General features: G+C 40.3%; 2 protein-coding genes, 1 non-coding gene and 1 pseudogene across 5 annotated transcripts; 1 reads left to right on the plus strand and 3 right to left on the minus strand.

The window, feature by feature from the left end:
- Window positions 1–33513: 33513 nt before the first annotated feature.
- On the minus strand, window positions 33514–33620 carry LOC116156164 (U6 spliceosomal RNA). Its single transcript, XR_004140011.1, has one exon. It is a non-coding gene; the product is annotated as a U6 spliceosomal RNA (small nuclear RNA).
- A 24304-nt stretch (window positions 33621–57924) lies between these two features.
- Window positions 57925–73070, minus strand: ZNF239 (zinc finger protein 239). Its single transcript, XM_031460925.2, has 4 exons — window positions 72274–73070; window positions 66935–67060; window positions 62265–62330; window positions 57925–59769 (listed from the first exon to the last, which is right to left on the minus strand). Exon 4 carries the CDS (start codon window positions 59501–59503, stop codon window positions 58286–58288), a length of 1218 nt encoding a protein of 405 aa, XP_031316785.2. The 5' UTR covers window positions 59504–59769; window positions 62265–62330; window positions 66935–67060; window positions 72274–73070; the 3' UTR covers window positions 57925–58285.
- Window positions 73071–96877: 23807 nt separating this feature from the next.
- LOC105084463 (ribosome biogenesis protein NSA2 homolog) lies at window positions 96878–97698 on the plus strand (annotated as a pseudogene).
- A 23493-nt stretch (window positions 97699–121191) lies between these two features.
- Window positions 121192–126007, minus strand: ZNF32 (zinc finger protein 32). Of its 3 annotated transcripts, none has more exons than XM_031460928.2 (3): window positions 125933–126007; window positions 123433–123572; window positions 121192–122133 (listed from the first exon to the last, which is right to left on the minus strand). In XM_031460928.2, exons 2-3 carry the CDS (start codon window positions 123500–123502, stop codon window positions 121382–121384), a joined length of 822 nt encoding a protein of 273 aa, XP_031316788.1. In that variant the 5' UTR covers window positions 123503–123572; window positions 125933–126007; the 3' UTR covers window positions 121192–121381. The 3 variants fall into 3 exon arrangements, with proteins under 3 accessions (XP_031316788.1, XP_031316786.1, XP_064343997.1); XM_031460926.2 differs by having other exon boundaries at window positions 121192–122175; XM_064487927.1 differs by lacking the exon at window positions 125933–126007 and adding an exon at window positions 125592–125668 and having other exon boundaries at window positions 121192–122175.
- Window positions 126008–144179: the final 18172 nt, after the last annotated feature.

Genomic DNA, 144179 nt, shown 5'->3' on the forward strand with positions numbered 1-144179 from the left:
GTGCTCACAATGTGACTGGTGAGGGCGCATGGTCCTCCAACAGGAAAGGCTGAGTTTGGAAAAGGTCATCCTGCTGACACCCCTGCCCTTTCCCATCAGCCCCTGCCACTGACCCCTGAGGTCCACTTGGTCCCTCCAAGCCACTTCCCCTTGGGATCCATGTTAAGGAAGTGGCCAGGCCGCTTAATTAGAGTGGTGGGGCTCCTGGACTTCATGTGCCCCTGGAGAAAGAGACAATAGGCTGGAAAAGAGGCCTGAGCACCATCCACGCAGTGACCCCAGGCTCACCAGGATGGGCTGTCGGCCTGTATTAAAGCAGACGGTGAGGGATGGGCTGGGACACATGAGGTGGGGTGGGGGGGTTAGTTCAGGCTGATCCAGTGTGTGGACTGAGCTATCACAGCAAGATTAAGGGGCTCTCACTCTGGGCCAAAGAGATGCCAATTTGTGGTGAGATCCGAGGGCCCCAGGTCCTGCCCGGCCTGACCCAACCCAGGAGCGCAGGACGCCTGAGACCCAGGGCCAGTGGAGGCCAAACCCAGCTTTGCCCACCTCAGCACAAACACCGGCCCCTCTTCTTGGCACCTGTGGGAAGATGTCTGCTTTGTCGACTGCACTCCGAATGTGCTGGAACTCCCAGCCCTTCACAGTCTCTGGCCCGGGACTGAGCTTGGCCAGCTTCACTCTTGCCTGAGCGAGCCTTTTTCTTGCGCTTCCCCCTGCACCCCAATCCCCACTCCCAGCTCTGCAGGTGGAGAGGACACCAGGCTGCTTATGCCCTCATCAAGCCGTTCGCTTTGTAATGTATCACCCATCACAGACAGGTTCACGTCTTTTCCATTCCCTTGAGCCCCACCCCCACTCTGACACCTTCCCTTGAGGAATAGGTCCCCACCTTCACTCTCCAGAGAGGACCCGGGAGACTCTCAAGGGCCTCCCCACAGCTCCCTTGGTTCAGGTTCTGAACCCCTACCTTGGAAGAGGCCATGGTTCCCCTCTTCCCCATGGACAGCTCCTCCACCAGAGGCCCACGCCCAGCCCCCGCTGCTTCTGCCTCCTGCCTGACAGCTCCTCACTGACTTGTTTTCTTCCACCTCAGACGCACTCAGGTCTCTCTCTGAAATGCAGGCCACAGGGACACACAGAACCACACCATCCCCCAGCTTACTGAGGGGCCAGCCCTGCCCCTGCTTCTGCTGGGAGCCGGGCCTGAGGAGCGCTGTCTCTGTGCGCTGGCACCGCCACGTCCCCTCCCCTGCAGCCTTGCTATTGGGCTCCTCTTCTGGTCTGAGCTTCTCTCCAAGGTGCTGAACGTGGCTCTGCGCCACAAATCCTGGAGCATTCAGTCCTTGACGTCCTCAAACTCTCTTTGGTATTTCACCCACTGAACTGGGATCCAGTCACTTGCATCATGAGATTTTCAACCACACAGCTACTCAAGAGAGCCATATCTTCCTATCCCCAGGCCTTTGAGCCCATTGCTGTGTCCATCTACGTCTCACCCAGGATGCTTGCCTCCCTCCTGCACCACATGCCTCCCTCCTGCACCCCAGCCCAGCCTGGTGTTCAGAACCAACTCATGAGCTACCTTGTCTCAGACCCACCAAGGGAACCAGCTTCCATCCCCTGAAGCCCTCAGCACTTTGACAACCCCTAACCCTGCCTTCTGGTTCTGATTCTGCCTCCCTGCCTCCCCCACAAGCCCAGAGCAGAAAGGGACACACACAGCAGGTGCCCAATACAGGCCAGTGTTCATAAAGGGCTCACACATCTGCTCCACCCGATCCCAGAAGTCCTCAGAGCCAGCCTGTTCTAAGAAAAGGGAAGAGCACTGAGAAGACACAGGACAGGTGGAGGACACGGCTTAGAGGGGGAGGAGATGGTCTAGCAGCACAGGGGTCTGCCAGTACCCACCCAGTCAGGGGTCTGTGGGAGCCAGGGCTCTCAGGATGGGCCCTGAGGGGAGCCCAGGACAGCCCAGCCTGCAACTAGTGGAAACCCTCAGCTGCCTGGGTTTCCCTGGACCCCACCCACCATGACTACCTTTGGGGATTAAAGCATCACTTACTTGTCTGAGGTGAGATTCATGAGGATGTGGCCACGTGTGGAGAAGGTGACGAAGGACATCTGCAGTTTAGGGCTGGGAAGGAAGCATGTGCTCATGAGAAACTATAAATGACACAGGCTCAAAATGAAGCCAGTGAGTAGCCAGGAAGGAGGTGCATGCCCATCGCTCTACTCTCCACCCCAACTCTTCTGCTTTGCGGTCCATTTCCTAAATCTTGGAAGTTCCTGTAACTTTCATGAAGGATTTTAGGAATCCTGGTGAAGGAGGCCTGTGGAGATGTGGGTCTTCTTGGAAGAGAGTGCCAGGATGGCATCCTTCTCCAACCTTATACTCCAGTGTCCCATAAAGTGTCTCACTCTGTCTCTCAGACACACACGTGCACATACACGCTGCGCACACCAGGAGATAGACACCTATGCACTCTTGCATGAGGACTTCCCAACTGGCCTCTCCTGGTCTGTAAAATTCTTTGTGCTTTCACTCATCTTCCCTCCTTTACAGCCTTCCCTGCCTTGTCTCCTCTCATCTCAGAAAAATGATTCTCCTTCTTGGCAGCTATTTGTATACACCCCTCCCTATGTTCTCCCTGGCCACTGTCATTTGGTCCATTGACCCTCATTATATTTTAGCTAAATTGCTACAGTAGTTCCTAGATAAGCTTTCTAAGGCTCCTGGCTCTTGTTACAACACATTTTACCAACAATGCTAGACTTTCCTTCCTGACACACAAGCTTGACCATGTCAGACCCCTGCCCAAGAATTGTCTATAGCTTCATATTGTTCACAGCAGGAAATCCAAGTCCCCTGACTTGGCATTATGAGCCCTGGTGGCCTGGGACCAAGTCTGTCCTGTCCAGCCTCATCTCCCAGCTTTCCTCTGAGTTAACCCTGCCCTCCGGCCAAATAGACCACTCACTGCGCAAGAAGTCTTGATGGTTCCTGTTACCCTGTCTTTTCCCATCCTTCAAGACCCACTTCAAAATTCCACATCCTCTAAAAAGCCATCTTTGAATTTTTAAAGAATTCTTGCTTTTTCCTTTAATTTGCCTTATTTATAAATAACTTTGTCTTTTTCTTTTGGCCCTTGGCACCATTTAACCTGGTGCTTAGTTACTGTGTCACTGGTTTGCCTGTTTTCTAATCTGTGAGGTCCTCCAGGGCAGATTGTGTCCCCTACAATATGGCCTGACTCCCAGGCAGGAGCCAAGAAGGCTGCTGAGACCTGATGGAACCAGTGTGCTCTGTCCTTTTTTTCTGCTTCAGAATACCTCCCTGATGCAAGGGTGTCCTATGCCCACTGAGTCTAAACAACTGTGTACTCTGCCTGGCAGGGGAAATCACCCTGCAACTTGGAGAAACCGTACTCTTTGAACTTCCCGACCAAATCCTCCACAAGGTTGTAAATGGCTATCCAGAAGTTGTCCACACTGCCTGACCTGAAAATGAAGAAGACCTGAGTCAGAGGGATGAGGTGCATCCATTGTGTGGGCAGAATTTCTGCCTCCCCAGCTTTCAGCAGATCCTTCAGCAACTCCTCTCCACCCCACATAGCTGCAAGCTGCCACACTCCCCTAGCAACCGCAGTGGGTCACCCTGGTGGTGACTTCATTAGTATGAATGTGGGAAGGGTGACCAACCAGATGTGTGTGCCTTGGACTCAGGAACATTGAGGGATGAGGGACTTCTGGTGGCAAACCAGGATGGTTGATCAGACTCAGCAGAGCTGTCACATAGGAAATGATGTAGGATGCATTGTTTGGAAAATCCTCCAGTGATTCTGACACGACTCCTCTGGTCCCTCAATTCCCCTTGGGAATAAGCCATTCCCAGCTGTCTGCTCCTCTCCTGCCCTTTTAAAGTATGCACGCTCGCGCGCGCGTGTTTGTGTGTTTGGGGTGGTGTCAGGGCTCTTTGGCACTACGTTCCAACTAAAGTTTCTTAGTTGGTCCTGCCGACCACTCCTTCTGCTTCTAGGCTGCATCTAAATTTGTCAACAGACAGTGGTGAAACTAAGGGTAGATTCTTCTAACATTACCATGATTATTATTCATTGAGACATATGTGTCAGGCACTTTACATACATGAGTTCCAATTCCTGAATAACCCCAGGATGTCAGCATTGTTCCCATTTTACAGATAAGAAAGCTGAGGCTTTTACAAGTCATGGAATTTATCATACTTCCATAGCTAGCTTGAATTTAACACAGATCTAACCTCAAAACCCATACCCTACACATTACACTAGGCAGACGTGTGTGACATGGCTATCTATGTTCAACAACTGCTGGGTAGCAAACACTAGACTCTGACAACGGACCTACAATATAAACTTTCTATCAGAAGCTTCCATGCTAAAGTGCAAGACAATTCCTTTCTTTACTAATGGTAACACTTTAAACTTTCCTTCTCATTACTACTCTCCTCTGCTTTCCCTCTAAGTGAAAGGATCTTCCAAAGAAGATTTACAGGAAACGAGAGTCTTCAACCAACTCACTTACTCTGGGAAAGTTTCCAGTTTGTGAATATTTTGAAGGAAGGTCAAGATTCTAGAACACAGAAGAACATGAGTGCTCATGGGTCATGGGAAAACCACCACAGGTCCCTAGGAAGGAGGCAGTATGGAACAAGGGCAACCATGTGGGCTTCTGGTACACAGAGCTCCAGTCATGATTTAATGCCCCACTGTTAAATGAGAACAGAGAGTTAAGGATCACCAGGCATTTCAGGACATCTCTACCATTAAAACTTGAAGCCAGAACATCCAAGCGATATAACTCTGCTGGGAGAATGGAAGTGAGTGAGGCACAATCATGTAGGGGGAGCTGAGCTACAAGAAAACTAAATTATCTTTCGCCATAGTAAAGAGTCAATAGAGAAAGTGCAACCTCAAGTAGCTAGAAATAGCAGTCAGTGTAAGCATGGTATTAAAAGCATGGTCATCATACCAGAAGATAATCTGGAGAATTTGGAAGTGGGTGTATCTGGAGAGAAGAATCAGAGTGGGCAGGAATGGGGCAGGAGCTTTCAGTTTTTTGTTGTCAACTTTGTAAAATTGTTTTCTTTTAAATGTATGTTCAAGCATTTCCTTGATAAACATAAAAATGAAATTATAAACAAAAACGAGTAGCAGAGAGTGAGGTCAACAAAATGGCAGACTTGGAAGTTCTAAGCCCTGATTTTCCCATGGAAAAACTGAACAAACAAACAAGGCTGAAAGAAGAAACAAAACATATTACCATGGAACACCAGTCTACAAAGATAAGCAGAAACAGAGGGGAAAAGAAATAATGTAAATATAATAATAACTCAGAAAGCAATCAATAAGATGACAGTAGTAAGTCCTTACATATCAATAATCACTTTAAATATAAATGGATTGAATTCACCAATCAAAATGCACAGAGTGACTGGCTGGATAAAAAAATAAGACCCAACTATATGTACATACAAGAGACTCATTCAGCTTTAAGGACACATGTAGGTTCAAAGTGAAAGGATGGAAGAAGATATTCCATGCAAAGGAAACCAAAAGAAATTGGGTAGCCATACTTAGACAAAATAGACCTAAATCCAAAAGCTGTAATGAGAATGAAAGAGGTCAATGCAACAAGAAGATACAGCAATCATATATAAATATGTATCCAACATCTGAGCACCTAAATATATCGAGCAAATACTAACAGATCTGAAGGGGGGAAAGATCACAATACCATAATAGTAGATGACTTCAATATCTATTGGATAATGGATAGATCATCCAGACAGAAAATCAACAAGGAAATGTTGGAATTGCACCATCCTATCTATGATCAAATGAACTTAATAGACATGTACAGAGTATTCCATACAATTGTGGCAGAATGCACAATCTTCTTAAGTCTACACAGATTGCTTTCCAGAAGACATCATATGATAGGAAACAAAATGAGTCCTAGCAAATTTAAGAAGACTAAAATCATACCAAGTATCTTTTCAACTACAATGGCATGAAACAATAAATTAGCAAGAGGGAAAACTGAAAAATCTGTATATGTGGAAGTGAAACAACACACTTTTGGACAATGAATGGGTCAAAGAAGAAATCAGATGGTAAATTAAAAATATCTTGAAACTAGTCAAAATAGAAATGCAATGTATCAAAACTTATGGGATGCCACTAAAGCAATTCTGAGACAAAAGTTTACAATGATAAAAGAGATTTCAAACAAACAACCTAACTCTAAGCCTCGAGGAACTAGAGAAAGAAGAACAATCTGAGCCCAAAGTCAGCAGAAGAAAGAAAATAATAAAGATTGGAGCAGAAATAAAAGGAATTGAGAACAGGAGAACAATGGAAAAGATTAATGAAACTAAGAGTTGTTTCTTTGAAAAGATAAACAAACTGACAAACTTCTAGCTACACTAACTAAGGAAAAAAAGAAAAGGACCCCAATCAATAAAATTATAAATGAAATAGGAGACATTACCACTCAGACCACAGAAATACAAAGGATACTGAGAGTATATGTGAACAACAAAATGCCAACAACTGGACAACCTAGAAGAAATGGAAAAAATTGTAGAAACATACAACCTAACAAGACTTAATTAGAAAAAAATAGAAAATCTAGACAAACCAATAATGAGTAAATAGATTGAATCAGTAGTCAAAAGCCTTCCAATGCAGAAAGTCCTAGGATCAGACAGCTTCACTGGTGAATTCACCAATATTTAAAGAAGAATTAATGCCAATCCTTGTGAAACTTTTCCAAACAATTGAAGAGGGAACACTTGCAAACTCATTCTAGGAGGCCAGCGTCACCATGATACAAAAATCAGGTCAGGACACTACAAGAAGAGAAGACTATGGACCAATATCCCTGATGAATAGACATAACAATTCTCCACAAAATATCAGCAAACTGAATTTAAGGGCACAGTAAGAGACCACACACCTATGGTCACTTAATCTACGACAAAAGAGGCAAGAACATACAATGGAGAAAAGACAGTCTATTCAATAAGTGGTGCTGGGAAAACTGGACAGCTACCTGGAAAAGAATGAAATGAGAACATTTTCTCACACCATATACAAAACAAACTCAAAATGGATTAAGGACCTAAATGTAAGACCAGAAACCACAGAACTCATAGAAGAGAACATAGGCAGAACACGCTTTGACATAAACTGTAGAAATATTTTTTGGATCTGTCTCCTAAGACAAAGGGGGAAAAAAAGCAAAAAAAAAAAAAAAAAAGCAAATGGGACCTAATTAAACTTAAAAGTTTTTGCACAGCAAAGGAAACCGTCTACAAAATGAACACAACCTACTGAATGGGACAAAATATTTGCAAATGATGTGACTGATATGTGGTTAATATCCAAAATATATAAACAGATCAAACAACTTAATATAAAAAAAAAACTCCAAACACTCCAATTAAGCAATGGGCAGAAGATCTGAATAGATATTACTCCAAAGAAGAGATACAGATGGCCAACAGGCACATAAAAAGATATCCAACATCCCCAATCATCAGAGAAATGCAAATCAAAACCACAGTGAGATATCACCTCGCACCTGTCAAAATGGCTATCATCAAAAAGACTGCAAATAACAAATGTTGGCCAGGATGTGGAGAAAAGTCTATCTCTGGGGATATAACCCTCAGCATTGCTAGAATAAAATTCTCTAATTTTTCTTCTTTGCTTGATTGTTAACTGAATTTTCATAAGCGAACATTATATATTCATGAATTAGCAGACTTAATATCATTATATGGGCAATACTAGGTGGGGGCGGGGTCTGTGGAGCAGTCACTCCTGGAGCCTGAATTTGGGTAGCGGGGACTCCCTTCCCTGTTGCACTCTCAGCCTTCGTGGCAAGACTCATACCCTGCACTCTGAGCTACAGCCGCGCCAGCTGTGGTCAGAGGGATCAGTGATGCCTCCTGGCATTTTAGAAGCCAAAGGAGGCAAGAGGTGGGGGACGGGGAACGAATGGGAGGGGTGGTCAGTGGGGAGAGCCCAGCTCAAAAAGCCATTTCTCTGGTGCCTTTCTAGTCCCCCTACCTCACATCACCCTTGGAGGAGAGGAAAGGGGAGCATCCTCCCAGTATTTAGTATTTTACAGCAAACTAACTTTGATTGACATTGAGCAAATCATTTAATACTCCCAGCTGCAGTCTCATCACCCTAAAATAGGGAAGTGGAACCTACTCCCTTCAGCTGTCAGGTGCTCTTAGTGTTCAGCACACACCTGGAACATAGTAAGTGCTCAGTTATTACTTCACATGACCCACCTGTGCCTTCCCCATCTGTCCTGGAGCTGTGCTGTGCCCGCCCTGGGCCTGACTGCAGAGACCAAGGGCAGGGGCACTGTAACAAGATGGCAGCCTAGAGGACCCTTTGGATTCACTGCCACTCTCTGGAAAGACTGACCTAAAAGAGGCTGTCCTCCGCCCCTGCCCATTCATCCCCAAACCCAGTGTCCAAGAGGGGACTCACTCCCACCCTGGGCTGTGCTAAGGACCCAGACAAGATGTGCTCAGAATCACTCCCGTGGACCACGAGGAGGGGATTTCTCTTCTAGTAGGCTGGGTGCTCCCACATTTGCTGCCTTTGTGTAGAAGCTGGTGGGCTGGGGCACGCATCCCCTCAATCGTCAGTCTCCATGGAGGATCCGAGGAACCAGAGGAAGCACAATGTGAGATGCCGGAATGAGGGCAACACAGGAGGCCTGAGTCCTGTCACCCCCACCAGCCTCTGGGATACTTCACCCAACCTCTGGGAGCCCAGCCCTCTTTCCAGGAGATTGCATATGCAAATACTGTCCCTGCCTTATACCCCAGGACTGTTTTGAGAATGACACATGTGCAGTAAAGGGCTTTGGGGACTGTGAAGTGCCTGACTGATACTGGGAGTCATACCACTGCTACTACTGAATAAGTAAAATTTATCCTCAGCCCCACAGAGGTGTGGAAAGTGGAACCAAGCTCGCCAGCCTGAGGACCCACTCCCCTCCCTTTCCTTCTCTGAGCGCCAGAAGGAGCCTCACGCACAGCCCAGCTGTCCCAGGGCCACACGCAGACAGACCAAACTGCACTGAAAGTGCACACAAATTGTACCGTGGGTCTCCAAGTTATCCAACAAAGAAGCAAAACCCAGAACCAGCAAAGCAAAGGACACTTTAAGCAGTGACATTAGGAGAATCCCCCAAAAGACACAGTAATCTCTCTGGGGCCCAGTGAGAATCAGGGTCATTTGGTTAAAAACAAAACAAAAAAACCCACAACCCAAAACCCAAAGTGAGCTTCTCACAAGTGCTAAGAAGGCAGCTCCTAGCAATCTCCTGCCTCTCCAGCTGTTTAAGGGGTATGCGGTTAATCTACCTGGAATTAATTATAAGTGTGATTTGTGCCAGGGGTTCTATTTAATGTTTTTCCATATAGAGAGCAAACTGTCCCAGCACCATTTGTTGACCATTCCATCTTTCCTTCACGATTTGCATGTCACCTCTTATATGTTTCAAGTTCTAATCAGTGTGGCCTAGTTCCATTGTCTTTATCTGTCTATGGGTTTATGTTGAAAGTGTCAATACCCCACTGTCTAAATTATCATTGTGTGAATGATTGTATCACTGTGTCTCACTCTTCCTTCCTCTTGCAGAGAAGGATCGTGTATCCTTTCCACATCCATGACAAGCTTGGACTTGATTCCAGCAATGAAATATTAATAGAAGTTAACTTTGTCACTTCTGGACAGAATCTTTAAGAATCTAGGTGTGAGTTGGGTAGACCCATAGCCTGGTGCCTGAGCACCTTTGATGTGCTGCTTCCTCTTGGGAACCTGGGAGGGACAGGTACCTGTGGGACAGAGGGATATATGAATGGGAAGTAAGTTTATTCTGATTAGATTTGTGGGGGCACTGTTAACAGACGATAACCCAAGCGAACCTGATGATACACACAGGGTATCGGTTACCTAATATAACACACACAGAGCAAGTCTTGATAGGGATGGATAAATCACCCATCTAAATTTTCTTATAGCAGTTGTTGGCCATTTGCTCAGTGCAAATTTTAGAATCAGCTCCTCAAGTTTTGACTCCCCCAAACCCTCTTAATATAATTACAATAATGCTACATATATAGCTACACTGGGAGAGATTTGAATCTGCAGTCAGGGCTCCTCCTGTCAGTGAACATGGCGATGTCTCCATTTATTTAGATCTTTTTCAAATCCTTTCATGTAACTTTTCCTTTGAAGATCTTGACTTCTTTTGTCAAGTGCTTTCTATAAATAACTCATACTTTTGCTGCAGGGTAAATGACATTTTTAAAAGAAAGATTCTAAACTGTTTACTGGCAATGTGAAAAAATGTATTTATTTATTGATATATTCACTCAACTGGCTAAGCTCTCTTATTCTAAAAATTTATCTGTAGAATCCTTTGAGTTTCCATAAAAATAAAAAACAAAAGCCCCAAAGCATTGTGCTGACTAGCTCTGCAATGAAATTTTGCCTAGGATGTTTGATGAAGGCATTCATGATTTTAAAGCGAATGCTTCGTACATGTAACCATTAAGGATAATATTTATCAAGGGCTTTAGTATAAATCCTTTATCTAGATTAGAGTGTTTCCCTACTATTTGTGGTTTTCTACAAATTATGAATGAATGTTGAACTTATCTAAATTCTTTTTCTGAATATGTTGTGAAGATATATATTTTTCTCCATGAATCTATTTTTAATATGGTTAATTGAATGAATGCATGTAAAATAAATTATACATTTTTATAAATGAATATAATTGGCCATGATAATTTTTTTTAACACTGCTGGATTGAGCTTACTGTTAGTTCAGAATTGTTTTACCAATGGTCATGAAAGAGTGTCTCCTGTAATTTCTTATTTTTGTGCTGTCCTTCTCTGATTTTGATATTAGGTAAGACCAGCCTCATAAGATGAACTCAGGAGTGTTTTACTTTTGTTTGGAAAGACTTTGAACATAGTCACATTAATCTGCTCCTTGAGTATTTGGTATGGTAACATCTGTGCCTGGTGTTTACTCTGTGGGAAGTCTTAAACTACTGAAGTAATTTATTTAATATTTACTGAATATTATGGTCTTAATTGTGCGCCCCCGTTCATAATTTGAAACCTCATCTGGTAATGTGACTCTGTTGGAAATAGGGTGTTGAGGTGAGCGGAGGACAGTGAAGGTCTTTGAACCCTGGATGGGAACAAAAGAACAAGGGCTGCATAGATCCACTCACTGTCAGGGCTGCTGGTGTCTGTGGAAGGAGAAAGATGAAGGAGCAGCTCTGCTTTGCCCAGCGATTGTCTGGACAGAGAACCGTCCTCCAGTTGCAAGGGGCATTGGTAGGTCCACGTAGAACAGGGGGGCAGAGGCAGCACTGAGCAGCTGTGCACGTGGTCTCCTGACCCAGAGCTCACTCTCCAGAGATGATCTCACACTTCTGTAGTGGTCCAGTGAGAGCAGTGGGGGTCATGACACAGGTGCATGTAGCCTGGAGCTGGATGAGACTTCAAGTCTGATTTTGACCCTGGGAAAGAGTCTGTGAGCCTTCAACAAGACGGGGTGAGTGTTAGGAGCTGGTAGGGGCTCCCCAGGAACAAGCCACATCAGACACATCATTTTCCATTTGAGAGGCTTTGCTGTGATGATTGTCACAGACTGAGTGGACCAAGACTGAGTGGACCAAGATGCGGCCCCAGATGGAGTTTGGTAGGATAAACTTTGCACTTGCCTAAGTGACCTCACCCAGCAGTGCTGGTGCCTGTGAGAGTGGTGACCCTCAGGGAGGCATTCCGAAGGTCCCCATAAGCTCAGTACCATGGTCTCCTTCCTGTCCTCTTCCTCCTCCTTGTTCTCATTATCATTAGTAAGATTTGGATGATAGCACTGATGGAAGTGATTTTGGGTGGACCAAGTAGTTGGTCTGGATTTGCAGTCGTCCCAGAAAGCTGGAGGGCAGCATGGAGTTTGTCAACATGGCATTTGCAGGTTGGATGAACACACTTGGGTTGAGATCTACAACTTCTCTCACATGGTTGTGAAAATTCCATGAAATAAGGTGTGTTAAGCTCTTAGCATCTCTCACACATAGAGACTAGTCAATAATGGGTGACTTGTGTATGTATATACTGAAGCATCATCTTAGGAAATATTCCATCCTGTAGGAAGACTACATGTCTCAAATTTTAGTGCTGAGAAGGTTGTCCCATCTATGGCTCAGGGCAGTAGGGACAGTTCTAGAGTCTGGACATACATGGCTGTGGTTGGACAAGGTTGCCTGAGCTGTGAAGGCTGCTGGGTGACGCACAGGGGCAACTGGACCACAAGTTCAGCGGGGAAGCCTCCTGCCCAGATTTTGGAAACTCATCAGGTGGTTCTAAACTGTCATCTGGGGAACAGAGAGAGACAGACAGCCAGATGAAGATGAGGCATTGTACGTGTGTGTGTGTGTGTGTGTGTGAACGCAGAGTGTATGTGTGAGTGTGTGTATGTGAATGAATTTGAGTGTGTGTGAGTGTGTGTATATACGAGTGTTTTCTGTGTTCATGTGTGTATGAGTGTGTGTACATGTGAGTTTGTATGTGTGTGTAGGTGTATGTTTGTGTGAGTGTGTCTGGGTGTGTGTGTGTCTCTGAGCTCACGGAAGCTCAGCCACAGGGCTTTACACAGACTAGTTACTCTGTGAGAAAAGGGCAGAAACTGACTTCATCCCAGTGAGACTCATATCCTGGTAGACCTGGCAAGGACTGTGGAGGCAATCTAGCCCAACCCAGTTTATAGATGGGAAATTGAGGCTGAAAGAGGTGGGATGTAGCTCAGGGTCACTTGGTGAACTGATGTGGTTGCCTCTGCCTCTTCAGGAGATATTGTCCACATTGACAACTTCTGATGTCAACAGAACCCCCTTTGTGGAATCTGTTTGGAAAGGATGTTAGGAGAGGCTCAGATCGCCCTGGTGGCTCAGTTTGGATGTCCTTTCAGGATGACAAAGCACGTGAGATCCAGGGTCACACAGGCGTGGGCTGAAGAGTAGAGCTGACCTATATTTCCTCTGGAGTTGCTCAGAGTGCAAAGAGGTTAGACAAAGAATCCGACTTTTCGATGGGACAAAAGCTTGGGAGAAGTTGGAATGAAAGCAGGAAAAGGAGACCTAGACCTCAACATGCCCTCGCTTGGTGTTTGGGTCATGTGGTCCACTTGGTGTTCACCTCTGGGGGCTCTTGGAGGGTGACATGGGCAATGCAATCAAAGCAGGCACTGAGGGCACGCACTCGGGTCTCCAGCTGCCTCAGCTTTGCAGGGGACATCAAGCAGGGTGTTTGCTATTGAGGTCCGGGATCCCCTTCCTCTGTGTAAGTGATGGTGACGATCATCCAGGTGTATTGAAAATGAAAGGAGGTAAAATATGCAGAACATCGGTCACAGACTTCTGTGGCTGATACAGAAAAAAGGGGGGGGGGCAGGTATCTGTGCTCCCTTTTACAGGTGAGGCAGGAGACTGGGCAAGAGAAAGGAGGTGAGTTGAGCCCAAGTGATGACCCTGTGAATAAGAAGCTGAGCTGACCACTCCTTATGGTTCCCCTGGGCTCGGGGATAGATATTTCCTAATGATGAAACTCAGAACACTCAGTGGAGTGTGGTCCAGCAAACCTCTCACAAGCCGAGGGGCCACGAGGATGGGTTTCCTGGTTTCAGGAATGCACTAGTGGAGCTGGTTAGGGAAGGCAGGGATGAATGCCTCCCCAGCAGGGCTGATGGCAACCTCCCCTCTTCAGTGCCATCCTACACATGGCCATTGTGTGTCTCCCACCCAAGCCATGAGCGCCTTGAGGGCAAAGTGGGGGGTGATCTGCCAGAGTACACCTAATAGTTTAGCGAAGAGGACAGCTGACAGTGAGCAAAGGACATGAAGGTGGATGAATGTGTGAGGACAACCTAGTGTGGTCACTTCAGGTTATGAGCGGACCTTTACTTGGCCAGGGATTGGGCCAAGATAGAGGTGGCTGCTCCCCAGTGGTGGGGGCGGGGCCCAGGCACAGTCCCAGACCCACCTCCCATGCCTAGACATTTACTATCCTGCTTTTACAACGCGGCCACCTGTGAGGCAGGAGCTCCTGTCCCCAGTGTTTAAAGTGTCCTAGCAGTTTGAGAGAAAAATTCACAGACTGAGTAGAAAAACTGCTCTAAATGTAAATGAAAATTATCATAAATCAGAGACTAGACATATTCGAGTTTTCAACAAAGTCAGAACTGGCTGGTGGAAGCCTTGTGTCTGTTAAAACAGCAGTTGCTGCCTGAATGCTGACAGGTGCACGGCGGTACTGAGCCAGGCCTCTGGGCGGCAGTGTTGTGCGGTGTGGTCTTTCCTCCCTGGTGGAGAGCAGGGGGTGAAAGCAGGTGGCACTGTGCTCTGAGTCAGGGTGAGTTGTTATATATCTAGTAGGCAGAGTTCTCTGGGTGCAAACTTCAAAGCCCGACTTTGGCAAGCTTAGCCAAGAAGATTAGTTAGAAGGTTATGATGGGGGTGATATCTGATGGAGGAGGAGAGAGTAGATCCCAGTTTCAAAGGGAGGACTGGAGAATTAAGCTTGGAAAAGATAAGGATTAAGCTGCTTCAGAGAGCTCCAGTAATCTCCCAAATTGAAATTGGGTTTGCTTAGGAAGGATGCCGGATAACATAAATTCAAACCAAACCCTCTGCTGTCTGCTCTTTGTCATAGAGATTATGCAATCCCCCTTTCCCATTGCTGTTTTAGGAATGTGAGTACAAAAGATGGCCCAGATTCCAGTGCAGCCAACACTTCCTGAGGGCCTGCTGCTTACAGAAAGATATCACTTAGTTGTGCCTCTGTGTTGCCCTGAGCTCCTGCCCCTCAACCTTCTCTTCATGGATGAAATATGCCCAGATCTTCTTTGCCACTAGGACTTACCAGTGCCAGCTTTGCTGGATATTTACTCTTGGTTGATTGTTTCCCCAATATTTAAATATATCATCCCTCTCCCTCTTTGCTTCTATTGAGAAATCCATCCTACGTCTTATGGGGGTACCATGTATATGATGACTCACTTTTCTCTTGCTGTTTTTAAAATTCTTTCTGTCTTTGAATTTAGACGATTTACTTATAATGTAGTTCAGCATAGCCCTTTTGAGTTCAACCAACTGGGGACTTTGGGCCTCATGAATGGGAGGTTCCTTTTCTTTATCAATATTTAATAAGTTTTCAACTCTTTTTGTTTTAAATATACTTTCTGTCTCTTTGTCTTTGTCTTCTCTTTCTGAGATTCCCATAACTCAGATGTTGGTTCTGATGATGAAGTCCCAAACTTTCTTCACTCTTTTTTTTTTTTTACTTTTCCCTCTTTGTTCCTCCAGGGAGATCATTTCAAATGACCTGTCTTTTAGTTTGTTGGTTCTTTCTTCTGCTGCTGGAGTTGGGTGATGATTCTCCATGTCACAGTCTTCTGTAGACACTGTAATCTTCAGCTCAAGTTTTCTATTTGTTCTTTTGATGGCTTCTGTTCCTTTGTTGAAGTTCTCATTTTGGACATGCATTGCTTTCCTAATTTCATTTAGTTGTCCTTGTAGCTCACTAAACTTTTTTATAGAATTATTCTGAATTCTTTGTCAGATAGCTCATAGATCTCTATATATTTATGGTCAGTTTTTTGAGCTTAATTTCTTTCTTTTCTTGGTGTGATGTTGACCTGATTCTTCATGATCCCTGATTTGTTGCATCTGTATGAGTGCATTTGAGTAAATTGCTTCCTCTTACTTTCTCAGACTCTGCATCACACCTGAGTCGAGTGACTTTCACAACAGAGTCTTACCTGTGGATTGTCTTCTAGCATGTTAGTGTGGAAGGAAAACTTGATTGTGTTTTCAGAAGTTTGGGGGGAAGAGATCTGAAAGATTGGAAGGTCTGGCTGTATCATGAGAGGACCACATGTGATGCTTAGGAAAGTTGACATTGCAGATTTCCTCTATAGTATGAGAAATATTAAGGGAATGGGAAGGGAATCACATCTCTGAAGGAGGTAGTAGGTGCCAGGACTTTTCTGATGGCATATCAGGGAGGCTATCTGGGCAGCGGTCCTGATGTGAACCCACATGTGGTCAGCACCTCTTCTTACAGAGAATGCTCATATGTGCCAGCCCCATGTCCTGGTGTTCAGAGCTGAGAGGCCCAGTCATGTTATCCTCTTTGATTCCCCTCACAGGACATTTCTTAAGTCTCTGAGCTCATCATCCTCTCCTCTCCCAGGGCACAAAAGGAAGACATTAACTATTGAACCTCTGAGTCTTTACCAGGGACCTTGCCCTGTGCTGAGCACGTCTCAGGAGTTAACCTCACCCTCACAGCACCCTGTAGTGGAGACACAGTTATCCCCACCTTTTCAGTGAAGAATTTGAAGCACAAGGAGATTAAGTAACTTGGCCAGAAGATTAAGTAATAGCCAGTGAGTGGTGGAGGCAGAAATGTATTCATATTTCAAAGAAGTTTTGGGCAATTGTCAAAGAGCAGAATTTGAATAAAACTCCATGCATCCCAACCCTTGGCGACAGATGAAGACCTGGATGTGAGGACTGGGAGTCATCATGTCTACACCCCCAGGACACAAGGATGCTTTGCCCTGGCAGGAGCAGTGTAGATACGCCTCATGCTGTGGAGCAGTGTTCGTCAGGCACACACTCTCTTGCTCATCAGCAACAAATTCCAACTCCTTTGATGTAAACCAATCAATATATATGTTGAATTCAGTACACACCGGGCTTTTAACAGTCTTGGATTTTTGGTGCTTTAGATGTTGGGGGATAGGGTGGGAGTGGCAAAGAAGTTCTGCACAGCTCTTGGGCAGGCAGAGAGATCAGGGGCTGCACGCTGGTGGGTGGCCAGAAGCATCAGTGTGGAGGATGCTGATACCATAAGCAGCATCTGTTGGGGTGTGGATACCCCTGGCTGGGAAGAAGGCAGGTCCTGGGGCTGGAGAGCATTTGAGCACTGTGGGACTGCACTAAGGTGAGATTGATGTACTGACCTTGGAGGGAAGAGAAGAGAGAGGTCACTGGGAAGCCACTGTTATTGGGAGCAGAGGGCTATGATTCCCTTGGCTCAAGGGATTCAAGCTCAGGACCCGTCAGGATCCACAGGGTGGGCTTCTTTGATGCTGTTCCTCTCCCTGGGTGCTGGCCTCGAGCCTTCACTCTTATTTCCAGATTCTGTGCAGGCATTGGACATCTGCCCTCCCTTCCACAGGGAGCCCCATGCTCTGCCCTGACTCTCCTTGCTCTGGTGATGAACTTGTCTGCTCCCCTCTGGACTGGGTATCTTGGGGAGCAAGAACAAGGCCTGACTACTGCCCCAGCATTGCCAGGGCTCTGGGTGAGTGTGGGCTGAAGGGACGAGTCTTCACCACAATGCTCAGGCTGAGTTCTAGGCTCGCAGGGCAAGGGCAGGTGGGGAACCCTCACGTGGGTGATGGGCGATGGAGGCTCATGAGCTTCTTGGTTTGGGTAGGGATTGACGCAGACCCATAGGGACAGTATAGTCTGTCTGCAGCATCAACTGCCCCTGGCTTTGCTGGTGTCTCCTCCTTGTCCCCAGCTCCTGCTCAGCTGAGGACTCCCAGCTGAAGGGCCTGGACTGCCAGGCAGGCTACCCTCAGCACACTGGCAGCTGGCAGCATTTCTGGGTACTCAGCTCCAAGAGATGAAGACAGCCAAGGAGAAAGGGTCTCCACATTGCATGAGGCAGCATAATTGAGAGGAGAGAGAACACCTTGGCCTTTCCCAGGTCCCGACCTCACTTCCAGTTGGTGGATCCTCAAGGACCACAGGTACCCCAAATAATTCCACTGGCAACCAGGGCAGCCAGATCTTAGGAGCACAGTCTGAGTGTGCTGTGGCTGAGGTCCCTGGGTGTGGACTTCCCTTGTGTGGTCCATGCATCCCCATGCCATGTGCACTCACACCTTTGTGCCTTTTTGTCTCTCTGATCATTATATGCAGCACAGAGTGCCAGGGCCCAGTGGGACAGTCCCTGCTCTCAAGGAAGATTCTAGTTCAGTGGTTTCCTATGGTTGCTTGATTACTGGCCCCAAAGATATCTAGGTGCTAATCCTTGGCATCTGTGGGTGTTGTAGGTTGTTATCTCAAAAGGGCCTTGTAGGTGTGATTAAGGATATTTTAAAATTTTTATTGAAGCATTGTTGATTTACTGTTGTGTTAATTTCTGGTGTACAGCACAGTGATTCATTTATACATATGTGTATAGTCCTTTTCATATTCTTTTTCATTATAGGCTATTACAAGGTATTGAATACAGTTCCCTGTGCTATACAGTAGGACCTTGTTGTTTATCTATCTTATATACAGTAGTTAGTAAGGATATTGAGATGGGGAGACTATCCCAGGTTATCTGGGGGGAACCTACATGTGATCAAAGGGTCCTGTGAGAGGGAGGCAGAGGGATATTTGCCTGAAAAAACAAGGCAATATGATGATGGAAGCAGAGATAGATTTAGGTTCTGCCCTGCTTCCTTGCAGATGGAGAAGGGCCAGGAGCCGAAGAACACAGGCAATGTAGCTCTGGAAGCAGAAAAGGAAGGAAGAGGACTCTCTCTTGAAATCGCAGGAAGGAGTATGGTCTGGAAGGGACCACTGTTAGAAAAATTCCTCTGTGGAGTATAAGGCGGGGGGCGGGGGTGTTGGGCAGAGAGACACGGTCACTTCACAGAAGGTTACAGTAAACAAGACTGACTGCCATAGTGCATGGAAGGTCATGAGTACACTCCTGGGTAATGTGTCCCCAAACAGCCTGGCTGGGTGTCTCCCTCTGCACACTCAGGTCTGGGGCTGGGGGCTGACTCTGGTCTGCAGAGACACAGGTCCCAGCTGACACCCCATCTCTTAGTCCATGACTCACTTTAAGGCCTGGGACCAGTGCACTGAAGGCTTCATGACAAGGAGCCAGGACTCCTGCACCTGCTGGAATACGGGGTACCCACGGAAATCCTACAACTCTCGGGTCTCCAGGGCGATGGGTGGGAGGGATGAGGTCGGGGGGATGGGGCAGAGGAGTTGAGGGGCACGTCCACAAGGCACAGTTATGGGCTCCCAGCCCCTCTGAGGAGGAGTAGGTTGATCTCAGGCAGCTCTGGCTGCTGCACTTACTCTCCCAGTGGCCTTGGCAACTTCCCTGACCTCTCAGGCCTCAGTTTTGCCTTCAGCAAGCACACAGGTCAATGTGAGCTCACACTGCTGGGGGGACTGGAGAGCTGGCATTCAGGGTCCTGGCAGATCCCTGGGCAGCGGTAAGGGCCCCTAACCCATCACTCTGCCACCCCCACAACCTGAGCTTCCAAGAGTGGCCCTCGGAATGTGCCTGTTTCAGAGAGGGGCTTAGTGCCCCTGCCCTCACCTCGCTGGGCAGGAGGCCATCACTGGAATCTTCCCCTTGTCCACTCAGGGCCTCTTGCCTCCCTCTGCTTCAACCCTCTGTCTGTCTCTGTCCCTCCTGCTCCTGAGTGGGCATCTCTGGCCGGGCATCTCCACCCAGGGCATAAGGCTGGCGCGGGGGTTCCCCTGACCACAGCGGGGCTGTGATTCTGGGTAGAGGCTCCAGGAGAATCAGGTGGAGAATGCGGCTTCTATGCCATGAAGGCTGGGACTGAGAGCTCGATTCAGACCCAGGGCTGGGCCCAGCTGCCCTGACACCTCTGTCACCAGACTATGTCTTGCTGGGTGTGTGCACATCTCTAGTGTGTCATCAGCAGTGTCCAGGGGCTTTCAGGCCTGTCCAGAGCTTCTAAATACCCCCTGCCCTGTCACCGAGAGCCAGTGTTTGCATGATTCAGAGAATGTGGTTAATTGAGCCCTCATTACAGACCCTGGGACCACAGTGTCCTCTAAGCCCCTGGCCCCATCTGTGCAGAGGGGCTGAGCATGGGGACACCCGCATGGAATATGATGTCCAGGCAGATGACTCCCAGGTGAAGCAGGAGCACCGCCCTCCTTGGATCTGGAGGCCTGAGTAGGGCAGCCTTCTCGAGGTTTGGAAATAACCATCATGAGACCATGTGCTGATCCAAAAGGGGGCAAAATAGTAAAAAGGGTGGGGCCAGGTTCCGGGCTTAAATCCAGTTCTGCCTCTCCCACCCTAAATGACCTGGGAAAAGCCACTCAGCCTCCCTGTGGTTCAGTCCCCCTTCAGTAAAGCTGGGATAAATAGGACTTACACTCACAGTTACTGCGAGAATAGGAGCAGTGAAAACATGTGAATCTCTTAGCCAAGCACCTGGCCCACAGAAAGGACTCAGTAAAATTATCTGCCATTGTATTAAATTCCAAGGATGACAGCTGGAACAATCTGGCTCCTCCCTGCTGTCACAGGCACTGACCCAGGAGGGCATCTTTACTGCCTGGTAAAAGCAGCCAGTGTTTCCAGAGCACACTGGGGAGGGGGTGTCACCATGTCTCCCACCACTCCTGGCACCTGAGTGACCAGCCCAGGAGGGTCTCATGGATGGGGTGCAGCCTGCAGTCCCCCAGGGTTGGGTGAGCAGGGACTGGGAGGCCAACAGGACTCTGCCTGCCTTCCTCTCCAGCCCTGTTTACTTAAGATCAGATGTGCTGGGTGTTGCTTTGGGAAGGAAACTTCCTGACACACCTGGGATGAGGATGCAGGGGAAATGTGTTGAGAATCACCCGGGAGGCTCATGAGCACCAGGTCTCCACATCTTGGGTGTGCCTCTTGGCAGATGCCCAGACAGGTGGTCAAACTGCCCTTTCTGTGGAGCATTTTAGAAAGATGAAGCCAGGATCTGCAAGGCAGGCCAGATTTCCCTTACCTTGTCTTACTTCCTTTTCCTCCAGTTACACTTTTCACTTCTTCACACTTTTTCAAAGCCAGCAGAAAATGAACAGATCCCAGGCGAGCTGTTTATTATTTCCAACTTTAGTTATAATGCCTTGTATGAGGCTTTTAAGGGTTAGTAGATTAAAATAGAAATATAGAAATGGATACAGGGTGAGAGGGAAGGATAAATTAGGAGTTCAAGATTTGCAGATACTAATTACTACATATAAAACAGGTAAATGAGGTCCTACTATATAGCACAGGGAACTATATTCAGTATCTTGTAATAACCTATAATGGAAAAGAATCTGCAAAAGAATATATGTATATAACTGAATCACTTTGCCATAGACCTGAAACTAATACATTGTAATGTAACTATACTTCAATGGAAAGTTGTTAAAAAATTCAATTAAAAATAGATACAAATCAACAGCAAAGTATACTATAGCAGATCAATAACAATATTCTGCAATATGTAGATATGTACAAGCTTATGGTCTTACAGAGTTATCAAAGTTGAGCTGCAAATTTGTTCCTGATCTTTCTGATCAAGTCATGGCAAAGTGCAGACATCTGTTAGCTGATTTACATTTTCCATAAAGAGAAACCATATTGTTAATGGGGCATGAAGACTTCCCACCATGGAAGTCTAAAACAGTTCCTTTTTTGACTCTGTATGGATGATGAAGGGTACAGCCTTCTAATAATCCCCCTAAAAGACATGCAGCCTCATTGTAGAGCAGTTCTTCAATCAGAACAGAGGACTCCAGAGCTAAGGGAGAGCACGGTGATTAGAGGTTGTCAGAGAATCGAAATATCATGGTCCAGTATTATAAGGTGCCTAGTACAGTAACCACTAGTGTATGTGGCTATTTAGTTTAAAACAGTTAAAATGTAGATCATGAGACACATATAAACATTTTAGATGCTTACTTGCCACATGTGGTTAGTAGCTACCAAATCAGACACTGCTGCTCTGGACTGTTTTCTGCTGATTCTGCTTGACTCAGGGATAAAATGTGGAGTGTCTGTAGGAAGTAATCGAGTGTACTTCCATTACTGATATTTCAATAAATGATTTTTCCACATTAGGGTGTATTTGTTTATAAATTTTTTATTGAGTTATAGTCAGTTTACAATGTTGTGTCAATTTCTGGTGTGCAGCACCATGCTTCAGTCATACATGAGTATACACATATTCATTTTCATATTCTTTTTCACCATAAGCTACTATAAGATATTGAATATATTTCCCTGTGCTATACAGTATAGACTTGTTTATCTATTTTATACATAACAGTCAGTATCTGCAAATCTCGAACTCCCAGTTTATCTCTTCTCACCCCCTCCCCCCTGGCAACCACAAGTCTGTAGTCTGTATCTGTGAGTCTGTTTCTATTTTATATATAAGTTCATTTAGGCTGTATTTGTTGAGTGACAAAGACAAGTCAGTTATACTCTTTGGCATTTATGTCCATAATTCTATTTTACATTTCAGACCATTCTTGCTTCTTCCCTTCCACTTGCCTTAATCCCCTTTGGTAAACATCACAGTGAACTAATTATAATCAAATGATGACTGTCTTCTGTGCTGCTTTCTCACGGTCACTGTTGACCATTCTCTCAGATCCTGTCTGATCTGTGCTTGTAGCTGGGAGGCACCTGTGGGACGCCAGAGTCTATGCTGTGCACCTCACTGCTGGTCCCGTGTGTAACTTGTCTAAAAACGTTTAAACACAACAGATCCAAGATGAAAATACTTGTGTTCCTTTCTTCTCTGTCAAATGTGAACGCTGCTTAGCCAGTCATACAAGTGATAAAAAGCAGGTCCGAACCACTCCCTGTCTCAGTCTCCTGTCCATCTGGTTAAGTCACCCCATTCTTGTTTCTTTTAAATTCTTAGTATTTCATAAATCTGTCTTTTCTGGCTCATCTTTGTCATCCACTATAGCTTGATTTTCTCTCTCTCTTTTTTCCCTTCTAGTCTGTATGCCTCTGTTTTCTAGAATCTCAAGATTGTTTTCAATAATTTGCCTAAAATGTTCATCAGTTATTGTTTCCTCCACTTCATTGACTCCAGCCAAAAACAGGGTAGAGTCTGAGATCCTGTGACACTCAGGGCTGCTGCTGACACAGTGATGTCCTGTTTCCCATCCTTCAATACCTACCATGAATGGTCTGCTATTTACCGGTGTATTAGTGAGCAGTCGTGGTACGTTATGTTTTTCCTGTGGGTTGCCTTGTTTATGCTTCTCCCTTTCCCCCTCATTTTTTTATGACTTTGTAAGAATCTATAGTGTAATTTGGATAATAATCCTTGTTCTCTTATTTATGTTGTAAATACATTTCCCTACTGTGTCCCTTGTTTTTAATAAGGGAATTTCTTTGATAATAATAAAATTTTAAAATTTGATGCACTCAGTGGATTTTTAGAACGTCTTTTTAAAAATCCATTTGCCTTGACAAGAGTATGATGAATCCTTGACATATTAATCACAGTTATTTAAAATGCCAACGTCTGTGTCATAGCAGAGTCTGCTTCTGATTCCTTTTTCCTTCAGTGTATTTTTTCTCTTGCTCATTGGCACATCTTGTAGTTTTTTGTTGAAAGCTGGAAAGGTACCTGGTAGTAGAGGTCAACAGCCTTCAGTGCAAGGATTTACATTATTCTGACTTAGGAGCTGGGCTTTGCTTACTGTTCGTTGTAGCTGTAGGCGCCAGAACCTTCAGTTCCTTCTGGCGTTTAATTTTGTCTCCCCTCTTGCCTTAAGAACCCACCTCAGTGAGAGCCTGCCTTGCAGCTCCTTCAGCTGAGATGCACTGTCACTATGCAGAGTCCCGTGGGTGTGGGCATGAAGTGTGGAGGAGGGAAACATTCTAGAATTGCATGATTAAGCCTCAGTTTTCTAGTGGGCTGAGATCCGTGGGGCTGCGATTGTCACAAGCGTTTCTTCAGTGGTATAGCTTTTCCCCCGCCTCCTACTCCCTTCCCTGGCTGAGAGTGCCCACTCTCTTTCATTGAACTCTAAGTTTTCTGAACTTATGTCATGATTGATTCTCTTCTGTCTGTCCCTTTGATTTACCGGAACCCTTACTACGTACATGTTAGGGCTTCTGGACCCGTCAGCCAGGACCTTTGTCTTTGAGTACTAAGTACTTAGCTTGGGCTTCTTGCCTCAGGACTCTGGTGCCTCCTAAAGGGAGGCAAGTCGTTGTGCTTTTCATGATCTAGGCTGTGCGTTTCCTGAGCGCTCTGACAGACAGACTGGTAGGGTCCCTTGGCAGGTGTCTCCCAAGCAGATAGTGGAGGCCAAGTGAGTTTCCACCTTCGTGGTGGCTAATAAGCTGGAAGCCTGCTACTTTTTTATATGCTCAGGAAGGAAGGCTGGACTTCCACATGCACGTGGGTGTCTAATTTTATGTTCTAGGAGATTTGCATAGTACTTCACTTGTGTTCATTCTATTTCCTATTTCAAGTCTTCAGTAAATAGTCTTGAATTTGGTTTTTACAATTCACTAGACAAGTTTCTGTTTGTTAATATGTTTAATTAAATTAAATGTTACTAGCAGTACGACTATTTTAGGTTTATATTGATATGCTTATTCATTATTTTTTCCAGTTGGGTTAAATTTCAGAAGGGTTGCTATTCTTTTTTCCCCTCTAGTTTTATTGAGAAATAATTACTCATGCCTCACTGTATAATTTTAAGGTGTACAGCATGATGGTTTGATTTACATATATTGTGAAATGATTACCAGAATAGGTTCAGGTAACATCCATCGTCTCATATAGCTACAAGGATAAGGAAAGAAAGCAGAAAAGAAAAACAAAACAAAACAAAATATTCTCCTTTGATGAGAACTCCCAGGATTAACTCTCTTAACAACTTCCCTGTATATCACACAGCAGTGTTAACTATAGTCACCATGTTGTGCATTACATCCCCAGTACTGATATACCTTTTGACAACCTTCCCCCAGTTCCCTCTCCCTCCACCCCCTGTCGCAGGTAATCACAAATCTGGTCTCCTTTTCTATAAGTTTCTCTCTCTCTCTTTTTCAGATTCCTCATATAAGGGAGATCATACAGTATTTATCTTTCTCTGTCTGACCTTTTTCACTTTGCATAATGCCTTCAAAGTCCACCCATGTTGTTGCTGCAAATGGTAGGATTTCCCCATCTTCTGTGGTTGAATATTCCATGGTATATATGTGCCACAACTTCTTTATCCATTCATCCGTTGATGGACACGTAGGTTGTTTCCATGTCTTTTCTATTGTAAATAATGCTGCTATGAACATGGGGGTGCCAATATTTGTTTGAGTTACTGTTTTTGTTTCCTCTGGATATATTCTCAGAAGTAGGATTGCTGGATCATATGGTAGTTTTATTTTTAACTTCTTGAGGGTCCTTTATATTATTTTCCATAGTGGCTATAAAAATCTACATTCCCACCAATAGCACAGAGGGTTCCTCTTTCTCCACATCCACGCCAGCATTTATCATCTCTTATCTTTTTGATGATGGCCATTCTGACAGGCATGAGGTGATATCTCACTGTCATTTTAATTTGCATTTCCCTAATGACCAGTGATGTGGAGCATCTTTTGATGTACATGTTGGTCTTTCATATGTCTTCTTTGGAGAAATATCTGGTCAGTCCTTTGCTCATTTCACAATTGGTTTATTGGTTACATATACATATATATTTTTACTATTGAGTTGTATGATAGATATTTTGGATACTAACCCCTTATCAGATATGGTTTGCAAACATTTTTTTTCCCATTCCATAGGTTATCTTTTCAATTTGTTGATGGTTTCTTTTTGTACAGAAACTTTTTGGTTTGAAGTAGTCCCATTTATTTATTTTTTATTTCGTTCCTTGTGCTTTATGCGTCATATCCAAAAATTCAATACCAAGACCCACGTCAAGGAGCTTTATTTCTGTGTTTCCTTCTAGGGTTTTCATGGTTTTAGGAACAGTCAAGATTTTTTAATTTTGAGAATTATTTCTTGTTCTCTGATGGCCCCTGTGACTGATGTCACTTCTTAGGCAAATTCTATTCAACTATGTTAAGAGTTATATGTTACATGTTAATTTGGAATTAAAACCAGATTTCCTTCAACTTCTTGCTGTGATTTTGTTTTATCCATGTTCAATTGTTTTGATTATTTTGGTTCTTACATTATGCTCTTGGTTTTCTTCATTTTCTATTCATTTACCATAAATGAAGAGCTGTATGTTTAATGTAGGTTCCTAGTTTTATTTTTGCCTTTTGGATAGTTTTTTTCTCCTTTTTCAAGGCCTATTCTTCCAGGCTCCCGTGTGGGGTTCCCTTACATCCTGTACTCAGTCTCTTTCCTTGTGAACCATCTGATTCATTGTTGGTTTCACGTATCGCCAAAATGCCGGTGACCTCTAGTTCTCACCTTCATTCTGGTCTTCCCTTCTTAGTTTCAGAGACACACATCCTGTTGCCTTCTGGAGATCTCCGCCTGCCTGTTCCACAGGTACTTCAAGCAGAACACACCCAGGACCTCTCTAGATCTTATTTCTGCCCAAGGTCTTTCTCTCTGCTTCCTAGTCTTTGCACATGGCACCAGGATTTACCTGGATGCTGATAAAGATAACTTGGGTGGCAATTTTCCTGTTTTCTTTTTGTACCAAAATGTGAGACCAAACTATCTCAATGTCTTATTTTGTAGGATCATTTATTTCCCGGAGTGGTAAAACTATAAGAAGCCAGATAGCAAATATTTTAGGCTTTGTGGGCCAAGAGATAAAAACAAGGGTGTTATGTAGATACTTATCGAACAAGAGAGAAAACAAATTTCTACCAATTTTTGTTGATGAAATTAAGCATATTATAATGGTTTACTGTAAGTGCTTTATAATACAGGTCCAGTAATGAGAAAAATGAAGTTGTTTTGGGGTGGGTCACAGTTTGATTAATTGAGATTCTTTGTTGTGTTTCTTATCAAAAAATCTATTGCAGGGGGGAAGGTATAGCTTGGTGGTAGAACGCATGCCTAGCATGCATGAGGTCCTGGGTTCAATCCCTAGCACCTCTACTAACAAATAACTAAATAAATACTTACCTCCCCCCAGCTCCCTACCCCCCCAAATCTATTGCAGATCTTCATCTGTTAATGATGAGCTGTAATGAGCTTTGACATGTTTTATCTGTGAAAACGTCCTTCAAACAGATATGTACTGTCAATTACTGATATCCTTCCACAATATATGATTTTAATTTATCAGCAAATTCCTCACTTATAAGCCAGGTATGGGATTCTTACAGATTCTTCCCTTGGTATTTGCCTTTTAGCTTGTCATTGCATTGCCAATTAGTCACTTCCAACTGACGGTTAGTTGGAATCTCCAGTTAAATGGATTTTGAAATGTGAAAGTGTCATATGACTTGCATTGAGGTCCAAAAATGTCACTGAAAGAATAGTCTGAACTCAGAAAATATATTCACTGCGGATCTGGAAATGGAGATGTCAATTCTTGCTTAACTTTTGACAGCACAGAGTGTGCTGCGTGACATTACTAGTGATTCTAATAATGTTGAAATGCCTACTGCAGTATAAGATTTGCATAAGCGCTATTTTACTTTGTAATTTTAGGTAGAATTCAGTAAGAGACATTATCATACCTTCAGGAAGAGCTAATTTCCAAAGCTATTTAGTGTTTAATATAATGGATGTTGAGGGGAGGTCTTCTTATTCAAAAACATTTCAATTTTGATCTAAAAAGTATTAAATTTTTGCCACTTTTAAGGCATTGGAGTACTGTGTGGAAAGGCAAGGCAAGATATTCAACTTCTATTTCTTTTTTTTAAACTTGAACTATAGTTGATTTACAATATTGTGTTAGTTTCAGGTATACAGCAAAGTGATTCTGTTATACAATAACACATACACACATATATATGTGTTCTTCCTCAGATTCTTTTCCATTATAGGCTGTTACAAGACATTGAATATAGCCCTGTGCATATTGTTGTTTATCTATTCTATATACAGTGGGGTATGTCTGTTAATCTCATATTTTAATTTATCCCTCCCCTCCCCCATTTCCCCTTTGGTAACTATAAGTTTGTTTTCTGTGTCTGTGAGTCTGTTTCTCTTTTGTAAATAAATCATCTTCTGTTTCTGACTATGGTTCATGGAAGTGATGATGGTTAAAAATATGAGAATGAGTGAAGTTCACCATTGCTATTAGTAGTTCAATTACACATGACAGGTTCAAAATTTTACAGAAAAATTGTTTGTGAAATTCTAATGACAATTCAACGAATAACCAGAGGCTTTAGACAACTTACATCTTCGCAGTCTTTGTAAACTTGTCCCACTAAGCCTTTTCTGCTCTACATTTATTTTCATTATCACCAGTTGTAACCCATTCTAGCAGATTCCACTTCAGGTTATACTGAATTAGTGTCTTCTTGGCTTGTTTGGAAGTATTCTCTCCTATTTTTCCACCCAGATTATTTTTAGGAACTAATTCTCTAATCACTTTAAAATTGACATTTTGAATAAACAGTAATAACTGACCAGTATTGGTAACATATTTAGACTCATCAAGAGCAAGGAAAATCATTTGATCATTTCCTTGATTTTTTTTTTTTTTTTTGGTGAGGGAGGTAATTATGTTTACTTCTTTTCATTTATTCTTAGAGGAAGTACTGAGGATTGAACCCAGGATCTCATGCATGCTAAGCATGCACTCTACCACTTGAGCTATACCCTCCCCCCTTGCCTTGATTTTTAATTGACTATTGATGTTGCTTCCAGTGTCCTCAACTCTGAACATCTCTTCTCACCAAGAGACTGATAGTCATGAAAAGGTTTATTTTTTTCTGGATACATTTCTTTAGCTAGTTTTATCAAATGTAATTTAATTAACTCACCATTGCTAAGAAACAAGGCACTCAGAAATTTTCTTTGGTTGCAACCTCATTTTCATTTTTAATTTTCATGAAGAAATTCTGCTGTTATGAGATACTCTGCTTTAAATTATTAAACTTTTTTGACTGGTACTTTCCTGTGAGTTGGGAACACAGTTGTTGAATGCTTAGTCTGATCATGTCAACCTGTGGTGTACTTTTTAGCACAGCTATTATGTCTGTTGCATAATAAACATGATGCATTTCCATCTAATTTTATCAAATAATAAGTACTCTCCTGTGATTTAAAAATGTGACATGCAAAGTTCACTTTTTTGTTGTTTTGATGTGATACAATAAAAAAAACTAAGAAAAAAAGACAAGATATGGCAATAGACTTGGCATTTGAAAATGCAGTTCAGTTAAAACTGCATCCCTGTGGTTTGCAGTGTGTCAAGCCACAGTGTACAGCAGTGAGAGGGCCACAGAAAGTCTCTGTTGCAACTACTCAGCTCTGCTGTTGTAGTGTGAAAATAGCTACATATAATACATAATCAGATAGGCATAGCTGTGTTCTAATAACATTTTATTTATGAAAACTGAAATTTAAATTCTATGTAATTTTTGTGTACCTCAAAATATTCTTTTGATTCTCCCCCTCAAACATTTAAAAATGTACATGGCTCACAGGCTGTTAAAAATGGAACAGAACAGATTTGGCTTGTTGAGTCATAGTCTGCCAACTCCTACCCTTTCTTACCACCTGAATATAGGTTCATGTCTCCCTCTGATTTTTGCCCTGTGTTTCCTCTTAAGCCATTCTCCACTCTTGTTTAAAGTCATTGCTTATTAAATGCAAGTCTGGACATATGACCCCTGTGCTTACTTTATCTTTTCATCGGCTCCTTGTATCTACAGCCGTGATCTTGCCATAGAGTGCAGGAGATATACTGAAGGGAAAACTTAAGGAAAATCAGCATGTCAGAAGAATATACTAGCAGAGCCATTTACAATTTCTTGTATTTTAAAAATAAAATATCATAGTACATGTTTGTAACTTATGATAAAATATTTTGGGGACCCCTGGGCAATAGGAATTATTACCAGATTACTCATAATCTTGCTCCTGATTTTGCTTATGGTCCTTTGTTTTAATACAGCTCAAATCCTTTCACCAGCAAATGGCTAACTGGAGTTCCATTAACTCAGCTGGTGTTTTCACTGCCTTCAGGCCTCTGCTTTGCTGTTGGTCCATAACTGTAGGAACCCAACTGATTTGTAAAGACTCAAAGTTTTACTTCCTTAAAGTAGCCCAACGTCATATATGAAATAGAACTTGACATTTTTCTCATCTTTTATATACATATAGCATATTCTGTAACACTTTATTGTAAGTAAATACTTTTTTTTTTTTTTTAAACAGCAGTACTGGTGAGGCGAGAAGCCCCATAAAAAGACCAGCAGGACCCCCAGGCAGGGCCACTACTCTCCTGCCAGCACCATCCGGTTCACTGACCCAAAGGCTCTATCTCACTTTTGTGCCTCTGAAACGGCTTACTTACACCTAAAATTCTATTGGTTCCCTGAGCTCACTCCTGATTGGTTATTTCTGTCCCTCCTGATTGGTCCATTTCTACAAAGCTTGTTCCTAATTAGTCAACTTTTGTTATACCTTGTTTGCATATGATGTTGCAAAGAGTAAACTGGCAGCCTATAAAAAGCCTGTGTAAATGTAAAGACGGGGTCTAGAGCTTGAAGTGTCAAGAGTGTAGGCTGGCTGGCCTAATAAACCTGAGTTCTCCAGCTCTGAGTGCTTTTTGGTCTCTTGCCGGGGTCCATAACTGAGCTGTAACACTGAGCTGTAACACATTTTTTTTTGGCAACACTAGGGAGTGAACCCAGGACCTCCTGGATGCTAAGCACACACTCTATCAATGTATGTGTGCTATACTTTCCCCCCGAGAATATGTATTTGAATCATCTGATGAGCTCCTTGAGAGCAGAATTTTAAAAAGTTAATTTTTATCTCCTTAGAATGTGAGACAGTTCCAGGCACAGTGGGGAATCTCAGTTTTTTTCCCCCCATAAATCAAGAAATGAATACACGGTTAGGGCACTTCTATGATTCCTTGTTCTCCCACAACATATATGCCAAGTAAACTACTGAGCAGAGTTGTGCTGGGTGGTATTTTCTCTTCTCCCTCTGTTGACCCTGAACATGGCAAGGTGTTAGATCCCAAACACTCTGCATGCTATCCAGTTCTGGTCACTATAGATTGAACACAAATATTCTATTCCAGGGCTCAGTATCATTCAAGGATGTGACTGTGGGCTTCACCCAGGAGGAGTGGCAGCACCTGGACCCTGCTCAGAGGGCCCTGTACTGGAGAACTACAGCCACCTCCTCTCAGTGGGTAAGGGATTGTGTTTCTTATAATTTCAGATAGCATTCATTTCTTTTTCTAAAGTTTCAACATTTTTAATTTTTTATAGAGATACTGGAGATTGAACCCAGGACCTCTTGCATGCTAAGCATGCAATCTACCACTAAGCTATACCCACCCCCCCATTTTTATTTTTAGCTGCTTATGTACATGATCCTTTGTAGATATTAATGATTTTTTTAGGGTTGAAATTTACAGTTCAGAGGTGCAGATATGATTAATCCCTTTTGATTGGTAGAAAAGACATTTTTCCTCTCTCCCCAGTGAGAAGTTTAAATGGCCCTATTGTTGTATAGCTTCTTAAGCTACACTTTCACCTTTAGAGTCCCTGAAATCCATGAACCTTGCCCAAGTCCTATGTCATTTCCCCTTCACAGAAACTTATGTTACCACGCCAGAAGTGGTCTTCAAGTTGGAGCAAAGAGAGGAGCCATGGATATTAGAAGAATCTTCAAGCCAGCACCACCCAGGTAAGTTAAAAGCTGTAACTAAAAGCTATAAACCAAGTGATATTAGAATCCAGTCAGTTCAGGTCTTAGCCCTTTTGAGATTATTTTTTAGGAAATTTTTTTTTAAGAGGCACCACTTTTCAAATGGTTGAGAATAAACACACTTGCCAATAATCCTCTCATAGATGAATGTTTTTAGTTTCTTGCTTGAAATTTTTAGGCAGATTTATCATTCTTAGAACTTATAAAAATCCAATTCTTGCCTATCTCATTTTAGATCTTTAAAAAAATGTATTTCCTCCCTATTAGTTGTCATCTGTTAATTGTGTATCATTTGAATTGTGTATCATTTATTCATTTGACAAGGATTAAATTTATTAATTTATATGGTAGTTATGTCTCTGAGCTGGAGATAGACCTGTGGAAAATATAATGATCCTGCTGTTATGGAGTCTATGTTTTTGTTTTAGAGGAGAGTAAAATGTATATTATTTTAGCAAATGTTTTCAGAAAGACTCTTTTGGAGCCAAAATCAGAACACAAATTTTAATGAAGTGAGGGAGTATGTGAGCCATGTGGTTTCTGAATATTCTAGGCCTTGAAGGATTTTGAATGGTATGATCTGATTCATGTATCTCTTTGGATGCTGTGCAGAGGAGATGCAAGCTAAGGGGAGGGCAGAGTGGGGAAAGGGCAGCAATAAAATCTGTAGTAGTCTGTGATGGATGTTAGAGTCCTACACTAGCTTGGAAGTTATGGAGTCATGTGAAGTGTTTGGTTTCTGGATGTGTTTTGAAGGGGTACTCAAAATAGGTTTTGTTAGGTTGTTTTGGAGTATAAGAAAAAGTGGTGCTTGATACTTAGAGATATAACTTATTGAGTTGAGAAACAATGAGGAGTAATAGTGTCTAGAGGAGACTGGTAAGAATGTAGGTGAATCTAAACAAAAATTGCCTATATAAAATAATACCTGTTGAGTATAAAAAGGACAAAAACAGAATATTGGAAAATAGCATATAAGTCACTTAGCCCTTAACCTGCTCTAAAATCCTTTTATTTTTTGAACACATGTTAACTTAACTATGCATGATAAAACGTAATGGGTGAACGCTAAAATAAGCAAAACAGTAAGCATAACTTTCAAACCTGTAAAGGGAAGAAAATGGAAACTAAAAACCAAGCACTATACAAAAAATTAAATCAAATGAGAAAGGGTAATAAAAGAATGGGCAGTAAAAGATAAATGTAGAACAAATGAAAGCCAGCAAAAAAATTGGAAGCAACTCCAGATATTTTAATAATCACAGTAAATAAAAATTGACTGAAGTCTTCTGATAAAAGGGATAATAAATTTGGATTTTTAAAAAGCTAACTATAGGCTTTTTTTTGGTGAATTGTACCTAAGGCATTTAAACATAAAACAAAAGGAATAAATGTGAAGAATCAAATACTAAAGAAAATAGAATTGAGATATCTTTTTGTAATAATACATATGCTTAAAAATTTTTTTATTGAGTTATAGTCAGTTTACAATGTGTCAATTTCTGGTGCACAGCACAGTTCCTCAGTCTTACATGAATACATATATATTCATTTTCATCTTCTTTTTCACCATGAGCTACTACAAGATATTGAATATATTTCCCTGTGCTATACAGTATAAACTTGTTTATCTATTTTACATATACCAGTCCGTATCTGCAAATCTCAAACTCTCAGTTTATCCCTTCCCACCCCACTCCCCAATGGCAACCGCAAGTCTATACTCTATGTCTGAAAAATATGGAATGCTTCACGAATTTGCGTGTCATCCTTGCGCAGGGGCCATGCTGATGTTCTCTGTATCATTCCAATTTTAGTATATGTGCTGCAGAAGCGAGCACAAGATGTCTTAATTGATATCAGACAAAATCAGTTTAGGACAAAAATCTCTATTGGAATAAAAATGCTTACTACACAATGATAAATGTTTCATCATCAAAAGAAGAGATAATAATTAGACCTAAAACAGTGGTTTAATGAAAATTTGATAGAAATACAGAGAGAAATTGCCAAACAAACCATTTTTAAGGAAAATTGTAATACATTCCTCTAAATTATTGATAAATCAAACACAAAATTCTTTAATAAAAACCTAGAAAATTTAAATCTTAGAACAATGAGAGTGTATAGAACCCTGCATTCATCAACATGTAAATGCATTAAAAATCTGTAATTGTCCATGTACTAATTTTAAGAAATGGATTTGTATTTTAACTTTTAATTTTTTATTTAAATGTATTTATTTGGATTTTAATAAATAATGAATCTGTGCTACTCAGCCCACATTCTCTCACGTATGCTGGGATATTTATAATGAATTTTTGAAATGTTCAGTTTGCTTCTGTGTCCCAGCTATTGTAAACAGTGCTGCTATGAACATTGGGGTGCATGTATCTGTTTGAATTAGTTTTCTCTGGATTTATGCTCTGGGATTGCTGGATCATATGGTAACTCTATTTTTAGTTTTTTAAGGAATCTCCATACTGTTTTCCACTGCATCCCCACCAACAGTGTAGGAGGATTCCCTTTTCTCCACACCCTCTCCAGCATTGATCATTTGTGTACTTTCTAATGATGGCCATTCTGATTGGTGTGAGGTGATACCTCATTGTAGTTTTGATTTGCATTTCTCTGATAATTAGTGATATTGAACATCTTTTCATGTGCCTATAGGCCATTCATATGTCTTCACTGGAGAAATGTCCGTTTATGTCCTCAGTCCATTTTTTTGATTGACGTTTCTTTTCTCCTTCCTCCCTTCCTTCCTTCCTTCCTTTCTTCTTTCTCTCTTTCTCTCTTTCTCTCTCTCTTTCTCCCTTTCTCCGTTTCTTTCTTTCTTTCTTTCTTTCTTTCTTTCTTTCTTTCTTTCTTTCTTTCTTTCTTTCTTTCTTTCTTTCTTTCTTTCTTTCTTTCTTTCTTTCTTTCTTTCTTTCCTATTGAAGTATAGTTGATTTACAATGTGTTGGTTTCAGGTGTGCAGTAAAGTGATTCAGTTATACAAACACATATATATTCTTTTTCCGATTCTTTCCCATTATAGGTTATTATAAGATATTGAATATAGTTCCCTGTGCTATATAGTAGGTCCTTGTTGTTTATCTATTTTATATATAGTAGTGTGTATATGTTAATCCCAAACTCCTAATTTATCCCTCCCCTGACCCCTTCCCTCTTTACTAACCATAGTTTTCTGTGTCTGTAAGTCTATTTTCAGTTTGTAAATAAGTTCATTTGCATCATTTTTTTTTTCAGATTCCACCTATAAGAGATACCACATGATATTTGTCTTTCTCTTCCTGCCTTACTTCACTTAATATGGTAATCTTTAGGTCCACCTATGTTGCTGCACATGGCATTATTTCATTCTTTTTTGAGTTGTTTGCTTTTTTTTGTTACTGAGTTGTATGAGTTGTTTGTATATTCTGGAAATTAAGCCCTTGTCAGTCGTATCATTTGCTAATATTTTCTCCCAGTCTGTCAGTTGTCTTTTCATTTTGTTTATGGTTTCCTTTGCTGTGCAAAGGCTTACAAGTTTAATTAGGTCCCATTTATTTATTTTTGCTTTTATTTCTATTGCCATGGTAGACTGACCTAGGAAAAAATTGCTACAATTTATGTCAGAGAACTTTTTGCCTATGTTCTCTTCTAGGAGATTTATGGTGTCCTGTCGTATGTTTAAGTCTTTAAGCCATTTTATTTTTATGTATGGTATAAGAGAGTGTTCTAAATTCATTAATTTATATGTGGCCATCCAGCTTTCCCAACGACACTTGCCTAAGAGACTGTTTTTTCTCCATTGCATATTCTTACCTCCTTTGTCATAGATTAGTTGACCATAGGTGTGTGGGTTTATTTCTGGCCTCTCTATTCTGTTCCATTGATCTATGTTGTCTGTTTTTGTGCCAATAACAAACTGTTTTGATTACTGTAGCTTTGTAGTATTGTCTGAAGTCTAGGAGGGTTGCACCTCCAGCTTTGTTCTTTTTCTGAAGATTGCTTTGACAATTTGGGGTCTTTTGTGGTTCCATATAAATTTTAGGATTATTATTCTATTTCTGTGAAAAATGTTATAGATAATTTGATAGGGATCTCATTAAATCTGTAGACTGCTTTGGATAGTATGGCCATTTTAACAATATTAATTTTTCCAGTCCAAGAGTATGGGATATCTTTTCATTTATTTAAATCACCTTTAATTTCCATTATCAATGTTTTATAGTTCTCAGTCTATAATTCTTTCATCTCCTTGATCAGATTTGTTTCTAAGTTTCTTGTTTGTTTTTATTCTTGCTTTTATCCATTTTGCTAATTCTGACTTTAATTGATGAGTTTATTCCAATTAGATTTAAATTGATTACTGATAATGAAGGACTTCTGCCACTGAGTTGTTTTCTGTATGTCTCGTATGCTTTTTTGTTCCTAAATTCCTGCCATCTTTTGTTGTAGATACATGTTTTCTTATGCACCATTTTGAATCCATTTTCCTTTCTTTTATTATATGTATATTTAGTTATTTTCTTAGGGTTTTCTGTGGGGATTACAGTTAACATCTTAACTTATAACAATCTAGTTTGAATTGATACCAATTTAATGTTAATAACATACAAAAATTTTGCTCCTTTATAGTTTGGCATCTTATTTGTATTGATATGTTTTAGAGTTAAGCTCAATTTTTCTACTTGTTTTCATGAACTTTCCCTTGACTGCAGTAAACTTGTACACTTATTGGTTGTATACTAAGACATTTAGATTTAGTCATATACTCTGATACCTGGCCAGATTTAGTTCTTGACTGAGTTTTCTTTCTCCAGCTAGATTTCGATACCCCAAAGAGAAGGACCTATTTTTCATTCCATCTTCTGCTAAGTAACATGCAATAGACATTTGATGATTTGGAGAGTCTGGAAGAGAGAATTCTTTCATATTTATTCTTCCAGAAAAGCAAGGAACTCTACAAATAAACATGCTCCAGTCAAAATCTGTAGCTCCTTAGTTATTAGATACAAACTGGCAAGGAGTCTGAGATTTGTGTTTCAAAATAGTTTTCCAAGTTGGGATACATACCACTTACTTGTGTATGTCCACTGATTTACCATCTGTTCAGAGAATTCAAAGGAAACTAGAGATATCGTAGTACTTAACAGGACCTTAGATTGTATCTAGGATGAAAAATGAAAGCAGGATTAAAGTGTTTTAAGTGTAGCATAGAAATAGAAATATTTGTTATAGAGCAATACTGTACAAAATGATAGTTAAAATCACTAACTTTTAACTGGAAAGTTTTAAGAAGACTTTTTTTTTTGATATTATGGGACAGTAACCATTTTTTGAAGAGTGTCTAGCTTCTGAGTAGGGATAAGATTGAAAGGCCCAGTAACTAAGTGGATGGATATACGTGTAGGTCTTTGGTTGGGGATGAGCAACTAACTCATAGGGGGCAAATTTTCTGGTGCGTGAAGAACAGAGGGTAGTGATTCAGGACACAAGGAATGATGATTTCCAACAGCAGATACAATCCAGTTGTCAGATTTGATTTGTCAGAATGAAGACTTTTATCTGATTTATTTCTGGGTACTTTGGGACCATAGGGTCAGAGATATGGTTAGGTTTTTGAGCATAGAAGTGATAATGTTGTGGTGAATGCAAGTAGGAAGAATGTAATAATAATTTCTCTGTCATGTTTAGAGAAAAGTATTCATAATAAAAAGATACAGTTGACTCTTGTCATTCACAGTAGTTGTGTTTTATAAAGTCACTATAAACACTGAACTAGTGAATACTGAACCACTGCTCCTAGGGAAATAGAGGGATGGGTTCCTGTGAGCTTATGCCCACAACATATTCATTAACTGATTGATACATATCTTGTTTGTGTGTTTCTGTTTAAAGACACCTTATTTAATAAGTAGTGTTGATTTGTTAACACTGAACTCATCACCAGCAGTGCTATAACTCACGTCTGAATGAAGCTTGTGTAACACACATGTTTTCTCCATAAGGCACATCACAGCATGGACAGTACTTTAGTCCAACATTAGGGGCCCATTTTAAACAGCAAAATCTCCAACAAAGCTGGAAAAAAATGTGGCATTAAATACACTACAAAAAAGGGTACTTATTTACAGTGTGAAAACTGAAACAAGAAGGCAGAACACTGCCTTGCTTCACTTCAGCTGGGACCGTGTGTGCCAGGCGACTCCAGCATTTTAGTGCTCTGTGCATGTGTGAGTGGTCATGGAATACTGTGAGTGTTGTCTTTGAGTCACAAATAAATTTTAGGAAGATTTTGAGGTCACAGATAAAGTTTAGCAAGTAGGCACATTTGCAATTACAGATTTCACGAATAATGAAGAGTGACTGTATAAAGATTAATAAAGATTCCAAGACTAGGTTGAAAACTATGATCTGTAAAATTCGCATATGAGAAACCAGAAATACTGAAGTATCTGTGTGCGTGTGTGTGTGTGTGTGTGTACTCTGTATATATATGTATATGTTTACTCTGTAAAGGATTAGTTTGAGTGAGAGGCAAGACTGTTTATGAAATAAGTAAATTGGCATATAGAGATAGGAAGACTTTATGATTTGATGACTATGACAGGTTCATTAGTAAACAGCTCTGGTAGGAGAAAATAAAGATATAACAGCAGAATAGAACTATGTACCAATCTTATTTCTGCAGTCTAAATGTGTGGTTTCTTTGGACACTGGATTTCCATGTGAATCAGTCCTAGAATGAGAATTACAGTCTAGACAATAGGAATTTTCTTTTGAGTATGAGGAAATTATTGCTCTCTAAAATTTGAATTTGATGCTTGTAAATAGAACAGAAAAGACTGGAAGTATGTATATTAGTAATGATTCAGTAGCAGATGATAAGGACTTACATATCTGTCTGTCTATTTTCTTCTAGTTTTATTGAGAAATAATTTATATACAGCACTGTATAAGTTTAAGATGTAGAGCATAATGACTTTGACTCACATACATCATAAAATGATTACCATAAGTTTAGTAAACATCCATCATCTTATATAGATATGAAATAAAAGAAGTAGGAAAAAATTTTTTTCTTTGTGATGAGAACTCTTAGGACTTACTCTCTTAACTTCCATATATAAGGTACAGCAGTGTTAATTATATTTAGTCTGTTGTACATTACATTCCTAGATTGGTACATAGTTCTATTCTGCTGTTATATCTTTATTTTCTCCTACCAGAGCTGTTTCCTAATGAACCTGTCATAGTCATCAAATCATAAAGTCTTCCTATTTCTATATGCCAATTTACTTATCTCATAAACAGTCTTGCCTCTCACTCAAATTAATCCTTTACAGAGTCAACATATACATATATATACAGAGTACACATTTATCTTACAACTGGAAGTTTGTACCTTTGACTACCTTCCTCTAATTCCTCCTCCCTCCACACCCTGCCTCTGGTAACCACAAATCTGATCTTTTTTTCCTATGTGTTTGTTTTTGAAGTATAGTTGACGTACAATGCTGTGTTTTTCCTGATATACAACATAGTGATTAAATATTTCTGTACATTTCAAAGTGACCACCATGGCTAGTCTGTTACTATCTCTCACATACAAAGATATTACATAATTATTGATTATATTCCCCACACTGTAAATTTCATACCCCTGACTCATTTATTTTGTACCTGGCAGTTTGTACCTCTTAATCTGCCTCACCTATTTCTACCCTCCTTTGTTCTGGCCACCACCCATCATTCCTAAATATATGACTCTGTTTCTGTTTTGTTATGTTTGTTCATTTGTTCTACTTTTTAAAAAATTAGTTTTTTTAATTTTATTTTTTAGTGGAGGTTCTGAGGATTGAACCTAGAACCTTGTGCATCCTAAGCACACACTCTACCACTGAGCTATACCCTCCCCACTGTTCTGCTTTTTAGATTTCACATGTCAGTGAAATCATAAGGTATTTGTCTTTCTGACTTATTTCACTTGGTTTAATATCCTCTAGGTCAATCCATGTTGTTGCAAATGGCAAGATTTCATTTTTTATGATTGAATAATATTCCATTGTGTATATATACCATTACTTCTTTATCCATTCATCTAATGATGGACAATAGATTGAATAGATTTCATCTATTGAAAGCCAAGATTGCTACCATATCTTGGTTGTTGTAAATAATGCTTCAGTGAATATAAGAGTGCACATATCTTTTTGAATTAGTGTTTTTACTTTAATTTTCGGTGGATAAATACCCAGGAGTGCAATTGCTAGATTGTATGGTGGGTCTGTTTTCAATTTTTTGAGGAGTTTCCATACTGTTTTGTGGAGTGGCTGCACCAACTCACATTCACACCAACAGTGCACAAGGGTTTCTTTTTCTCCACACACATGCCAATACTATTATTTCTTGTCTTTTTGATAATAGCTGTCCTGAGGACTTAAATATTATTTGCCTCCTCTAAGCCTAAGTTCTCCTCTGATTTATCACCCTTCAGTACTGTTGTCTACTAATTTTCTTTTGTGACTCTACATACTGTTTCTTGCTTTGTTGAGTTTTCTCCTTCATGCTCAAGCATCCATCCAGATAGTACCTTGTTTACTGTATTGTGTTTATTTCACGTTCTCTAGCTAGTTTTGAAGGTCCCATTTCTAAACTGCCAAATTACTACGTTTTTATTGGCAGGCTACTCTTCTGCTATTGCTGGTTATTTCTTTTGCCCAATCCTAAGGGAATGAGAGAAGGATGCTCCTGGAATTACTTTCACACCAGAAGACTGGGCTGTGCTATGGCATTTCCATATGAAATGTGTTAACATTTATAAGATATGATAAATTATTCTCATTTCTAGAATTCTGGAAAGTTGATGACCCGATGGAAAAGATCAGCACTTTATGGGAAGTTGACTTTGTCAACAATAAAGCACGAATTAAGGAGAGAAAGTGTATTAGGGAAAACATTTAGTAAGGACATTAAACCCTGTTTCAGTGAGAAAAATACCTAATAAATATGACTCCCGTGTAATGAGTTTGAATTCTATTTCCAAATTAGTCATTAGTAATAGAAACTCCTTTGTAAGGAAGATTAGTGAGTTTAGTGCACATGGGAAGTCGCTTCTCAGCACAAAGCATGAGAATTCTTATGCCAGAGAAAAACCTTTTAAGTATGACAGAAGTGGGAAAGCTGTCAATCAAAATGAGGCCCTCTTTCCACATCAGGATATTCAAACTCTAAAGCAGTTTTTTGAATATAATGAATGTTGGAAAGCCTTTCATGAGGAGGTGGACTTCATTACCCAGAAAAGAGCATGCCCATGGGAGAAGCCCTGTGGATATAATGAGCATGTGAAAACTTTCTCTGATGCTCTTTTGTCCATCAGGAAACTCTTTCAAGGGAAAAAAATCACTGTGAATTTAATGACTGTGGAAGGTGGTCTGTTGAAAAGCCAGCTCTAAATAAAGACCATAGTTATCATGGGGAAGAAATACCGCGAGTGTGGGAATAATTTTGGCAAGAAGTAGCTCCCCACTCACACTGAAAGAACTCACAAAGGAGAAATGACCTTTGAATATAATGAGGCAGGGGAAATCTTCAAGAAATCAAATTTCTCTCCACATCAAAAAACACACACAGAAAAGGAAACTTTTGAAAATAGTATGGGATATCTTTTTGGCAGACATCAGTTCTTCCTAAACATCAGAGAACACACCTAAGAGAAAAACTCTGCGAATGCAGTGAGTGTGGGAAAGTCCTGAACCACAAGTCATCACTCATAGTACATAATAGGATATACAGAGGGGAGAAACCTTATGAATGTACTGAATGTGGGAAAAGTTTCACAAATAGGCCAAGCTTCACAGTTCATCAGAAGATACACACAGGGTAGAAACCCCATGGATGCGCTGAATGTAGAAAAGCCTTCGGATATAGGTCAGGCCTCACAGTACATCAGAAAACACACAAAGAGGAGAAACCATATGAATGTATTCAACACAGGAAAACATTTTACCAGAAATCAGCTCTCACTAACCATCAGAGAACTCACACAAGAGAAAAACTTCACAAATGTGATGGGAAAACCTTCTACAAGAAGTCAACCCTCAAAGCACATCAGGAAACACACACAAGGCAGAAATCCTTTGAATCTACAAATGTGGAAAAGCCTTTTTATCAGAATTCAGAGTTCTCTCCTCGAAGAAATTGTACAGAGTAGAAATCCCCATCAACGTCCTGAAAGTCCAGAAATCTTTTCCTACTTGACTTGCTCAGTTTACATCAGAAATAGGGGAGGGGAGAAACTTAGTAAATATGGGAAATGGTTTACCTAGAGATAAAGTGACATCTTTATACTGAGCAGCAGATACTTGATATTTGGAACATCTTAAGAATATTTTGCAGCTTTCAAAATCATTCTTGATCACGTGTCAGAACTTTTAGGTGACTGGAAATATACCAATTTGGGAATTGAGAATAAAAATTTTCTCTGGAAATATTATACTAAAACTCCTGTTTCTGATATGATACCATGGTTGTTATTGAAAATATTCAGTAATAAACATATCCACCATGCAATAGGAATCTAACTTTGAAAAGCACCATTAAGTTGAATGATCATAACTACTATATGAAACACAAATGCAGAGAGTTACTGAGTTATGCTGAATATACGTATAAGAAAAATGTTGCATGTATTACTTACTGGAACCCATCATAATCTTAAAATATATTCTTAGCTTCATAATAACTACATGCTTAAAGTTTCTCAAACTTAATATTTGTATCTTTTTCAGCCATAAGAACAAAATGTATAATTTAAATAAAAATATTTGTGGAATGGAAACTGATGCAGCCACAGCTTTCTTGCTACTCTCTTAGCTTATAAAAATATGTACATTGTTACTAAACTAACTTCCCAATAAAGAATCCAGACAGTGTGTGTGTGTAGAATTTTTACCTAATTCAGAGTTAGCTAAAAAGAACAAAAAACTATGCAACAGTTAAGTGCAAAATTACTTAAAGGACTTCTGCTTCCACCCATGAACTGCAGGACTTGCTGTCCCACTGTAGACAAATTGAAAACTGGGCAAGATGTATGAAATAACTAGAAAACTGGAAAAATATATGAAACAACTGTTTTAAGCCTTTGGACCTTAGGGTTTTGTACACCCATGATACTTGAGAGAAAGGAAGCAAATATTGTCAGAGAGGAAAAAATTTTCCTCCACTCTTCTGAGTTCTCCTGGCTGGGCTAAGAATTAAATTGAAATGAGACATGTCCTAGTTAAGAAACTGTGGTTAAATTATACAATGTCACAAAATCTTAGTCTATCCATTAGTAAAAATGTTTTGTGTCTGGGGCTCAATTTTGATTCATGTTGATGGAAGTAAAAAGTATTGTCACGTGACTGTATAGCACAGGGAGCTATATTCAGCTTCTTGTAATAAGCTATAAGGGAAAATAATCTGAAAATATGTGTGTGTGTGTATATATCTGAATTGCTTTGCTGTATACTTGGAACTAACATTGTAAATCAACTACACTTCAATAAAAAATAAAATTTGAAAACAAACAAGCAAACAAAAATTAAACTGACATGAGATAGATTAACAGGAGAAAACCAAAGTTTAATAACATACATACATGGGAGAGACCCAGGAAACATGGGAAAAATGAGTAATTCACCAAAATGGCTGAAGTTATCACCTTAAATACTATCTTCAGCTGAAGACAAAAGAGGATGTTGGGGATAGTGGCTTGGGTCTTCAAAGGGGAGGAAGGCAATTCACCTGGAGATGGAGAAGCAGATGGTTGGTAAACACATGTTTCCTGGGCTATGTGGAGACAAGGGGACACAGAGTGGACTCTTATCTCTAGGCCCTGCAGTTTCCCCCACCACACCTAATCCATATTCTTTGCAGAGATCCCTGGTGATAGCTTTAGTAGGGACAAGCCTCCTTTATCTAAATTCTTTAGGCAGCTAAGGAGTAGATAAAAAGAAAGACTTCCTGAGTCTTTTGTTTCTTAAAAGTAATCAGCCTAAATTAATCCTCATGCCAAAGAGACACATTTTGGGGTGGCAGATTTTGCTCCCCTTTACATTATCATCCCTAAAGTTGCTCCAGCTCACTGTCAGGAGGAAATCCCAGACTGTGGATGGTTATACATAGGGATAACTCCAAACATACCCTTACTCAGTATGAAAGGGAGCAGGACCCTGTGCCCACTCCCACCCACCTCTGGGAGTGGTGAAGTCTCCCAGGCCTCCCTGATTCATTGAAGAGCAGGTTTAAGCCGTTGATTAGGACAAGCCTCCAGACATTGGAGGATGGCAACAACTCTGACCACCTATCTTGATGATTAGCTGAGATTATTCCTTCATTTCCCTTTAAAACTTTCATGGCTGAATGGAATCTTTGGAGATAGTATTTTTGAAGGGATTCCAGGTCCACTAGATTGCAGGCATTCTGATTAAAAGCAACTTTCCTTTTTGTTTGCAAGGCTCTTGCCCCTAGGATAATACCCCTGCCCCTTCCTCAAATAGAAACAAATTACTCTTATTCATGTCTCTGGAGGCAGCTGCAGAGAAGAAACAAGAACTGGTTAGAGCCTATGGAGCCCAAGATGGCAGAGGATCTGACTTGCAGGGGACCTTGAGCCTCATTATACTTTCACTGTAATGTATTAACATGCTAAGTGACACACCAGTGCCATGTCAGTTGATGATTGTCATGACAACCACCAGAAAAGCCCATACGAGGACTGAAAAACTCCAACAAGGGCTGATTGGCTCCACCACACCTGGAAGGAAGACATGATGTTAGATGCTTCCCATAAAAGTCCACCTGGCCCCACGTGGACCAGAGCTGTCTCTGCTGCCCATCCTGGCTGACGGCTCTGCACTCGAATGACTCTTCCTTGCTCAAGTGCTTTTCTTCCTTTCTCCCTGCTTGAGCACTTTCCTTCCCTTTCCACTTCTGAGCAATAAAGCAGCTGTTCACTTTGCCCCCCTGTCTCTGCTGTGTGAATTCTTTTACAGCCAGGGGCAAGAACCCACACTTTGATAAACCTCCTAATTAAGGGGTCCCTCCATCTGCTAACAAATAAAGAAGAGATATTTCAGAGTTCAGGGAGTGCAAGGCAGCTGTAATATGTGGGGTAGAGACTGGAGAGGGAGATAGCAGAAAAAGAACTTGAGAAATCTGAGTACCCATCTGCAAGTCTCTTCAAGGCTTGGCAAAAATCAGCTGCTGGCAAAGGAACAATTATTGGGGAACTCTAACACAACTCTCAGAGCTCATACAGAGCTGGGAACCATTTGAGTTCCTATGAGTCAAATCCCCTCCTCCTTCAGATCCGAAGACCATCAACTCTTCCCCTTTTGGTATGGTTTTTGAAGACACCATGGAGATACTGGGAGTGGATAAGAGTTGGCAATATTTGTGAGTCTGTATTAGTGTTCTTGGACTGCTGTAACAAAATACTACAGAGTTGGTGGTTTAAATAAAGACATTTATTTTCTTACAGTTCTGGAGGCTAGAAATCCACGTTCAAGGTGCTGGCAAATTCCATTTCTGGTTAGGGCTCTGTGTCCTCACACGGCCTTTCTTCTGTGCATGCATGCAAGTTGGGGAGGGGAGTGGTGCAAGCTCTCTGTTGTCTTTTCTTATAAAGACATTTAACCTTTTGGGTGAGGGCTCCACCCTTATGACCTCATTTAACCTTAATTACTTTGAGACTCTGTCCCCAAATATAGCCACACTGTGGGGTCAGGGCTTCAACAGGTGAATTTGGGAGGAGACACAAATACTCACTCCATAATATTTCTGGCCCTGGCACGCAAAATTTGTGTTTTTCTTGCATTCAATATACATTAATTCCATCCCAACAGCCCCCAAAATCTTGATTCATTCCAGCATCAACTCTATAATAAAGTCAAAACCCTAAGTGGATGGCTTTTAGATATCATCTAAATCAGGCATAGGTGAGACTTGAGTACAGTGTATCCTGAAGGTAAAATTCCTCTTCAGCTGTGAACCTGTGAAACCTGACAAGTTATGTGCTTCCAAAAAATACAATGGTGGGACAGGCATAGGATAGATAGTCCCATTCCAAAAAGGAGAAATTGGAAAGAAGAAAGGGGTGATGTGTCCCAAACAACCTAGTGAGACAAATTCTAGTAAGTTTAAGGCTCAAGGTTTATCCTCTTGGATCCACTGTCCTTTCAGATCCATTGAGGCAGCAGCCCTGCCCGCACAGCTTTAAGCGGTGGCCCAGCCCCTGTAGCTCTTCTTTATAATCCTGCCCCTATGTTGTGGAAAAACTGGCCTTTGTGCCCCAAAAGACAAATTCTGACTCAGAGACAGAGTTTGGGGAGTGTAAGAAAAGAGCAGCTTCATTGCTTTGCCAGGCAAATGCCGCAGAGACTGTGAATCCATCTTGGGGTTGAGGTCTTGAGGTTTCATAGGAAAACTGGATGAAACAGAAGGATGATAACAATCAGGGGCAGATTGTGGTGCTGTATTCTTCTGAATCTTTGTAAGTCCATCTGGTGTCATGGAAAACTCCTTAGGGCCTGTCCATTCTTCTGAGGTTATCAACCCATGACCTTCTTTCTGGAAGACAGCTTCTAGGTTAAGAAAATAAGCTTTTCTGGGTAAAAGAATGTATAGGGAAGGTTAGGGGCTACTTTAGGAAAGCAGTTGAGCAAATAAACAGAAAGAAAAAAAGACGCGTCAGAATGAATCAGCAAATAGCAGCAAACAGCCTTGACATTAGGGAAACCATTTTGTTAGTAAGGTTTCTAATCTTTCACCTGCAAGCCTGTCCCCAGGGCTCTGGGCATTGACAGCCTGCCTGTTTAAAGCGAAGGGGCAACCTTGATGATCTCTAAAGCACCTTCTGTGTCATTCTTCCCTTTCCTTGAAGAACAGAGTATATTTTCAGCTGAATAGGTCTATTGGCCTGTCCTGTAAAATCTAAGAGGTCTGGTGGGCTTCCTTCATTTTCTCTCATCTCCATCCTCTTCTGTTCAAACTGACAGCTCACATAATCTCCTAATCTCTTTATCCACATCGTTGGTGTTCTCTTCAGAACACGTTTTCTCATTTATTATGATATACAGACTGAGAGATTTCCAAATCTTTAAGCTCTGCTTCCTTTTTGCTTAACAATTTCTTCTCCAATTCATCTTTCTCCTCTCACATTTTACTGTAAACAGGCAGGAGGACTCAGGCTGCACCTTCAACAATTTGGTTAGAAATCTCCTTGCTAAGTATCCAGTTTCATTGCTCAAATATTATACCTTGCACAAAACACTAGAACACAGTTTAGACAAGTTTTTGCCACTTTATGACAAGGGTCTCCTTTCCTTCAGTTTCAATGACATGTTTTTTCTTTTCCATCTGAGACCTTACGAGAAGCGTCTTTAACTTCTGTATTTCTACTGACATTCTGTTCATGTTATATGTATTCTCTAAGGTGATAGAGGCTTTCTCCTGTTGCTTTTCTCTTTTCTGAGTCTTCACCAGAATTGCCTTTCATGTTCACGTTTCTACCAGCAATCCTTTCAAGGCAATCTAGGCTTGTTGTAGCATGCACCTCAAACCTCTTCTGGTCTCTGTCCATTACCCAGTTCAAAAGCCATGTCTGCATATTCAGGTTTTGGTAGCACCCTGCTTCCCAGTGCCCAAGTCTGTATTAACGTGTTCAGGCTGCTATAACAAAATACCTCAGAGTGAGTGGCTTAACTACAGAAATTGATTTTCTCATAGTTGTGAAGGCGACAAGTCCCAGATTGTGATGCTGGAAGATCTGCTTTCTGGGGAGGACTGTGTCTGGCTTGCAGGTGGCTGCTCTCTCACTGTGTCCTCACATGGCCTTTCTTTGCTGTTTGCTTGCGGGGGCCCCGAGAGGGAGGGAGAGAGAGTGAAGCAGTGTCTCTGGTGTCTTTTTTATAAGGATACTAATTTTATTGGATCAGGGCTCCACCTTTATGACCTCATTTAACCTTAATTATTTCCATAGAGGTGCCACCTCCAAATACAGCCATACTAGGGGTAGGGCTTTGGCATATGAATTTGGGGGGCATAAACATTCATAACAGATGCCTAAAATCAGCCTACAGGCCATAGAATATCCAGTGAATCCCCTCCTTACCCTCCACCCCCAATTGGAACCATCTCCTCCTCCATAAATGGGTAGAATTATACATATCTGGAAGAGTGGAATGAACCCTGAACAAACTTTAATTAATACACTAAGAAGGTGTCCCTCTGCCAGGGAGTTCAGATGGGGTGCAGACCTAATGACCAACAATTCCAACTCAGCATCGGGATCTAGTCGTGCTCTACTGTCTCAGAGGACCTTAGGCAACTCACTTCCCATCTTGGCGCTTACATCCCTGTCTGTGGTGGTAGGTAGTGGTGTGGTACTTATAGGCATTTGAGCACATATTATGCACCAGATCTGTGCCATTAATGCTCAACTTCAAATTGTCTGAGCTGGACATAGTAGATAAGGGTGTTTCTGTGATAAAGATGAAGATAACAAGAATTAGAGATAGGAACTGACTTTTGCAGTGTAAAGATTAGTCCACAGGAAGAAAGGTTAGGTTTCCCTACCTATTTAAAATAGGAATATACAAACCTATAACTATGATTATACTTTATAACTTTCTGGTATCACACAATTTAAAGCTGCCATGCTTAGTCAGTTGTAAGCTGTGCTTTTGGCTGTGTGGTAGTAGCACTTCAGCCAGTAAAGGGAAGAACTACCATGTGTCAGTATCTTAAGGATGAACTGCATTGTTCCTTCTATGATTTGGAGGATTTGGAGTTAAATTATTGACTTTGGCTTTTTTCTTAATGTTCAATGTTATAATTTTAAAATCCCATAAAAATATCATCCAGTTGTCCCAAGGTCATGTAGAAGACTTACCTGAACCACCACCAGAAGGTGAGAAGAAATTTTAAGTAACACCGTGATATATAGTTCTACTGGTTTATTGAATAATGCTTAGAAAATAGAAAGTAGCATTTAAAAATTAGGCTGGAGTGTGGAGTTATGATCCACACAAATGTATTTTCATGGTTGCATTTAGTCCCTATGGGAAAATTGGTATGCAATCATGTCATTAAAAGGTTTTTTTAAGGTCTTTGGAATAACATCTCTGATGCAGAGTGTTCTGACTACTATATGTGGGTAGTTGGTTTGTGTTGTTTGAATTTTGTCTATGTTTCTTATAGTTCAGTGTTTAGATTTTAGGATATGTGTATAATTAAAAAAATGAGCTCATGCCTTACATATTCCTGTGTAACTTGTATTTAAAATGCTATGATATGCTGTGAATTTGTCCATGTCCCTATTTTATTCTTGACAGTATTCTTAATAGCCGAGTAGTTTTCTCACTTTTCAAAACTACATTTGATTTTACACATACCCTATTTTTGGACATTTGGATAGCTTCTCTTTTTGCTACTGAAGGGGACTTATTCTATTAAAAATACGCAAGATAATTTTGACCAACCTGTGTGCTGAAGGAAATTGACAAAGCTAATCAAAACATTAAAAAAAATCTCCCTAAATGCATCAAATAACTAATAAGACAGTGATTACTGGGATGTGAGATGAAAAGAATTTCTAAGATGTCAGCTCCACACATGAGACCATTTTAATCCTGGAGTCCACAGGTTGATCTGAGAGAAGTCACAGGCTGAGGTTTCTTTTTAGGATGCTGCAGGGATAATGGGACAAAAAGAGACATCTGTGGGTCATAGATGAGATGGACCATGATAAAACATCTCTGCCTTGGGGAGGGAAATAGCTCAGTGGTAGAGCACACGCTTAGCATGCACAAGGTCTTGGGCTCAATCCCTAGTACCTCCATTAAAAAAAAAAAAAAAAAGAAACCCAGAAACATCTCTGCCTTGATTGGGCCCATCGAGGACTTTCATATGTGTAAGATGAGCAGGAATCAATCAGCCTTCCCATAAACTGCAGCCAGACTTCATGATGTTTGAGAATTCTAGAACATTCTTAGGCCTGGAAATTCTATTAAAGATATCAAGTAGTGTTCATATCCTCAAGTTTCCTGTCAGAAGCAAGCAAACTTCCTCTGGAGGCAGAAAACATCATCTTAGATCTCAAAATCTTTTTAAAAATACTTTTTCAGATATAATACAATAGAATTATATTTAACACAAAAATGGACTTTTTGAAAAATTGAAGCATCATTCATTTACAGTATTATATTAATTTCAGGTGTACAACACAGTGATTTGATATTTTTATAGATTATATATCATACCAACTTATTGTAAAATATTGACCATATTCCTGGTGCTGTATATTACATCCCTGTGAAAAAATGCCTTTTAAGAATGAGGACCAAATAAAGATATTTTTAGAAGACAAAGTAAGAGTTTTCTCTCAGAAGATTTGGGCTAAAAGAATATTTATAAGTATTTTCCAAAAAAGAAAAATAATCACAGATGGAATGACTCAGATTAAGGAAGGAATGAAGTGCAATGAATATGATAAGTATGTGTATAAATATGAATGAATTTGATCAAGATTTTAAAAATTGTGTGACCATTAGGGAAGTTTGAACAGTGCTGATATTTCATGATATTCAGGGATTATTAATTTCTCAAGTATTGTAGCTGTTTTTTCAAGAGTGTCTATATTTCAGAGATAGAAAAATAACATATGCTACAGCATCCAGCTAATTGAAGTATAGGCAACAAAACCATAAGCCTAGAGACCTATCTATCTATCTATGTAGTTCTAGATATAGATGTAGGTATATCATCCATTCATGCAGTGGACAATTAGATAGCAATGAAGATGAGTGAACTATACCTACACATGGAACTTGGATGAATCTGACACACAAGTTGAGTGTAGAAAACTAATTGCAAATGAGTTCATTCTAGTACACAAAGAAAACTGTAGAAATGTTTACCAGGATATTGGTTACATTTAAGGAATTATGTAACCAGGGACAGTTACATGGAGATCTTCTGGGGTGCTGGCAATAGTCTAATTTTTACCTGAGTGGTGTATAGTTGTGTTTCATGCACTACTCTATATGTGTTATATTTTACAATAAAGAGGTATAAACAAAGAATTTTATCCTGTTATTAAAATTTTAAGTTGCATTATCTTTCACCTGGAAGAAATTAGGCATCATGGAAGTAATTTGACAAGACTAAAAAATAAAAACTGCAAAATTATTATCATTTATTAGAAATTAAGACATAATATTTGATAGGATATATGCCAGCATTTATCTGGATGGACAAAATATTCAAACTAAATTCATTGCATTACAATTTCATAAAAATAAACAACTGATTGATGGATCACATCTTGTTTGTGTACTTCCTATTAAAGGATTGACATAGATTTAAATAATTTCTATAAAGATAATACTGGAAAATTGGAAAAATTTCCAATATTAAAAATATTGTACCAAATAGTGGTTGAAATTTGCACTTCTCTAGTCATTAATGATACAGAGTATCCTTTCATGTGCTTACTGGCCATTTGTATATTTTTTAAATAAAATGCCCATTCAAATAGTTTATCTACTTTTAGTTAGATTGTTTGTCTTTTTATTCCTGGGTTGTAAGAGTTCAATGTATATTTTGGATACAAATCCTCCTTTATATGTTCTGCAACTATTTTCTCCCAGTCTATTAGAGGAGGCAGATAGCTAGATATGAGTGGAGAGAGTGGGGCATGGGCCAAATGGCAGGAAACCATACATCTTGTGAACAATGGGGGTCCTTGGGCAGAAAAAGAAAAGCAGGAACCTCTCCACTGATAAGAAATCACACATTTTGGGGTGACAGGTGTCCTGGCGGCTAACAAAGAAAGGTGGGAAAGGGCAGGAATTTCCAGCATCCGAATGTAACCTTTTGCTCATTATGCTCTCATTACAATAATATTAGCCTTGCAGATTAGAAGTACTCATTATGAACCGATACCATGTTTCTGATTCAGACTAAATAAAGACAAAAACCCCTTCTCCCTTCGGGAAGGTGGAGTTGGGACAAAAATTAGGAAATACAACCTCAAATCTCTTCCTCCCAATGAATATTCTGCCCATTCATTTTTACACTCGATGTAACCACCTTGCCAAAGAAACTCAGAGCAGCTACTCACCTGAGTCTGCCTGCTCTTCCCTTGAGAGTGTACTATCACCTAATGAATCTTCACTTTGCTTTCTAGACTTCTGTGTCTTGTCTCTGAATTCTTTCTGCAATGAGACAAGAACCTAATCACTGGCAGTAAGTCCAAAACTGTCATTTTGTTCATATGAAGTTTCAAAGAGCAGAAGTTTTAAAATTGGTGCAGTCCAAATTTCCAGTTTTTCCTTTTTAGGTTTGTGGGTTTTTTTTTGTATTCTATCTAATAAAGATTTTCTTCTAGGCACTTTATGGTTTTTGTGCTTATGTTTACATTGTTCATTTTTTCTCATATGGATATTCAGTTGTTCTAGCACCATGTGTTGAAAACATTATCTTTTCCTCATCAAGTTATCTTTTCATCTTTGATTAAAAAGTTAGATACATATGAGTGGGCCTAATTTTGTTCCATTTATTTATATGTCTATCCTAACTCCAGTACCATACTGCTTTGATTACTATAGCTTTACAGTTTTAGAAAAGTCTTGAATTTTTTTTTTAAATTGTCTTGGCTTTCTAGGGTCTTGAGTTTTATAACTCATGAATATAGTGTATCTCTCTACTTATTTAAAATTTCTTTAATTTCTTTAAGCATTGTTTTATAGTTTTAGGTGTATAGACCATACACATATTCTGATAATTTTATCCCCCCCCAAATTTCATGTTTTTGATGCTACTGTAAATGGTATTCTATTATTAATTTTAACTTTCAACTGCTATTAAAGTATTGAGCTAGTATCCTGTGATCTTGCTTAACTCATTTGTTAGTTGTAAAAATGTTTTCAGAGATTCCTACACTTTTCTACATGGACAATAATGTCATAGCAAATAGACAGTTTTATGTCTTCTTTCAAATTCTGTATCCTTTTTCTTTTTCATTATTACTTTAATTTTCAGAAGTTTAAAAGATCCAGAAAATGTCAGAGAACATTTGAATAAGCAGTATTTACCACTGATTTAGTCAATTTAACATTTTTTCTTTAAATTTCATTTTAATGAAATAAATAGAATATGACAGATGAAATTCAAGTTCCCTTGGTTTCCTTCTTCAGTCTGGATCTTATACTTGGTCCTATTTTCCTCCCTTTCCAGAGGCAAACATGATGAATGTGGCAGCTTTTCAGTTCATGTTTTTAATTTTTGAATACACGTATGTATCCATAAATAATATATAGTATTGCTTTGTCTTTTGTACACAAATGTTTTAAATTGCAACTTGCATTTCATTCAGTATTTTGAGATCTGTCCATGTTGGTAAATATAGAACTGATTTAATTATGCATAGTGTCCCGTTGTCTGAATTTATCACAATTTTTAATCCATTCTTTTATCCATTGACCATTTGTTTTCAGTTTTGTGAATTGCCTTTTCATATCCTTTGCCTGTATTTTTACTAGATCACTTGTCCTTTCATTCCTAGGATTTCTTTATATAATTTGTACATTTATTTGTTGACTATATTCCATTACAGATACTTTCTCCTAGTCTATGGCTTATCTTTTATTTATGCTGCCTTATATTTCACAGAAGCTTTCAGCTTTAATGCAAATACATCCATCTTTTCTTAGGTCTTTTTACTTTTTGTGTTTTGTTTAAGAAATTCTTTTCTACACTGAAGTTACAGAGATATTCTACATTTTCTTCCAAAAGGCTGAAGTTTTGCTTTTCATGTTTGGATTTTTAATCTATCTGGAATATATTTATATTTTATGATATAGAGTAATGATCTGCCTTAGTGTTTTTTTTTTTTTTTCTCCCCAAATGTAAAAGTTGATTGTCTCAGGACAACTTTTGTATTCATTTCTCAGGGCTGCAGTAACAAAGTACTAAAACTGGGGTGGCTTAAAGTAATGTTTTCTTCTAGTTCTAGGGGCTAGAAATCTGAAATCAAGATGTCACCATGGTCACGCTGTCTCTGAAGGCTCTAGGGGAGAATCTATTCCAAGCCTTTCTCTTAGCTTCTGGTCGTGGCTGTCCATCCTTGGTGCTCCTTGGCTTGCAGCTGCTCTAATCTTCAATGCTGCTGTCACATGGCATCCTCCCTTCCCATGTCTAGGTCTCTGTGTCTTTTCTCTTTGGAGCCGGTAAGGCCACGGACCTTAATAGTAAGATTGCTCAGACCTTCAAACCCAGCCCAGTTGGCCCAAACCCAGGTCCTGCCTATGCGTGGCACATGCTGAGACTTGCCCCATGAGGTATGTGGAGGGTTGAAATATGTAACTATAATTGATAATTTGCCTATATCTATTTCAAATTTTTATCAGGTTTTACGTCATGAATTTTGAAGCTCTGTTACAAGTGTATTGAAGCTGGAAGACAACTGCTTTACTGTTGGATTCACAAAAGCCAGAATACAGTTCTGTCCCTTGGGGCCATTCAATTTCTTCAGAGAAGAAATTTCCCATCTCTTGCTGGAGGGTAATTCCCCAGTTGACAGTGCACAGGGGTTGGGAGGAGAGCACATGCGTATGGAATGAGGGGAATGTCTCATATTCAACTGTCCATTAATCACATTGCTTTTGCTTTATGTCTCTCTCCTGTCCTTCACAGTATTAAGCATTTCTGAGCCTGAAGCCAAACTGGTTCTGTCTTGTCCTTATCCTCAATGCCCCAGTATGGTTAGTGCCTGCTTCTGCTCTGATACAATAGCTATCCTCTTTCTGCCTTCCAAATTGTTGAGACTGCCTGTTTACTGATGGTTTTTCTCTTGTTCCCTTTATTACTGTGGTTTTATATATGTAAAAAAAAAATCCTTTCTAGCATTTTAATGTTGTCCAGAGAGATGCTTAACAAAAGCACGTTCTTAATCCTTTCTCTACTAGCCATTTTGATTAGCTGTCCAAACCCTGAGATGATTTCTGTAGCCCATGCTAATCAGTTGCCACATGTTCCCTAAGTATTAGCTTTTCCCAGATCTACCTCTTGAACCTTCTTGTTGGTATCACCTGCTCTCAGGTACCAACCCAATGCCAGTTTTACTCTCGCAACTAGTTCGGGCATGTTGCTTTGGACTTTCCCTGGCTCTCATTACCTGGGTCAGCCTTGCACTCTGTGCTCAGTTATGACCCTTTCTCCCCATTGAAAGTAAGATGAAATGGAAGGTCATGGAGCTGCAAAGGTGAACTTCCATATTTTTCTTTATCCTCTAACTCTGGCTGTTAGGATGGGGGATGAGGGAGGAACAAAAGATTATAATTTGGAAGTGTGACTACAAGTAGTGATCACATATTCACCAGTATTTTGATCTTAAGATCTTAAACAATCCATATAGAAATTATATAGCACCCACGAAATAGGTGAGAATTTTAAGAATTGTAAAATCTCAAGTACTCAACAAATAATCTGTAACCCAAAGTTGTTGCTAAATGAGTGACAGAATTATCAATTGAATACAATTGACAATTACTGAGAATTTCCAAAGGTCTTTGGTCAAGGACTGGTAAAGGTATCAAGCCTAGGGCAACCCTTAAAGTCTGAAAAGGGTCCATTTTGCAACGCACCTTTTTTTTTTTTTTTTTTTTCCTCAACATCTCTGAAATTGAGGTATGTCTTAAAAGTTAATTGTTTTCTTTTTCTCAATCTGTGGCATTTTAGGATCTGATGAAACGTGATACGTCCCATTGTTCTCCCTGCATTTTTATGCACAAGTCCCTCTTCTTCTATTTTTTTCCCCTTCCTATAACCAGTGAAATGCTTTCCAAGGACTCTGATCACATTTCAATTGTATAAAGGAAGGTAATGCTTAAAAGAGAACAGTAAAAGCTAAACATAGTAAAAATACTTGTAACTTAAGATATCTGTCAAAGGAGACTTGGAAAAATTGGCTAATTTATACCCATTTGAAACTTGGACTTCAGATCTACCCTCTGGCCTCACTGCACATGGGTTCTTGTGTTTTATCTGGCTCCAAATCCCAGAGTATATCCATCAGGGAAATAGAAGACATATGTAACAAACAGAAAAAAGCCAAATCCAGAACAGAGGCTCAGATACAATTTTGTGAGGACAGGAGGAACTTGGAGGCATTCATCATTCTAGGGATCACTGAAGAATCACATCACCTGTGACACCATCTTACAGCATCCTAACAAGTGAGGGTATTCTGTAATGCCAAAGGACAGGTGCTCAGTCACCACCCTAATCATTCCATGGGGACTGCCTGGGGTTGGAGTCAAATGTTCTGGGGCTACCTCTTGAAGGAAGGCAAGTCTTAATCTGTCACACACCTTCACTCCTTATTAGAGATTAACTATGTTTCCTCTAAGTTAATGTGTACCTTCCCGGTTATCTAGGTCCAGTTAACTGCTTCAGGTTACCTTTATTAGGATGTGCCAGCTACAACCCCACCTTCTCAAGCTAATAAATAAAGCATCCATATTTCCCCTACCATTTTTCATGAATGGATACTAATCATTGGAGCCCCTGAGCACTGCTTGGGGGATCAAGGCTGCAATTAGGAGCTCACTGTATAGTAACTTTCACTTTAGTCATGTATTTGCACTCATTTTTCTCTCAACTGTTGCACCAGCTTCTTAACTTCTAGGGGATGAACACCTAATTCTTTGAGGTGTCCTAGCTTTACACCCCAAGTGAATTATACATGATACAGTGCGTATTTTAAGCCTGGTCATCCCCCAAATACTTTCCAAATATGATTAAAAAATTTTTTTTAGGTAGCTATTTTTATTTTAAGTACTTTTAGATAAGTATTTAAAAGGTTTTATATATATGCATCAGATGTCTACAGGTCTAAAGGGATGCTGAAATCGGGCAGGACCCCATGGGGCCTTCCCGGAACAGACCCCTGACCCTCACCATGTCCTCTGCCTACTTCTTGTCTGTAGAAAAACTTTAATCTCCTAGGCCTTCCCTGAGTTCCAAAGTGAGAAAATGCAGAAAGAATGGAAACCAGCCCAGCAAGACAAAAAAATAATAGTTTAGCCACTGAACAAAGTTGAGGACCTTTAGTTCCTCCTCAAGGGCTACAGATAATATTCTAAGCCATATCCTTTGAGATGTTTTGCAGATACTCAAACCCCCACCAGGTGGAAGAAGCTAACTGCATGCTGCCCAAAAGCACAGAGACCCTAGACTGCTTGGAGCCAGAAGGTTGGTGATGTTGACTCCCGATTACCTCACCACCAACCAATCAGAGGACTGTCCACGAGCTAATCACACACCCCACAACCCTCCTCCGTCACTCTGTCTTTAAAAACCTTTCCCTGAAATCCATCGGGGAATTCAGGCCTTTTGAGCACTGGCTACCTGGGCTCCGTGCTTGGGGCCCTGCAATAGACACTGCACTTTCCTTCACTGCAACCCAGTGTCGGTAGATTGCCTTTAGTGTGCACAGGCGAGGGGACCCAAGTTCAACTCGGTAACAACGCTGCAAAAACAAATGACTTTTTTGGGGTCTATCAAATATTAAAACAGGAGATAAGCCCAAAGAGAAAAATATGAGCACTTTTGCTTCTGACTGTTTTGTTTTGTTTAGTATGGACATGAGAGGTGAAGAAAATTAAGGAAATAAGAGAGGTAAGTGCTGAGAGAGAAATTAAATATATTTAAATATATTTCAACTTCATTTGACATGTTTCAACGTGGTGTATATACCCTACCTGGCTTTAGTTTGTTTAGGGGGGAGGAGTCAGCTGAGGTGGAAGAATGCCAGGAGACAAGCTGCACCCAGGAAAAAGAACTACTATGTCCTTGAGCAGCTGCCTTGTGGGGAGAGTGGGAAGGGGTCTCTACATCCTGTAGTGTGTGGGGTGCACTGCACGAATGCTCTTTTCCACCTTCTTTTGAGGCCACAGGCTGCAGTACGTGTGTGCGATAAACACAAGAGATTTCCACGCCAATTATATCTCCAACCACCCGCTGGACCCGACACTAACATACTGTACCATCAGTTTAGAGAGGGCTCCTCAGGGCTGGAAGGAAATATGAAAAACACAAGGCACACGATTTGAAGAGAAAGCAAAGTTCCAGTTTCTCAGAGAACGTGAACAAAGGGAAACGTGTTCTGCTTGGACAAATATAAGGTTCTTACACTTGAAAATACTCGGTAGGATATGGAGTTCTGGTAACACTGGCTGAACAGCAAAGTACAGACGTTTTCACTGCACCCAACTAAGGAAAAAGAACAATCAATTCACTGTACAGAATAACAAAGTGCTTGGTACTTATGCTTAAATACTTTAAATGAATGCTTTTCAGAGAGAGAACATATCTGAACAGCTCTTACTACTCCTGAGAATATGAAAGTAAGAGTGATGTTAAAAACATTTAAGTCTTCAGAGCACGAGCATGTGACTGAAGACCTCATTTAATGGGGATCCTTCCTGTGAACCCGCTGGTGGATGTGGAGGTTGGAGCTCTGGCTGAAGCCCTTCCCACATTTGCTGCACTCGTAGGGCTTCTCTCCGGTGTGGACTCTCTGGTGGATGAGGAGCTTGGAGCTCTGGCTGAATCCCTTCCCGCACTTGCCGCAGTGATATGGCTTCTCTCCGGTGTGGACTCTGAGATGGATGCGGAGGTCTGAGCTCTGGCTGAAGCCCTTGCCACACTCATAGCACTGGTAAGGCTTCTCCCCCGTGTGTATGCACCGGTGAATGTGCAGGTTGGAACTCTGACTGAAGCCCTTCCCGCACTCTCCACATTTGTAGGGCCTCTCCCCGGTGTGGATGCGCTGGTGGATGTGCAGGTTAGAGCGCTGGCTGAAGCTCATACCGCACTCCCCGCACTCATAGGGCTTCTCACCCGTGTGCACTCGCTGGTGGATGTGCAGCTTGGAGCTCTGGCTGAAGCCCTTCCCGCACTTGTCACATTTGTAAGGCTTCTCGCCTGTGTGGACCGAGTGGTGGATGAGCAGACTCGAACTCCTCGTGAAGCCCTTCCCACACTTGTCACACTTATAAGGTTTCTCGTCTGCGTGGACTTCGCGATGGATGAGGAGACTCGAGCTCCGGGTGAAGCCCTTACCGCACTGATCACATCTGTAGGGCTTTTCTTCTGTGTGGCCTCTCTGATGAAAGATGAGTTCGGAGCGCTCATTGAAGTCCTTACCACACTGACTACACCTGTACAGTTTCTCTGCCGTGTGGATTTTCTCACTGGGGTGACCATCTGGGCTGGTGGTGCGTATTTTCCCACAGTCATGCTGGGTAATGATGGGCTTCTCCTCCGAACGAGCTCTCTGATGACTAAGGCCAACCACCTGGGACTTCCAACCGTAAGTGTCTTTGCGGTTACCGTCCAAGGCATCTGAAGATTCTTTCAACTGGCCATTCTGGCAAACTGCCTCACTTTTGCACAACGGCGAGACTTCTTCTGTTACATCAGACACCGGTTTGGTTTGAAGGTTCTCTGAAAAGTGGTCGATGGGAGGACTCTTTCTGCCTGTCACCTTTCTCTTGGTGCCTCCTTCAAACAGACTTTTGTTTTCCTGAGGGTCCTGGGGCTCATTCTTACAGGACGTCACTGAGGAGTCTGGTGTGGCCATTGGGTTTGGTACTTTCAAAGACAAATATTCTCTCCTTTCCATGTTTCATAAATCATCACTTTGAGGGATTACCACATTGCTCTTGTTTCTAGAAATATAAGGAGATGCTTCTCCCCACTTTTGATGGGTGGAAAGATCTAGTTCAGGGTTCCTGTACACTTCCCCTTGAAGAGTCACAATTTAATCCTGACTCCCAGTTACTGTACTGGCCATCTCTTCCAAAACTGGCCAGCAGGGAAGCTCTTCATGTAATAGATACCTAAGTCCTTTCCCTTGAAGATTCTCCACAGAATTTTCACTCAAGTCTCCTAGGGAACAAAGAGAATTCAGTGATAACAAACAAAGGGTAGATTTCTAAGATTTTTCAAAACTGGAGTGCCTAAGGTAACTAGGAGGAAAGTTCAGTCTTGTCCTTATAGTCATGTTCTTTGAGTGAATGTCAGGAAGGGAGAGGGCTTGGGGGTACACAAGACAGAAGTCTTGTCTCTGATTTTTTCCCCAAATTTTTTTTTTTCAAATGTGTTGCACTTTTTATCTATTTATTTATTTTAGGCGGGAAGGCAATTCAGGTTAGTTATTTATTTATTTTTAGAGGTACTGGGGATAGAACCCAGGGCCTTGTGTATGCTAAGCATGCGCTCTACCACTTGAGCTATACCCTCCCCTCTTGTCTCTGCTTTTAAGCATGGCCAATAAGAGTATTCCTACCCTAACCCTGAAGAAGGCTGTGAATCCCACCTCCTTGCACAAATAACATTTTGTTTCACTTTATTTTATTTTAATTAAATTTGCATTTAACTGGTAATCTAATAAGTGCTGGGGATGCAAGGAAGAAAACAGAAATCCTTGTGCTTGACAAGCCTGAGTCTACCAAGAAGACAAACAGGTCGGCAATGATACCATCTAAGTGCTACAGTGGACGCATGCACAGCCAGTCCTGGGAGAACAGAGTAAGTGAAGATTTCTGGGGGCAGATGTAAGGGGGAAAATGTGGAATATGGAGGGGAAATATGACATGCTCAGGAAAACTAGATGCAGTTTCTTGTGAGGGAATAAAACAGGTAACAGTGGTGAAGACTATGCCTGGGGAGGAAGACAGGAGACAGAACAGAGGTCCTGGAGTCTACTCAGAGATGCCCTCAGAGACTTAAAGCTATTAAAGGATGACAGTTGGGAGTGAGATGACTGACTTCATGATTATAAACATCATCAGACGTGAGCAATACGTTACAGTAGAGAGAGAACGACTGTAGCAAATCAGAAGGAAAGTGATCAGGAGGATGGTTATGGAGAGAAAGGGAGAGGGTCATTCTAAATCACACGATGACTGACTAGACTTAGAAAGGAAAAGAGGCTCTAAGCTTGGTCCTCAAGTTCTCTGTCTGAGGGAGTAGGTAAGGGGGTGCTGGATCATGAGACAGGGAGTACTAACCTCCAAGGCTGGACTGGGAAAGGGCTCAGATAACAAAGTCAGAATCTGACCTGTTTAATTTCTGGGGCTGGTGGAACATTCCTGCACTGTTCAGTAAGCAGTGAGATACATGGGTCTGGAACTCCTGAGCAAGATATGAGCTAGGAATACAGATTGCAGACTTACTGCAGCTGGTCCCTGACTTACGATGGTTTGACTTATGGTATTTCGACTTGATGGTGGTACGGAAGCGATATACATTCAGTAGAAACAGTACTTTGGATTCTGATCTTTCCTGGGCTGGTGATTTGCTACAGGATACTCCCTCATGATGTGGGGTGATGGCAGCGAACGGGGCTCCAAGTCAGCCCTGCCGCCACGAAGGTGCACAGGCAATACGCTTACAGCCATCCTGCTTTTCACTTCCAGTGTAGTAGTCAATGAACGGCATGAGATATTCAACGGTATTATAAAATAGGCTTTGTGTTAGATGAGTCTGCCCAACTGTCGGCTGATGTAAGTGCCCTGAGCATGTTTAAGGGAGGTGAGGCTGAGCTATGACGTTCGGTAGGTTAGGTGTATTACATGCATTTTGACTTAATGGTATTTTCAATTGCCTATGGGTTTATAGGGGTGTAACCCCACTATTAGTCAAGGAAGATCTGTAATATGTCTGTGGATCAAAACAATTAGGGTGAAGATCCTTTTATTACACTGAAGTGACAAAAAAAATCCACAATAGTCTTGGAAAAAAAAGAAAGGTAGCTGTCACCAGAATAAAAATGCTGAGGAACTCCCAGGTGATAAGACCTGATGGATAAGGTCTGATGGAGAAAACAGGAAAAAAAACCAACCAAACAAATGCACAGCTCAGATCATGTACAGGAGAAGGCTCCTGAAGGAGTAAGAGAACTCCTCGGGAAGTCTTAGTCACATTCCAAACTAGGAACCAATAATTGTAAAGTAAGAGAGGTTTATCCTGGATACAGGCTTACTGAATCCTGTCAGGCATTTCCAATGGCTGGACCAGTTGTTGCCGTTAGCGACACCACTCTCCCAACCATCCTCTTCTCCACGAAATACGGGGTGGCTGAGTAGTGGCCCCACATAAAGCTTCAAGAACGAAATAAACAGTCTTCCAAAGAAGGACTCTTAATAGTATTATTTGGGCTGAAGAGAGAAACAGAAGTTGAGGTAATCCTGCACCTGCACAATGATGGGACTGAGGTACAAAAAGAAACAACTGGCTCCACATGCACCCAGGATAAAGCCTCAAGGCAGCCTGGGAATTGGGGGGGAGGTACCCCAGAGCTGGAGATAGAAGTAGGGTATGCCTCAGATAACTTACTGGCCCGAAGAGACAAGCTCAAAAAAGGTGTGTACATCACTCACCATCCAGATTCTTTTTAGATCCGTCCAAGCCCAGTCAGCTGAGGTTTTCCCCTGTGAGCAGAACACCTGTGCAGCAAAGAGGGCTGAGCATCAGCTGAGGATGCACACTCCAGTATCATACTATGAAAATAAGACTTTCAAGAAAAATGCAATGATAAAAAAAAATTAGGTGCAAAAAAAAAAAAAAAAAGGTAGAAAACAAAGAACAATAAAAAGAGGCACAAACTCAAGAAACAGTAAGCAGAGGAAACAGAATTTAAAAGGTTCATAATGAAAATCCCAGAGAAGTCTGAAAGGCTATTACATCTAAAAAACAGTGCAATCTAATAATAAAATATAAAATACATTGCTATGAAGCATATCAGAATTCTTCTAAATTAATAAAAGGACTGAAAAAGATGATAATCATACAAATTTATTAAGACCTACTGTGCCCATCTGAAGCACTCAGGCACTGGCTGCACAACTGTGTGTGAGGAAACCAAGGCTGAATGATTAAGTAACTTGTGTCGTAGCTACTAAGTGTCAGGCAGTCTGATTCTAAGGGCTGCAATCTAGGTGGGCTGAATAGCAAAATGAAGATACCACTAAGACGGAAGATTGAGGGGTTCTCTCGAAATGCAGAGTAAAAGGATATACAGATGGGAAGATAAAAGTAAAAGCCCATCTTCAGGAGTTCTATGAATACAGTAGAGGCAGAATGAATGGAAAGAAATGATCAGAGAGCTACCAGAAGAAAAAAAAGTGCTTCCTAGAATTCAAGATTCAGGGCTCACTGAATGCTAAAAATTGCATGTAAAACCTTAGGACGTCAAAGAAAACAAACAAACAAACAAACAAAAACCCTAGAAAATGGTGAAAGCAACCAGACAGAAAAGCCAGGTTATATGCAAATACAAAGAATATATTGACACTGAACTACCAAACAGCAATATCGTATACCTGAAGATAACTGAGCAGTATCTTCTAATTTTGGAGGTAAAGTGATTGTGAGATTAGCATTCTAGTCTATACCCAGCCAATCAACCATTTCAGTGGGGGGAACAGATACTATTATAGATAAGAATGGATTTAAACAATTACTGAAACAATTATTCAGCAAGGTACTGTAGAAAAACTTCTAAAATTACTTTAAGAAAAAGATGATATACAAGAATCAGCAGTGAGCAAAGAAGTCAAACAATTAAGCTGAATCAACTGCTCAAACATAAAAGAAAACAATAATTAACCAAATCAACCAAAACTCTATAAAAGAGAATGGAAAGGAAAAAAAAAAACCCAAATGAAATATATTTTAAAAGCAAGCGTAAGTTTTAGAAAAGGAAAAGAACAAACAGAGGGACTGCAATCATAGTATACTGCTTGACTCTGCAGGAATGAGAATTATGAAGTCAGAGCAGCACAAGCATTAATCACAGATGTGACTGACGTAAATTCTCGGGAAGACGAGCATGTTGGGGGAAATAACACAAAAGTGCTAGATCCTCAACTGCAATATAAAGAAGTCAACAGAAGCTGTCAAATATTGATAAACTAAAAAATAACAGTGTATCATAATACAATAAATTCAAATTAAAACTAGACTAAGGTACCATTTTCTACCTGTTACACTGGCAAAAACCCAAAGCCTGGCAACATACACGACTAGTGAGTGTAAACTGGTATCACCCTCTCCCCTGAAAGGACATTTTGACAATTATGTATCAAAATCACAAACGTGTGCACTCAGTATTGCAGCCTGGGGGTTTTATTCTTTGGATTTCCTGGCATAGTTGTGAAATGATATTTGTACAAGATTTACTCATCACAGATGGCTTGTGATAGAAAATGACCAGAACCTGGGTAGAGCGGAGAGAGGGACATGAAAGAAAGTTTTCACTGTGTACCTTTTTATTTGTTTTTATTTTTATAGTATAACTTTAATCATTAAAAAACATATAGGCAGCAACATGGATGGACCTGGTGAACTAAGCCAGAAAGAGAAAGAAAAATACCATATATCACTCATGTGTGGAATCTAAAAAGGAAAAAAAAAAAAAGGAAAAAGACACTAATGAACTCATGTACAAAACAGAAACAGACTTGCAGACATAGCAAACAATCTTATGGTTACTGGGGGAAAGCGGGTGGGAAGGGATAAACTTGGGAGTTTGAGATTTGTAAATGTTAACCACTACATATAAAAATAGATTTTTAAATTTAAAATTTAATTTAAAAACTTGATTAATTTGAAATTTAATTTAAAATCTAAAAATAGATTATTCTGTACAGCATAGGGAACTATATTCAATATCTTGTAATCATCTTTTCATTAGAATATAAAAACAAACCTATTTATGTATATGCATGACTGGGGCATTATGCTGTACACCAGAAATTGACACATTGTAACTGACTATACTTCAATAGAAAACACATAAACAACAACATATAGAACGTTTGGAAACCTTTTCTTTGCTACTTATAATTTGTTTCCTGCTTTTCTCCAGCTTGTCCAAAATCCTCAGTGAACATTTTTTTCCCGGCTTTTTTAGGTGTAATTGGTAAGTAACATTGTGCATATTTAATGCTTCTTTTCTTAATGATGCGAATGCATTTATTCTTAAAAAAAAAAAGCAAAGAAGCAGCTGCATGAGTGTTATTTGGAAATATGAAGGCAAACACCATTGGGAGAAAGGTTTGTATTTCAAGCCTTTGGATATAATTTGCTTTACTGAGGTGAATGTATTACTTTGTATGCAAAGTTTAAAAGCAGTGGCAAAAGGAAAGAGGGAAAAATAAGAGAGAAAAACTGTAGTTTGGAGCAGTGAAGTCATGAGGTGGGTCGAAGTTATTAAATGGTCAAAGGACACTGCTTCAACATCCTTGCTTTACATTACTTGGGAACAGCCAAAGAAATGACAGGTCTAGGACAATCAATGGGGGAGGAATTGTATTAAGGGTATGTTTTATAAGAAGTAATGAAATCTTGTGACTTTTTTTAAAAATATTTAAAATATTAGGAAGGACGAGGATGTCATAGAAGAAAATGCTGTTGTAATGGGAAAAGGGGTCCTTTTACAGGGAGTTAATAGGACATAACAAAGATCTCTAAGACACACTAGATAAAACAGCCGGTTGAAAAATACACACAGTATAACCTCAGAAAATTTTAAGACATATTTGTAATATACATAACATGGCGAACAGAAAAAAACAGGATATACAAGCTATTATTAGTGATTTCATTTTATTCCATCATCTTCGTCTGTGTTCTCTGAATTTTTGAGATTTTTACACCTTACTTGCCAAAAAGATAAAAAAAAAAAAAGGTTGGACAAAAACGGTCAATTTTGTATCAGCTACAAAAGAAAACGTGGAGGAGAGCGTGAAACTGTAAGCACAGATCCGACCTCTCTGCAAACCTCTCTACAAAGCAGTGCTGGGGATACCGGGGGCCTCAGATTATACCGTTTCACTGTTTCAGCAGCTTCCCACTGAACTCAGCGTGAATCCACACTTTTTACCCAGGCCTTCAATGCCACAAATGAGCCAGGCCCACCCTGGTCTTCCCAGATGCTCCCTGCATTCTAGCCACACTCCTTCCACGTCTTCAGGTCTCTCCTTGCACTGTTCTCTTGCCTGGAATAATCTTCCCCTACTCAGTCACCTGTTTAAGGCCCATCACTCTTTTAGCTCTCAGTGTAAACGTCACTTCAGAAGCTTTCCTTGAAACTCTCAACAACATGTACATCACCCTTGTCCCATCCCACGCCCTCCTGCTCTCAGAGCACACTTCTCCATCCTTCATAGGACTTATCGAATTTATAGTAACATGATGTGTTTATTATAATGTCTGTTTCACAGGACTGTAAGAAATATTTCTTCTCTGCTAAACTCCACAGCAGTCAGTTTTTTAATCTTAACTATCTACATACAGCACTGAAAGTATTAGATATACTGCTTTCCCTCCAGAAACCTGGCTGGAAACAAGGAAGATAAACCAGACTTGCAGATCCAATGGTTAAAATAAAAGCATACAGAAGAATACATAATAGGTCTCAGCCTGTGAGATATAAATTGCAAGTTCTGAGAAAAGAAGGAGGTCGAGTGGGAGGGGTGGTCAAAAGATTTCACCCAGGTAATGGACTTCAAATAAAATCTTAAATGGACAAGATTAATCAGAACCCTGGGCATGGTAATCAAAGGTTCCAGAGCAAGGAAGCATGGAGGACCTCAGGAAAACAGGCTTGGAAAGGAGGGTGACCTGGGGGCAGCTGAGAACAATGCTCTGTGGGCAAAGGCAGGGCAAGAAGGGCCTCGAAAACCAGGTGGGGATTTTTGAGGCTCTACACCAGCAACTAAAGGTGATGAGCACGGAGAATTCTCCACTGCTCCAATGAGAGAGCACACCTGGGAAACACATGGGGACTGGGTAACTGTGCAGAAAGCAAATTCAGTCCCCAACTCTGGCTTGTAAGGGACAGACCAGGCACGCAACTCAGGAAGGCTCCCATTCTGCAATTCGTACCAAGTGAAGTTCTTTAGCTGCTTAGAATAATCAGAAACATCCTTTTGGGTCAGAAAGAAATGAGGAAACTCTGATTCCTGAACCACAACTCCCGAGGCCCCATCACTAGTTAAATCTGGAGAGAGACCCAGTGTGCAGGTGTCTGGGTCCACCGTCTTACCCACTGAGATCACGTGGCTGTAGTTTTCCGGCATCACAGGTCTGTGGAGCTTCCTCTGAGCAGGGTCCAGCGAACTCGCTCCTCCTTGGTGAAGTCCACAGAGGCATCCTTGAATGTTACTGGTTCCTAAAACATGAAGTGCATTCCTTCTCAACTGACAACCATCTGCACAAATGCTCTGGAAGGAAGCTGAGGCTGGGAGCACTGGAAGTGGTGAGAGAGGGACTGTGCAGATGCAAGGGTGCTGGGTGATCTAAGTCAAGTTTTGGTGGAGAATCTTTCCTTTCTCATCTCCTTTGCTGCTACTTCCTTCCAAATCCTTCCCCTCCTGCCCGCAACTCGCCCAAGCTCACGCTCTCCAACTACAGAATCTCTCCTTGTCACTGTCATGGTCATTCCTGAGCTGTCCTTTCCGCCCCATTCCTACCATTAACCAGACAACCTGAACACTCAGAGGAGAACAATTTACCCAACACTCAAACCTCACGTCTTCATCTCTTTAGTGCCAATGATCTCTGCCCCATTTTAAACTCAACAATCATTACCAGGGTCATTTCACTATTTGGACCACTCTGCTTTTGAACTATTAATAGCTCAAAATCCACACCTTAAAAACATCTTCCTATTTTCTCCCCACTCTTCCTCTTCCATCACCTCTGCTCTATCAAGATCACCATCCTTTAACCCTCTCTCTTTTTTTTCCTCTCAGCCAAAGGACACTTCTGATCTCAAGTTTTTGCCTAGTCATAGAAATCTTCTGTCCTTTCTTCTTTGAAACTAAGTAGGTGAACATTCCTGGGAAAAATAAAATGGCACATATAGACACAACCATAAAATACTCTGCTTAGGTATTGCCAAGGTATTCAGCTCTAGCCCTAACCTTCCCCCTCAACTCCAGGCCTCAACTTTCCACCTGCATCTATACTTGGATGTCTAAAAGGTACTTAAAACTTATAGGCCCCAACAACTCTTGCTCCCAACAATCTCCATCACTATCTGCTTTCCCTGGTCATCCCCATTTTAGTAAAGAGCCACATGACCCACCCAATTGTACAAGCCAAAAATTTTGGAAGTCATTTTTGTTGTTGTTGTTGTGTTTTTTTTTTTTTTTTTGGAGGGGTGGTAATTAGGTTTATTTATTTGTTTTTCAATGGCAGTACTAGGGGTTGAACCCAGGACCTCATGCCTGCTAAGCACACACTCTATCACTGACCTATACATACCCTCCCCCACCAGAAGTTATTTTGATTCTCCTCTCTCTTGCTCACATTTTATCCATCACCCAGTCCCCTCAACTCTGCCTCTAAAACATATCTGAAGCTATCCACTTCTTTCCATCTTGCACTATTATCATTGAGTCCCAGCCATCAACATCATAAATTTGTCTTTTGCTCCCACACACCAATGAGTTTTCCATAGAGCAGCCAAGGTGATCTTTGAAAACACTTACCACGCCTGGCATGAAACCCTCCGAAGGCTTTTCAATGGATAGCAAGCAAAATCCAGGCTCTTCAGCCTGGCTGGGGTCCTGTCAATTCTCTACTTTCCTCAGCCCACGTAACTCCTCCCTTCCATGTCACCTGGCCCCTGTGAACTTCTAGCTCCTTGGCCATGTCAAACTCACCCACTGAGGGCCTCTGCATTGGCTGTCCCCTCTGCCCAGAATGTTCCTTCTCCGCATCTTCACACTGGTTTCTTACTATCCAGATCTCAACCGACCTGCCACCTCCTCAGAGAAGCATGTCCTCGACTGTCTAATCCACAGCTGTGCCCAGCAATTACCACTTCTCCCTGTTTCAGTATCGTTGTACTTACTCCTCACCTCATCTTCTGATTTATTCATTTTCTTTCTTGCTTACAGTCCATCTCTCCCCACTAAGTTCCCTAAGAACACAGAGGCTGTCTGATCTGTTCACAGCTGCATTCTCAAGGCCTCAAGCACATAAAAAGAGTGCAAGGATCCATTTAGCTAACCTCACAGTGAGTCTGGTTTCCTCCAGGGTTCTGTCGATGGAGCAACACTTCTTGAACTCCCTCTGGTGAAGGACCAGTTTCTTGTAAAATTTTTCTAATATGTTATAGACTGACACTTTTGTAAAATACAATTAAAAAAGAGTTACTGGAAAATAAAAACACAAGTGGGCAAAATACTAATGCCAATTTTTAAAATGATTAGATTCAATGGACGTAACATTTTTAAAGCCTCTCAATTTCTGTCCTAATGTCTTTGCAGACTGGTAACAAGCGGGCACGAAGTCTGCAGGCCACATCCTGGAAAGCAGACCGGGAGCCAGGGAAGCCCAAGGGAGCGGCTCAACTTGGGGCCAGGGGAGTACCTGTGACCTTCAGAAGCAACCATATCTCAGGACTGATGGGGCACACCCCTCTCCCTCCTCAGGAAACTGAGGACAACCAGCCCCCCTCACCACTGCCAAGCGTGCCTCGACTACCCGACTAGTCACCAGTGGAGACGGTAACAGTGAGGATAAGTGGCTATTTCCTCCCAGGCTCTCCTCTCAAGGTCACTGTGACTGAGGAAGAGGGATGAGGTTGGACTAGAGAAGCCTGCAAGTACCTGTGCAAAGGTGGGACAACCCAAGGAGGTTGCAGGACAGTAGTTTTACCAGATGAAAGTCAAACTCCTCAAAACTACATACATCATGTAGCTTACCACTTCCTTTCTGGAGCTCAGTCTTGCTAGATCCAACAATTTACCTAGGGGCAGGAAACAATCTTGCAGAAAGCAGGGGACAGGCAGCTGTTGTCACCCTGGGAAGTTATCCGATTATGCGCTGGTGGTCTTAGAAGAGCCCTTTACACACTGATTCTGCCCAGACTTACATTTCTCCCATCTGCTTTGGGGCTCCTTCCAGTTTCACGACAATCAACAACCTCCTTTTTGAAGCATGAGGATACGTTAAATGTCTCCTCCTTAAATATCTCCCAGTATCTTTCACATGCCTCTACTACAGCTATTAGATTTGTCTCCCAAACTGGCTATAAGATTCTCTAGGATGGGAGCCACGCTCAACTAATCTTGAAATTCTCAGCAACTAGCACAACTCCCTCAAAATCTAAATGATAAACATCTATAAAGTCATGTTCAATTTCAAAAGAATAATTAAATGATACAAGTAAAAGAGAAACCTTGAGATCATCAAACTCAGCACTCTGGTTTTACAGAAGAGAACTCTCTGGTTCAAAATGGTGAAGTGACTTAGCTGAGGTCACAGAGGGAGACAGGGGTTAAAGGGGACTCCTGACCTTCAGCAGACTCATGGACAATGCCTGGTATGCAGAAAACAGTAACTACTGGTGGAATGAAGTCCTTTCTTTAAATTCAACAAGTTATTAACACATGCCAGAATCTCAAAATTTCACTATACCGGCAGTCCCCAACTTCACCACAGTGAATAATCTTAAGGCAACAGACAGAAGAGAAGGAAAATAAAAGAGCACAGGCTCTTACTTGTGCTCATCTTTGCTGAAGTTCTCTGTGACTTTCAAGGCACAGAGGTGTCACACTGTCAGTACCTTGCCGCAGCTTCCTGTCCTCTAAAGAAAACGATTTTTATAAGAGCTCACAGTGTGAGGGCTGCATTTGTCAAGCAAAAAGATGGTCTTGCTGGTGGTGTTGTTAAGAACTAATTAGTTTATAATAATAATAATAATAATAATAATAATAATAATAATAATAATAATAATTTGTTATAAAATAAATTATTATATTGTTTATTTTAATAGGTTACTTTATGCATTATATAAATATATAATAAATCATATTTATATTATATGTAAAATAATATATATTATATACGATATTATTTTAACATATATTGTTATAATTATAATATATAATAATTTTATAGTATACTTGTATCATATTTATAATATTTTTATATAATATATTTAAACTATAATAATATGTGATAATTACTATTTTTGCTGATATTTATATATTATATATTTTGTTCGAATAACTTCTGGTGTGATCTGTTTAGTTATGGAAAAGGGACAGCGTGGAGTTAGAAACAGGGGGTTTACTTCTGACTCTGCTGCTCTCTGCAATGAAAGACACGGTGCTTCCCTTCAGCACCTTCAGACTGAGAGCCCTCCTCTTAAAATGCCGGCACCAAGGCAGAGAGGCTGGCCCCTTCCTCTTCAAACTATGATTGTAAGTGTCAACCTTGAGATAACTTTCTAGAAACGGTTTTATGGAGACAGATGAGAAACTGGTTTTTTAGAAACTGCTACTTGATAATTCAACAATTTACTGGACCAATTAAACATGTAGATAGGTCGGTAAAGGGAACAAAACCACCAGAGCATACAAGATAAATAACCCATCTTACCTACCTGAGTGATGCTCTCATATCACGTATATAGAGAAATATTTCACAACAAATGCAGTAAATCTTTGCACGTACAAAGATCAAAGGGATAAAAAAGGAATGAAATTCTCCTTTTGAGGGAATGGTGCCTAGGAACATTAATTTTTTTAATTCATTTTTTTAGGGGGGAGGTAATTAGGTTTATTATTTATTTGTTTAATGGAGGTACGGAGGATTGAACCCAAGACCTTGGGCATGTTAAGCATGTGTTCTACCACTAAGCTATACGTTCCCTCTGGAACTTTAATTCTTAAAGAACACCATCGGTAATTCTGATGCACAGCCGGTTGAGGAGCGTTTCTGAGTGTGATGTGGTAATTACTGTGCCGCTATTTAACAAATTTTCTCCAGTTTTTAACTCTTTCATGTTAATAAATGATTACTGTTAACATGCATACTTTTTTTCATACATATCATGTGCTTATGAAGAAGAGCACCGTAGTTTGTAATTCTATTTCTTTTGTCCTGAGACCACTTAGCACTGAATTGAGCATGTAATAGCTTTGAACGACTTCAGTGTGAGTGAAATGTCTGGCAAGAAAAGGCATGCTTTGAGAGACAGGACCAGACAAAGATGCTGTGTGGTGTCTTTCAATAAAATAGCATAACCCCATGCTCTGGGGAATGGGCCAATTCATGGAGGCATGGTGGTTCAGTGAAAACTGATAAGACATTTAAAGTCAGCAGATTATCTGTGCAGACCCTGGTGACATCATTTGATAGCTATATGCTGTTAGTATCTTAATGTTCCTACACCCACACTTGTAAAATACTGTATGCCTCACAATGAAGTCTGACAATAATGAGGAAAAAAACCAAAACAAAACAAAACAAATCACACAGAACAAAGACAGGACCTGACACCAAATAGGCACTCAGTTAACGCCGATGTCCTTCCCAAGAAAGAAAGGTTATTTTCATTATTAGAGAAGAGACACCCCAACTCACCTGGAACGTGGTCATTTCCACCTCTTAGGAAGGACAGACTCCTGGAAAAGTTGAGTTAGGGAAAGCGAAAAAGCCACGGGAAAATCAAGTCCACTTTTCAGGATACTGACTAACCAGTCCAGCAAGACTGTAGGAGAAAAGCTGCTCAGCTCCTGCTACCTTCGCACACCCTCTCCTGAGGTGCCTTTCCTGTCTCTCCCCGCTGCCCCTCTCTCACCTCTCTCCACCGAGCTTTGGATCAAACAGACCAAGCCTCCCCTACAAACCCACGAGGGTAGGAAAATCCCACAGCCTCCAGCAGCTCTAAGAAGTGTCCATTTCCCCAGCTTTGCGGTTTTCGCCCTGAAGTTCTAGTTAGGGCAGTAGGCGCTCTCCGGTTGGATGCGTCGCCCCTCGGGAGAGATTTCGGCTGCCCGAGACGCCTTCCGAGGCCTGACTCATTTCTGGGGTGCAGGGGCTCTGATGCAATCTCTTTTCAGCGAGGACAGGGCTGTGGGCACGGAAACCTCGGTCCCTCACAGAAGCCCCTGTCGGTCCCCTAACGTCCACCGAAAACCTCCCTCGAATAAGGGCAGTCACCAGCGCGAAAAAGGCCAGTGTGGCCAACTACGAAGCTACCAGGCCGGCCAAGGCCGGAGATCAGGCAGGCGAGTGGAGGGCCCCTCGCAGCCGCGGCCGGCTCAGCGCTAGGGACCTCCTGGTCTCGGGTGACGGCAGCCGGGTCCCGGGGCGCCCGGACACACGTGCTGCCGGGATCGCACCTCCGCCAGGACGCGCGCCCTCCCACGGCCGCCCGGCAGGCTTCCGGGTCCCTGCGGCCCAGCACCGCCCCCCGCCCCCGCCCCTGCCCCCGCCGTGCTCTCACCACCCGACCGCCGGCCGCCTCTCTAGGGACTGCGCTGGCCTCGCGAACCGCTCTCACCCTCCACGGGGAATCCGAAACCTGGGAGCGCAGAAGTCGCGATACTGACCTGCGTCAGGGCCCCGAACTACAAGTCCCAGAAAGCCTCGGGCGGGACACGCCCACTTCCGGCGCCGGCCCCCGGGCTTCGCAGGGCGCCGCGCCCAGGGCAGGCTCCCGTCTGCAGCGGATTGCTTTTCACTGTTCTTTGAGGTGTGCGATTAGTTCCTTCAAGTTTTCCTCCTGGTTCTTTATTACAGATGCGTAAGAATTATTTCAGGAATACCCATTAAAGTGTTTTTCATTTTGTTAAAGTGCTACTGGGAGAAAAGAATTTAAATATCCCGTGTGACTTCGTCTTTACCTTTAAAAATATTTTGAAATAAGTATCTCCACCTCACCTCTGAAGTTCATTCATTTAGCAAACATTATTTGAGGGCATCCTAAGTTCCAGAAACTGTTCACGACGTTTTAAAAATCACTGTGGATGTTCAATTCTAGTGGGATTTCTGCCTAGAGCAATACATAATTATGATAAAAGGTATAGTGTGTTATACGGTTATTTTATGTGTTACTGGAAAAATGGAGTTGAGTCAGGGGATTGAGGGTGCTGGTGTTGGGGTTTGTGGGGTGGGACGTGCCTTGCAATTTTAAATATGGGATACTGGAACAAAGACTGAGGGGATGAGATAATCAGTCAGGTGACACTCAGCAGTCAAAACTCTTTCCTAAACGTACACAGACATAACTATTTACACATACAGGTTTTCTTTGTAGACAAAAATGGGGTCATGCTGTATATATAGGCCTGCAGTTTGCTCTTTAAAGTTGGGTGGTTCTAGGTATCATAAATTTACATAGAAGCAAGCCTTGCCCCCGAGGCCCTTCTGGTTGCTAATGCCTTCAAGGGAATGCCACCAAAATTCTCCCCGTCACATGTCCACCACCTTCACCCCTCACTGAGTGATGCAGGGCCACTTGGCATCTCCAGAATACTTTCCTTTCGGATTTATCCTGAGGGTAAAAGAGCTGTTGCCTGGATCTCTCCTCTATATCTTTCCCTTCTTGGTGTATTAGTTTCCAATTGCTGCTGTAATAACTTACCACAAACTTAGTGACATACAACAAACTGATTTATTCTCTTACAGTTTTGGAGGTCAGAAGTCTGAAATCATTTTCACTAGGCTAAAGTCAAGGCGTCAGCACAGCTGGTTCCTTCTGGAGGCTCTAGAGGAGGATCTGTTTCCTTGCCTTTTTCAAGGTGCATTCACAGCCTGTATTCCTTGGCTTGTAGCCTCTTCCTCCATCTTCTGGGGAACACAAAATATCTCCCTAGGATCTACTGCTTTCCTAAACTTCCCCATTCATTCATTCTATCGCTCTGCCCTCTCACCCTTTCATGTTCTCATGCTCCTCATCCAGTTTAGAGGTTATAGCTCTTCATTATGGTCAGTCTCTTGCCCCTATCTTACTTGGTTTTATTCTCCTGATAAAACACCAAATCTAGTTGAACCCAACTGCCTGCCTATTCCATACCTGTACCTGTGGAGCAGTTGTGGCCTGAGAAAAATACATGGCTCTGATGACTGGTCTCACTTTGAATTTATGACCACTGAGGTCAAGTGGGCTCTTAATGCTGCCCCACTATCCTGTTACATTTCCTTAGTCCATTCATTCTCCTGAATGACTATCTTATGGTTTCTCCTCTTTCTTTAGGTCTCTGACATTTCCTCCTGCCACTTCACACACAGCTGATGACTGTCGCTTTCTACGAGAAAAGAGAACTTCTGTACCCTCTTTCGCTTTCTATGAGAAAAGAGAACTTCTGTACTCTCTTGCAAGCACACCTGCCCACCTCTCTTCACCGGAACCTGCATGCTTTATTTTCCATTTTGAATGAACAGCCCCAGTTTCTATTTAAGAAAACTCTCCATTTGTACCCTGAATCTTATCCCCTTTCTCATACATGAAGGTGTTCCCGTCTCTCTTCTGTATTATCAGTTTTCATTCTATAACAACTTGGGAGGTCTTCATTTGGCCTACATCTTCTGTGTGTTAAGGTCTTGGAACCTGGAGGAGCATGAGTCAGGGAGCACCTGAGTCTTTAGGCCCTATCTGGGGAGCCTTTGGGAGACACATAGAAAGAAAGGTGGAGGCACTTTCCTTTCCTCCTGGGTGACCTGCCCTGGGATCCCAGCCCAATGCTCATCCTTGCCTATTAAGAGCACTGTGAAGTAGGGTTTCTTCCTCACTTTTCTTAGAATGAAGGAACAGAAGATGAGAGAGAGGTAGTGACTTGCCCAGGATCCTGTTTCTTCTTCTTTTTTAAAAATTTAATATTTTAGCATTTTCTTTTTTTTTTTAATGGAGGTACTGGGGATTGTACCCAGGACCTTGTGCATGCTAAACATGTGCTCTACCACTGAACTATAACCACCCCCAGGATCCTGCTTTGGGTGGTTGGAGCCAGGATCCAAACTCAGCACCTTGCGTATTGAATTGAGGTCACTTTCACTATAGCACATCCATCTGTCACCTCATCTTTTCAGGACATCACATATGGAACAGGTTAGAGATGAATAAAGGAGTTTCTGTTGGACCTCTTAGGCCCAGCCTCCAAGTCCAGCCAGCTGGGCAATCACTCCAATACAGAAACACACCAGACCAAGCTGGGTGGTGACACATGCAGGTCTGGCCCCACTGGACTCCTAGAAAAGCTGGAGAAACCACAGTTGGAGCTGGAAAAGGGAGTCTGAGGCTCCTATGTAGATTAGAGCCCTTTACCCAACCGGGCTGACTCCTGGCTGGAGCAGGGTCACACAGAGCTCCCTCCCTCCAGAACTCTGTGAGTTCTAAGAATGTTTCCAGCTCTATTACCCAAACGGTTGCCAGGGTGTCCTCAAAAGCCATGGAAATGGAGAGTGTGATAAGGAGGGTCTCATCCAGCCCTCTTTACTTTTCAGACTGAGAATGGAGGCCCAGAGAAAGGGAGAGAATTATTCAAGTGCACCCAGGCAAGCAGGAGGGGAGGGAGGAGAGAAGTTAGTCCTCCCCATTAATGAAGGGCTCTTGGTGTTGTCCCACTAGGGGGTCCAGGGAAGATGGCCTCAGGGCTATAGAAACTCATCATCCTAGTGCACGTGCTGCTGGATGCAACTCGGCATCATTCCTGCACTTGTTCATTCCCAAGCACGCAGCGAGTATATTCTGTGTACCTTGTCACACAAAATGCTGTTTCTCCGCAGGGCTCCACCAGCACTGGGACAAGGAGAGTTTCAAGAAGTTTCAGCACAATGGTCTCTCCTCCCACATCAGCCTTTTCTTCCTGGTTGTTGTTGCATTTCTCACTTTATTCACACTCCACACGTCGACTTCCTCAAAGATGTTGGGCACAGCCCACTGAGGACACTAACGAGTAGGTAACAACTTCCAGGGAGCCCCTCAATCCAAGGTTAAATGTATCACAGGCCATCCCTCAAGATCTAGAACTCTTTAAACCAAACATTTGTGGCTTTTAGATGTTGTATTAGGCAAAACAGAAATAGACTCATAGACATAGAATACAAACTTGTGGTTGCCAAGGGGGAGGGGGATAGGAAGGGATAGACTGGGAGTTCAAAATTTGTAGATACTGACAGACATATGTAGAATAGACAAACAAGATTATACTGTGTAGCACAGGGGAATATATACAAGATCTTGTGGTAGCTCATAGCAAAAAAAAAATTGACAATGAATGTATGTATGTTCATGTATAACTGAAAAATTGTGCTCTACACTGGAATTTGACACAAAATTGTAAAATGACTATAACTTAATAAAAATGTTTAAAAAATAGATGTTGTATTAGGATAATAGAGATATTTGGGGAAAAAAAAAAGATCTATATGGAATAAGGAAGGTTGGGTTGCCAGATTTAGCAACTGAAAATACAGTATGCCCAGCTTCATTTGAATTTCAGATAAACAATGAATAATTTCTAAAGAAAATGTGTGTCCCCTGCAATGTTTGTCTGAAATTCAAATGTTATTGGGCATTCTGTATTTTTATCTGCCCACCCTAGAGGACGGGTATGCTTCCAAAAACTCCTTGAAAGACTCTAAGTGGATAATTGCTGCCTTGTAGGCTAATCCGAAAGATGTGCGAAGCCCTGATTTCCATTTAGTCACCAGCACAGAGAAAGAGGATCTGAGACTGGCTGCCCAAACCCCCTCAACAGGGGGAGTCCTAACCAGCCCCTCCTGGCTCACCCCGGCCTCCATCTTCTGTCTTTTCCGCATCTTCAGTGAAAACCCACACCTTCTCCATTTCAGGAGCCAAAGCAGAGCAGATGAAAACAGGGGCTGTGCAGTGATTTGGCCTGGGTTCAAATACAGGCTCTGTCAACAGAAAGCTGCACCATCATGAGCAAGTTTATCAGTGTCATTAAGACCTGACGTCCTCCTCCGTAAATGAGGCTCACAATACTTGCCCGTTTTGGGCTGTCGTGAGGACAGCATGAAATAATGTGTGGAAGGAAGGTAGTGATCACCATGCTGGGCAGTAACAGCGGTACCATCCTCACTATTAACCTTCAAGTGGCAGCAGTCACTAGGGGCACGCTGTTGGAGATGGGGCCACCACGGAGGAGGCTTTGCACCTGCTCCTGGTGTGTCTGCCCTTGCGCCTGCTCTATGCTGTGCCTCTCCTCGAATCTCTGACTTATCATTTCTTTTATCTCAGTTAATTCTCACAACATTCGTGGGAAGTAGGCAAGCAGAGATTATTAATTGTTTTGTACATGAACGAACTGAGGCTATGTTATTTAGTTTCTCTAAACCTTTCTCATCTGCTAAAACAAACAACCAACCAAACAAAACAATAAAAAAACAGGGAGTAGGAAAAAATCCTTATGGCAGCAGAGTTTTTGAATCTCCTCAAATCACTCCTAAAAATGGGCTGTCTTCACACCTCCCCAGGGATGCAAAACAGAACAAAACAAAGCAAACAAATAAAAATGAATCACTAGGCTAGCAGACAAAGATCCCACTGGACAATATCATCCAGAAAAACGGAGTCAGGGTCTCCCCTCAAATATCAGAGAAGTCTATTCTTTCCGCCACTAAATGGAGATGCCATCATTATCTTATGCAGGGTGGTTTGACCCTGGTGGTTGGGTCAGACCGCCACCAGGCTTCTGCAGCTGTGCCAAATAGTGAGGGTCATGGAACCCAGAACCTTGAAACTGCCAACAAATAGTGTAGCTGCCGCTCTACATGAAATCATCAGCAAGAAGCTGAGAGCACCATTGAGACTGGGCTAAGGTTCCTCAGACTCCTCCACGGGCTCCAGTTTGCGGATGAGTCCACAAAACTGCAGGAAACTGAAGAAATCAGGGTTCCCTGAAGAAATAACTGGTTCATGACAAAGCACAGCACTAGGCTGGGACAAATTGTCTACCAGAAAGCAAGGCCGTGCCAAAGACGACTACCATCATGTCATAGGGACCCAGGGCCAACCTGAAGAGCTCCCCTATCTGATTCAAACAAACCAGGTATAAAAGAAATCTGTGAGGCACTTAGGGAGATTTGAATATGGACTGGATGTTAGATATTAAAGAATTTGTGGGAAAAATGAAGACCCACCAAAGAAGAATAAACAAAGGCTATTTATTCAGAGCTTCCTAATTGCAAGGAAGTCAGCTACCATCATTTGCCTTTTGCAAGAGACGCAAAGGCTGGCAGCCAAGTGGGAAAGCTTTAGAGTGGAAAATGAGGAAATGGCCCCAGACACACCCTGTTTGCAGGTCATTAAAGGGAAACCAGAGGTGGCTGACTGGAAGAGGGCATCTTCTGTGATTGGTTGGGAGAGTATATGTGGTGTCCTCTGGTTGGTCTTAAGTTGAAAGTGGGGACAAAAATTAAGGATACTGCTAGTTTTTAATCAAGGCCAGAAATTTTGGGGGTGATTGATAGTTTGGCTTCCCCGGCTGATTGCAAAGACAGTGGTCTGACTTCTTACAAGTCTGATCGATAGCAGGCTGACACCCTGGGCTAGTTGCTGTAAATTGTGAGTTGGTTTCCTGGGCTGATTAATGTAGGTAATAGGTCAGTTTGCTGGGCTGGTTACTGCAGGTTGTTTGTGGTTTTGCCATTGTCCATTTGCATATTCAGTCTCTCAAATTATTATTAATTTTTTAAGTATGACAGTGGTACAATGTAAAAAATAAAATAAAATGCCCTGAGTCATGTATATACCTGGTTATTAAATAATCCCAGGGGAGGGTATAGCTCAGTGGTAGACTGTGTGCTCAGCATGCATGAGGTCCTGGGTTCAGTCCCCAGTACCTCCACTGAAAAATAAATGAATAAACAAACAAATGAACAATTATCTCACCCCAAACAAACACAATTTAACTAACTAACTAACTAACTAACTAACTAACTAACTAACTAACTAACTGTCTAGAAAAGCTAAAGTGGATGGGAGATTGATAGATAAAAGAAAATAGGACCCATCTTGATGTTTGTTGAATCTGGGTTATGGATACTTGGAGGCTTATTGTATTATTTGATGTTGTGTATATTTTGAAATTCCTATAACGAAAGTTTTTGCTACTGAGGATGGTAATAGGGCCTGCCTCATAGGGTTGCTTTGAAGATTAAAAGATAATTCAAGTGGGAGGTTTAACATAGAACTTTTCATAAGTTGAGTCATACCTGCAGGAGGCCTTTGCTGAGGTCCTTTTCTGGCATTTCTCACTATGATGTGAGATATGTGGGATTAAACACAGGCTGTTTTGGAAATGGATTTTTTTTCACTAAGCAATATTTCATCAGCACATTTAGGTAATATCTGCCTATATCTATGTTGATATTTTTAATGGTTGCCCAGTTTTCTGTCATATGGATTTACTATAATTTGTTTAACCATTCTTTATTAATAGTGAGAGTGTTGAGCTTTTCCTGAGGCCTGTGCCTCTAGAAAAGAGCACAGGTTAAGAAATCCCCCCAACTTTTGTTTGGGAGACAGTATAGTGTGGCATTAAATAATGATGGCATTTCAATTTAATGGTGGAAAGACTAGACTTTTCAGTGAATGGTGCTGGAAACTTATCTATTCATTTGATACAAACTTAGAACTTGTCTCTTACAAGATGTGAACTGTAAAAATAAATTACAGAGTATTAAAAGGCAAAATATTAAGGAACAAGACATAAAACACAAAGCTAAATGTTATGAGTTGAATTGTGTCCCCATCCTCTTCACATGTTGAAGTCTTAAGCCCCAGGACTCCAAAGGTGGCCTTATTTGGAAACAAAGTTGTTGCGGATGTAGTCAAGCTAAGATGAGGTTGTTAGATTGGGTTCTAACTCAGTATAACTAGCTGTCGTTATAAGAGGAAATACCACATGAAGACAGAGACACACAGGGAGAGTGCAAGCCAAGGATTCATGGCAACCGCCAGAACCTAGGAAGAGTCAAGGAAGGATTCTATCCAAAGTTTCAGGAGGAACCAACCCTGCTGACACCTTGGTTTTACAGTTATAGCCTCCAGGACTGTGGGAGAATTAATTTCTAAAGTTTGTGGTACTTTATTAGGGCAGCCCAAGGAAACAAATAAAATTACTGTCTAATTTTACAACACTTCATTACCCACAAAAGAAACTCCAAACCTATCAATAGTCTCTCTGCATTCCTCCTGCCCTCCATCCCCTGGCAACCATTTATCTATTTTTGTCTCCATGGAATTTGACATTTTAGACTTCATATAAATGGAGTCATAAAACATATTGTATTTTGTGACTGTCTTCTTTCATTTACTCTTATGTTTTCATTTACTCTTATGTTTTCAAAGTTCATTGATGATGCAACATGTATCAGTACTTCATTCATTTTACCGTCAAATATTAGCCTATTGTTTGAATATAGTATGTTTTGTTTCTGCATTCACCAGCTGATGGACATTTGTGTTGTTTCCAATTTTGGCTCTTATGAATAACACTGCTATGAACACTCGTATACAAATTTTTGTGTGGATGTATATTTTTACTGCTCTTTGCTAGGTGTCTATAAATGGAATCACTGAATGATATGATGACTCTATATTTATCATTTTGAGGAACTGCTAGACTTTATCCAAAGTGGCTGCACTATTTTGTCTTTTTTGTTTGTTCTGTTTTGTTTTGTTTTTTTGGAGGGGGGTTATTTATTTATTTATTTATTTATTTATTAAATGGCGGTACTGGGGGTTGAACCCCAGACCTCGTGCATTGCTAAGCATGCACTCTACCACTGAGCTATACCCTCCTTCCTTGCACTATTTTATGGTCCTACCAATAACAAATGACATTTCTGATTTCTCCACATTCTGATGGCTTCTTATCTCAGTTGAAATGAGAACCAGTGTCTTTACAGTGGACTCAAAGGACCAAAATTGTGTTAGTCAGAGTTTTCCAGAGAAACAGAATCAATAGTGTGTGTATTTAATTAATTAATTGGCTCATGTGTTTCTGGAGGCTGAGAAGTCCAATTACCTGTCATCTGCTAGCTGGAGAAACAGGAATGCCAGTGGTGTAATTCAGTCTGTATCTGAAGGCGTGAGAACTAGGGGAGCCAATGATGTAATCTCCAGTTGCAAGCCAAAGGCCTGAGAAGGGAGGATTGGGGTGCTGCTGTAAGTCCCAGCATCTGAAGGTTTAAGAACTAGAAGCTCTGATGTCAGAGGGCATGAGAAGTTGGAAGTCTTAACTTAAGTGGAGAGAGCAAATTCTCCCTTCCTCCACTTTTAAAATTCTGTTCAGACCCTTAACAGGCTAGATGTTGCCCACCCACATTGGGGAAGGCAATCTGTTATACTTAGTTCACCAATTCAAATGTTAATCTCTTCTGGAAACACCCTCACGGTTGGGCCCAGAAATAATATTTTATAAGCTGTCTGGTCATCCCTTGTCTCAGTCAAGGTGACACATAAAATTAGTCTTCACAAACATGAGCTGACCTTTTCTTGTGTCTTTAGTATGCCACCTCACTGACCTTTTGCTGTTCCTCAAATAAACCAAGCACACTCTCTGTAGTGGCTTTACATCTGCTGTTTCATCTGCCTGGAACAGACTTCCCACAGATATACTCCCTCTTGTTAATTCCACTTCCTTCAGACTCTGCTCATACGATCTCTTATCAAAGAGGGCAGTTCTTACAGCTCTATATTGAATAAGAATCTTCCTCCCACCTCTTTACCTTGCTTTTGTTTAGTCTTACTCTTCCTGCCCCTCTATTTGAATGTAAGATCTTTGCGGGGAGGACCACTATTTATTTTGTTCACTGTGTTAAAGAGAAATTATTCTGACACTTGTTGAAACCTGCAGAGAAGACTTTATTCAAGACAATTGCAATAGGGAGAGAACTTGAATTTAACTCCCAATACAACAGGGACAAGTGGGGATTTATGGCTGACTGACAGGGTGAAGGCATAAATGGAAAATTACCAATAAGAAATTGGTTAGATACCAAGGGTAGGGTGGAGTGGGTGGAGAGGAACTTGATTAGTTATCAAGGGTGGGGGAATTCTTGTTTGTTTTTATGAGGGGGAGGTAATTAGGTTTATCCATTTATTTCTGCTTGGAGGGAGTACTGGGGATTGAACCTAGGACCTCCTGGCATGCTGAGCATGTACTCTATCACTTGAGCTATACCCTTGCCCCAAGAGTGGGGGAATTCTTAATGAATTGGCTTAGCATTATTCTTTGGCAAAATTGGGCTCAGCAGGCCAAAGACAAGGCCTAGATGAGAAGACTCACAGGATCTTGACTAAAGTTTGGTCGAGGAGGGGGTCCTTGATAAGTGCTTTATCCTTAGCATGTAGAACAGTGAGTGGCACATAGTGAGACATTGGTTAGTCATTGTTAGATTGGTGGATGAATGCCCCATTCTGAGAAATTTTCTTTTACATAAAAAGTCCGAATTGAATGAAAGAGATACATTTTCTCCCCTAAGATGTCCAATTGCTGGATTTTATAGATAGATTTTTTCCCCTAGAAAATTATACATTTCTTAAAACTGATTCAGCCTTATTCCATCTTCTACGTGAGTTAATGGTGAGAAAATAATATTTAGTGTTCTGGCATACTTTGCTAACGTGCTTTTTCTTCGTTTGAAATCAAAACAAGATTACTTGGAAACAAACGAACAGACCATAAAAAGCTCCTCCAAAGTAACATAAAACATATTTTGTAGATTCAAATCAGTTTCTAGCAATCGGTGCTAATCTTGGCGGAATATTCGTATCATTTGGGAGCTTTAAAAAATCTCGATGCTAGGTCCACACCCAGAATATCAACGCAAAATCTCTGGGGCTGGGACCAAAGCACAAGTACTTTTCCAAGCTGCCCGAGTGATGCTAACGTGCGTATGTAGACCCTAAGACACCGATCTGTAGCACAGACTACATTTCCCAGAGGCCTCAGCGGCCACTTCCGCTTCCGGCTTCGCCCTCCTCCGCTTGAATCCAGCGCGGCACATTTCCTGAGAAATTGCCATCGTTTCAAAGTGAAGTTGGGTTTATGCTTCTTACCTGAAAGATGCTTTGCCCAGTGTATGGACCAACTTGCCTGAGCCAGTCCTTGAGTGGTGTAGCTCTACAGGGACGGGCTCCCTCTCCCCACTGTCATCCCTCCATGTCCCTTCTCTCTACCCATTACAGGATCATTGACCAAATAGATGATTGCCACCTATGCTTTCTAGAGTGCTAGAAGCTAAAACATACTTTGTACCTAAGATACAGCTGTTGGCTCAAAGACCTTGCCAACTCAGAGAAGATGAAAAACAGACACACAGCTTATAGAGACATAACAGGCTATAGTAACTGTGATTGATACACATAACGCAGCCATGGTAGTGCTCTGTGGACCTTCAGGGGTGAGAGGAGCCTCTAGTAGGGGATGGTGGTAGTGGTGGTGGTCACTCCAGTTCTTACTGAAGAATAAGTGAAATTTGCATAACTGCAGAGCTTGGGGTGACTTGGGGAAGGTGCTGCAACATGAGTGAAGCCATTACATTTGAACCATGAACCAGCTGGACCCTATGCTGGAAGTGTTCAGAGTCTACACTGCCACGTTGGAATTTGCCTTTACCCTGGAGAAAACTGGGTTTTGGAGGACTTTGAGAAGTTGAGCGGAAGTAATCAGCATTTTGAAAGAAAGTAATCAATATTTGAGTATTACACAAGCTAAGAGTAACAGAAATTTTAAAAAATTAATTACCCATATTCCTATCAATTTATTTTAATTATTTTATTTTCAAATTATTTTACTTGAAACACATCTGCATATGTATTTTTTAGGCTTTCCCATTTTTTCTTTTTAATATGTCATAGGCATTTCTTCCAGTTTGCTCAGTAGTCTCACTGACCCTTTTTGGAGCTCCTTTTTTATTGTGCACTCAGCCATCCTGTGACCTTGAGCAAGTTCTTTCAGCTCTCTGAGCCTTAGTATTCTTAGCTGTAAAATAGATTTACTTTATAGAATTGTGGTGGAAATTCAGAGAGATGATGTGTATCTTAGGGCTTAGCACTTTACCTGGCACATTGTAAGTTGTTACTGCTATGAATGGTAATTAACAAATATATATTTATCTCTGTAAGTTCTAGGATAAAGCCACTATCATTTTGCATGTCTTTCAGAGTTTATTCATTTGTTGAATGCTTGACCTTGAACATGCCCATGTGTCAGGCAGAGTTTCAGGCTAGGGAGATAGCAGTGACCCAAGTGGTCCCTGCCCTTCTGGAGCTCACATTATAGAGGACACTTATTCGCAAATCTCATCCTCACCTATCAGGTAGTGAGAAATCCTGTGGAAAAAAATAAAGTGGGTCATGGGAGAGGAAGTACTAGAGGATGGGAGGAGAGAAAAGATGATCTTTCTGATGAGGTGGCATTTATGCAAAGACTTGCTAAGTGAGGGGTGAGCAAACACCAGGCCCAGAGGAGGGAGCATGACAGGCAAGTTGGACAAACAGGAGGAGGGCAGTGTTGTGAAAGTGAGGGGTCACACCTCCACTCTCTAACTTCTCATCTTAATTTTTCATACCTATGAAGCAAGTCAGCTCTCTGAGCATATCATGTATTTTCCCCATTGGTCCTTTCATTAACTGTATTCCACTTACCTCCTTGTGAATGATTTGAACTATCAGAAGCTGACTTTGAATGTTTTGCCTTCCTTCACCACTGAGGCCCTCCTCCTCCACTGAGGCCTTCCTCGCTCCCTACTTCAGGAGGGGGCCAAGGGAGTAAATGGTTCCTGGATGAGTGGAATTGGTTTTGATTTTGCAGGGATCACTGACATTTGGGGATGTGGCTGTGGCCTTTATCCAGATTGAAAGGAGACACCTGGATGCCACTCAGCGGGCCTTGTACAGGGATGTGATGCTGGAAAACTATGGGAATCTGGTGTCTGTGGGTAAGGATTTCTTTCTCTTTGACTCAAAATTGATCTGCTGGGCAACTGTGCATTTTCACAAGGTAAATGATTTTGGGTATTTAAGCTCTTTTTTTTTTAAGTTGGTTTTGTCTTTTGGGGGGGATGGGGGTAGGTAATTAGGTTTTATTTATTTTTCACTGGAGGTACTGGGGATTGAACCCAGGACCTCTTGCATGCTAAGCACACAGTCTACCAATGAGCTATATCCTCCCCGCTAACTCTTTGTTTTTTTAATTGAAGTATCACTGGCTTACAATGTTGTGTCAATTTCTGGTGTACAGCATAATGTTTCAGTCATACATATACATACATATATTCCTTTTCATATTCTTTTTCAGTATAGGTATTGAATATAGTTCCTGTGTTATAACAGTAGGACCTTGCTGTTGATCTATTTTATATATAGTAGTTAGTATCTGCAAATCTCAAACTCCCAATTTATCCCTCCACCTCTCACCTGACCCTCCTTTAACTATAAGTTTGTTTTCTCTGTCTGTGAGTCTGTTTCTGCTTTGTAAATGAGTTCGTTTGTGTCTTTTTTCTTTTTTTTAGATTCCACATATAAGTGATATCATATGGTATTTTTCTTTCTCTTTCTGGCTTACTTCACTTAGAATAATGATCTCCAGGCCCATCCATGGGGTGTTTACACTCTTAAATGGGAGGTTTTTGTTTGTTTGTTTTCAGCATGGGCTTAGAGGCTGAAACTTATGTTCCTTCCACCCCTCAGAAAGATCAGAGCCATACAGAGCCAGAGATGGTCAGCTTTGCGTGCAGTCTAGCCCAGTTCTCTGAATTTTGCATGTCAGGATTCGTCTGCTGCCAACAATAGGAGTTTCCTGTCCTCAGGGAGGCCTGGTTTTCTAACTGACTTTCCACCCTACATTTCTATAACTGTGGTTTGAACGTTTTTGATACCACCCTCTAGGCCTTCCTGACGACCATGCTCCTTGCAGACCCTGAAGTTGAGATGGAGGTTTGGGATAACTCCTAATAGCCACAGTCACATTTCTTTTCCTTCTCTGTGAACAGGGCTTCTCTCTTCCAAACCCAAGCTAATCACCCAGTTGGAGCAAGAGGCAGAGCCACGGATGTAAGTACAAGAAGTTCCATCAGGTATGCCTGCAGGTGAGCAAGGCAGGAACCATTTCAAGCAGGAGCTCAGCACACAGAAAAGTGTGGAGGGGGTTCTTGGTGAAGCTCACCTTGCAGAGCCCCTGTCTGTGCGGAAGGGCTGTGGCACGTGACATGAGTTTCCTCTTTTTCATGTCATCCTCATGTCAAATGACTTGGCGTTTTTCTCATTCTTTCTACTCCTGCTCTCTTCACGAGGGCTTCTCGTCTTGCAATAAGTCTCTTTATGTGTTTTTATCTTTCCCCATTTGCAGACACTTGATAGGCTGTGCTGTATTTCTACCTTCTGTCCATTCTCAGTGCCTTCCAAATTCTCTCAAGGTTAGCTTGATGGATGGCTGTTTAACTCTTTCTGTTTTAATACCCATATCATTGACCATATGGTAGGGCAGTGGCAGATTCCAGTTATAAGCATAGGACTCCTGACTATCACATAATTACTATTTTTGACAAAGAAACTGATGGGGAAGCATTTTCTTCCCTTTTCTCCTGAGTCTTTTATTTCTTTTCTCTGATATCATTTGCTCTTTAAAAAATATTTTAATTATCTTTTGTTTATTTTTTGTTTTTGTTTTGGGAGGGATTAGGTTTATTTATTTACTTATTTATTTTAATGGAGAACTGGAGATTGAACCTAGAACCTCGTGCATGCTAAGCACGCACTCTACCCCTGAGCTGTACACTCACCTGCCGTCATTTGCTCTTGGCTCTCATTTTTTTCTGTGTATACTTTGCATAAATTTATGTCTGTCACTTTCTCCGTGTTGTTAACTGGAGAAATCATTTCTAAATCTTTGTAAACATGGATATTTATTTGTCTCCTCTAAAATATTTATCCTACCAGTGTTCCTTCTTTTAAAACTTGAACTGTCATTTTACGTTTATCATCATCAGGGAAACTTTTATAACTGTATTTCGTGGAAAATGTAATTCACATGATAGCTGGTTTCCTGAAGGTTTGGGTGCTTTTTCTTTTTTTTTTTTAATTTATTTTTTTGTGGTAGGGAACAGGGGAGAGAAATGTGGGGGGTAGGTCTATAACAGTATTCTGTCTTATATAGTAACTTGGCCAACCAGATTTTTGTTCTCTCTTGAAACAGTTTTGGTAATTTACAGTTTCCTAAAAATATTCAGTAATTAAAGTTCTCAAATTTATCTTCATAGTATTGAACAAAATAGCCTTTTATGATTCTACGTTTATCCTTAATGTTTATAATTACTTTTAGTCTGTATATTCATGGTTACTTTCTTATGATTTCTTACATTATTTGTTTTTTTCCCATTTTCCCCCTTTGTTAGCTTTACGTTATTTCTTAGAGTGCTCTTAGATGTATTTACTAGTGTTACTATTTTCTGTGTTTTTCTTTTTTTTTTTTTAATCTTTTAATTCCTTTTTATTTTTTCTTTCCTTAGGTTTATTTACTTTCTCTAACTTTGTTTTAGTTGATTCATTAATCAATTAACTCATTGATTTTCCTTCTTCTTTATGTACTATAAATATTTAAAGCCTTAAACTTTTGTTTGTGCAGGGTTTTGGTTATATTCAATGGGTTCCGATATGTAGTTTTTATTATCATTAGTTTTTAGATATTTTGCAATTGGCATTTTGATTTCTCTGATCAGAGTATTAAGAGAGTCATAACCTAGCCTTCCTTTTTTCTTAAAACCTTTTAAAAAATTTAACCCATATATGGAAGAGTTGATTTTTAAATATATGATCTAAATTCGTATTTTTTAAGTGAATATTCATATAACCAGCACTCAGGTCAAGAAACAGAACACTGGTAGTATTTCACTAAATCACATCTTGATCCCTCCCAGTCATCAGCCACACTCTCCTCCTCCCCGTCAAATAACACTATAATTTATTTTGGCCTTTTTTTAACCTTTATATGAATGGAACTATATAGTATATATTTTTGGCATAGTCTTTTATGCATAACATTTTGTGAGATTTTTCCATTTTCATGTATTGTCCTTGCAGTGGGTCAATGGTTCTTAAAACTCTAGCATGTATTAGAATGCATGTTTAAGCATGACTGCTGGGCCCCACCCTCAGGCTTCAAATATGGACTGAAAGTTTTTACAAGTTCTTTGGTGATACTGATGCTGTTGATCTGGGGACCATGCTTTTAAATCTGTTGCTATAGAGTATTTCATTATCCCATGTATTTGGATGGATATTGGGGATATTTCCAGCTTTTGAGAATTACAAATGCTATGAACATTATTATATGTTGTTGCTTGGTTCAAATGTGGATACATTTCTGTTGGGCATATACCTAGGAGTGGAATTTCTATTTTATAGGATATACACATATTTAACTTTAGTATATAATGCCAAATAATTTTTCAATGTTTGTACCAATTTATATTTCCATCATCAGTGTGTGAGAGTACTCATTGCTCCATATCCTTGCCAACACTTGATATAGTCAGTCTTTTGAAGTTCGTCATTCTTTGGCTGTATCTTGTATCTCATTGTGGTCTTAATACCCATATCCCTGATATCAAATGAGGTTGAGGGTGTTTCACAAGTTTATTGGCCATTATATGTCATCTTTTTTGAAGTATCTATTCAAAAAACCCTTTGTTAATTATGTATGTTGTACTGCCCTTCCCTCTGTAATTTGTTTTTCACTAATAGTGGTCTTTTGATGAATAGAAGTTTTTAACTCTAATGAGCTCCATTTTGCTAATATTTTCCTTTCTTGTCATTGTTTTTTGTGTACTGTTCAGTAAAACCTTCCTTCCCCCAAGTTCATGAAGATAGTCTTCTGTGTAAACTTTTAGAAGCTTTATTGCTTGTATTTTACATTTAGATTTACCATCCTCTTAGAATTGATTTTTGTGCATGGTACGAGGTAGAGTTCATGTTTTCTTCACCCCTCAGCCCCCAAATATGCCAATAAAATCTCCTTTTCATCACTGCTCTGCTAGGCTACCTTTGTCATAGAACATGTGTCCAGAAGACTGCCTTTCTTCATATGACTAATTTGCCTCCACCTACCTATACACTCAGTATCTTGAAATTTTCTCTAGCTTAATCATTACATAAAATATATATCCCATCAAAGGCCATTTGAACTATCTGGGCTGTTTATTACCAGACTTCACCTCCAACTTACATTTCCTTAAAAAAAAAAATCTTAGTTCTAGTATCTGATGTATGGAATATCTCCTCATGTTAATAAATATAAACATTTAAAAATAAAAATATAAGTATATGTGTGTATATATCTGTATCTGTAGATATAACTTCTTTTTAAAAGAAAAAAACTCATTCAGTAAAAGAATTGATCAGTGATTGCTGATTTATCACAAATTTAACTCCATTAGTTTTTCAGAATCTCCTTGTATATCTTTTGTAAACGGCTAGAGAAAAATTACACAATTCACCTTTTTCATTTGTATATTCTTTTTCAGATATGTTAAAACCTTAGATTACAGTACAGTCTTGTTGGCCTGAGATCTGTTTTGATTCGTTAAACATTTTGTCTATTTTTTCCCCTCAGAGCTATTAAATGTTGGTTCTCTGCTAAATTCTCACAGAGAAATGTTATTCTCAAGTTCTTGGATATAGTGCAGTGTTACATTACAATGTTCTCAAATGCATCACCCTATAGGAATCTGTGCTAGTAATCCTGGCTTGCTTTGTGATACTTGATTTTCTCCCCAAAATTGTCTTTAGTCACATTCCCATTTTTTTTTTTTTATTTCTTGGAGTTTCCTGTGTTACCTTCCTAACTTGACAACTTCTTAGATGTTCCTTGCATTCTTTAAATACAATATTTATAATATAACTTCCTTCCATTTCCTTAGATCTTACTTATTTCTCCTGTCTTTAGTCTTGCCATCTTTTCTTAGCGAGAATCACAAGTGGGATGAATTAATTTTACATAACCTTTAGTAATATAGAACAGAACATTATTCTTATCTGTGTGTAGTTCTCATTTTCAGTATTTCAATATAGAGAACATTTGAATTTTAAAATTTCTTTCAGTACAGGAGTACGCATTTGAAACAAAGATGTCAGCCCTAAAGCAAAATACTTCCGAGAGATCTGATTTGGGAGAGCAAACAAAAATTGTCATGATAGAAAGCAGCCTGTGCTTGGAAGGCAGAAGTTGCATGGAGAAGACACAGTATAAATGTGAGGAATGTAGGAAAGTCTTTAAATATAATTCCTTCTTTATTAGCCACCAGAGAAATCATACTGGTGAGAAATCCCATAAGTGTAAAGAATGTGGGATAGCCTTTGTAAGCAGCTCATCCCTTTTAAATCATTATAAAATTCACATGGGTAAGACACTTTATAGATGTTTTAAATGTGGGAAATTCCTTAAGAAGTACTCAACATTTGTTAAGCATCAGAAAATTCATTTGAAGAGAAACCCCATAAATGCTATGAATGTGGAAAAGCTTTCAGAAAGAATTCTACCCTTTTAAGTCACCAGAGAATTCATGCTGGTCAGAAATCCTACAAATGTAATTACTGTGGGGAAGCCTTTGCTAGGAAGTCAGGCCTTGCTCGTCATGTGAAGATACATAGTGGAGAGAAGCCTTTTAAATGTAATCAATGCGGGAAACCTTTCAGGGATAATTCAGCTGTGTTGGAACATCAGAGAACGCATACTGGTGAGAAACTATATTGGTGTAATGGATGTGAAAAAACTTTACTAGAAGCTCAACTCTTTATTAGTCATTAAAGAATGCATACAGGAGAGAAACCTTATCATGTAGTAAATGTGGAAAATCTTTCAGGTATAGCTCGTCCTTTGCTGGACACCAGAAAACTCATAATGGAAATAAACCCTATCTGTGTAATGACTGTAGAAAAGCCTTTATGAAGCGCTCATACCTTATTGAACATCAGAGAATTCATACTGGTGATAAGCCCTATCACTGTAAGAAATGTGGGAAATGCTGCAGGCATAGCTTTGGGCTTGTTTTACACCAGAGAAGTCATACTGGGGAAAAGCCTCATCATTGTAAGAGATGTAGGAAATCCTTTAGGTATAGCTCTGGCTTTGTTTTACATCGGAGAATCCATACTGGAGAAAAACCTTATGAATGTGATGAATGTGTGAAGGCTTTTCCTCAGAGTTCAGGCCTCAAACAACATAAGAAAACTCATAACAAAGAAAGAGCCATCAAGTGTAGTTAGTTTGGTAAGTCATGCAGAAATAATTTACTCCTTTTGAACATTGAAGAGGTCAATAAATTACTCACCTAACAAAAATATTCTGTGAACCTCTATCTTGAAGAACTTCTCACTTGTGAGGATGTTCTCTGTAGTATGGTTTGTACTAGTGAAATATTTGAAGACCTAAATATCTATATGAAAATTGTTGCTATAGAATGCTATGTAGCAAGTGAAAAGAATGAAGTAGAGCTCTATGTACAACCATAGAAATATCTCCATGATACTGTGTTACGTCAAAAAAGCAAATTGCAAAGAATTAATATTGTTAAAATGCCTGTCCTTCCCAAAGCTGTTTACATATTTAATGAGATTCCTATCAAATTACCCGGGACATTTTTCACAGAACTAGCACAAATAATCCTGAAATTTATATGGAACCACAAAAGACCTAGAATTGCCAGAGTAATTCTGAAGAAAAAGAACAAAACTGGAGGCATAACTTTTCAGACTTCAGACAGTACTACAAAGCGACAGCAATCAAAACAGAATGCTATTGGCATAAAAACAGACATATGGATCAATGGAACTGAATTAGAGAGCCCAGAACTAAACCCACACACCTGCAGTCAATTACCTTTGACAGAGGAGGTAAGAATATGCAATGAAGACAGTCTCTTCAACAAGTGGCATTGGGAAAGCTGGGCAGCCTCATGTAAATCCATGAAGCTGGAACACTCCCTCATACCCTACACAAAAATAAACTAAAAATGGCTTAAAGACTTAAATATAGGACATGACACCATAAAACTGCTAGAAGAGAATTAGGCAAAACATTCTCTGACATAAATTGTAACAATGTTTTCTTAGGTCAGTCTCTCAACGCAATAGAAATAAAAACAAAAATAAACAAATGGGACATAATCAAACTTACAAGCTTTTGCACAGGAAAGGAAACCATAAACAAAATGTAAATTCAACCTATGGAATGGGAGGAAATATTGCAAATGTTGTGACTGACAAGGGCTTAATTGCTGAATCTACAATGACAAGGGCTTAATTACCAAATCTACAATGAGGTATCACCTCACACCATTCAGAATGGCATTCATCAAATAGGCTACAAATAGTAAATGCTGGAGAGAGTGTGGAGAAAAGGGAACACGCCTACACTGTTGGTGGAAATGTATATTGGTGCAGCCGCTATGGAAAACTATATGGAGGTTCCTTATAAAACTAAATATAGAGTTGTCATATGATCCAGCCATCCCACACTTGGGCATATATCCAGAAGAGACAAAAACTAATTCAAAAAGACACATGCACCCCAGTGTTCATAGCAGCTTTCCAAAGCATGGAAGCAACCCCAATGTCATCAACAGAGGAATGAATAAAGATATGGGGTGTGTGTGTGTATGTATATACACATATACATACACACACACATAAATACAATGGACTATTACTCAGCCATAAAAGAGAATGGAATAATGCCATTTGCATCAACATGGATGGGCCTAGAGATGATCATACGAAGCGAAGTAAGTCAGAGAGAGACAAATGTTGTATGGTATACCTTATATATGGAATCTAAAAAAAATGGTGCAAATGAACTTATGTACAAGACAAAAGCAGACTCACAGACATAGAAAACAAACTTATGGTGACTGAAGAGAAAAGGAGATGGGAGGGATAAATGAGGAATTTGGGATTAACATACGCACTACTATAAATAAAATTGATAGCACAGGGTACCATTCAATATCTTGTAATAACCTATAATGGGATATATTATGGGATGGAATAATGGAAAAAATTTGAATAAGTATATATATCTATTACTTCATTATACACCTGAAACTAACACAACATTGTAAATCAACTATATTTCAATAAAAAAGTAGGTTGCAGAAAACCTATATACAATGGTCTTATTTATATTTAAAAAATGAAGCTATTTTGTGTGTGTATATATATTTGAATATATATGTATATATTCAAAGAGATCTGGAAAAATAAAGGCCAGAACAGTTGAATATCTTCGAGAAGAATGTGCTATTGATATGATGAAGTGAAATTTTGACTTCGGCTGTGTTTTTTTTTTTAAACACTTAATCAAGCATACATTCATGTATCTTCTATCATTTAACATAGTTGTCTTTTTGAATTAGAAAACTCAGAAGCTATAAAAACACAAAAATAAAAAAATTTTGTACAAGTGGCTGCACAATATTAAAATATAAAGAACCACACTTGGAGAGAATATTACTACCATTGTATATAGCAAATAATACTTAGACTATCTAAAGAGTTCTTAAAAATTCATAAGAAAAATATAAAAATTTCAGTGGAGAAGTGGTCTGGGATATGAATGTACAGTTGTCAAAAACAAACAAAAGCCAAAAAACCCCCTAAATTGTCAAACTTAAAAAAAGATGACAGGTTTAAGAGAAGTGTGAATTAAAATGATCAAATTCTTTTGGCCAATTTGGCAAAAATTAATAAGCTGTTTGGTGCTTTTAAGGGTACAAGAAAAATAGGCACACTTAATGTGGTGTCGAAGGAATTCTGAGTTAACAGTGTGATGGTGAGAAGCATAATTTGACTATACTTACCAACTTTTAAAAAGCTTCCACTCTTTGACCTCACGTTTCTATTAAAATAGAATAAAGAGTAAAAATGGTTTCAAGATCATTATAGTAATGAAAAGTTGGAGTAACAATAATATCTATCACCAGAGCAATGTTTAAATTAAGATACACACATTATTTGGGCTACCATGTAATCATGTAACATTTAACAATTACAAAGCAGTCATTTAATTAATCAGTTAACATTTAATGAGTTAAACTTTCATGAATTGACAGGGAAAGATGTCTTAGGACACTAAATGGGAAAAAAGCCAAATTGTACAATAATGGTACATCTTTTATATAGTTTATGCAGTACTTGAATGTTTTATAATGAAAATATATCACAGCTAGTTTTAAATATATATAATAAAGCAACATTATAGAGGAATGTTATAGAACAGAAAAGAAAGGAACTAAGCATTCAACTCAGGAACCTAGAAATGGGTCAGAATTAATCAGAAGAATCATGGTTGGGTACACATTATTGTTAGTGAAAACTGGTTACGTTTTTTGAATAGCAGTTTGACAATATGAATGTACATCTACTAATTATATGTTCCCATTGACAGAAAAAAGCCACTCTCAAACTGTTTAAGGGAATAATTAGACTAGCTTAAAGAGATCATATTACTTCATTGTTTACAATAAAATCCTGGAAAGAGGTGGGAAAAACAACCAAGTAGGGAAATGTTTAAATTATAGAATTTTCATAGGCTGGTATCCCAGTTACTATTGATGCATAATATATAACCCCAAACTTAGTCACCACTTTGTTAGGCGCACAGATTTTGTGGGTAAAGAATTCAGAAACTGTATAGCAGGAACTTTATAACTGCATATCTGTCTCTGCAGGGAAAACTCAAGGCTGGAATTGACTTGACATTTGGATGGTGGAATAATTTGAAGTTGCCACAGTACAGTAGCCTCAAGTGGTTATTGAGCAGTTGAAAAGAGGCTAATCTGAATTGAGATGTGCTGTAAAGTGTAAAACATATATTGGATTTCAAAGACTTAGTATGACAAAGAGAAACTAAAATATCTCAATTTTTAAATGATTGATTACATGTGAAAATGGTATTTTGGATATGTTGGGTTAAATTAAATATATTTAAATTGACTCTAATTTAGCTGCTGGAAATTTTCGAGTTACATATGTGACCTACATTTGAAGTTCACATAATATTTTTATTGGTTGGTACTGATATAAAGGCTCTTTCACAAATTTGGTTGTTGTTGCTGTTGCCTGGGATCTCAGCTAGGACTGTTGATGGGAATTCATGCACATGGTCTTCTCATGCGTCTGCTTGAGCTTCTTCACAGTATGATGGCCAAGATTCCAAAAGTGAGTGTTCCAAGGGAATCAGGCAGAAAACCAATATTACCTGTGTGATGTAACCTCAGAAAGAACAGTGTTACTTCCTTTGTAGTCAAACTGACCCAAATTCAAAGGAGGAGGGAACACAAACTACACTTTGTCATGGCAAGAGTTGCAGAATCACATAGCAGGAAGAGCGTATTAGAAGAGAGATATTGTGACCACTTTGGAGAGTACAGTTTACCACTGGAATATGATTCAGCCAACAAAAAGCATGGAGTAGATATGTTGAGTCAAAAAAGTAGATTACAGAATGGTATTTAAAGGTGTATGACAGCAATTAGGAACATAAGCTTTGAAGTCAGAGTGCAAGATATAGCTCACCTCTGTTTACTTCGTTAAGACCACTTCAAGTTATGTACTCTGTCAAAGCATCTACCCGTGCTGATTAAAAAGCACCTTTTCTTGGCTTAGTTTAAAGGAGAAACTTAAAATGCTTAGCTGAGTGCCAGGTGGATAGTAAGCATAAGGTAAGTGTTATCTGGTGCCATGTTAAGGATAATCATTCTTTTTTTTTTTTTTTTTGGTATATGTATATAATGTGTGTGTGTGTGTGTGTAAATATATGAAGTCTCCTACTGAATTAGTTAAATGTCTCAAAAGAACATGCTCCACCATTAGCTACATTATGTACAGAATTCAAGAGAAGCAAGTGGTCAAGCACCATGAACATAGATAGCCTGCATGTTGGCTTATCTTCTTGAGGTAACCTAATTTAGCATGTGAGAAATAATAAAATCTTACAAAATGGTAATAGTAATTATTATATTTTAAAATAATTACGTATTTTTCCAAAAAGAAAGATTCTCCATTTTAAAATAGTGTGCTATTTATCCAAACTGAGACAAGAGAGGACAATAAAGTAAAGCGGATCAATACTACTTGTGAGTACCTTTCCTGTTGCTGGTGGTGTGTAGTCGACTCGTGGGTCTCTGAGACCCGAAAATTGAGAGCCGCTTCGCGCCCCGGCTGCTGTACCTGGCGGCTCGGCGGCCGTCACCATGCCACAAAACGAATGTATTGAGTTACACTGTAAGCGCTATGGATACCGTTTGGATTACCATGAGAAAAAGCGAAAGAAGGAAGGCCGAGAGGCTCATGAACGTTCAAAGAAGGCAAAAAAGATGATTGGTCTGAAAGCTAAGCTCTACCATAAACAGCACCATGCTGAGAAAATACAAATGAAAAAGACTATCAAGATGCACGAAAAGAGAAACACTAAACAGAAGAATGATGAAAAGACTCCATAAGGAGCAGTACCTGCATATCTACTGGACAGAGAGGGACAGTCCCGAGCTAAAGTACTTTCCAGTATGATTAAACAGAAACGAAAAGAGAAAGCGGGAAAATGGGAAGTCCCACTGCCCAAAGTTCGTGCCCAGGGAGAAACAAAAGTATTAAAAGTTATCCGAACAGGAAAGAGGAAGAAGAAAGCCTGGAAGAGGATGGTTACTAAAGTCTGCTTTGTTGGAGATGGCTTTACTCGAATAGCACCTAAATATGAAAGATTCATTAGGCCAATGGGCTTACGTTTCAAGAAGGCCCACGTAACACGCCCTGAACTGAAAGCTACCTTCTGCCTGCCAGTGCTTGGTGTCAAGAAGAATCACTCATCCCCACTACATACAAATTTGGGTGCTATCACCAAAGGTGCTGTCACTGAAGTGAACGTGAGCGAGTTGGGCCTTGTGACACAAGGAGGCAAGGTGATTTGGGGGAAATATGCCCAGGTTACCAACAGTCCTGAAAATGATGGATGCATAAATGCAGTCTTACTGGTTTGATAGCAGTTACACACAAATAGCTAACTCCTTATGATTATTGAAAATTACACCTCAATCAGGAAACTATTACTGTGATGTTTCTGAGTACTACCAATCAGCCTTACGTGTCTGTAGTCATCAAGAAAACTATTTTATTGTTATAAAATAAACAAACATTAAAACGGCCTAGTTTTACAAATTGGTCTCCTGTGTCTGTTCAGTGTTTAGATGTCCATAAAATTGAATGATTAAAAATCAATTATAGAAAAAAATTACTTGTGAGTATAGAAGCAAAATGTTCCCAACAGAATATTAATAAATCAAATCCAGAAATACATAGAAAGAGGAATACACCATGAACAAATGGGGTTTATCTGAAGAATTTAAGGCTGGTTCAATATTTGAATCTCAGTCTATGTAATCTACATCAAAGAAAATTAAATGTTACAGAAGAAAAACCACATGATCATACCAACTGATACCAAAAAAGAAAAAAAAAAGACACTTGACAAAATACAGCATTCATTCATAATAAAAGTTTCCAGCAAACTAGGCAGAGAAGGGAACTCCCTCAACCTAATAAAGGGCAACTACAAAACCCCTAGAACTGGCATTATACTTAATGGTGAAAGAATTCTTTGCTTCTAAGATCAAAATAAGGAAAGGCTGTCTGCTCTTACCACTCTTATTCAACATAGTACTGGCAATTTTAGTGCAACAAGGAAAGAAAAGGAAGTAAAAGGCATACAGTGTGGACAGGAAGGACTGTAACTGCCCCTATTTGTAGATAATATGATTGACTGTAGAAAATGTTAAGGAATATATAAAAACAAAATAAAAAAGCACCAAACAAATGCTAGAACTAATAAGTGAATTTAGCAAGATTATAGGGTACAAAGCCAACACACAAAGATCAACTTTTTCTATACAATAGCAATATACAATTGCAGGCTGAACTTGAAATACAATTTACAATATCCCCCCAAAATTCTTAAGTATAAACTGAAGAAAGATTTCCAGACCTGTATTCTGAGAAGTACAAAATGCTGATGAAAGGGAAAGAAAACCTAAATAAATGGAGAGACATATCATATTCATGGATGGCAAGAGTCAACATAGTCAAGATGTCAGTTCTTCACAAATTGATCGATAGATTTAACAAAATACAATAAAAATCCTAGCTGGCTTATTTTATAGATGTAAATAAGCTGGTTCTAAAATTTGTATGAAAGGACAAAGGAACTAAGAATAGCTAAAACAGTTTTCAAAAACGAGAAACTTCGAATAGTCATATTACACAAAGTTACTCTAAACATGCAGTAATCAAGACTGTTGAAGGTACAGAAACAGATCAGTGGAACAGAGTAGGGAATCTAGAAATAGATTCACACAAATATGACTAACTAATTTCTTTTTACAAAAGTGCAAAAGCAATTCAATAGAGAAAGCACAGCCATTTCAACAGCTGATAACAGAGCAGTTGGACATTTCATTAAAAAAAAAAAATCCTTGGCCTAAACCTCACACCTTAAACATAAATTAATTCAAAAAGGATTATAGATCTGAATGTACAACACAAAAGGACAAAGCTTTTAGAAGTAAATGTAGGAGAAAATCTTCATGACTTTGGGTTAGGTAAAAAGTTCTCAGACATGACACCAAAAGCACCATGAAACCATGCAAGAAAAAAGCTTTATAAATTGGACTTCAAACTAACTTTTGCTCTGTACAAGACATTGTTAAGAAAATGTGAAGACAAGCTATAGATGGGAGAAAAGTCTCATCTGGCAAGGGGCTTATATGCAGAATATAAAATGAATCTTAAAACTGAGCAAAATCAAACCCAAGCAACCCTATTTAAAAAATGGGTAAAATACCTTCATACAAGAGGATTTTCACCAAAGAGGATAGGAAGATGGTAAACATATATATGAAAAGTTGTTCAATGTTATTAGCCATCAGGGAAATGAAAATTAATGAGAAACCACTACACATCTATGAGAATAACTAAAATAAAAAAGTATACTAACAATACCAAGCGCTGATGAGAATACATAGCAACTGAAACTCTCTTACAGTGCTAGTGGGAATGCAGAATTATATGGTGACTCTGGAAAATGGTTCATCAGTTTCTTATAAAGTTAAACACATTTATGTATGACTCAGCAATCCCAGTCCTATATATCTACCTTAAAAAAAATAAAATTAATATTTACATAAAAACCTATACAACAATGTTAATAACGGCCCTATTTATAGTAGTTAAAAAAAAAAACAACAACCCTGGGAACACTCCAAATGTCCTACAACAGGTGAATTATAAACTGGTTAATCCATGCTTTATAATACTACATTAAAAAAGAGTGAACTATTGAGATACACATCAACTTAGAAGATTCTCAAAGGCATTATATTGCATGAAAGAAGCCACTTCTGAAAGGTTATATACTGCATGATTCCATTTATGACATTCTCAAAAAGGCCAACTATAGGAGTGAAGAACAGATGAGCAGTTTCCAGAGATTTTTGGTGGAGAGAGGAGGTGAATGTAATGAGAATTCAGTGGAAATGTCCTGATTAGAAATATAATCTTGAGAGACTTCATTATATAGTTGATATTTTAAAGCCATAAGATTAGATTGCCAAGAGAGTTAAAGGCAAACAGAAGAGACCAGAGTTTAGAACTGAAGTTCTAGGATATAGCCATGGACACTCTTATGTTAACAGAATGTTGAAAAATGAGGAATCAGCAAAGGAGACTGACAAGGAGCAGTCATTGAGGTAGGAGAAAAGCCAGGAGAGTTTATTGTCCTTGAGCCCAAGGGAAGAAAGTATATAAAGGGGAAAGGAATAATCAAATGCTGCTGATAGATCAAGTAAGATGACAGTTGAGCAGTGACAAGTGGTTTTTGCCACAGGGAAAACACAAATGACCTTGAGAAGAGCAGTTTTGATGTAGTAGTAGAGATAAAATTTTGATCGAAGTGGGATCAACAGAATGAGAGAAATAGAGTTGTCTTTGGAAGAGGTTGATTGTAAACAAAATAAAAACAAACTCACAGACATAGAGATCAAACTAGTGGTTACCAGAGGGGGAAGGGAAGAGGGAGGGGCAAGATAGGGTTAGAGGATTAAGAGGCATAAACCACTACATATAAAATAAAAAACCTATAAGGATATAGCCCATATTTTATAATAACTTTAAATGGAGTGTAATCTATAAAAACACTGAATCCCTGCTGTATACCTGAAGCTAATATAATATTGTAAATCAGCTGTATTTCAAAAAAAGAAAACAGCTTGTTGGTATTACAAAAAATTAAAAGACTTTAAATGGTGCCTTGGGAAATACCTACTTAATACAAAAGAAGATGATAAATGAAAAGCAGAAGATCAGAAAAGAGGCAAGACAATAAGGAAACAAATAGTAACACAAGAGGTGTAATTCCAACCATATCAATAATAACATTAGGTAAGAATGGGTTAATTACTCCAATCAAAAAGAAATTGACCGACTGGAGTTAAAAAACCCACGATCTATAATAAGGAAACATTAAGATGCCTTAATGCATCTTAAGTGATGCATTAGATCAGATGGACTTAATTGATATTTATAGAACATTCCATACAAAAGCAGTAGAATACACATTCTTTTCAAGTACACATTGAACATTTTTCAGGCTAGATCACATGCTGGACCACAAAGTGAGCCTTGATAAATTTAAGAAAACTGAAATCATAGCAAGCACATTTTCTGATCACAACACTGTAAGATTAGACATCAACTATAAGAGAAAAACTGCAAAAACCACAAACATGTGGAGGCAAAACAGTATGCTACTCAACAACCAATGGATCATTGAAGAAATCAAATAAGAAAAAAAAAACCTAGAGATAAACCAAAATGAAAATATGATGATTCAAAATATATGGGATGCAGCAAAAGCAGTTGTAAGAGGGGAGTTTGTATTTATACAAGCTTACCTCAGGAAACAAAAAATCTCAAATAAACAACCTAACCTTACACCTAAAGCAACTAGAAAAGAAGAACAAACAAAACCCAAAGTTAGTAGAAGGAAAGAAATCATAAAATTCCGAGAAGAAATAAATGAAATAGAGACTAAAAAACAGATAAATGAAACTAAAAGCAGATTCTTTGAAAAGATAACCCTAATTGATAAACATAATTGATAAACCTTTGGTCAGACTCATCAAGAAAAAAAGGGAGAGGGCCCAAATCAATAAAATCAGAAATGAAAAAGGGAAGTTACAACCAATACTACAGAAATACAAAGGATCATAAGAGGCTACTGTAAGTAACTATAGGCCAGTAAAATGGACAACCTAGAACAAAAGGACAATTTCTTACAAAGGTACAATCTCCTAACACTGAACCAGAAAGAAATGCAAAATATGAAATCTAGATACCAATACTGAAAATGAATCAGTAATTTAAAAAACTGCCAACAACAACAAAAAAGTCCACGCTTCACAGAGGAACTCTACCAAACATTTAGAGAAGAGTTAATGCACATCTTTCTGAAACCATTCCAAAAAATTACAGAGGAAGGAACACTTCCAAACTCATCCTATGAGGCCATCATCACCTCGATACCAAAGCCAGAAGAAGATATCAGAGACAAAATGACAGGCCGGTATCATTTATGAACATAAATGCAGAAATCCTCAACATAATATTAGCAAATGGGCTCTGACAATGCGTTAAAAGGATCATGCACCATGATCAAGTGAGATTTCTTCCAGGGTTGCAAGGATTTTTCCATACCAACAAGTCAATCAATGTGATACACCACAGTAACAAATTGAAGAATAAAAACCATACGATCGTCTCAACAGATGCAGAAAAAGCTTTTGATAAAATTCAACAATGATTTATGATGAAAAACTCTCCAGAAAGTGGGCATAGAGGGAACATACCTTAACATAATAAAGGACGTATATGACAAACCCACAGCTAGCATTATTCTCAATGAAAAAAGCTGAAAGCGTTTCCTCTAAGATCAGGAACAAGACAAGGATGTCCACCCTCGCCACTTTTTTTCAACATAGTTTTGGAAGTGCTAGCCACAGCAATCAGAAGAAAAAGAAATAAAGAAACCAAATTAAAAAAGAAGTAAAACTGTCACTGTTTTCAGATAACATGATACTATACATAGAAAATCCTAAAGACATCACTAGAAAACTATCAGATCTCATTAATGAATTAGGTAAAGTTGTAGTATACAAAAATATGTAGAAATATGTTGCATTTCCATACACTAACAAAGAAATATCAGAAAGAAAAACTAAGGAAAATATCCCATTTATCATTGCATCAAAAAGAATATAATACCTAGGAATAAACCTACTCAAGAAGGCAAAAGTCATTTACTCTATTAAAAACAATGACACTGATGAAAAAAACTGAAGATGACACAAACAGATGGAAAGATATACCATGTTATTGGATTGGAAGAATCAATATTGTGAAAATGGCCATACTACCCAAGGCAATATATAGATTCAAGGCAATCCCTATCAAATTACCAATGACATTTCTTCACAGAACTGGAACAAAAAATGTTTAAATTTGTATGGAAAGACAGAAGACCCTAAATAGCCAAAACAATCTTGAGGAAGAATGGAGCAGGAGGAATCACAGTCTCTGACTTCAGACTATACTTCAAAGCTAGAGTAATCAAAACGGTATGGTACTGGCACAAAAACAGACACATAGATCAATGGAACAGGATAGAATGTTCAGAAATAAACCTACTCACTTTGGTCAACTAATCTATGACAAAGGAGGTAAGAATATACAATGGAAAAAAGACAGTCTCTTCAATAAGTAGTGCTGGGAAAACTGGACACTTATCTGTAAAAGACTGAAATTAGAACATTCTATAACACTATATATAAAAATAAACTCAAAATGGATTAAAGACCTAAATGTAAGACCAGATTCTATAAAAGTCCTAGAGGAAAACATAGGTAGGACACTTTTTGACATAATTGCAGCAATATTTTTTTTTGGATCCATCTCCTAGAGTAATGGAAATAAACACAAATATAAGCAAATGGGGCCCAATTAAACTTAAAAACTTTTGCACAGCAAAGGAAACCATCAACAAAAGAAAAAGACACCTACAGAATGGGAGGAATATTTGCAAATGATGAGACCAACAAAGGAGTAATTTCCAAAATACACAAACAGCTCATTCAACTTAATGTAAAAAACAAACAATCCAATCCCTTCTATAATGGAAAAGAATCTGAAAAAGAATATACAATTGAATCACTTTGCTGTACACCTGAAACTAACACAACATTGTAAATCAACTATACTTCAGTAAAAAAAGGTTGATAATTTAAAACAGAATATCTCATAACAGCAGAATTTCTTCACAAAAATTAGAAAGAAAATGAGTAAAACCAAAAAAAATTTCTGAGTGACTCATTTCTTAGCTAAGCAAGGAAGCCACTGGTGAGTTAATTAAACTGTATTTGATAAAACTAGCTAAAGAAATGTATCCAGAGAAAATAAACGTTTTTTTATGACTATTAGTCTCTGGTGAGAAGAGATGTTCACAGAACTGAGGACACTGGAAGCAACATTAATAGTCAATTAAAAAACAAGGCAAATGATCAAATGATTTTCCTTTCTCTGATGAATCCAAACATATTACCAATACTGCTCAGCTGTTCTTAATTATTTAGAATGTCAATATTAATTTTAAAGGTATTAGAGAATTAGTTCCTAAAAATAATATGAGTAGAAAAGTAGGAGAGAATATTTTCAAACTAGTTAAGAAGACACTAATTCAGTACAACCTGAATTGGAAAACGCTACTAGAATGAGTTACAACTGGTGATAATTAAAATAAATGTAGAGCAGAAAAAGGCTTAGTGGGGCAAATTTATAATGTCTATCAAGATGTAAGGTGTCTACAGCCTGTGGGTTATTCATTGCATTATTATCATTAGAATTTTACAGAAAAAAATTTCTGTGAAGGTTTGAACCTATCATATGTAATTGAACTACCAATAGCAATGGTGAACTTCACTCACTCTCATAGATTTAGCCATCATCATTTCCATGAACTATAGTCAGAAACAGACTCACAGACACAGAAAACAAACTTATGGTTACCAAAGGGGAAATTGGGGAGAGGAGAGATAAATTAGCAGTATGGTATTAATAGATACACACCACTGTATATAAAATAGATGAATAACAAGGATTTACTGTTTAGCACAGGGAACTATATTCAATATCTTTTAACAGGCTATAAATGGAAAAGAATCTGTAAAAGTATATGTATAGATATATTACTGAATCACTTTGCTGTGCACCTGAAACTAACACAATAGTGTAAATCAACTATAGTTCAATAAAAAAAGAAATAGATTAATATCTTGAATTGCCTTTCCACACAGTATTCTAATGGCCTAGCTATGGTAAATATATCTATATCTATATAAAATAAAATATATAAAAAACATATATAAAATATATATATTAGCTCAAAACTGTAATTGAAATGCTTTTCAATAAGGCCTTTCCTCAACATCCATTATATCAGACACTAAATAGCTTTAAAAATTAGCTCTTCCTGAAGGCATGATAATGTCTCCTACTGAATTCTACCTAAAATTACAAAGTAAAATAGCACTTATGCAAATCTTATAATGCAGTAGACATTTCAACATTATTAGAATCACTAGTAATGTCATGCAGCACATTCTGTGCTGTCAAAAGTTAAAGGAAAAATTGAGATCTCCATTTCCAGATCTGCAGTGAATATATTTTCTAGCTCAAACAACTTTCAGTGACATTTTTTGGACTTCAATGCAAGTAATATGACACTTTCATATTTCAAAATCCATTTAACTGGAGATTCCAACTAACCCTCAGTTTGAAGTGACTAATCGGCAATGCAATGACAAGCTAAAAGGCAGATACCAAGAGAATAATCCATAAGGATTCTATACCTGGCTTACAAGTGAGGAGTTTGCTGATAAATTAAAATAATATATTGTGGATGAATATCAGTAATTGACAGTACCTATCTGTGTGAAAGACAGCATTAACAGATGAAGATCTGCAATAGATTTTAAAAATATATTTTTATTGAAGTATAGTCAGTTTACAATGTTTTGTCAATTTCTGGTGTACAGCACAATGCTTCAGTCATATATTTATTACATATATTTTTTTTCACATTTTCCACCGTAAGTTACTATAAGATATTGAACAGTATAAACTTGTTTTTTTAATCTATTTTACATACATTAGTTAATATCTACAAATTTCGAACTCTCAATTTATCCCTTCCCATCCTGTTTCCCCCAGTAACCATAAGCTTGTTTTCTATGTCTGTGAGTCTGTTTCTGTTTTGTAAATAAGTTAATTTGTCTTTTTTTTTTTTTTAAGATTCCACATATAAGTGATACCATATGGTATTTTTCTCTCTCTTTCTGGCTTACTTCACTTAAAATGACATTCTCCAGCTCCATCCATGTTGCTGCAAATGGCATTATTTTATTCTTTTTTATGGCTGAGTAGTATTTCATTGTGCAAATATACCACAGCTTCTTTGTATAATTATCTGTTGATGGACATTTAAGTTGTTTCCATGTCTTGGCTATTGTAAGTAGTGCTGCTATGAACACTGGGGTGCATGTGTATTTTTAAATTAAGGTTCCCTCTGGATATATACCGAGGAGTGGAATTCCTGGATCACATGGTAAGTTTATTTTTAGTTTTTTGAGGAATCTCCATACTGTTTTCCATAATGGCTGCACCAAACTACATTCGCTCCAACAGTGTAGGAAGGTTCCCTTTTCTCCACACCCTCTTCAACATTTATCCTTTGTGGACTTTTGAATGATGGCCATTCTGACTGGTGTGAGGTGATACCTCATTGTAGTTTTGATTTGCATTTCTCTGATAATTAGCGATATTGTGCATTTTTTAATGTGCCTATTGGCTATTTGTCTTCACTGGAGAATTGCTTATTTAGGTCTTCTGACCATTTTTGGATTTTTTTTTTATTAAGTTGTATGATCTGTTTATATATTCTGGAAATTAAGCCCTTATCAGGCTCATCTTTTGCAATTATTTTCTCCCATTCTGCATGTTGTCATTTTGTTTTGCTTATGGTTTCCTTTGCTGTGCAAAAGCTTGTAAGTTTAATTAGGTCCCATTTGTTTATTTTTGCTTTTATTTCTATTGCTTGGGTAGACTGCCCTAGGAAAACATTGCTGAGGTGTATGTCAAATAATGTTTTGCCTATGTTTTCTTCTAGGAGGGTTATTGTGTCTTGTCTTATTTTTAAATCTTTAATTTAAGTCATCTCAAGTTTATTTTTGTGTATGATGTGAGGGAATACTCTAACTTCATTGATTTACATGCAGTTGTTCAGTTTCCCCACCATTTGCTGAAGAGATTGTCTTTATTCCATTGTATGTTCTCTGCCTCCTTTGTCAAAAATTAATTGACCAAAAGTTTGTGGATTCATTTCTGGGCTCTCTAATCTGTTCCATTGATCCATATGTCTGTTTTTGTACCAATATCATGCTGTTTCAATGACTGTAGCTCTGTAGCAGTGTCTGAAGTCTGGGAGGGTTGTTCCTCCAGCCTCATTCTTTTTCTTCAGTAATGCTTTGGCAATTCTAGGTATTTTGTGATTCCATATAAATTTTAGTATGATTTGTTCTAGTTCTGTAAAAAAAATGTCCTGGGTAATCTGATAGAGATTGCATTAAATCTGTAGATAGCTTTGGGTAGTATGGCCATTTTAACAATGCTAATTCTTACTGTCCTAGAACATGGTATCTTTCCATTTCTTTGAGTCATCTTTAATTTCCTTACTCAGCATTTTGTAATTCTCCATACATAAGTCTTTGATTTCCTTGTTCAGACTTATTCCTAAGTATTTTAGTTTTTTTGGATGCAATTTTAAAAGGGATTATTTCTTTACTTTCCTTTTCTGATATTTCATTGTTAATGTTAGGAAATGCCACTGATTTCTGTATGCTGATCTTGTAGCCTGCTGCCTTGCCGAATTATTTTATCAGCTCTAGAACTTGTTGTGTGGAGCCTTAAGTGTTTTCTATATACAATACAATGTTATCCACGTATATTGACAATTTTACCTCTTCTCTTCCAATTTGGATCCCCTTTATTTCTTATTCTTGTCTAATTGCTATGGCTGTGACTTCCAATACTATATTGAATAGAAGTGCTGAGAGTGGGCATCCTTGTCTTGTTCCAGATTTTAGTGGAAAGGCTTGCAGCTTTTCACCATTGAGTACTATGCTGGCTGTAAGTTTGTCATACATAGCTTTTATTATGTTAAGATATGTTCCCTCTATTCCCATTTGGTAAGAGTTTTTGTCATAAGCATGTGTTGAATTTTATCAAATGCTTTTTCTGCATCTACTGAGATGATCATATGATTTTTGCCCTTTCTCTTGTTGATGTGGTGTATCACATTGATTGATTTGCAAATGTTGAACCATCCTTGTGTCACTAGGATGAAGCCAACTTGATGATGATGTATGATCTTTTTTATGTGTTGTTGAATTCTATTTGCTAATATTTTGTTGAGGATTTTTTTGCATCTATGTTCATCAATGATATTGGCCTGTAGCTTTCTTTTTTGGTAGTGTCTTTGTCTGGCTTTGGTATCAGGGTGATAGTGGCCTCATAGAATGAGTTTGGGAATATTCCCTTAGCTTCGATCATTTGGAAGAATTTGAGAAGGATTAGTATGAGCTCTTCTTTGAATGTTTGATAGAATTCTCCAGTGAAGCCATCTGGTCCCGGACTTTTGTTTGCAGGGATGTTTTTTTATTGCTGATTTTATTTCACTTCTAGTGATTGGTCTGTTCAAGTCTGTTTCTTCTTGATTCAGTCTTGATGGACTGTATGTTTCTAGAAACTTGTCCATTTATTCTAACTTGTCCAATTTGTTGCCATATAGTTGTTCATAGTATTCTCTTATGATTTTTTGTATTCCTGTGGTGTTGGTTGTAATTTTTCCATTTTCATTTCTTGTTTTGTTTATTTGTGTGTTCTCTCTTTTCTTTTTGGTGAGCCTGGCCAGAAGTTTGTTGATTTTGTTTACTCTTTCAAAAAACCAGCTCTTGGTTTGATTGATTTTTTTCTATTTTTTAATCTCTAATTTATTTATTTCCTCCCTGATCTTTATTATTTCTTTCCTTCTGCTGACTTTAGGTTTTGATTGTTCTTCTTTTTCTAATTCTTTTAGGTGGTAGGCTAGGTTGGTTATTTGAGGTTGTTCTTCTTTTTTTGAGGAAGACTTGTATTGCTATGTACTTCCCTCTTAGGACTGCTTTTGCTGCATCCCATAGATTTTGTGTGGTTGTATTTTCATTGTCGTTTTTCTCAAGGTATTTTTTGATTTCTTCTTTGATTTCATTGTTGAACCATTCATTTTTTAGTAGCATGTCATTTAGTCTCCATGCTGTCATTTTTAAATTTGTTTTTCTGTGATTGATTTCTAGTTTCATGCCATTATGGTCAGAGAAGACACGTGGAATAATGTCTATCCTCTTAAGTTTTTGAGGCTTCTTTAGTGCCTGAGTTTGTTGTTCCTTCTAGAGACTGTTCCATGTGCACTTAAAAAGAATGCATATTCTGTTTTTTGGGGGATGTAATATCCTAAATATATCAACCAAGTCCAAGTGTTCTATTGTGTCATTTAGTCTCTCCATTGCCATTTTGATTTTGTGTCGGGAAGACCAGTCCAATGATGTTAGTGGGGTGTTAAAGTCTCCTACTATTATTGTATTCCCATCAATTTCTCTATTTATGTCTGCTAGCATCTGTTTTATATATTTAGATGCTCCTATTTTGGGTGCATATATGTTAATGAGTGTAATATCTTCATCTTGTATTGCTCCTTTAATCATTATATAGTGTCCTTCTTTGTGTCTCTTTGTGGCCTTTGTTTTAAAATCTGTTTTGTCTGATATGAGTATTGCTACTCCTGCTTCCTTGTCATTTCCATTAGCATGAAATATCTATTTCCATCCTCTCACTTTCAATCTATGTGTTTCCTTCACTCTAAAGTTGGTCTCTTGTAGGCAGCATTTTGTAGGCTTTTGTTTTATTAGCCAATCTGCCACTTTATGCCTTTGATTGGAGCATTGAGCCCATTGACATTTATAGTAATTATTGATAGATGTGTGTTTATAGCCATTTTGAACTTTGTTTTCCATTTGATTTGATATTTCTTCTTTGTTCCTTTATTTCCCTTTTCTTTTTCTTTTTGTGGTTTGATTATTTTCTTTTGTATTTGCTTGGTTTCTTTTTGTTTTTTGTGACTCTATTGTATGCTTTTGATTTATGGTTACCCTGTTTTCCAGGTATGTTAACCCTTTACTATATCTGTTTGCTTTAGACTGATCATCAGGTAGACTCAAACACATCCTAAAAAGAACAAAAAAAAAAAAAAAGGGAGAGAGAGAAAAAAATCTATATTTTCTTGCTCCCTCTCCCACCTTTTATGATTTTGATATTCTTTATTTTTATTTATTAATTTTTTTACATCTTCATGTTTATTCTCTTGCAACTCATTGTAATTATCATATTTGCAATTATGGTTTTCTCATTTGTATAGTCTCCTGTCTCTTTCCTATTTAGAGTATACCTTTCAATATCTTTTTTTTTAGCATAGGTTTAGTATAGCTGAATTCTTTATTTTTTGCTTGTATCTGAAATTCTTTATCTCTCCTTCTACTCTAAAGAATAATCTTGCTGGTTAGAATATTCTAGTTTGCAGCTTTTTCTCATTTAGGACTTTGAATATATCTTGCCACTCCCTTCTGGCTAGCAGTGCTTTTGTAGAGAAATCAGCTGAAAGCCTTATGGGGGTTCCCTTGTAAGTAACTGGTTTTCTCTTGCTGCATTTAGAATCATTTTTTTATCTTTAACTTTGGCCATCTTAATTATAATATGTGTTGGTATAGGTCTGTGGATTCTTCTTGTTTGGGCCTCTCTGTGCCTCCTGTACTTAGATATCTGATTCCTTCTTGAGGTTTGGAAAGTTTTCTGTCACGATTTCTTCAAATACCTTTTCAATCCCCTTTTCTCTTTCTTCTCTTTCTGGGACCCCTATTATGCATAGGTTGGCATGCTTTGTATTACCCCATAGGTCCCTTATATTGCTTACATTGGTTTTTACTTGATTTTCTGTCTGCTGTTCTGATTGGATTAGTCTTCTGTTAGTCTTAGACTCCTGTCTTCTAAGTCACTTATTCATTCCTCTTTGTTATCTAGTCTGCTTTTGACTACCTTTCACCCAGCTCTTATCTCAGCAATTGAGTTTTCTGTTTTTAATTGGCTCTTCTTTATAGTTTCAATTTCCTTTTTAAAGTATTCTCTGTTTCTTTTGATAGTCTCTTTTAGTCCCTTCACTGCTTTTATCATTCCCTTTTTGAAGTCATGATGTAGTAGACTATCGAGATTTATTTCATTGATCATTCTTTCAGGGGATTTCTCTTGTTCTTTTAATTGGGGGTGGCTCCTCTGTTTCTTCATTTTACTTATATAACTCTGGGTCTATGTAATTTGGAGTATCAGTTATCTACTGTGGTATTGAAGTACTGTTTTATTTTTTGTTTGTTTGCTCTTATTTAAAGTGGGAACATTCCTGTGTAGACTGTGCATCTGATACTTTAGTTGCTATGGCTGTTCTTAGTATGGATGGTTGCCATGTCGTTCTTCTGTGAGTATTGTCTGGTATCCCTTTAATTAGGAGTGTGGTTGGTGTTGTGGTGCTCAGAGCCTGCTCTGGTTTTTGTTGTTGAGCTGGGCCTCCTGTTTTGTTCTGTAGTTGTCACAGCCTTGACAGGGGCCTGGTCTGCTCCACTGTTTCTGGAATAGAGGCTTCTAGATCTGTTTCTGAGCTGTGGTGTGTAGTAGGCTGGGTTGGAATGCTTCAGCTGGGAAGAAGAGTAGGCAGGAGATGTTCACTGGGAAATGCCCTCTGTGGTGTTGTCATTTGTTATGTGGGCTTGCAGAGTATTCTTTGTTGACACTGCCTTTGTCACTGCCTTTATCCCTGCCTTAGCTGCAGGAATGTTGGCCACCTACTCTGGTGTTCCCCAGCCTCTGAGCCCCAGGAACCACCAGTGCAGATCTGCCAATGTCAGGTGTTAGGACCTGCCATAGCAAGTTTGCCATCACACATGAATCTGTGATGTGCCACATTGTCAGTGCAGACCCCAGCCCTGCCTCTGCATACAGATACAGTAAGTAGGCCTCTTGTAAATACCCATAAGCACCCCCACTGTGAGTCAGAACTTAGCGCACTGCCTGTTCATCCCAGAGGCGTGGGTCCACAAAGGGTCCAGAGACAGCAAATTCACCCTCTCTGCCTGTGGCTGTAAACAAATCTCAGTCCCATCTGTGAAGTTGCAGGGCTGCTGGGTATGGATTCAGCTTTCAGCCCCGCCTCTGTGCAGCAGTAATGGTGATGACCAAGCCTCATCTCTCTTCTTGTGAGAAAACACTAACAATGGAGCCAAGTGGAGAAAGCAGCTATGGTGTGGCTGTGTTGTGCCCCCCCCGACACCACCTTATTTTATAGGGGTCCCAGGCTGTTCTGTTCTGCACACACTGCCAACCAGAGCTCACTCCTCTCTCTAGTCCCCTGAGTCTGCCTCTATGCAGTGGGCCCCAGCCCTCTGCCTGGGCTCCTCACTGATCTCCAACAGTCAGTCCTGGCTCATCCCTGCTGGCTCGTATCCAGGGCTAGAGATCACAGGGACCCTTTGTGTCAGTTTCCCTTAGTTCTGTCTGACAGTGGGTTGCCACTTTCTCATTGTAGCCTTAGAAACTCCACTTCTGCTCCTGCTGAACTTCCAGCTAGAGAGGGAATATCCCAGCGTGAGGGTACCTTTCTTTCTATGCCGCTCCCTCCCTGCAGGACTGGTCCTTCACCAATTTTTTTTTTTTAACCAGATTTGTGAGTATCCTCCTGTATTTCGAAGGGAGAGGCACTCTGCCAGAGTTCAGTAGGTGTTCTGTGTGATTCAGTGGATTTGTAGATGTAATTCTTGCTGTATTTGTGGGAGAGGGTGAGCTGTGAGTCTCTGTACTCCACCATCCTGGTGCAACCCCTCCTGTAATAGATTTCTATGATATGAAACAATAACAAAGAATCACAATTAAGCAAAGTGTTATCCACCCACAAAGAACTCCATTCTTCTTATTACTGGACCTGTATTATGAAACACTACACTCAACATTTTAATATTTCAAATTTTATCAACAGAAAATTGGTGGAAATTTGTTTTCTCTCTTGTTTGATAAGTATCTATGTAGCACTCTAGATTTTATCTCTTGGCCACAAAGCCTAAAATATTTGCTATGTAGCTTCTTATAGTTTTGCCAACTCCTGAAATAAGTGACCCTACAAAATAAGACATTGAGATAGTTTGGTCCCACATTCAAGGTGCAAAAGGAAAATGGGAAAATTGCCACCCAAATTATCTTTATGAGCATCCAAGTAAATCCTAGTGCCATGTGCAAATACTAGGAAGCAGAGAGAAAGACCTTGGGCAGAAATAAGACCTAGAGAGGTCCTGGGTATGTTCTGCTTGAAGTATCTGTGGAACAGGCAGATGGAGATCTCCTGGAGGCAACAGGATGTGTGGCTCTGAATCTAAGAAGGGAAGGCCAGAATGAAGGTGAGGACTGAGGAGTCATTGGCATTTTGGTGAGAAGTGAAACAAGCAATGAATCAGATGGCCCACAAGGAAAGAGACTGAGGAGGTCAAACTACAAGTACAGGATGTAAGGGAACCCCACACTGGAGCCCGGAAGAATAGGCCTTGAAAAATGAAGAAAAAATTATCCAAAAGGAAAAATAAAATTAGGAATCTACATTAAATACATAGCTCTTCACCTATGGAAAATGAATAGAAAATGAAGAAGCAGAGATATTTTTAGAAAAACCAAGGGTACAATGTAAGAACCAGAATAATCAAAACAACTGAACATGGATAAAACAAAATCACAGCAAGAAGTTGAAGGATATCTGGTTTTAATTCCAAATTAACATGTAACATATAACTCTTAACATAGTTGAAAGAAAACTGCCTAAGAAGTGACATCAATCACAGGGGCCATCAGAGAACAAGAAATAATTCTCAAAATTACCAAAACTTGACTTCATAAAACTGCAAAAGCCCTAGAAGAAAACACAGAAATAAAGCTCCTTGACACGGGTCTTGGTATTGATTTTTTGAATATGACACGTAAAGCACAAGGAACAAAATAAAAAATAAACAAGTGGGACTCCCTCAAACTAAAAAGGTCCTGTACAAAAAAAGAAACATCAATAAAATGAAAAGATAACCTATGGAATTGGAAAACCATTTGCAAACCATATCTGATAAGGGGTTAATATCCAAAATACATAAAGTACTCAAAGAACTCAATAGCAAAACAAAACAAAACGAAACAGTAACAACCAAGAAACCCAAAAGCTCAACTTTGAAATGGGCAAAGGACTTGACCAGACATTTCTCCAAAGAAGATGTATGAAAGACCAACAGGTAAATGAAAAGATGCTCTACATCACTGGTCATTAGGGAAATGCAAATTAAAACCACAATGAGATATCACCTCATGTCTGTTAGAATGGCCATCATCAAAAAGACAAGAGATGATAAATGCTGGCATGGATGTGGAGAAAGGGGAACCCTGTGTACTGTTGGTAGGAATGTACATTTGTACAGCCACTATGGAAAATAGTATAAAGGATCCTGAAAAAATTAAAAATAGAACTACCATATGATCCAGCAGTTTTACTTCTGAGAATATATCTAAGGGAAAGGAAGATACTAACTCGAAAAGATATCTGCACCTCATGTTTATAGCAACATTATTAACAATAAGAGAGACATGGAAACAACCTACATGTCCTTCAGTGGATGAATGGATAAAGAAGATGTGGCACATATATACCGTGGAATATTCAACAACAGAAGATGGGGAAATCCTACTATTTGCAGCAACAACATGAATGGATTTTGAAGGCATTAAGCAAAGTGAAATAAGTCAGACAGAGAAGGATACTGTATGATCTCACTTACATGTGGAATCTAAGGGAAAAAAAAGATGAAATTCATGGAAAAGAGATCAGATTTGTGATTACCTGAGACAGGGAGTGGAGGGAGAGGGAACTGGGGGAAGGTTGTCAAAAGGTACATCAGTACTGGGGATGTAATGCACAACATGATGACTATAGTTAACACTGCTGTGTGATATACAGGGAAGTTGTTAAGGGAGTAAATCCTAAGAGTTCTCATCAAAGGAGAATATTTTGTTTTCTTTTTTTCTTTTCTTCTTTCTTTCCTTATCCTTGTAGCTATATGAGATGATGGATGTTACCCGAACCTATTCTGATAATCATTTCACAATATATGTAAATCAAACCACCATGCTGTACACCTTAAAATTATACAATGATGCATGTGAATTTTTCTCAATAAAACTAAGGAGGAAAAAGAATAGCAACCTTCTGAAATTTAACCCAACTGGAAAATGAATAAGCATATCAATATAAACCTAAAATAGCCATACTGCTAGTAACATTTAATTTCAATAAATCTATTAACCGTCAAACAAAAACTTGACTAGTGAATTGTAAAAACCAAAATCTAAACTATTAACTGAAGACTTGATATAGAATGAACATAAGTGAAATATGGTGCAATCTTTTAGAACATAAAATTAAAGATAGACACCCACATGCATGTGGAAGTCCAGCCTTCCTTCCTGCACATATGAAAAAGTAACAGGCTTCCAGCTTATTAGCCACCACGAAGGTGGAAACTCACTTGGCCTCCACTATCTGCTTGGGAGACACCTGCCAAGGGACCCTACCAGTCTGTCTGTCAGCGCGCTCAGGAAACACACAGCCTAGATCATGAAAAGCACAATGACTGCCTCCCTTTAGGAGGCACCAGAGTCCTGAGACAAGAAGCCCAAGCTAAGTACTTAGTACTCAAAGACAAAGGTCCTGGCTGACGGGTCCAGAAGCCCTAACATGTACGTAGTAAGGGTTCCGGTAAATCAAAGGGACAGACAGAAGAGAATCAATCATGACATAAGTTCAGAAAACTTAGAGTTCAATGAAAGAGAGTGGGCACTCTCAGCCAGGGAAGGGAGTAGGAGGCGGGGGAAAAGCTATACCACTGAAGAAACGCTTGTGACAATCGCAGCCCCACGGATCTCAGCCCACTAGAAAACTGAGGCTTAATCATGCAATTCTAGAATGTTTCCCTCCTCCACACTTCATGCCCACACCCACAGGACCCTGCGTAGTGACAGTGCATCTCAGCTGAAGGAGCTGCAAGGCAGGCTCTCACTGAGGCGGGTTCTTAAGGCAAGAGGGGAGACAAAATTAAACGCCAGAAGGAACTGAAGGTTCTGGCGCCTACAGCTACAACGAACAGTAAGCAAAGCCCAGCTCCTACGTCAGAATAACATAAATCCTCGCACTAAAGGCTGTTGACCTCTATTACAGGTACCTTTCCAGCTTTCAAAAAAAAACTACAAGATATGCCAATGAGCAAGGAAAAATACACTCAGAAGGAAAAAGGAATCAGAAGCAGACTCTGCTATGACACAGATGTTGGCATTTTAAATAACTGTGATTAATATGTCAAGGACTCATCATCTTACTCTTGTCAAGGCAAACGGCTTCTTATAAAGAAGTTTTAAAAATCCACTCAGTACATCGCAATTTAAAATTTTATTATTAGAGAAAGAATATCCTTTTTTAAAAACAAGGGTCATGGTGGCAAAATGTATTTACAACATAAAGAAGAGATAACGGATTCTATCTAAATTACATGATAGATTCTTATAAGGTCACAAAAAATGGGGAAAATGGGAAAAATATAAACAAGGCAATCCACAGGAAAAACATATCACGACTGCTCAGTAATACACTGGTAAATAGCAGACCATCCATGGTAGGTATTTAAGGATGGGAAACAGGACATCACTGCATCAGCAGCAGCCCTGAGTGTCACAGGATCTTGGACTCTACCCTGTCCTCGGCTGGAAGTCAATGAATTGGAGGAAACATTAGCTGAACACTTTAGACATTATTGAAAATTATGTTGAGATTCTAGAAAACAGAACCATACACACTGGAACAAAAAAGAGAAAATTAAGCTATAGTGGACATCAAGGATGAGCCAGAAAAGACAGATTCAAGAAATATTAAGAGTTTAAAAGAAACAAGAATGGGATGACTAACTGGATGGACAGGAGACTAAGACAAGGAGTGGTTTGGACCTGCTGGTTATCAGCTGGTTGACTGGCTAAGCAGTGTTCACATTTGATAGAGAAGAAAGGAACACGAGTACTCCCATTTTGGATCTGTTGTGTTGATATATTTTTGGACAGGTTACACACAGGGGACCAGCAGTGAGGTGCACAGGACAGACAGACTCTGGGGTTCCACAGGTGCTCCCCAGCTACAAGCACAGAGCAGACGAGATCTGAGAGAATGGTCAACAGTGATCATGAGACAGCAGCACAGAAGACAGTCATTGTTTGATTATAATTAGTTCACTGTGTCCTTTACCAAAGGGTATTAAGGCAAGTGGAAAGGAAGAAGCAAGAATGGTCTGAAACGTAAAACAATTATGGACATAAGTGCAAAGAGTATAACTGAACTGTCTATGCCACTCAACAAATACAGCCTAATGTGGAAATATCATTTATTGAAATACTCAGTAATGGAAATACACTCGATTACTTCCTACAGACACTCCACATATTATCCCTGAGTCAAGCAGAATCAGCAGAAAATGGTCCAGAGCAGCAGTGTCCGATTTGGTAGCTACTAACCACATGTGGCAACTAAGCATCTAAAATGTTGATATGTGACTCACGATCTACATTTTAACTGTTTTAAACTAAATAGTCACATACGCTAGTGGTCACTGTACTAGGCACCTTATAATACTGGACCACAATATTTCGATTCTCTGATGACCTCTAATCACCGTGCTCTCCCTTAGCTCTGGAGTCCTCTGTTCTGATTGAAGAACTGCTCTACAATGAGGCTGCATGTCTTTTAGGGAGATTATTAGAAGGCTGTACCCTTCATCGTCCATACAGAGTGCAAAAATGGAACTGTTTTAGACTTCCATGGTGGGAAGTCTTCATGCCCCATTAACAATATGGTTTCTCTTTATGTAAAATGTAAATCAGTTAACAGATGTCTTGTGCTTTGCCACGACTTAATCAGAAAGGTCAGGAACAGCTTTGCAGTGCACTCTATGTGTATTAAATTAGATGCCTGCTCCTCAGGTCAACGCTTTACCATAAGCAAATTTGCCCCTTTCATATAAAATCTGGGCGCCTCTCAATTGGCTGCTTCTGAGCTGGTCTGTGGTGTGAATCTAAGTATTTCAGCCCGTTAAGAGCCATTTCTCATTTCTTTATAGCCTTGTTGGTCTCATGGACACAAACTCTGTTGATTTTCAAAGCTAGGTGTTTTGTGGGAAGATCATCTCTCAGGTGCAGGTCTTAAGTTTGGGGCACCTCATGTGGGGTTCAGATGCTTCACTCCTCAGAGAGAAGCTCTGGGTTTTGTGTTTATTTCCAATAGTGGGTTACAGTGCTGATGGTGGGTTTATGGATTATTTCTTACCCTCTCCTACCTGCTTCAGAGTAAGTTTTTTTTTTTTTCTCATTTGCCTGATGTGTTGGAGTTGCTCAGCTAGTTTTTAGTACCCTCACCCTCACCCCCACCAGAGGAAATTGTTCTGTATGTAGATGGAGATTCTGTTTGTTCATGGGGGGAAGTTCAGGGTCTTCCTACTTTGCCATCTGGAACCAGAACTCTCTTTTGTTATTATTTTAATATAAGCTGTGAGCTGTCTGTAAAGAAAATTAATAATATACATATAGAAAATAGGAATAATATTTTTAAAGATACTTTATATTTCTAACCGATGTACTCTTTACTCATGCTTTTCTGCAGAACCAGGATTCTAATACACACACACACACACACACACACAAACACATATGTATACATTTCTTGTAGTCCAGGGCTGCTGGAGACCAGCAGCTACTTCCTTATTTTGTAACTTGCATTGCATCTGGGGTAGCTAACCTAGACTCTGCCACCTGTTTTGTCAAAGGAATTTTGACAAAATTTATTTTTAAACCTTAAGCTTTCTTGTGAACCATAAATTATAATTCCCTGTTTTTATTTAAACAGTGATTATCAAATTGCTCCTGCTGATTTTTCCTTTTCTTTTCAAAATAGCTCATCCTTAAAAAATATATATATTTTTATGATATATTCTAAGTATTATTGCTGTATAGCAAATAACTTGAAAATTTAGTGGTATAGAAAAAAACCTTTAATTTTTCTTGTGATCTTGTGTGTTGGGAATTTGGGAAGGCAGTTCTAACTTGGGGGCTTCTCATAAAGTTTTCATTAGACGTCACCTGGGGCTATAGTCACCTGAAGGTTCCACTGGGCTGGGCACCTACAATGGCTCACTCACATGGCTGGGAGTCGATGCTGAGGATCTGTTGGGAGCCCAGGTGAACCTGTCAACTGGAGCACTTACATGCTGTTTGTCAGGCAGAGTGGCCTTAAGATAATCACATTTTTACTTGGCAGCTGATTTTCTCCAGATCAAGTGTCCTGAGAATCAGGCAGAAACCTTGCAGACTTTTAAAGGGCTTTTTAGACCTATTCCTGGAAGTCATGTAGCATCACTTCTACCATGTTTCATTGTTTGAAGCAGTCACAAGCCTGCCTAGATTCAAGGGGAGGAGACATAGACCCCGTCATGGGATGAGTGTTAAAGAACTTGTGGGCAGTATTTCTAACTACCTCATTGTTATTTAAACTTTACATATAATATACTTTACATATAAAGTATACTTTACATATGGTAACATGCTTAGATTGTAAGTGTTGAGTTCACTCACTTTTGACACCTGTATAGACCCATGCACCCACTACCTGAAGAAAGGGATAGGGCATTTGTTTGCTCTGTAAGGTTGCCTTGTGCCTCTTCCAAGTCAGTCCCCTCCCCTCACTTCCACAGAGGCAACTACTATTTGATATCTATTACTGCAGATTAGTTTTTCCTGTTCTGTGGTCATATAAATGGAATTAATACTATTTGTGTGTGTGTGTTTGGGTTCTTTCACTCAACACAAGTCTTTGAGACTCATCAGTATTATTGCATGTTGTTTGTTCTTTTTTTATTGCTGAGTTGAATTTTATTATATGACTATGACAGTTTATTACCTTGCCTGTCATTGGACACTTGGGTTATTTCCAGTTTATGACTACTATGAATGAGGATGATATGAACATTCTTATAGGCATCTTTAAGGATCATCACAGTACCTTTGGGAGCAATATTGTATTACTGTTCAAATCCATAATGTTTCTAAAGTGTTTCTGTGCCTAAAGTTCTTTGATAAAATTTGATATAAAGATTTACTCTCAAGCTTCATAGGATTGAGGAGCCTACAGTTTATAGGTCTATTAGAAGGAGCCTATAGTTGTAGAAACCTACAACTTATAGGATAGAGAAAGAATGGAATGGCATCTTATCAAGAAAGCCACTCTGTCTCCATCATTCACCATTTTAATTACATAAATGCTCAGAATGAAAATTTAGAGAGAGAACTAAAGCTAAAAAAATATGGAAATTATGCCTTAAAACCAGCTTTTCTCCAATGTTCTTCAAATCTCATCCACTAGAGATAAAAACTTATTAAGAGTGGATTATCCTTACAAGTTTCTTCCTGTGTGCATGTGTATAGGAGGAAGAGGATGGTGGTGTTGGAAGACTGGGACTTCATTACTGACTACAAATCTGAGCCTGGTAATGAGAACACTTATGCCCTTATTAGGTGACTCTAATCCTGAGATATTGCTACTGTTGCCGAAGGGACTGAAAGTCATTGTGTCTCTCCCCAAGTTGTAGATAGTTGTCTGCTGCTTGGCTATTGGCAAGTTATCTCTATCCCAGCTAGGAGTGGAAGACTGAAGTAAGCCACAGTGCAGGCTTGGAAAGGAACGTACTTTGGTGAGGAAAGTCTGGGGCCTCTGTTATGAACATGGGTCATTTGTTACAACAGGCTATTGGAGGCTATCATCCAGATAATAGTCTTCAATACGAGCATTTTAGTTAGACTTGCCCCATGAATTTTGCCTTGTGGTCTTGAATGCAAAACGAGATTAATTTGAACACATAGAGAAGAAAGGAATCTCAGGATTGGTAAGGGGCTGACCCCGCCCCACACACAACCTCTTCTTTCACTGGTTGATTTGTTTAAAAAGGCTGGTGGTGTCAACTGCAAATTTAAAATCTGCATCTCCTACATAAAACTCCAATTGTGTACTAGATTAATGGAGGTACCTTGGGAAATGACATCAAAAGAAACTGACAGAAATTATAAACCAAACATAATAACGATAATAAACAAGACATTTATTTTTCATACTCATTTGGGGGAAGGGAGAAAAGTCAGTTTGCTCTACCCAGTGATGGTCTTTCTGGAAGAGTCTCCTTTCATTCCATAAAGCTGGATAGGCTGTTTGATCTCAGGGGATTTGATACTCTTTTAACTCATAAAAAGAACTTCCTTTGAAGAGCGTGGCTACAGGGTGAGCCTTTGTGAGCAGCTTCGCTGGTGCACAGCCAGACTCCCTCTCTGAGTGAAGCTCTTCCCACACTGGCCGCACAGGTAGGGTGTCTCCCCCGTGTGGATTTTGCCATGCAGGATACAATTCCCCCTGGTGTGGAAACTCTTCCTGCATTGTGTGCAGGCATAGGGTTTCAGGCCCGTGTGGACTCTGATGTGAACAATTAGGCTTCCTTTCTGACTGAAGGCTTTTCCACACTGATCACATCTATAAGGCTTCTCGCCACTGTGAACTCTTCTATGAACAGCAAGGTTACTTTGATTCCTGAAGCTTCTCTGACAAATGGCACACTCGTAGGGTTTCTGTCCAGTGTGGAGTCTTTCGTGAACCGCCAGACTACCTCGTTGACTGAAGCTTTTCCCACACTCCTTGCACTGATAGGGCTTCTCTCCTGTGTGTATCCGCTGATGTGTAACGAGATTGCCTTTGGCCCTAAAGCTTTTTCCGCAATGGGTACACTCAAAGGGCTTTTGCCCAGTGTGGATTCTCTCATGTAATGTTAGACTACCCTTTTGCCTGAAGGATTTTCCACATTCCTGGCACTCATAGACCCTCTGTCTCACTCCAGGTGTATCTTCCTGTAGTGTCTTAGAATCTGGGGATTTTTGTTCCCGCTTCTCTCTTCTGAAAGAGTTCTGGAAATCCCAGCTTGAGGATCCTGTGGCCTCAGAGTGATCATATTTGTGGTGGGTTTCTGTCATCACATCTGGTAAAATGAGAGGGAAGTCATGTAAGATGCACCAATATGCTGAGTGAGAAGAACAGGGGAAAAAGAAACAATGCTTTGAGTGCCTATTGTGTGCCAGACATTATAGTATAAACTTTGCATAAATAATTAATCCTGAAAACAATTTAGGAGAGTGCTACAGATAAGGAAATCAAAGTATAGGGAGGTTGTCAAAGATGACACAGCTAGGTAAGCGTAGAGCTGGGATTCAGACCCAGGCACACTCCATAGCAGTGTACTGCCTCTAAACTCAGTTTAATTGAGCCTCCCAAATAGTCTTGTGTGACAGACATGATTATCTCCATCTTACAGATAAGAAAACAGGCTGAGAAAAATTAAGAAAACTGTACAAGATCCCCTTTAGCCCCACACCCAAATTTTGTCTGACTCCAAAACAGGTGCGGATCCAGGGTGTGTAGGGCCCAAAGCTTTAAAATTTTGGAGGGGTTCCATTAAGAAAAAGTATCAAAGTAGGTCTAGGGCCTTAAAGAGACCAGTGGAGGGGAAAGATCCTGAAATTTAAGTTTCATTAGCTTCATAAGAAATCTACCTGTGCTTCAGGCTGCCCTCCTAACAGTGGAGTAAGCTCCATGAGGTCAGAAAATATGGAGCAGAGTCCTTACACTTTACATCTCTTAATTCTAACCCCTGCAGTCCTGCATGGTAGAGCTTATCATCCCAGACTACGGATGAAAGAGCCTGGCGCTCAGGCAACATAAATAACTCGTCTTGATACCACAGATCGAGTCAGGGTGATCGCAGAATCTGATCCAAGGAATTTTTCCCTTTAAAAGCCATACTATTTCAATCTACTATGCTAGGGTGGAATTGAAATCAATTTTGGTTTTGAGAAGTTATTCTCAACACTTTCTATGCAGATATTGACAATATTTTCTGATATTGCCCTGCATATGAGCCTCCTACTGCACTTTAAACGTGGGTCCATTCATCACTAATAATAGTTTTCTTGGAGTTATCCTAGGGAGATTTTCCCCTTGTCCCTTGCTTTACCTTAGCCTTTCTTATTCAGTGATTGTGCTGAGATTTAAAACTTCTCATTCATTCTCTCAGAGACTACCTCCATACCAAGACTGTTGTCTTGCTCTGTTTCTATTGTTACTTCTAACTCCAGCTTGTAGGCTTTCCCTGTGACACCCCCAAAAGGGTGAGCTCCACCAAAGGAATGTCTTCTCTACATCCTCAGCCTGTTGACCAGTGCTGAGGACAGGGACACCAATTATTGTGAACTGGGGGCATCCCAGCAATCAACCGACTCACTGAAAAATGCTACATTCTGAGCATATCTTCCATGACAGTCCAGCAGGGTAGCTGTTGGAAATCCAAACATGTCCACTCCTGCTGAATGACCTTAATCACCACTTCTTCATATGATTCTTCCATGGGCTGTTCTTGAGAACCTGGGGAGGAAAAAACAAACAAAAACAATATAGGATGACAAAAACAAACAGGAAAGGACAGGAGAATTGATAACTGAGAAGAATGAAATCAACAGGAGCTCCAGTGTGGGGTGTGAGTGAATGTAATGTCAATTACCTATAATGTAATTGTGAAATGGGCCTAACGGTACCATGTCCACATACAAACGTGTTCAGGAGGAAGCAGGAGGCGGGAAAGCAGAAAAGACATAAAGCAAACATGTATCTCTTTCTGCCAGTGCCACGATAATGGTCATTCCTATTTGCACCTTAGCCTTGGCATGACTGGAATCTTCCTCTTCCTTCCCCCACCTAACCGCCTATTTCATACTCCAAAGAAATTCAGAATCTAAAAAACCCCCAACATTTCAGCTTTCATGATTGGTTCTTTGATGGAAATGGCTCCAGATCTCCTCTCCAGTCCCATCTAGGTTATTAGGACAGAACAAGAGATTTCATATTACCTTTCAGCACTTAGGAAGCTCCAGACTCAAGACTAACCTCTTTCCTACTCTTCAAGATACGAGAATACCAGTTCTGAGGAAGTATAAATACTTGTCAATTCTTGGAAGAAGACCTACTTCAGACTCTAAAACCAAGCCCGAGGACTCCAACTAGGGTGAGAAAGTACCCCACCCGGGACCTTGCCCCAAGTCCCAGAGCCAAGAAGGAGTCAAGGTGAAGCAAGTTCAAATCCAAAACTTTCTGGATCCAAAGCCCATGTCCAGACAGTTGTCTACTTTCTCATCACTAAAGACCTAGTAAGATTCTTATATGATGATAAAGAATGGAACAGGGCTTGACCAGACTTTACCACTCTGTCAGATCCTAGGAATCCTCTTGCTCCATATTATATTTTTGTATCTTTTGGGCAATAGTCTTATTTCAGGACCCTAATTACTGAATTCTTATACTTTATTTATGCAGTAGTTCAATGTTTATTTGTTTCCCTCTATTATGTTCCATCAAAATGCTAGCTACTGATTGACTGAAATAGCAGTGTGATGCTACAATTCTTTGACCCAAATACCTGGTCTTCTTGGCAGCTGCACTTCCTGCTACATGTTGTGGCAACTGGAGAGGCATTTAAAGTCTTATTTGGAGGACTCAGCTCCAGTTTAGAGTACAAGCCACAGAGCAATGCCCTGTCAGCGAGGGTCGGGACACTACAGAATGTTCCCTTGTAAGTACAAGGTGTTACTGCTCAACAATGGCTCATCCACCAAGAGTCAGTGGAAAGCATATGGTACCTGCTACCTGAGGCTGGACTCTGTTCCTGGGGAGTCCAGCAAATAGAGTTTGGTCAGAATGTGTGGGTAGAATTTACAGCTGTGCCTCTCCACATGCTGTGAGACATTCAACAAGTAACAGCTCAGCTGTGTCTCAGAAAAGCTTCCTGATAAATAAAGGGAAGCTGTCATAGTTTTCTCCCTAGATTCCACAAGTCTGAGGAATCAATTTCCTGAAGATTTTGGAGAAAGTCACTTTATAGCAGAGTAGAGAATATCGCCATTCCTATCGGAAAGGCCATTATATCCGGTGGGAAGAGCTCAACTTAGGCCATGAGAAACTTCATGACCTCCACCCTTCTCACAAATGACACTGGGCAAGTAACCAAACAACCTGGATTCTGTTTCCTCACTTAATGACAAGGTTCTTAACAGTGTAATAGCAAGTAGTCTTGGGAGGATAAAAGAACCAAAAGTGAAGGGTCTCCGACATGACCTACAGATTTAAGGCCTCGAATTGAGAGTTGTGAGAAGGAAAGGGCTAGAACAGTGGGAACTTTGGTGTCTCGGTAACCTCCTGGGGGATGCTTTCAGGATCAGGAGATTCTGGGTAGGGGGTGATTATTTTCTCTGCACACTTGAATCCACTTTGCCCTCTCCCATCCTCCACCCAGAGGCGTTTGTCCTTTCTCCCTTTCTCTCTCCCAAGAGAGACTGCACTGTCCCCTGTCCATCTTCTGACATCTTCACCGCAGGCCCCGGGCACACCTACCTATGGCCTCCCCAACTCGCGTCTCCAGGTGTGGGGCCTTCCTCCACACTCTGCCCTGCGCTGCGGCGGAGGGGCCCCTGCTCCTCCCAACAGGCCTCGCCTCCCGCCTCAGGTACCCACCCCGCCCCCCACTCCCCTCCCCGAGCCCGCCCTGCGTGCTGGGCCTGAGCACCCCGCTCTCCGGTTCTGCGGGCCGCAGACCTCTGCCCTTGCGGCTGGCCGCCCTGGGGGGTCCAGGGTGGCCAGGCCCGCTCAGGGCCGCGGGGGGTTGGGGGGCGGAGACCCGCCAGCGGGGCCGCGCCTCGCGGGGGCGCACTGACCCGGCAGGCGGCCTCACTCACCGCAGCGGCGCGCGCCCGCAGATAGACAAAGGCCGGCGCCGAGCCCGCAGCAACGCCGGCGCGAGCGGACCGGACTACAACTCCCAGGAGGCTCCGCGCGAGCCCGAACCCCGGGCGTCGGCAGGCCCGGCTTCCCTGAGCACTGTGGGAAACGTAGTTCGACGACGCGACCGGCAGCTCGGGCTCTGCGGGTTTCAGCGGGTGCTCGGCGCTCAGGCAGCCGTCATTTGACCCCGAGTCAGGGGTGCCGACTTGTGAGCGGAGCGAGAGCGCCAAACGACCGCTCAGATTATCAAGGCGTGGGATGGCAGTTTGGTGAAGCCGTCGGCTGAACAGGAAATCCGCGATCCAGGGTTCTTGCCGGGCATCGAGGAAGGAAACAGAGTTGGGAAGAAATCAGTTGATAAAGCCGTGGGTTCTTAGGGGTTTGTGTTAAGTCACTGCATAAGCAAAGACTAAGTGTCTGTAATCAGGGCTCCGAGGCAAGAGGCAAATAATTTCAAGTGGAGTCTTTTGAAAATTTGGAACACCACAGGAGAATTTTGAGAGGCTGGGTGGAAGGATACTCATGTCTCGTATGCTTTGCTCTTCCGATCCTGTTAGTAAAAATTTGCACCGGAAATAATGGATAAGAGATGAGGTGTGGAATTGTCTAGAATTTGCATGTCTGCTCCATCACTGACTAGCTTCAGGTTTCTGGACAGGCTTCTTACCTGGTGGGGAGCCCAGGAGAGCGTCAGGTGACAGCTACAGGGGCTAGGTGAAGGCTTCTTGAAAGGCCCAGGATCCAGGCCAGGCCACCCCTTATCCTATTGTTTCAGAGCAAAGGCAAGCTGTGTGAGTGAACCGGAAAAAAATCATTCTGCATGTACCCCATGAATTATAGAGAGAAAGCAGTATTTTCTAGGATAATAAATTAGAGTTTTTCTTAACTATGTGTCTGAAGCACTGAGAAATTGTAAGCCGTGAAAATCACTCAGCACATGGGGCAAGAGCTCTTTTTTCATGGGGCTTCTTTGAAGAGCCACTCAAGCACAGGCACTCAAGTCCTTGGCCCTGTTGTGTGATACTGGGAGGGGGCAAGGTTAATTTTGAGTAGCCAGGAGATAAAAGCTCTGTAAATGCTTTAAGCCACCTTCAAATGCATGTTTTAGTATATGTGCTGCCGAAGCGAGCACACTTTCCAGTGCATTTTTATAGGATCCTGGTCTCCAAGAGGGAATTTATACAGGGAAGAAGCAAATAATCAGTTGATTCCTAAATGTTGGTTATTACTCATACTACTAACACAGTGTTACTTAAGTTCATTGAACCTGTATGTGCTGAGCCCATTTTAAATGTCAGATACTGTGCTGGGTGTTGGGGACATAAATGTCAACAAGACATACTCCCTTCTCCTAAGAAGGCAGGTGACACAGTTGAGAAGATAAACACATCACCTTCCTCAAAACCTAGTCCAGTGGCCATCTCACAGAGAGGTCCTGGAGTGGGCAGGGGAAACTGCTCTGAAGACCCCACTCCTGAAAGGCTCCTCAGTCTGGATGCAGGGGTGTCTGTGGTGCTTCCTTCATTATTTATTCCAGAGTCAGAGAGAAAGGTGTAGGGCATTAGAGGATGGCTCACAATCACCTCTCTTTCTTTCCTTCTAGAGCAGCCACAGGTGCTTAATTTTCAAAGCCCAGGTGGCACACAGCCAAGGCCAGTCCTTGTATCTGATTGGATGGTGCTGTAGAAGGGTCTCTGCTCCCTTCTCTCCCAAGGCTGTGTCAGTGAGGCTGCATGTGTCACCCTCCGGGCAGGGTGTCATTCCCCCTGCGGATAAACAGCACCCTGTGCCTAGAGGTCATTATCTGGTCTGTTGAGGTCAGGATCAGCTGTAGTTGTTATGATGTTTCAGATTCCATTGTGAAAGTCAATGACACAGCTCTGGTGGGAAAGGTGACTGTAAAGGGGGAATGTTGTCACCTTTCTCAGCAAATCTGCATGAATTCTGTTAAGGTGTCTTAGAAAAGTGGACACGCTGAATGGAAAGTGAGGGAGAAAGCAGTTAGGGATAGAACTGATGAGACCCAGATAAGACCCAACCACCTCCTTGATAGACACTTACTAGTCTTTACCCAGATCCTACCTACATGGGATCAAGTCTTCAACCACTGCCTGCATCTTAATTTTTATTTATTTATTAATTTATTTGAAGTATAATCAGTTATAATGTGTCAATTTCTGGTGTACAGGATAATGTCCCAGTGATGCGTGTATATGCATATATCATTTTCACATTCTTTTTCATTAAAGGTTATTATAAGATATTGAATATAGTTCCTTGTGCTATAGAGAAGAAATCTGTTTTTATCTATTTTTATATATAGTGGTAACATTTGCAAATCTCAAACTCCCAAATTTATCTCTTCCCACCCCTTTCCCCTAGTACCATAAGATTGTTTACTATGTGAGTCTGTTTCTGTTTTGTAGATGAATTCATTACTGTCCTCTTTTTTTTTTTTTTTTTTTTTTTTTTTTTAAGATTCCACATATGAGTGATATCATACGATACTTTTCTTTCTCTTTCTGGCTTACTTCACTTAGAATGATGATCTCCAAGTCCATCTATATTGTTGCAAATGGCATTATTTTATTCTTTTTATGGCTGTGTAGTATTCCATTGTATAAATATACCACAACTTCTTTATCCAGTCTGTGGATGGACATTTAAGTTGCTTGCTTGCATCTTAAGATACACACTCAACAAGAAGGAGGGGAGCTGGATGAGGGTGTCAGCAGTGTCTATTTGAAAACTTGCCAAATGACTATTCTGTTACTTCCCATGCATTTCAAAACATTACAGAAGGACAGAGAATCCAATAACTGATGTTCTGACAAAAGGCTAACCATTTGGCAAAAGAATAAAGGTAAAAGTTTATTTAACTCCTATGCCAAGATAGCCTCCAGATGGATTAAATGTAAAATGTAAACCCCAAATCCAGAAAAAAGTATGGGTTAGTATTTATATAATCTTGGCATAAGAAAAGTTTTCCTAACCATGGTAACAGGGCAGAGATAATGAAGAATAAGATTTCTGGATCTGACTGTGTTAAAATCCAGTATTTCTAGGTGAACGCCACCATAAATGAAGTTAACACATGACAAGCTAGGAAAATATTAATATCTATCATATTTAAAGAGACCAAACAAATAAGTAAGAAAAAGAAAACATGTCAATGGAAATTTGGCAAAGGGTAGCAACTCACATAATCACACACAATAGGATTAAGGAAAAATACTCAGACTCATTATTAATTTTTTAAAAGTGCTAATTGAAACAAAAATTTTTCCTAACTAGTGAATGGCCAAAATATTGCAAAGGGGATAGGGAAGTGGACATTTTCATCCATGTGAAATTGAGGCAATCATTCTTTTCTTTTTTATCATCATAATACATTAGACTTTATTTTTAGAGCAGTTTTGGGTTCATAGCAAAATTGAGCAGAAGGACACAAATGAACTTATTTACCAAACAGAAACAGACTTAAAAGAATTCAGTGACCCCCAAAAGGAGAGGGTATATTACTAACAAATCTGATGGACCAAGAGAAGTGGATGCAACACCACATACACACTGGGAGAGAAGACATTATCATTTATTTTTATTTTTATTTTTTTAAATTTATTTTTAACACCTTTATTGTGGTATGATTCCTGTACAGTAAACTACACATATTTCAGATGTATAGTTTGATGAATTTTGATAGATGTACACACCAGTGAGACCACCACCACAATCAAGAGAGCTAACATTTCCATCCCTCCTCAAGAGGTGCAAATTTCGAATTCCCAATTTACCCCTTTCCACCTACTTCCCCTCCTGGTATCCATAAGTTAGTTCTCTATGTCTGTGAGTCTGTTTCTGTTTTGTAGGTAAGTTCATTTGTGTCCCCTTTTTTTTTTTTTTTGGATTCCACATATAAGTGATATCATATAGTATTTTTCTCTTTCCGACTTACTTCACTTAGAATGACCATCTCCAGGCCCACCCATGTTGTCGCAAGTGGCATTATTTTATTCTTTATTATGACTGAGTAGTAAGACAGTATCATTTTTAACTAGGATGTATGATCACAGACTGAATAATAAAAGAATAGGAAGGGACAAAGGGATGGGAAACTGGGCTGAGAGAAGCCCCCAAATTATTAAAGTCTTAGCACTTCCGTAAAGAGCAAATAAGGTTTTGCATGTTTATTGCTATATATATAATATGTATACATAAAAACCAAGAATTTTAGAATGACAGCCCTAGGATCAAACTGGGTTGTTTTCCTGATTAATCTTAGTCAAAGATGGAAGCAAATGAGAACACATTCACTCATGTAAAGACAAGAAACAGACAAGGAATAGTACAAAGTTGGGCTTGGACTGTCAACTTCTCCAGTCTGTGTCCTCCGAGGGCGAAGAATCCCCTCTCCCCTCCCACGTTCTGTCAGACACTGTGTCCTCCGGGGGTGGGGTACAGCTCAGCGGCAGAGCGTGTGCTTAGCATGCAAGACATCCTGGTTCCAATCCCCAATATCACCATTAAAAGAAAAATTAGACAAACCTAGTTACTTCCCCCCACCAAAAAGCTTAAAAAATAAAAGTGAAAAAAGCTTAAAAGTAAATAAATAATACAAAACCTCCAAACACGATGTCCTCCTAGTCTGACCCCTAGCTATTGATTGGCTCTGCCTCCTCCACCCCTTCCTCTCCATCATTCCACAGTGTGTGAGATTTTTTCCCCTGAATTTCCAGGATAGTTTCCTAAATGTTGATTTATCTCAAAAATACAATTGATTGTGCATATTAGATACGCACTAAATACTAAGTCACAGTGAATACCCCAAAGCGCCCAAGAATGGACTTGGGAACAGTTCCAAGTCTAACACTCTTAAAAATAGATGTGTTTATGCTGACATTTCTGTTTATTGTATATAATTTAATCCTCACAACCATCTGATGTAGTAGGCATTGCCATTCCCTCCACCTTAGAGAGGTGTCCATCATGTGCCCAGGGTCTCACAAACAGTAAGTGGGCAATCTGGGATTCTGCCCAGGTCTGACTCCAAGCGTGTTGCTCCTTCCAACTCACTGGGTTGTCTTGACGGGATGTGCACTGGACTGCAGGAAGCGAACCTGAACCAGAGTAACCCAGAGAGGCTTTATCCAGCATGAGCAGAGGCACTGACATTAACTGTAGTATTAAGAAAGCATTGTTTCATTGGCAGAAATTGGCTATATATATATATATATATATATATATATATATATATATATATATGCAGCATTTAACAAAAATTACAATCAATATTAAAGACAATGCTTTTAAAAGTTTCTGAATTTTGTTACATTTGACATAAAAACATAACATTTAGGGTTAAGGAATATTTGACAAAACGTGCTATTTAGAAACTTGTTAACTATCATCAGTTTATAAAAATATATTTACCGTATTATCCAGCTATCTCACTCCTGGGCATATATCCAGAGGAAACTCTAGTTTGAAAAGATACATGCACCCCAATGTTCACAGCAGCACTGTTTACAATAGCCAAGACATAGAAACAGCCTAACTGTCCATTGACAGATGACTGGATAAAGAAGTGGCAGTAAATATATATATATATGCATTGGAGTACTATTCAGCCATAAAAAGAATAAAATAATGCCATTTACAGCAACATGGATGGACCTGGAGATCATCATACTAAGTGAAGTAAGCCAGAAAGAGAAAGAAAAATACCGTATGATATCACTTATATGTGAAATCTAAACCAAAAAAAAAAAAAAAAAAAAGATACAAATGAACTTATTTACAAAACAGAAACAAACTCATAGATATAGAAAACAACTCATAGACAGTTACTAGGGGGGAAATGGTGGGGTGGAGGGATAAATGGGGAGTTCAGGATTTTCAGATACTAACAATGATATATAAAATAGATAAACAGCAAGGTGCTACTGTATATATTCAGTACCTTGTCCTAACCTATAATGAAAAAGAATAAGAAAAGGAGTATATATGTATAAATGAATCACTATGCTGAACACCAGAAATTAACACAATGCTGTAAACTGACTATATACTTCAAGTAAAAAAAAATAATCAGTTTATATTAAGTAAAAAGGTAGGTATAGATTACACAACAATAAACAGAATTAATTGATAGAATCTGAACTTTAGAGCCTTTCCAGGGTCTGAAATCTTTACAAAATGTTACGATTCATTATGACATAAAGATAATCAATACATTATAAAAAATAAAGAAAAATCTTACAGGCTATAACCCCTTTCCACAATTTAGCAAAACTAGTTACAATGAATGTTTCTATAGGAATTAGAAAGTTGTGTCATTAAGACTTGCTGAATTCTTTCACAAATAATAATTGGCTAAACTGGGAAACTAAAAAATATAGCAACATAATGTTTATTAAATGACAATGCTGTGTATAAAATTCTGTAATATTTATCAAAGCAAAAGAAAATTCACATAAAGTGCGTTATCATCAGTAAAGGAAAAAAAAGAAGAAAACATTCAATTTATATTTCTTGGAAAGCATGATTCCAAGACGTATAGGACAAAAATAATATTAAGACAAGGAGAAATAAATTAGAAAACACAAAAACTGAAAATTATAAACCTCAAAAAACACAACTCACTAAAAAAAATCTGATCAAGGAAAACAATATGCACAAACAATACTATAATTAAGAAGGAGTATGGCAAAGACATAATTTATGTAGTAAAATTATAAGCAAGTATGATCCTCAATTAAACTCAACTTTGGGAAATATAATAGGTATTTTGGTGCCTTTGGTTTCACTTATGACCACCAGAGGGCATAGTAATTTAAAAATTTCTTTATCCTTCCCTTTCGTGGGAAGTCCTGGATGAGATCTGGGCTGTTCATTTTAGTGACAGACCCTGGGTGGAGGAGGTGGGGTGGCGGGGAGAGCCAGCCTGCTTCAGGCTTAAACGCTACTTTCAGAAGACAGCGAGGAGATTCTGGTTTGCTGAACTTCTGTTGGAGGGAACATCAAAATGAGGATTCTAGGGTCCTGGTGGGAGAAGAAAATGGCATGGAATTTACAGCATGAATTGCTAAGTTGGTATAGTTTCCGGGAAAGAAAACGCAGTGGATTTCTGACCAGGTCAGACAGGTCAGTCTGAGCTAGGTCAGAGTGCTGTTGAGGTCCCTTCAGCCCACTTTAACATTGGAGAGGGAGGGGTTTTGCTTCCCTTCCTCGTGGTGAAAGTGCTTCAGAAACCCCGGGAGGCAGAATTAACTGGCCCCTCCCTTGTCCGTGCGCCAAGAGGGCAAACAATCCTTCCAGAATAGCGGTGTTAGATTAGAAGAGAGGTTTGTCAAAGTTCCTTTCCAGCCCAAAGTTTTTTTTCATCATAAAATAACTTCTAAGAGCCATCTTTGGCCCTGTGGTGGAAAGTGTACATGTATAAACATCACACACTGGGCATAGACCCATCATTCTGTGACTTTGGGCAGATCACTTTAAACGACTCAAATCAGGACAACAGCCTTGCCTGTGTCATGGAGAGGTGAAGGTCAATTCTGGTGGTAATGTTTCACTTTTTGAAAACTTAAGGCTCTGTGTACATAAGGGTTTCATGTTACCCAGTGGTTCTAGAACTAGTCTCTCTCCCTTAGACCCCCCACAGCACCATCAGCATGCAGTTCATGATCCTTGCTCCTTTCTGCTGCATTAGCAATAGTTTAATACATGTCTCCTCTTGACTCTGAGAGCAAGATCTTGACCCTGCATCTGTGAACCCTCGCTGTTACTGAGCCGTGTCAGACCTGTAGCGGATGCTGAAAGAATAGTAGTAAAGGAAGAGATGAATATTTGGTCAATAATCCCAATGTTTCCCATCTTCAGTCTAACCCCCAGAGTAGCCAAAGCATACAGACTGGAAGAGAACTGATGAAACTGTCGTTAGTCACTGACATGGTTGTGTAAGTAGAAACTCCTATGGAATATCAAAATAAAACCACTAGAAAAATACTTGAATTTTGTATGGTCACAGGACTCAGTCAATACACAATTAATTGTATTCATACATAATGACAATGAAGAATTAGAAAAGGAAATAAATGTACTGTTTATAATAGCATCAAACATCTAGGAGGAAATTTAACAAAATGCAAATGAGACCTCTATACTAAAAGCTGCAAAATAATGCTGAGAAAAACTGAGGCAGATCTGAGTAAGTGGAGAGGAATATAATGTTTATGGATTACAAGATTCAATACAGTTAAGATGCATTTATCCTGAAATGGATTTATAGACACAATGGAATTCTAATTTAAGTCTCAGCAAAACTTTTTTAGATATAGCTGATTCTAAAATTTATAGAGAAAGGCAAAGGATCTAGAATAGCTAAAACAATCTTTAAAAGAGGAAAAAAATTAGAGAATTTACCTAACCTGATGTCAAGAGTTATTATAAACTAAGTAATAAGGACAGTGCTTACTGGCGCAAGAATACACAAGCCAGTGCAACAGAACAGAGTCAAGAAATAGACCCACACAGTCAATTGATTTTCTGCAAAGGTACCAAATCAATCCAATTGGGAAAGAAGGTCTAACAAATGGTATTCAAACACTGAATATCATACTGAAAAAAAAATCAAACCCCACCCCATCTCAATACGTACACAAAAATTAAGATGAATTATCGCCCTAAAAAAAAAATTAGGACCGTAAGGCTTATAGAAGATTAAGTAGGAGGTTATTTTTGTGATTTTCCCCTAGGCAAAGGTTTCTGAGATAGGACACAAAAAACACTAATCATTAAAAAAGAATAAATGAGCCTTCATAAAATATTCCTATTAAAAATGGGCAAAGGACTTGAATATACATTTCTCCAGACATGATATACAGATGGCCAATAAGCACATAAAAGGATGCACAACATAATTAGGGAAGTTAAAATCAAAACCACATTGAGATGTTACTTCACACCCATTAGCATGGCCATTTTATATATATATATATATATATATATGTATGTGTATATCTAGTTCTATCTCAGTATCTTATAATACATATATCTCAAGTGTTTTGGTGAGGATGCGGAGAAATTGGAACCCTTGTGCACTGTTGGTGGGAATGTAAAATGGCACTGCCACTGTGGAAATAGTATGGCAGGTCTTCACAAAATTAAACTTACTAGTTCCACTTCTGGGTATATACCCAAAAGAATCAAAATCATGGACTTGAACAGACATTTGAATGCCAGTGTTTATAGCAGCATCATTCAGGATAGTCAAGAGGAGAAACAAACCAAATGTCTACCCACAGATAAATGGATAAACCAAATAGGAATATACCTACAATGAAATATATTCAGCCTCAAATAGGAAGGAAATTCTAATACCTGCTATAACATAAATGACCTTGAAAGCATTATGCTAAGTGAAATAGCCAGTCACAAGAGGACAAACATTGCGTGATTCCACTTACGTGAGGTACCTGGAGTAGTCAAATTCATAGAGATAGAAATGAGAACGGTGGTTGCCAGCAGCTGGGGGGAGGGGAGAATGGGAAGTTACTGTTTAGTGGGTGCGGGCTGTGGTTTAGATGATGGAAACGATTCTGGAGAAGGATGGTGCTGATGGTTGCACAACAATGTGACTATTTCATAGCATTGAATTGTAGATCTAAAATTGGTTAAAATGGTAAATTGTATGTTATGCATATGTTACCACAATAATAAAAAAGAATAAAACTTTTATTTTTCCATTAGCACTATGTACCTCAGAGGCTGTGAAGACAAGCCACAACTTCTGTGATGCAGCTAAAGGACATAGCAGAGGCTAATGCGTTTCTTTAACGGTACTCTCCCAACTTGTTCCCAAGTTCCTCAGAGGTGCCTGCGAGCAAACACGGCCATCTGACATTTACTGGGTGCTTGCTGTGTGTGGACCCCCCCTCCGGGTGCTCTGTGTATCCTCTCCACAGCTTTAGGAGACAGATAGCCATTATTTTCCTTCCGAGAGAAGGAGTTAATCAGCACAGCCATGGTGAAGCGCTCGCCCACCGTGCCAAAGGCAGGAAGTGGAGCCGCCAGCTCCCGCCGCTTGCCGCAGAGCAGCAGACTCCCCATCCCCTGCGCATCCCCTTTCTGCTCCCTCTGCGGGTCCTCAGGCTCTGCTTCCAGGTATTTGCTGTCCTCTTCTCACACCCAGCCCTTTCCTCAGCAGACAGCATTCTGTCCTGTTTTGGGGAAGGGAGCATGCCAGGCCTGAGTACCTCCCCCCCACCCCCCCCTTTGGTCACTGCTGCCAAAGCAGGCTTCCTGGGGCCAGCTGATGCCTCTTTTGGAAGCAGATAGAAGGGCAGGCAGGCACTTTAACCTGCTTGTCTCGTGGGAAACTGGTTCCTTCATATATCCTCTCTGGTTTCCAAATGTTCTTTCTTTTTCAAAGAGAAGATGTTTGGGGGATAAGGACAATATAATTTGTGATACAAGAATATGGAAAAATAAAAAGAGGAAAAATTTGTTACTAATTCTATCAGAGACCATCACCATGAACATTTCTGTTTTGGGGGATGTATTTTAAAGACACAATGTGGTAAATCAAAACTGTCCCCTCTAAATAACCAAGTCGTACTGGATAGCACAGGGAACTATATTCAATATCTTGTAATAAACCATAATGGAAAAGAATAAGAAAAGCAATATGTATATGTGTATGTGTGTGTGTGTGTGTGTGTGTGTGTGTGTGTGTGTGTGTATATGTGTATGTATATGTATGTGTGTGTATATATACATACACACACACGTATAGCAAATCACTTTGCTGTACACCAGAAACTAACACAACATTGTAAATCAACTAGAGTCCAATTAAAAAAATTATCCCCGGGGGGTGGGTATAGCTCAAGTGGTAGAGTGCATGCTTGGCATGCACCAGGCTCTGGGTTCAATCCTCGGTACCTCCTCTTAAAAAAAAAAAACCTAATTACCTCCTCCTCCCCCAAAATTGTCCCCTCAGTAAAATGGATATTATTAATTATAACATAACCATTCCCACACTGCTGGACATTTAGGATGTTTCCAGTGTTGGGTGGCCTTCTAAATGTTCAACCCCCCCCCCCCGATTATTATAATTTTGCTCTATTCCTTCTTGTTGAATGGCTTCAGCTGCTGCCCATCCCCCCAGGAGGTTTCTGGGAGGTACTCTTGCCCAATTAGAGATTTTTTGGGTCCCCTCCATAAGCTGGTCTCAGCGACTTCCTGGGTCTCAGAAGCCGCGTCGGACCCCCTCCTCTACCATGGAAGACTCTTCTGCTGATATGCCAGTGGATGGCGGAGTGGACAGCCACAGGGGCCCCCAGCAGCGGTAGATCACGTGTCCCCACTTAGAGGAAACATCGCCTCCTTGAGCAGCCTTTGGCTCAGATTTGGCTGCCATATTCGGCGGGGTTGGTCTGCCCCTCTGCCCCTCAGAGGGTCCCAGAGGCACTCTGCGCCTAAGTCAGCGCCTGTCGCGCAGTGATTTCCAAGAATGAAGAACGATGTCACCTAGAAAGCCGACTAGCAAGTGTTTTATGAAAACAGGCGAGTTGGAAGAATCGCGGACGCCAGGGCAGGCTCTGAGCGCTCTCACCTCTGGAGCGGGACTCGGTGGACCGGGGCGCGTCGCTGCTGGAAACTTCCAGCAGGGGGCAGTGCGGGCACGCTCAGGAACCTCTTTCCTGCTGGCACCTAGCTTTCTTTCCATTGCAAACCCTTTGAAAAGTTTGGAAAGCTTGATCTTTATGATCTGACGTTTATTGACTTTCACTCTGAACAGAATCATTCCATCCTGAAGGAATCCTTTTGAAAGCAGCAGCAGGGGTTACAATCAGGTGGTCCCATGGAACTTGCTTTCTCATCTTGCTTTGGACTTTAATCACACTGGTGGGACAACCTGACCACAGGTGGGGCCTGGCCTGTGGGGAGCGGCGGGGGAGGTGGATTGTGCCTGGTGCAGCCCGTTGGTGGAGACTGAGGGTGCTGGTTAAACAGACTCGCAGGGTGTGGGGAATGCCTTTGTAGTGGTCCAGTGCTCCCAGTTAGACTTGGATATGAAAGAAATGTCACTCTTCATAATCCCAGTCTTTCCATTTTATGCCTGATAAAGATTAGTCAACCACCTCTTGGTTAATTCTGCCAAGTTAGTGATTGCTCAGCCATTTTAGGTTTAAAACTCGCAGGCTCCCCCTCACCTCATCCTTGGGTTCTAGCTAGGGAGCACAAGCTTGGATACTACTGCACACCTGGTACCATGGGGTGGCTGGCCCCTTCGAAGGCCTTGGTCTTTCCTGGGCCTCTGCTGACCTCTGCCTGTTTCCAGTGTATGTTTCATGTCCTCTGGGGCCATCTGGGAAAGGTTCCAGGAATAGTATGGTCCCTGGGCTCCCTGGGACAGAGACCTGCAGAGCTAGCTGCAGAATCTCCACCCAGGGCCTCAGTGGAGACTGTTCAAGTGTTTTCCTTTGATGCAGTTTCCCACATTCCAGTTTCAAGACTGAGAGATCCACCTGGGTTATTTAACTCTCAGGTCCCACTTGGGCCCTTGGGAACTTAGGGATGTGCTCCCATGCCTTTCAGGGAGCAGACAGGTGGGGCTGTTATGGGGCCCCTGGTGCTTAGGTCCACTCAGACCCACTGTTCCCCTGAGGCTGGATGACACAGGCCTTTCTAAGAGGCTCGCTGCTGTGTCTTCCAGGCTGGTCTCAGTTCTAGATCAGACTCTCAAACTTCAAGGTCAAGTCTACTGTGTGTCCACCCCCCCCAACTCCTTGTACTCAGCCCAAGGAGGGAGGGGGAGACATTGTGACCCTGGTGCTGGGCCTAAGCCACATGCCTCCTGTCCCAGCACTTCCTTCCAACCCAGCTTGGAGGGTGCACACATACTCACACACAGAGACACAAACACCCAGACATACGCGTTAGATTATATATATAGGCTTCTCATTTCAATATATGGGTCTGTTGTGCATAAGAATGGTGGTGGTGGTAGATAGCGAACCTCTATATCTTTCTATTTCATCACCTTTCAAATCTTTGGTCTCACACCTGGATGGTACTTTTTGAAATGACAAGGTAAGGATGTATCATCTTTATTTTCTGGTTCCACAGTGACTCCCTTCCCCAAAGCATCAGGCCAGTCCGTGTCTACCTGTCTGGGAAGAGAAAGGCCCTTGGGCAGAAGGAACCCTTCAGAGAGGGGTGGTAGTGGGCCAGCATCATCGTCCTTATCTGTGCTCCACCCCCTGTGCCTCATGGGGTTGCCAGGCCGAGGCCCAAGGCCTGTCTACTTCTTGAGTGGAGGGCGGTCTCTTAAATGGAATGGGTCTTTTTTGTCAGTCAGTCTGAGAAGTGGTGAATCCTAGGGCAAGACACGGAACCTGGGATGTGTTGGGGTCTCTGAGCAGCAATATGCTCCCACATGTCTGAGTTCTGAACAAATTGAGAAATACCCCACTGCGTGGCACATGGAAGCCTTACTAATGCTGGTGGGTGGTCCCCTCCCGCCTGGCCATGCTTGTCTCTAGTGAGGTAAGCAGTCAGTTAGGGGCCTTGAGGACAGATGTGAGGCCCATTTCCAATTTATTTTCGGTTACTCTTCCCTTAGCTTACTCCCAGGGCTTTAGGAAATTCCCGCTAAAAGTTACAATCTGAGTTCAGATTGTGGTGGGGTATGGGGGTGGGGACGATTTTGTGCCTGTGGCTTTGGTGAGCAGCACAGGGCACAGTGCCCACTCCCTGAGGACAGCCATGCCGGCCCGGAGGCCAAGGGAAGCTGTGCCCTGGGGACCTGACTGGTGAACTCCTGGCAGGAGGGTTGTGCAATGGGAACCTGGAGAAAAGAAGGGAGAGGCGAGCCTGAGAGTCCCTTCCTGGAGCCTCCTGAGGTAGTTGTAGGAAATACTGGTGGGTGAGCCCATGGGGGCTCCTGCCTCCCTAATTTGGGTGAGAATGGATTCGAACACTGGTCTATGTTTCATATCCTGGGATGTTATGCTGAACGCCCTTCTGTGCTTGAGGATGGCTGTCTCTACGGCATGCCTGCCCAGAGAAACCTGTGTTTCCAGATAGAAGCTTCAACACAGAAGTTGAGTAATGGGATGTGGAAGAGGGAGATGGAAACGGATTTTGAAAGTTGATCAAGGCCCTTGCCAGTTCATGGAGGACACAGGGTTGGATGAGTCTTAACACTCAGCCCTTCGTATGCATGCGGTGCTCCCTTCCCAGGGTCCTGCAGAGCGCTGAAGGCCCCGCCCTCGCCCCTCCCACTGCCCCCATTGCAGACCTGCCTTGCACCCACAAAGGACCCATTGTCTCCATACAGGCGTCCTGCACACCGAGCTGCCCCGGTGCAGCTGTCATAACACTGGGATCCGCTGGCTCTTCCTCGGACAGTTTTGTTACCAGATCGGGGCCTGATGTTTGCACTTTCTGCTCGACCCCTAGACCAGGCCTGACAAGGGGCTCTCTGCGTCCCAGGTCCCCCGAGTTCCAGCTGACGTGCACCTTGGGTTTCCCAAGCCTTCGCTGTGTCCACACCTGTTTTGCTGTGGGAACTCTTGACCCAGATTCTCAACCTGCGTGGGAATGCTGGGAATGTCTGGAGACTTGGGGGTATGGAGAAACAGATCACCCCCTGTTTCTTTCTTCCCTGCTTCCCTAGAGTAAACAGCAAAGGTTTTGATTTTAAATTGGAGATGGTAGACCTTAGAGTCTTTGCAAATATCCCTTGATCTCATTCTCTGACCCTTCTCCTTTTTCCTTTTGGCACCTGGGGATTTGTTACTAAGTCTGGAAAGCCTGGAGCCATGCTGTGGACTATCTTCTAGTGTTTCATGTTTTTTTTTTTTTAAATTTCCTACTACACTTTACATAAGCAGAATCAGTCCTTTTCTCTCCCTTCCTGTTCTTACTCCAGCCTTTTGGTCACGGGATCACATGTTCTTATTGTAATTCTGTGCAAAGGGTGTTCATTCCACTGTCGCATAATCTGTGACATAGCAACGTCTAGTTGTGTTGGTCTTATCAAAGGGACAGAGAAACCGTGGCAGGAGGGGGTCAGATGCTGGCCCAAGGTCATAGGATCAGTGGAAAAGCTTAGCTTTGTTCAAGTAATTTGCTCCCAGCTCTGAGTCCTTGCAGAATTAATGGAACCCCAGTGCTGTGTGCCGTGACCCAGGCTTAGAAGGACTGTCACGCAACGTGCTCGAGTGAGTCGGCAGGTGCTGGCGGCCTCTTTCCCCTGTATCTCCAGGGTCTCTTGAGGGAAGTCTGTGGGACTCCCACTTACCTGAGAACGGCTTTCTGTTTGTAGAACACTTCCAGGGTGGAGCTGAGCGCCAGTCGAGTCCTTCAGGGATTGGATGTGAACAGTGATGAGATCTCTTCTTGCCCTCCTTCCTTCTGCCTTCCCTCCCCCTCATTCTAGGAAGTTGTGGAAGAGAGATTCCTTTTTTAAAATTAAATTAAATGTTTAAAATTGAAGTGTAGTTGGTTTACAATGTGTTCATTTCTGGTGTACAGCATAGTGATTCAGTTACACATCTATATATATATTCCTTTTCATATTCTTTTTCATTATAGACTATTACAAGGTATTGAATATAGTTCCCAGGGAGGGAAAGGTATAGCTCAGTGGTACAGCATGTGCTTAACATGCACAAGGTCCTGGGTTCAATCCTCAGTATCTCCTTTAAAAAAAATCTAATTAATCCCCCCCAAAAAAAGACACAACAGTGAACAAAATGGGAAAACCCTCTGTGGTCTTGAATATAGTTTCCTGTGCTATACAATAGGAACTTGTTTTTTACCTATTTTATTTTTTTATTATTTTTTTTATCATTTTTAAAATTGAAGTACTGTCAATTACAATGTGTCTATCTCTGGTGCACAATATCCCAGTCATGCATGTACATACATATATTTGTTTTCACGTTTTTTTCCACTAAAGGTTATTACAAGATATGGAACATAGTTCCTTGTGCTATACAAAAATTTTTTTTTAAAAAAATCTATTTTTTATATATAGTGGCTAACATTTGTAAATCTCAAACCCCCAGATTTATCCCTTTCTACCCCCTTTCCCTCCTGGTAACCATAAGTTTGTTCTCTATGTCTGTGAGTCTGCTTCTGTTTTGTAAATAAGTTCATTTGTGTCATTCTTTTCGATCCCGCATATAAGCGATATCGTACAGTATTCTTTTTCTTTTTGTGGAAAAGTGATCTTTGTCGTTTGTGTGACATCTTCTGGGCCTCCTGTGAGTTACTTGCATCCCCTTCTATATTTCCTGAACCCAGAGCCACTGCTTAAATTGAGCTAGTGATCATTGCAAAACTCCAGGTGAGCACTAGTTTAATTCATAGTTCCGATGGAGCTGTGTATCATTATAACAGTTTTCCAGCAGATGGCAGGAAAGTGCTGTGAAGAGCAGGTGCCTTGTTCTCATCTGTGCGGCATCTCTGAGTTAGCAGCAAGCCTGCCCTTGGCACGTCTGACTGAGCTGGGGCCGCCGCGGGAAGATGACCACAGCGAGCATGAGCTCCAACCTCAGTGCCCAGCCTGGCTGCAGCCGAGGGAGCAGAGTGCAGGGGCCTCCCTCCCACCGCAGCCAGCTGGACAGTGAGGCCTGGCCCTCGGGCTGGTCCTGGTGGCTGTGACAGTCTTTCCAAAACACATGATTTGGTCCAGGCATCCTCACATGATGGCTGGCGGGCCAGTCCAGCCACTGTCTCTTTTTGTTTGGCCAGAAAGGCAAGAATGGTTTTTATATTGTTTAAAGGTTGGAAGAAAAATCAAGAACAAACAATATTTTACAACACGTGAGAGCGATGTAAAATTCCAATTTCAGTGTCCACCACTGAAGCTTTGCTGCTCCCAATCATGCACATTTGTGTACTTATCGACTCTGGCTGCTTCTGCCCTCCAACTGCAGAGCTGGGAAGTCGCGGCAGGCGCCACAAAGTCTGAAATATTTACCTTCTGGCCCTTTACAGATAAATGTGGCCAACCCCTGGATTAGTCCTTTTGGACTTAACAATGGCTCCAAACTGCAATGATATTTTTGGGTATGCATACCTAAGAAGAGGGTGAGCTAGGGCCAGGGTTGAGCAGAAGACCCCAGGAGCTGCTAATGCACATGGGGTCTTGAGACCCCTGGGAGTTGATAGTTATGGGGTTTCCTTTCCAGGCCACTTAGTATGACCCTATCCAGAGGGTGCCATGTCTCAGGGGAAGAGATCTTCCTTCAGCCCCAGGCCCGGCTCCAGTCACTAATTGCAAAGAAGCATTTTTGCTTCAGTATCCCTGTCTGTCACCCACTACTTATGACCCCTGGACCTAGCAGAAGGCTTCTAGCTTTTTAACCTCCTCTGGTGACAACTGGAGCATCTACTGATGTCTCCACACTGTCTAAAATCCCAGCTGGTTTCCAACAATGTGTAAGGGAAATTCTTCATTACCTTCTAGATAACAGGGTGACGTTGGATGTGACGAGAGGTTGCTCTTCTCTGAAAACCTAAACTTGCAGCCCCTGGGTTTTCTATAGAAACATCTTCAACAGACCATTTTAGTGAAAGTATCTTTCCCAGCCCAATGGTGGACTTCCTGGGCCACATTCTGTTCAAAAAAGATATGCTTATAATATCAGATCAAATATCCACCATCTGTCAGGGAGTCTGACTGTCTCCACTTTTGAAAGATGTCCAAATTTCAGTTTTGCAAGATGAAAAGAGTTTGGGGATGGATGGTGGTGATGGTTGCACAACAATGTGAATATTTTTAATACCACTGAACCGTACACTTAAAAAGGTTAAGATGGTAAATTTTATGCTATGTGTATTTTACCACAATTAAAAAAAATGCAAAAAAAAAAAAAAAAGTCCAGAATCCAAGCACTTACCTCCTCCTCTGCTGTCACAAAGTCTAGCTCACTTCTACTTCTTTCCTAAGGATTATTCTAGGAGCTTCTAAACAGATTCTCCTGAGGCACCCTCACTCTAGCACAGCCTACTCTCAATGGGACAACTGGAATGATCCTTTTAAAAAAATCAGGGCACTCAAGGCCCTCTTCTGTTCAAAATCCTGCCATGCCTCTCAGCTCACTGAGAGCAGAAGCTAAATTTCATGCGGTTGTCCTCATGTCCCTTCGCCATCTGGCCTCCGCATCTCTCCAACCTGTCTCC

The sequence above is a fragment of the Camelus dromedarius genome, chromosome 8 (genome assembly GCF_036321535.1).
Source record: "Camelus dromedarius isolate mCamDro1 chromosome 8, mCamDro1.pat, whole genome shotgun sequence".
Lineage (NCBI taxonomy): Eukaryota > Metazoa > Chordata > Mammalia > Artiodactyla > Camelidae > Camelus > Camelus dromedarius.

What these genes read in the sequence shown, in the direction of transcription:
- ZNF239 (XM_031460925.2), bottom strand. Translation starts at nt 59,503, where the DNA reads ATGGAAAGGAGAGAATATTTGTCTTTGAAAGTACCAAACCCAATGGCC.
- ZNF32 (XM_031460926.2), bottom strand. Translation starts at nt 123,502, where the DNA reads ATGTTTGGATTTCCAACAGCTACCCTGCTGGACTGTCATGGAAGATAT. An exon ending in TCAGAATGTAGCATTTTTCA is followed by an intron (nt 122,176 to 123,432) that starts GTGAGTCGGTTG and finishes CTTCTCACTCAG; the next exon opens with CATATTGGTGCATCTTACAT.